A 110,754-nucleotide genomic window follows, 5' to 3' on the forward strand; every position below is an offset into this window, starting at 1 on the left:
CTAAATACACCTAGAAGTCTAAATACACATAGAAGTCTAAATACACATAGAAGTCTAAATACATCTAGAAGTCTAAATACATCTAGAAGTCTAAATACACCTAGAAGTCTAAATACACCTAGAAGTCTAAAAGTCTAAATACACCTAGAAGTCTAAAAGTCTAAATACACCTAGAAGTCTAAATACACCTAGAAGTCTAAATACACCTAGAAGTCTAAATACAAGTCTAAATACACCTAGAAGTCTAAAAGTCTAAATACACCTAGAAGTCTAAATACACCTAGATGTCTAAATACACCTAGAAGTCTAAAAGTCTAAATACACCTAGAAGTCTAAATACACCTAGAAGTCTAAAAGTCTAAATACACCTAGAAGTCTAAATACACCTAGAAGTCTAAATACACCTAGAAGTCTAAATACACCTAGAAGTCTAAATACACCTAGAAGTCTAAATACACCTAGAAGTCTAAATACACCTAGAAGTCTAAATACACCTAGAAGTCTAAATACATCTAGAAGTCTAAATACACCTAGAAGTCTAAAAGTCTAAATACACCTAGAAGTCTAAATATACCTAAGAAGTCTAAATACATCTAGATGTCTATACACATTTAGAATTTTCAAGATTCTGGTTTATTCTGGTTTCTAGAAGATCAATGGATGCATGACCTCGAACCACACAATAGATGTAGCCATTGTCATTGTTCTTTTGCTAGGCCTCTGGGTGTGGTGAAATGTTTAGACAGCAGCTTCCCTGGGCTGCTGGGGTTATTTTTATATCATACATTCTTGCCTTTTAGAGCACCATTATTAGAAACAGAATTACCTTGGCTTATTACAATAAATTATTGATAGATCCGAATTTTCAAGACCAGTTTATTCTGGTTACTGAAGATCAATGGATAGCTACTGTAACTCATTATGGCCATTGTCATTGTTGATTGCTAGGCCATGGTTGCTAATGACAGTGCCAGGACCTGATAATGGTTGCTAATGACATTATTATACCTTGGCTTATTACAATAGAAACAGACAATGCCAGGACCTGATAATTATTACAATAAATAGTGATATGGCTGCTAATGACAGTGCCAGGATCTCATTATGGTTCATGACAGTGCCAGGCATGGTTGCTAATGACAGTGCCAGGACCTGATAATGGTTGCTAATGACAGTGCCAGGACCTGATAATGGCTGCTAATGACAGTGCCAGGACCTGATAATGGCTGCTAATGACAGTGCCCATGATAATGGTTGCTAATGACAGTGCCAGGACCTGATAATGGTTGCTAATGACAGTGCCAGGACCTGATAATGGTTGCTAATGACAGTGCCAGGACCTGATAATGGTTGCTAATGACAGTGCCAGGACCTGATAATGGTTGCTAATGACAGTGCCAGGACCTGATAATGGTTGCTAATGACAGTGCCAGGACCTGATAATGGTTGCTAATGACAGTGCCAGGACCTGATAATGGTTGCTAATGACAGTGCCAGGACCTGATAATGACAGTGCCGGGACCTGATAATGACAGTGCCGGGACTGGATAATGGCTGACTGACGATCTTAGTTAAGTGAAATGTACAGTATAAAGGAATGATCTGGTTCATTCTTTTTCAACTCAGATTCACGCAGAAGTACATACTGTATTCCCCGTTGCTCTATGTAATCTGCTTATTCACCCGTGTTACAGATGGTGTGAAAAAGGGGGACAAATATTTGTGATGGAATGGCTTCTGTGAGCTTTTCACTTCAACTGTTCTCTCCAAGTAAGCAAAGGAGTTGTTCTGGACTTTGGGTATTGGTATGAAAACAGAAGAATTAGCGCCCTCTACTGTTCATCCTGTACTCTACTATCAGTGCCTCTCCCTTGAGGCATTGGTGGCACAGTTGCAACTTGGCCATGTTTGCCATGGGGTGGGGGGTGGGGGGGGGAGTACATGACTCTCCTGAGAGATTTATGAAGAGGCATTTTATTTCAGTGGCTGACATATACAGATATTCTTATGAATACTGTATGATACTTTACAAACTGGTGACCCCATCATTCACCATCAGCCTTGTACTTGAACTAAAGACTTGAATTAAAGACTAACACAAAAATATGTATCTATACAGAAAATCATTGAAATGAATGTGAATAACTGTACATGGGTCACATTGGGTAGAAATGCAGTGGATGGATTTAGTGTTCTCTATGATACGTCTTCAAGGCAGTTGGGGAGGCAGGTAGCCTAGTGGTTAGAGTGTTAGGCCAGTAACCGAAAGGTTGCTGGATCAAATCCTGGAGCTACCAAGGTTCAAATCTATTGTTCTGCCCCTGAACAAGGCAGTTAACCCACTGTTCCCCGGTAGACCATCATTGTAAATAAGAATTTTTCAAGTCACTGACTTGCCTAGTTAAAAATAAAACATAAAAAAATGGCATTTTCATACCCACAAAACCCTGAAAAATACCCATATCACATAAATATAAAGCAGTAAATCCTGAGTGCTCCTCGGAACACTTTAATTGTACATTCATGACCGATTAACCATTTAAAATGACATGTTAATAGGAGTAAAGGCTGGTTTATACCTGGGCTAACAACACAGACAGTCGCTTGACCTACTGCAAACCAATTTCAGACTTCTACACCTCATCTCTATAACTGGGCTAACAACACAGACAGTCGCTTGACCTACTGCAAACTAATTTCAGACTTCTACAGCTCATTATGTTTGTAGGTAGACTCTAGAAGATATGAATAAGTCCTGCACCATCGCCTCATGACGCGTGTCATTAGCAGGGTAGCCATGTCTTTCAAACTCTTTCTTCCTTCACCTGTCACAGAGAGAACATAAAACCCTCACATTAACAAACACCTCATCTCTGTAACCCAGAAGTAAAATAATCTGCCTACAGGAGATTAACAATCACTAGACCTGGGTTCAAATACTGGGCTTGACTGAGTTTATCCTGGTGTAACAGTATGACTTCCTTCCTTAGGTACCCTGTCCCTTACTGAGCTCGAACCAGGGATCCTCTGCCTCGCAAAAACATGAGTCACATGTAGCTTGTGACTGGAGGGTCCACTAATCCCTGCCGTGTGTAGAGTCCTCTGATGCCTACATCTGGTTTGGAGAGCCTCCAGTCATCGTTTAGATCCATTTCCTGGAACGACTCATGGGACCTGGGACCGTTCCGAATCTCCATGATCTCAATGTCAAAGATCAACGTCCTCTCAGGGGGATTTTACCTGACAAAATACACGTGAGCAATATAACACGATGGCTGTTTCCCAAATGCCATCCTATTCCCTAGTGGACTTATTTCATCCAGAGCGCTCTAGTCAAAAGTAAAGCATTGACCCATTTGTGGTGCATCCGATGACATTGACCCTTGACACAAAAGAATCACCTAGCGAATGAAAGTAATTATGGATTTCAGTGCTTCAGGAGATCACACTAACGTTCACACTAATGATCAGGCTAACGTTCTGTAATTGGGTATGAAGGGTTAGGTAAGCACTAAGCTACTGGTAGTCATAGGTTAATACATGTGCAATACCTTTTCCCTCTTTGCCATAGGCCAGAGCTGGGGGGATAATGAGCTCCCTCCTCCCTCCTGGACACATGTTCTTCAGCCCCTTATCCCAACCCTTGATCAACTCTCAGATCCCCAGGATGAACCACACTGGCTGCTTGTCCCTGTGGTTACAGCTGACAAGAGTCACACAGATCCATCATAGTGTTCTTAAAGAAAAATCAGTAACCACTAAATTAAAGGACTATTTCACACCAGTGGCAGTTGGTGGGAGGAGCAATGGGAGGATGGGCTCATTGTCATGGCTGGAATGGAATTCATGGAACGGAGTCAAACATGTAGTTTCCATATACTTGATACTGTTCATTCCAGCCATTAAAATGAGCCCATCCTCCTATAGCTTCTCTCACCAGCCTCCTCTGGTTCACACGCAAAAACACAGTTCTGGCGTGCACCATTGTTAGGATTGTATTAATGGTGGACTAATTGACAAAATACCAAAATATCATTTTTGATTGGACTGTCCCAAAAACCAAACGGTTACTCAGAAAAACAAACACAAAGATTGTCAATGTCGACAAACATGCAGGTGTTATGGGAGTGTGATTAAGGGGATTCATTTGGTGGGCAACTGGGTTTTTTTTTGTGCCAACTTCAAGATCTCAATTCAACCCTTGAGTATGATGGACTGGTTGACCTTTGGTTAGTAGACTAAGATTGCAGCAACAGGCAACGGAACCTTATCCAATCAACAGAGCATTTCATATCGGATTCAACAAGTCACCTGGAATGAAACATGGTGCCATTGCTCTCCAGAAATCCCTCAAAGTGCACAAGAAGTATGTCTCCATATTTCGACTTCTGAAAGCAGACAAAGGGTTTATGCAAAACCTCAATTTTCACCACTGGTTCGGGTAGTTTAGCACCATTCATATATATATAAAAAGCACGAAAAAAATTTGCAAAAATATAAAAGTTACATTTCAGTGGTTTCTGGTTGGATAGATAGATTAATCACACCAGAGTACACAACTAGGCCTGACGAACAAGTGTGCATCAAATCAAATCAAATGTATTTATATAGCCCTTCGTACATCAGCTGATATCTCAAAGTGCTGTACAGAAACCCAGCCTAAAACCCCAAACAGCAAGCAATGCAGGTGTAGAAGCACGGAGTCTAGCCCAATTGATAGCTACGTGGCAGTCAAACTGAGAGAGGTACTTGCAAAATGTTTCCCTTGTTCACTTGTGAGACCACCTTTTTTTGCGATTGGAGAGAATTTTTGGAGGCCGCACCCAATTTCTAAATAGTTTCTGTTCATTGGAGGACATACATAGTTCCTCCCACATTGTTACGCCCACAGGGCCTAAAACGCAAATCCTTTGACGTCATAGAACTGGGCGGGATCTCACGCGATCACATGGAACCCCATTCATGTATGAGTTACGTACTTTTCTGTCGTATCCAAATGAAACGGGTCCTTTATTTCCGAAAATCTTACTTGGGAATGAAATTGAGTCTCCAGGATCAGCTGTGGCCGGCGTCTTGTTCTAATAAACAAGTAATGAACCTCAGAAACAGATGAAGAATGGAGGGAATCCTATTCAAGTGGACAAATTACATAAGTGGTAAGAAGAAACTAAGCAGCTAACTGAGCTTCTGAATAAGTCAGCTTTGAATCAGATTGTTAGCTAGCTAGCTAACAACTAGCTGGACAGGTAATCAGCCAGAAAAACAACATGATCTAACCTTAGCTAGCTAGTTAGCTAATTGTCATTGGATGGCACTGAGTCATATGTCTTACTCTGTTAGCTAGATAGCTAGCAACTACAGGTTACAATGAATAGTAAATGTTGTTTTTCCACAGTGGTCATAGTTATCAACATCCTTTTTTTCCAGGTTGGCAGCCTCGCTGGTTTGTACTGGAAGGAGGGACTTTGTCCTACTATGACTCGCAAGAGGATTCCTGGAAAGGATGCAAGGGAAGCATCAAAATCTCAGTGTGTGAAATACAAGGTTGGTACTTGGTAGCTATTATTGGCTTGGTAAAGACACAGTGGCCTGTATTATGACAACATGCTAACTGTTGCGATCCTTTGAACTAGATAGGCTACACCCTACTGAAGAGTCAATCTGAAGCTTAGTCTATATTGTTTTTGTCCCCAAACCTTCCCTTTGAAAAACTCTTTCCCACTTCCTGCTTCCCTGTGTACCTATATACATGTGACCCATGACCCAACATATAGTGCACTCTAGTGTACAAATTAAGTGGAATATACAAAGGTAGACAAACTATAGACAACATAACAACCACATATGATTGCCAAAATGTCTCCTACCCCAGTGGTTCCCAACCTGGGGTACTTGGCCTATCCACAGGAGTACTTGAGAAGACTCATGAGCCCATAGGCCTACTGGTAAATGGCACATGAGGGGGTACTCCAGGCAGAGCTAAATTCAGTTGGTGGTACAGTAACCAAAAAAGGTTGGGAACCACTGTCCTACACCCTTGAGTCTGCTGTTAACTGGGGTTTACCCACTTTCTGTCTCTCTCTCTCTTCCACCATCTCTCCTTACTAGTCCACTCCTCTGACTTCACACGGGTTGACCTGACCATCCCTGGAGAACAGTACTTCTACCTCAGAGCCATCAATGCAGCGGAGAGGCAGAAATGGCTGGTCGCATTGGGATCTGCAAAGGCCTGCCTCACCGACAACCGAACCAAGAGAGAGAAAGGTAAGGTGATAGCTTTGGGTTACTCCAAACAAGTCTGAAAACACAATAGCTTGACTGAAACACGATTTCATGCTGCTTTGTGGGTGTTTGGCTTGGTTTTACCTGTTGTAGCCTGGTGCCTGCCATGGACATGTAGGTCTACATGGGTGACCTGTTAAAAGCTATCCAACTGACTTCATGAAATGAATGTGTTTTATATACCTCAACTGGTGGCCCGAGGGAGGGACAAATAAAATCACCCAAGTTTTCTGAGCAAAAAAACCCCCAAAACAATGTGTTTATTTGTTGGACGTGAGACTGTAAAATCTGTTCCAAAGTATTCCCACATAATAGAGACGTGATCGTATAAATGTAAGCCAGGTTTGAAATGATTATGTTTTTGTCAAATATATTTTGTGATTCTTGCGGCCAATTTTCAGTCTACAAATTATTTTTAATTATGTTCCGGCCCAGCTCAATAAAAAAATTGTCCCGCTGCTGACTAGTTGATGATCTACAGCAAGTACATGAGAACCTCCGCATCCCAAATGGCATCTATTCCCATATAGTGCACTACTTGCCTATTGACCCTGGTCAAAAGTAGTGCACTAAATAGGGAATAGGGTGTCATTTGGGACGTAACCAGTAAAATGAATTTCCGGGTGAACAAAAGAGAAGAGCAGTCTCAGTTAAAGCCAATCCTGTTTATTACAAGTTATAACAGGGAGACGCCTCCAGCACAGCAAATGAGAAAATGTCTACCTGGCCTTCTCTGAGACTAAATCCTAATCAGCAGACAGCTGCTCTGTAAACACCAGCCCAGAAGGCTTGTATGAAGTTAAAACAAAAGGCAGTGACTGTCAGCTTCTACAGGAACACAGTGTTTCAGACAACACAATAATAATCAGTGTGTTTAGTCCTTGTACATCCAGTCTGGCGTCAATCACTATCAACAGATATGAGTTTAATCCGTAACATACAGCATCCAGTCTAGTGACCATCAACCCGAAAGTCACCAACTGGACATTGTGTATTATAGAGAGCCACCAACAGAACACTGAACATTGTGTATTATAGAGGGCCACCAACAGAACACTGGACATTGTGTATTATAGAGAGCCACCAACAGAACACTGGACATTGTGTATTATAGAGAGCCACCAACAGAACACTGGACATTGTGTATTATAGAGAGCCACCAACAGAACACTGGACATTGTGTATTATAGAGAGCCACCAACAGAACACTGGACATTGTGTATTATAGAGAGCCACCAACAGAACACTGGACATTGTGTATTATAGAGAGCCACCAACAGAACACTGGACATTGTGTATTATAGAGAGCCACCAACAGAACACTGGACATTGTGTATTATAGAGAGCCACCCACAGAACACTGGACATTGTGTATTATAGAGAGCCACCCACAGAACACTGGACATTGTGTATTATAGAGAGCCACCCACAGAACACTGGACATTGTGTATTATAGAGAGCCACCCACAGAACACTGGACCCACAGAACACTTGTGTATTATAGAGAGCCACCCACAGAACACTGGACATTGTGTATTATAGAGAGCCACCAACAGAACACTGGACATTGTGTATTATAGAGAGCCACCAACAGAACACTGGACATTGTGTATTATAGAGAGCCACCAACAGAACACTGGACATTGTGTATTATAGAGAGCCACCAACAGAACACTGGACATTGTGTATTATAGAGAGCCACCAACAGAACACTGGACATTGTGTATTATAGAGAGCCACCAACAGAACACTGGACATTGTGTATTATAGAGAGCCACCAACTGAACACTGGACATTGTGTATTATAGAGAGCCACCAACAGAACACTGGACATTGTGTATTAAAGAGAGGGAAATGTATGCAGAGAATATGATCTTTATTCATCTTAAATATTCACATAACACAACCAAGGATATTTTTATTGCGTCTCTCTCTCTCCCTCAGAGCACCAGGAGAACACAGAGGCTCTTAAGACCAAGATGTCAGAGTTGAGGCTGTACTGTGACCTTCTGCTCCAGCAAGTTAACCAGATCAAGGACAGTGAGGAGACTGAGGAGGTAAGACAGAGGGCGGGGTGAGTTTTCAATGGCCTATTTACTCTCTGTGCAACCAGAACCTTTTCTCACTGAGTTCAGTATGTATGCTCTGTTTGAATCGCCAGTGGATTATGTTGCAATGCAAATGGCCAGTCACTTTTACAGCACAAACAAGGGATAAGCAATCTGCTTAGGAGTTGATGGTTGTGTTTATCTGTGTGTCTGTTTCAGGCTGGGGAGAACCCTGGCACCATGGTGAAATCTACATGCACCACCTTCATCAAGACGTTGGAGGAGTGCATGCTGATCGCCAACCGCACCTTCAGCTCAGACCAGGCCACAAAGACCCCACCCGGGTCACCTCCCGTGGCAACCATCAAACCCCAGAAGGTACCGGCGTACACATAGAGATGCCAAAGGTTTTTTATAACTAAACCAAGATAGACCACAACCCATCGTTTCAAATGAGAACAAATTAGTCATATTGGGCAGAACAAGCAAGGAGGTGGGCAGAGCCACGCACGAACTAGCGAGATCCTATTGGCGCGTTCTAGCATTCCTTTGCATATTTGCGCCTACCCTGAAGTGAGCATGTGCAACAACTCAATTTGAATTTGCACTCCTAAGTAACAACAATTTTAAAACTTTGGGAAACGGTAAAGTCTACGAAACTTAGTCCACTCTGTTTGTAACATATTTTAGTTTTGGTAACAGAACTGTATTGCGATCAAATGTTTAATTGATGAGAAAATCAGCAGAATGTCGGCCAAAATCCATCTGGTTCCATCTTCACCCACTGCCGGCCACTGGGCTTCCTCTCACCACCATATTTGGTAGTGGCTTCCTCTCACCACCATATTTGGTAGTGCGTTTTGGAAACGCGTTTTATAAGTCTGAGAGAAGTGGAAAAAGTTTATTTAGTTGTTAGTTGTCACAAAATCTAAAGGCTCAATCTAGATTGGAGTCAATATCTTAAGTCGTTTTTATATTTTATATTTTATTTTACCCCCTTTTCTCCCCAATTTCGTGGTATCCAATGTTAGTAGTTACTATCTTGTCTCATCGCTACAACTCCCGTATGGGCTCAGGAGAGACTAAGGTCGAAAGCCCTGCGTCCTCCGAAACACAACCCAACCAAGTCGCACTGCTTCTTAACACAGCGCGCATCCAACCTGGAAGCCAGCCGCACCAATGTGTCGGAGGAAACATTAGGACTTTGGACTACCTTTTGATTTGACGGCCTCAGTTTGGTGCAAGACGACCGTGATTCTACACATGAGCTTAGCCAGCCAACGTTTTCTCTTCATACTGCTCTGTCTTTGGCTAATGTGCAATTTTGTTGTTGTTCCACAGGTCAAACCTGGCAATCAATCAAATCAGGAAAAGTAGGTGGCTCTCTTTTCAGAAGTTTGGTTTGAAGCTAACTTTTTCCTCGCGGTCTCAACCTTTACACCAGCACTCCCTTATCTCCATCTTCCATGAATTGCTACATGTCCACTAACTGCATGAAACTACAGCATTAGATATGTAGCCATGATAACTCTGTGGCCGGGATGTGGGGGGTTATTGTCTTGTACTCCGGGATGTGGGGGTTATTGTCTTGTTCTCCGGGATGTGGGGGTTATTGTCTTGTTCTCTGGGATGTGGGGGTTATTGTCTTGTTCTCCGGGATGTGGGGGTTATTGTCTTGTTCTCTGGGATGTGGGGGTTATTGTCTTGTTCTCTTTGATGTGGGGGGCTTAATTGTCTTTTTCTCCAGACACAGGGAGTGTAAAGAAATCTCAGGAGGATCTGTAACACATGACAACCAGAGCCTTGACTCTGGAGCAGAGGGACCAGACCAACAAGACGGACCAGACACGCTCCCTGAGAGAACCACCCAAACACCCCCAACAGGTCTCTCATTTAAATACACTTGCCCTTTCAAATGTACATGTATACACACACACACCCTGTATGTGAACCAGAATCACCTCCAAAGCACGAGACCTTTTACTGCTCACCATGCAGGAGTCCTGTAGAAAGAGGACCAGCTGAAGTTTGCAATGTCTTCTAGAGTTCTGTAGAAAGAGGACCAGCTGAAGTTGGCAATGTCTTCTAGAGTTCTGTAGAAAGAGGACCAGCTGAAGTTGGCAATGTCTTCTAGAGTTCTGTAGAAAGAGGACCAGCTGAAGTTGGCAATGTCTTCTAGAGTTCTGTAGAAAGAGGACCAGCTGAAGTTGGCAATGTCTTCTAGAGTTCTGTAGAGAGGACCAGCTGAAGTTGGCAATGTCTTCTAGAGTTCTGTAGAAAGAGGACCAGCTGAAGTTGGCAATGTCTTCTAGAGTTCTGTAGAGAGAGGACCAGCTGAAGTTGGCAATGATTTATTATATTTATCTTAACATTGATTAAAATAACGGACCCCAATGTACGAAGCTAGATGTATCACTGGCACTTGATAAATGTGGAACTCAGAAAGTGCTTCTTTCACAAAGAATACTTTGTAGATACTTTGTAGATACTTTTACGGTAGTGGTTTAGAGTTCTCCTTGAAATGACATTGACAATTTCTGCTTGAATGGGTTTCACATGCTAGTTGCTATGGCTCATACATGCCAACTGGAACAGAACATTTGTGAACATGTTGTGTGTCTCTCTGTGCCATACAGAAAATAGCCCAGTCGGCAGGGACCCCCAGGGCCCAGAGGAGTCTGCAGTGGAAGAGGAGGCCACTACCCAAACCACCCACACAGACCCTGACCCAGAACACACCGACCAACCAGCACAGCAGGAAGAGGAGGAGGAGGAGGAGGAATTCAAAGAGGTGGAGCAGGAAATGAGCAACGCCCAAGAAGAAGAGAAACAGGAAGTGACCCAGAACCAACAGGAAGCTGTCACTGACCAAGAGGAAGCCAAGCTGGAGGAGGAGCAGCCTGCCCAGCCACAGGGAGAAGAAGAGGAGACAGAGCAGGTGGACACATTCTTCAGTACGATGAGTCACAGGTATGGGGACACACTGCAGGAGGGACACATACTGTAGACCTTACGGTGTAGGGTGAAGTTGACCCTAGAATGCTGATCTGTGGTCAGTTTTGCATTAAAGGGATAGTTTGGGATTTTGGCAATGTAGCGTTAGCTCAAAGACTGGAAGTCTTTGGTATCTGCTAGCATGCTAGCTGATGCAGAATACATTTTCTTTGCGCTAAGCTAGTTAGCATTGGCTCACGAAACTACCTCCATCTTCCTTTATATTGAACGCATAGACATCATTGTATTAAGGTAAAATATTTAGCTAAATATCTTGAAATAAGAGAAATGGCTTGTATTAAGCATGTTTTTGGTTAGAATATGCACAATTAGCCTGGTATGGGGAAAACAAGGACAAGTCTACATAAGATATTTAGGCTTGTCTAGATTTCACTTGTTGCATTGTGGGAGGGGAAGCTGATGATAGATCTGTAACTCGGGGAAAACTTCACCCCAGAGTGTAGGTGTTTTACAACTGCGGTCAATGCTAATATTTCACAAGCAGTAACTAGACAGAACAAGGGCCAACACATACACTAATCCATGAATTCATTATTCTAGGTACTGTAATGATGTTACACAATGAGGTATTTATTATTGAGATTAATGTATTTAGTGTGTTCAGATTATGCTGCAAATTGTGCTACTCTGATATATACTGTTTAGGCCCAATGCTAATGCTTTGGGTATGAAAGGGCAAAGGTCATTTTTCCATGCCTGTGCGAAAAGAAAAAGGGAGAACTAGCCTGGTCCCAGATCTTTGTGCTCTTGCCCACTCTGTTGCTGTTAATGACTGACTAGGTTAAAACAGAGCACGTTTGTTGTTGACTTTTTAAACCCATTTGAACATATAACAAGTTTTACCCTGGTGTGTTCTCGGTTGATCACATGACTATTACAGAGATGCCCTCATCTGATTTGGGGGTTGTGTTTTTTGGTAATCCTTTCACTCTTTCTTTTCATTTTGATGACATTTGAAAGCCCCTTTTTAACAGTGTTATTCAGCAGTAAGATAAGATTTTAACGATCATAACCGTGAATTGAATGATCATAACTGTGATATGAATGATCATAACCGTGATGTTCACTTGTGATATTACAGTATTCCAATGACGGGGAGAGACAATGTAAGCAGTGTTAACGTGTTTAAGTGCAGTAAACATCCAACACAGAACTAGTGAAAATGAAATCCTTAGAACAACGCCGTAGAGGTTGGGGAACATAGCTGATATGCTTTTGATACACCTGTATAATAAATAGTTCTAATGTATCTAAGTTCGAGACAAGAACTCAAAACAAGTATCAAATCACCCAATGGCCTGACAGCATGGTCTTGTGTGGAGTCTGTCTTTGGCTTTGGTTGTATCTGTTTCTTTTCTGTTTTGGTTTGATTGAATGAAATAAAGGTTGTCGATGCTGGACCTCACTAATATCTCCCCTTGTTTGAATCTCTCTGACTTCTCTTTAGATTTAGTGATATAAGACTGGACGGTGACAGTGGTATTCCTACACAAGCCTTTCTGGACTCATGCTATGCAATAGTGCCTGTATTAGGTAGGACGGTCACTTCACTCCTCTGTCTGTCTCTTCCTCCATCTTTTGTGAAACATGTTGTAAATAATCTTTTCCACCTGGTGGTGGTGCATGCTCTGTCCATGTTTCCTTCAGTCTCCTCTCACACGTCCATACTGTTCTCCTCGTCTGCATCTAATTGATCATCCTATTGGATGTGTTCTCTGGTTGACTGGAGGCATTTCTTTCTCTTACTTTACTAATCAAGTGGATGGGTTTCCTGGGAGGGAGGGTGTGTGTATGTGAGTCTGGAGTGTGTAATCCATCTTGAAGTCATACAACAGCCCTCTGTCCATTGTTCGTGTGATCCGACCGTAATGCATGTCACTGTGATAAACTATAAAGAGCTACGGGTATGTATTGTATGTTACACACATGGCTCTGGATCCTCCAGGCTTACGATCTCTTCCATGTTATACTTAGAATTTACTCTTCTAGTGAAGTCTACATCAATTTGTAATGGTTACTGGGGAATGGGGACACACACACACACACAGATTAACACACATTCTTGACTCAAAAGCATTTAATGGAGATTCTCTGTCAAACTGTTTTTTTAGTCCAGGACTATCCTTAATGTGTCCGTGAAACCGCCCCACAAGGACACAATAGTGTAACAAAAATATCCAGCATTGAAGTGACATTGGACTCTCTCTCCTCAGACAAACTAGGATCCACAGTATTTGGTCCAGTAAAAATGGATTTTACAGGCAACATCAAGGTAAGAGGAAAGGCTGTCTTGAGTTTAGAACAATGTTAGTTTTTTTCATTACAGGAAATTAAAGTTAGATTAAGTTTACTAAAGCCTTTTTAAAAAGTTGCTCAAATCAGCATAACATTCTGGGAGCAGATGTTGTATAAGCCTGTCTGGTATCAACAGTTCTCTAAATGACCACAAGAGGGACTCTCCTCCCTCCATGCAGTTACAATGGGACCAAATGGACTTTTACACCCACTGGTTCTGTCCCAAATGGCACCCTATTCCCTATATACGGTAGTGCAGTACAGAAGTAGTGCACTACAGAGGGAAAAGGGTCCTTAACCTGCCCTGTGAACTCTTCAGTTGGGAAGAATACACACTAAACAAATACTGTTCTAACAATTTCTGTGCTGGAAGGTGAAAGTGATATATTGTCATTAGGCAGTGCTGTGTGTATAAAGCACTGGAACATTTCACTAGCAGAGCTTTAAGAGTTATTTTACTCTACCGCCAGAAATAACAAGCTATGGTTTCCAGTGTTGTCATGGAACAATTAAACCTGCTAAGTGGCAACACGACACGACCAACCAGATTTAGAAACATATAAGAACTGCTGGGGCTGCGTAACAAACGGCGCCCTATTCCCTATGTAGTGCATTACTTTTGACCAGGGCGCACATAGTGTACTATAAAGGGAATAGGGTGCCATTTGGTCATCAGACATTGTCTTTATGACGACAAGTTCTTCTGTCTCTCTGTGTGGCTGTCTGTAGAAGATCCACCAGAAGCTGTCGTCGGACCCAGGCAGCTTCCCCACACTGCAGACCATAGTGCTCCACGAGGTGCAGACCGGCGTGGCCCGCGTCCGTAACTCAGCCACCGAGGCCCTGCTGTGGCTCAAACGAGGACTCAAATTCCTCAAGGAGTTCCTGTCCCTGGTCAACTCTGGGGAAAGGGATATCCCAGGAGCGCTGGGTGAGTTAGCATCGCAACACTGTGGTACACACACACGGTTAATAGTCCTCTTTTGGTTTGATGTCATATAGTGTATTACGTAATGTCCTCTGTATTCCTAACACACTCCCCTCCCGCGTCCACTCAGGTAATGCTTATGGACGGAGTCTGCGGCAGTATCATGGATGGGTTGTGCGAGGTGTATTTGCTGTGAGTAATACTTGATAATCAGTCTTCAAGCCCTTTTTAACGAAGCAGTTTATAGTTGGAAAAAGTATCCCATCATAAGATCAGGCCCACTTTGGCGGGCGGGCATGTGTCTGTGCGTGCACTAAGGCTATTATAGTCAACTGAAACAAACTAATCAAGGAACAAAAACTATTTAGTAAATGGAAATAAAATAATTAACAAACCTGTTTGAAAAGCTATACTGAAACTTATCTTTGACTCCAAAACAAACTAAAATAAAAATAAAAATTTAGTTTTTTTTGGGGAGGCAAAAATGGGGTTTTAAGGATTTTTTTCGAATGGGGTTTTCAAGCTTCTGAATCTTGCGGATCACATTGAGATTGACTTTATAATTTAAAGGGAAACTCCGCAAGACGAGGAGCAGCACTGCAGATATTGGGCGCGTTTGAGTGGTAATTCTAAAACAACCAGCTGTCAAGGACTGGAGTCGGGGGGAGGTGCATATGCGACAGCTGAAAGTCAGACACTAATGTTCTCTAACAGCAAGGCTCAGATCAACATGGCAGCGTTGCCATTGTTTATAAAAAAACCTATATCACACACAAACTGAAATAATATTCTACTGAACAAAAATATAAATGCAACATGTTAAGTTTCCAGAAATTTTTCATAGGCACGAAAGCTTATTTCTCTGAAATTTTGTGCCCAAATTTGTTTACATCCCTGATAGTGAGAATTTCTCCCTTGCCAAGACAATCCATCCACCTGACAGATGTGGCATATCAAGAAGCTGATTAAACAGGATGATCATTACACAAGGGCACCTTGTGCTGGGGACAATAAAAGGCCACTAAAATGTGCAGTTTTGTCAAACACAATGCCACAGATGTCTAAAGTTGAGGGAGTGTGCAATTGGCATACTGACTGCAGGAATGTCCACCAGAGCTTTTGCCAGAGAATTGAATCTTAAATTCTCTACCATAAGCCCCCTCCAACATAATTTTAGAGAATTTGGCCATACGTCCAACCGGCCTCAATCGCAGACCACGTATAACCACATCAGCCCAGGACGTCCACAGCGTGGACACCGTGTTGTACGAGATCTTCGGTCTATTCTTGTTCGGAGAAATGAACGCTATTTCATGCGAGAAATTGCAGAGAAACTGATGAGTTAAGAAGAAAGTTATTTGTTTCTGGCCATTTTGAGACTGTAATCGAACCCACAATGTTGATGCTCAACTAGTTTAAAGTAGGTCAGTTTTTTTTATTGCTTCTTTAAATCAGCACAACAGTTTTCAGCTGTGCTAACATAATTGCAAAAGGGTTTTCTAATGATCAATTAGCCTTTTTTTAAATTATGAACTTGGATTAGCTAACACAACGTGCTGTTGGAACACAGGCCCATTATCAGCAACCATCAGTCCTATGTAGATATTCCATTAAACAAATCTGCCGTTTCCAGCTACAATAGTCATTTACAACATAAACAATGGTATTTTAATGGACAAAAAAAGTGCTTTTCTTTCAAAAACGAGGACATTTCTAAGTGACCCCAAGCTTTTGAACAGTAGTGTAAGTACAAACCTATAATAACCTTGGTGTGTTGGTGTGTGAGACTTAGTGTCACTTCGTCTCTTCGTTCCCAGCTGGCCCTCCGAGCAGCGCCATCATACAGCAGCTTCGCGGCGGCTCTGGTGTCCAGAGAGGGGGAGGAACTGAAAGAAGGATTCTACACAGGCATGCACCGGGACCTGGGGGTCTACCTGCCTGCCATGGAGAAACAACTGGCCATCCTGGATGCCCTGTATGAAGAATACAACCTGGAGTCAGATGAGGTGGTCTGAGAGGAGGAGACGAGATCCCAACTGGTGGTCTGAGAGAAGGAGACGAGATCCCAACTGGTGGCCTGAGAGAAGGAGACGAGATCCCAACTGGTGGTCTGAGAGAAGGAGACGAGATCCCAACTGGTGGTCTGAGAGGAGGACACGAGATCCCAACTGGTGGCCTGAGGGGCACTACCAGAGGAGGAAGAGAGCCCTCAGACTCAGACCATCTGGGATACACTGACGAAGGAGGAAGAGGAAGTGGAGGAGGTAGAAGAGGAGAGCCCGGTCTGAGCCGCCGCAGCAGAGCGGTGGCTCTGGTGTACTTGATGTAGTGTACAGTACTTTAGACTCAGGCTCTTTTCCCTCCTGTGACTTCCATTATGAACAGCTGCACCATTGGTGGCTGAGATTGCACAAATATGGACTTTTACTTTAAATTGGGGCTGATATTGTTATTATTGACAGCATTATTTGACAGCCTACATAGGCTGCATGTAATGAACTACATACAACACTGAAGAGTATAATGTAGCGGTGTTAGTATTGATCCCTGCTGAACTCCTACACCAATATACTGTATCTACATGGATGACCTGCGTACCACCACCAACCCACCTCCCCCTCCCTCCAGAAGCCACCTCCCCCTCCCTCCAGAACCAACCTCCCCCTCCCTCCAGAACCAACCTCCCCCTCCCTCCAGAACCAACCTCCTCCCTCCCTCCAGAACCAACCTCCTCCCTCCCTCCAGAACCAACCTCCTCCCTCCCTCCAGAACCAACCTCCTCCCTCCCTCCAGAACCAACCTCCCCCTCCCTCCAGAAGCAACCTCCAGAACCAACCCCCCTCCCTCCAGAACCAACCTCCTCCCTCCCTCCAGAACCAACCTCCCCCTCCAGAACCAACCTCCTCCCTCCCTCCAGAACCAACCTCCCCCTCCTCCAGAACCAACCTCCCCCCTCCCCCTCCCTCCAGAAGCCACCTCCCCCTCCCTCCAGAAGCCACCTCCCCCCTCCCTCCAGAAGCCACCTCCAGAAACCCCCCCCCCTCCAGAACCAACCTCCCCCTCCCTCCAGAACCAACCTCCCTCCCTCCCTCCCTCCAGAACCAACTTCCCCCTCCCTCCAGAACCAACCTCCTCCCTCCCTCCAGAACCACCTCCCCCTCCCTCCAGAACCAACCTCCCCCCTCCCTCCAGAACCAACCTCCCCCTCCCTCCAGAACCAACCCCCCCCCCTCCCTCCAGAACCAACCTCCTCCCTCCCTCCAGAACCAACCTCCCCCTCCCTCCAGAACCAACCTCCCCCTCCCTCCCTCCCCCCTCCAGAACCAACCTCCTCCCTCCCTCCAGAACCAACCTCCTCCCTCCCTCCAGAACCAACCTCCCCCTCCCTCCAGAACCAACCCCCCCCTCCCTCCAGAACCAACCTCCCCCTCCCTCCAGAACCAACCTCCTCCCTCCCTCCAGAACCAACCTCCTCCCTCCCTCCAGAACCAACCTCCTCCCTCCCTCCAGAACCAACCTCCTCCCTCCCTCCAGAACCATTCTCATTCTCTCACATTGTCTCATCTACAAATGTATTGTTTACCAAGTGACATTAACATGAACTATTATTTTCCTCATTATGGTAATCATTTAAATGTAGTCTTTATGAGTAACTTATGGAATAAACCATGTTCTATATGGATGGAAATGTCGATGTTTTAATGTATAGGGTTCGACTGAGGTGCCAACTGAAGTGGAATATATAGCAAGGCCTTGATTCAAAATGTATTAACAATCATGGTGGATAGATTGTTATTGTCTTCTATTAGCTGACTTTCCTCTCTGTGACTGTTGTGGGTTAAGAATAATACAACGGGGATCATCATAGAGGCAGTCTAACTTTGGCCTCTTAGTTCTGGACATTAATTCAGTCTTGTTATAGATGCACTGAACCATTTGGACAAAGCAGGAGTATCTGACCGATGTGCAATAGGCTGATTCCTTGTTGTGAATAATTTCTAGTGTTAATGCTAATGTTTTTGTATCTCACCATTTCAGAACACATTTTATACGAATGTACATAAGATGGCATTTTTACATATGTATTAAACTTGATGAAATCATGAGTGGCTACGTTTTGGTCATTTGGATGGTCTTTCTACCTAGGGCATTTCAGTTAACATTTACAACCCTGTGAAATCCCCTCTTCCTAGCCCTTCATTATGACTCTCCATTACACACAAGTCATTGGATGAAGGCATCTTCTCCATGGGGTTTTCTTAAGAGTCCTGACACTTGAGTTTGTTGAGAGCATGGTTTTGGAAGCATAAGGACCTTTCATATCAGTGAGAAATAATTGTCAAACAAGGTTAAATTGATACACACAAGGCTATGTTCATTTGTGAGTAATTAATTTGTTCACGTGAAATTTGGGGCGATAAAACTGAACGTAAAATTCAAGTCATGGCAATCACCTACACAAACAACTGATTGCTCTAATTGGGAGAAATTGTCAAATATAATTCAAAACTTTTACATTAATTTATTTAAATTGATACTGTCGCCTATATTGCTCCCCTGCCAGCCCACGATCCAAGTGCCTCTTTATAAATGCCTGGCCATTAATGTTGCGGCAGAGGCTGATAAATAGATGGTGGTCTAATTGATATATCCTAGAGACAGATGTTGTGGTGAATGCTGTGTGACACAAGTGGAGTCCTATTCATTGCGTAACCATGTGGTGCGCTTTTAATACCTAAACCTTATTTTTCTGATAATAATCGTATAATCTAACAAATGTTTTATATATTTTTTACGGTGACAACCCGCCACAGGTGCATTGCGATTTGCATGCATTCATGACAACCGTGTTCATCTTTCCTTGTCTTGTGCAACATGTACAAGATCAGATACCTTGTGAAATTGTGTTCTGTTTATTTGTCTCCAGTTGTGAAGTGACCACATAGTATGTATGGTCTTTGTCTTTCCAATAACATTCCAGCCATGTAGTATGTTGTGTCATCTTGTTTCCCTATGAGAGGAGAGGGGAAAGGATTCAGAAAGGCATCCCTTGCAGTAGTAAGATTGTAATATTGTCACGAAGGGCAGCTGACACGATGCCTCCTGTAAATTTAGCGCTCACTGATGCAGGAGATTTAATGGGCAATGGTTGGCAGGCACCCCCCTCCTAAAGACACAGGGAAACTGAGAGAGGAGAGAGCGGGCTGTTGAGGGCAGTAGGCAAGAGAGAGTCAGAGAGTGAGAGTGGAGTCGTTTTGCTGTGGCTCCTCAGTAAACCCAAGTTGGAGACAGAGGGCATTGTATTGACAGCAGCATGATCCTTATCACATTTGGACTCTATCTTCCACTATTGTTTTGTTATGTCTTGTCTCAGTCCTCTTTCCTGGACAATATTCTCTCATTCCCAGCAGGTAAGAGAGCCAGCCGTGTGTGTGTGTGTGTGTACATGCGCATACTCATGCATGTGTGTGTGTTTATATGTGTCTGTGTGTGTGTGTTTATATGTGTGTGTATGCGTGCAGGAATATGTCATGCACGGTTTTGACAAGCTGCAGTCCGACCCTGGGTAAACCCCATGTCGTGTCTTATCCTGATTGTCTTTGCACTTTGAAGAAGTGTGTGTTCCTGTGTATTTTCCCTTCATTTATGGGATATGAAATGCTGTCAGAATGGAAATGTCTCTATAAATAGCGTCTGTGGACAGTTCCTGACAGGGAGGCGCATGGTGCTTCATATGTGTGTTCAGTCAGAGCCAGGAGCAGCTCTCTCCGGTGTGGATGACTCCACGTATCATGTTACAGCTCCCAGTCGGAATTTTCTGCTGTTCTTATTGGATTCTAGTTATTACGTGTTAGATTTGTAGAGCTATTTTACTTGTTGTTGTATATCTATGTAGATACCAGTTCTAGCGTCTAGCGTTGTCAACAACCTACCAGACTGTACAGTCTTGGCCAAAAGTTTTGAGAATGACACAAATATTAATTTCCACAAAGTTTGCTGCTTCAGTGTCTTTAGATATTTTTGTCAGATATTACTATGGAATACTGAAGTATAATTACAAGCATTTCATAAGTGTCAATGGCTTCTATTGACAATTACATGAAGTTGATGCAAAGAGTCAATATTTGCAGTGTTGACCCTTCTTTTTCAAGACCTCTGCAATCCGCCCTGGCATGCTGTCAATTAACTTCTGATCCACATCCTGACTGATGGCAGACCATTCTTGCATAATCAATGCTTGGAGTTTGTCAGAATTTGTGGGTTTTTGTTTGTCCACCCGCCTCTTGAGGATTTGACCACAAGTTCTCAATGGGATTAAGGTCTGGGGAGTTTCCTGGCCATGGACCCAAAATATCGATGTTTTGTTCCCCAATCCACTTAGTTATCACTTTTGCCTTATGGCAAGGTGCTCCATCATGCTGGAAAAGGCATTGTTCGTCACCAAACTGTTCCTGGATGGTTGGGAGAAGTTGCTCTCGGAGGATGTGTTGGTACCACTCTATTCATGGCTGTGTTCTTAGGCAAAATTGTGAGTGAGCCCAGTCCCTTGGCTGAGAGGCAACCCCACACATGAATGGTCTCAGGATGCTTTACTGTTGGCATGACACAGGACTGATGGTAGCGCTCACCTTGTCTTCTCTGGACAAGCTTATTTCCGGATGCCCCAAACAATCGGAAAGGGGATTCATCAGAGAAAATGACTTTACCCCAGTCCCCAGCAGTCCAATCCCTGTACCTTTTGCAGAATATCAGTCTGTCCCTTATGTTTTTCCTGGAGAGAAGTGGCTTCTTTGCTGCCCTTCTTGACACCAGGCCATCCCCCAAAAGTCTACGCCTCACTGTGCATGCAGATGCACTCACACCTGCCTGCTGCCATTCCTGAGCAAGCTCTGTAGTGGTGGTGCCCCGATCCCATAGCTGAATCAACTTTAGGAGATGGTCCTGGCGCTTGCTGGACTTTCTTGGACGCCCTGAAGCCTTCTTCACAACAATTGAACCGCTCTCCTTGAAGTTCTTGATGATCCGATAAATGGTTGATTTAGGTGCAATCTTACTGGCAACCATAACCTTGCCTGTGAAGCCCTTTTTGTGCAAAGCAATGATGACGGCACATGTTTCCTTGCAGGTAACCATGATTGACAGAGGAAGAGCAATGATTCTAAGCACCACCCTCCTTTTGAAGCTTCCAGTCTGTTATTCGAACTCAATCAGTATGACAGAGTGATCTCCAGCCTTGTCCTCGTCAACACTCACACCTGCGTTAACGAGAGAATCGCTGACATGATGTCAGCTGATCCTTTTGTGGCAGGGCTGAAATGCAGTGGAAATGTTTTTAGGGGATTCAGTTCATTTGCATGGCACTTTGCAATGAATTGCAATTCATCTGATCACTCTTCATAACATTCTGGAGTATATGCAAATTGCCATCATTCAAACTGAGGCAGCAGCCTTTGAAAATTAATATTTGTGTCATTCTCAAAACTTTTGGCCACAACTGTACATTTGGATACATTTACAGATTACTTTCAGTTCAGCTGATGTTTTTTGTGAAGGGGAGGATCTGCTGATTGAGTGGATTTGAACTTGGCAGCTGCAACACCACTTGTTTGCCAATGCCCCTATGCAGGAGCTTTCTCTTCATGGCTTGTTAGTGAGGTGTTTGTTCTCTGCCTCTGCAGGATGCAGTAACATACACATTCTATTACACACCTTACCATCCACTCTGATGCTGTTAGAAATAAGCCAACTTTAAGCCCCTTCAACTAGTTTTGACACGGACTCTATTAATTTAATTTCCCACTGATGTCAACATGACAAACAAATGAAATATGTCTATTACAAGGGCATCCTCTGCAGGGTCGGTGTGTATTTATTTCCCTTGTGACTGACTTACCATACTGTCCACTACTTTCCTCAGCTCTCCAACAACAACCTGCCGTGGACCAGCAGAGGAAATTCAACCCCTGCTGTTTACTGAGTCCACCCCCGCCCCCCCTATTCCCTCCTCCTCCCTCACTGTGGCACCCCGGTGGTCATGTGAGTCCAAAGTCATGTGACTTGCCCGTTTGACAAGTGTATGATTGTTGATTTGTCCTTGGGTGCTGTCCAAACCTCACTCCCTGGCTACATTCCAAATGGCACCCTATTCCCTATTTAGCGTACTACATTTGATAGGGCTGTGGTCAAAAGTAGTGGACTATAATGTGTAGGGAACAGTGTGTCATTTGTGACTTAGCCTCACTCTTGCCCTCCTCCGCCACTGACTAAGAGCAGTAGGGATTTCTGATGATAGAGTAGGTGTGTGCAGGAAGCAATGGATTAACTGGTCTCCCAACAGTGCTGACTGCAGATCAGGGTTGATGAGGTGATACGACCATAGAGGGTCCTCTCAGAGATACAACTCTGTCTGTTGGAGGGTCCTCTCAGAGATACAACTCTGTCTGTTGGAGGGTCCTCTCAGAGATACAACTCTGTCTGTTAGAGGGTCCTCTCAGAGATACAACTCTGTCTGTTAGAGGGTCCTCTCAGAGATACAACTCTGTCTGTTGGAGGGTCCTCTCAGAGATACAACTCTGTCTGTTAGAGGATCCTCTCAGAGATACAACTCTGTCTGTTAGAGGGTCCTCTCAGAGATACAACTCTGTCTGTTAGAGGGTCCTCTCAGAGATACAACTCTGTCTGTTAGAGGGTCCTCTCAGAGATACAACTCTGTCTGTTAGAGGGTCCTCTCAGAGATACAACTCTGTCTATCCTGTTAGAGGGTCCTCTGTCGTTCTGCCCCTGAGCAAGGCAGCTACTGTTCCCCGGGCGCCGATGACGTGGATGTTGATTAAGGCAGCCCCCCACACCTCTCTAATTCTCTAATTCAGAGGGGTTGGACTAAATGCAGAAGACACATTTCAGTTGAATGCATTCAGTTGTACAACTGACTAGGTGTCCCCCTTCCCTTTCCCAGAGATACAACCCTCAGTCTCGAGCCTGGACTGTAAACTCAAGAGGGGTGATGAGCAGAAGTTGACACTGAATAATTGTGTAGAATCTCAAATTGAAATTGACAGATGACATGACACACAGCTGTCATTTTGATTGGCAGGTAGAGAGCATAAGTAATTGTAATTGACAGATGACATGACACACAGCTGTCATTTTGATTGGCAGGTAGTGAGCAGAAGTAATTGTAATTGACAGATGACATGACACACAGCTGTCATTTTGATTGGCAGGTAGAGAGCATAAGTAATTGTAATTGACAGATGACATGACACACAGCTGTCATTTTGATTGGCAGGTAGAGAGCAGAAGTAATTGTACTTCAGTACCACAAACAGCTACTGATCATTTTATTATAAAATAAAGCAATGATTGAATGGAAGAGTGTTTCTGTTTGATTGGTTTAGAATGAGGAGACCAGTACGGGAGGTAATCACAGACCAGATCCAGATACAGGGACGGAGCTGAAAGGGCCCAGCTGTGTCCCAGGCCCCCCTGGCCCCAACGGACCCCCCGGTCCTCAGGTAGGTAAACCTATCCACCCCCAAATGTCTCTGTTAATGTTGTCATCCCACTGGCTTCATCAATTCAATATATATTTTTTAAGCCCGATAATGGCCCATACAGTTATAATGCAGATATTTGGAAGAGTATTTAATCAGGGTTTATCAGGTGGAGACAATGGTTAGTTGCCTGAGCTTCCTTACTTGTCAGTAATGGTGGTAGACAGGTGTTGGGGGGTTGGCTAAGTCCTCTATAGACCTCTATCAGCTCTTTACCATCTGAGACCCATGTGAGATCCTTCTCCTTCCTTCCTCTTGTTCCTCTAGAGCTGGGGACAGGGACAGAGACAGGGACAGGGACGGAGACAGGGACAGGGACGGAGACAGGGACAGGGACGGAGACAGGGACGGAGACAGGAGACAGAGAGACAGGGACGGAGACAGGGACAGGGACGGAGACAGGGACCAGGAGACAGGGAGGAGACAGGGACGGAGACAGGGACAGGGACGGAGACAGGGACGGGACAGGGACAGGGACAGGGACTGAGACAGGGACAGGGACGGAGACAGGGACGGAGACAGGGACGGAGACAGGGACGGAGACAGGGACAGGGACGGAGACAGGGGGACGGAGACATGGGACAGACAGGACGGAGACAGGGACAGGGGGGAGACAGGGGGACGGAGACAGGGACACGGAGACAGGGACGGAGACAGGGACAGGGACGGAGACAGGGACAGGGGAGACAGGACAGGGACGGAGACAGGGACAGGGAGGGACAGGGGGACAGGGACGGAGACAGGGACGGAGACAGGGACAGAGACAGGGACGGAGACAGGGACGGAGACAGGGACAGGGACGGAGACAGGGACAGGGAGGGACAGACAGGGACGGAGACAGGGACGGAGACAGGGACGGAGACAGGGACGGAGAGACAGGGACAGGGACAGGGACAGGGACGGAGACAGGGACGGAGACAGGGACGGAGACAGGGACGGAGACAGGGACAGGGACGGAGACAGGGACAGGGACGGAGACAGGAACGGGGATTACATGGAGCTCTGCAACACATTAATGCTCCACATTTAGACACGACGCAAATAGACTTTTTCCACTGACTGCCACCACTCTCCGTCCCTCCACACACCATTCTTAGAAACAACCCAAACAGTCTGTATGGAAAGACATATTGAGTGGAGGGAGTCAATTCCTGTATCGCCCACCAGGGTGGGTGGTGTTGCTGTGTGGAGGGTGGCTGGTGGTGTTGTTGCTGTGTGGAGGGTGGCTGGTGGTGTTGTTGCTGTGTGGAGGGTGGCTGGTGGTGTTGTTGCTGTGTGGAGGGTGGGTGGTGGTGTTGTTGCTGTGTGGAGGGTGAGTGGTGGTGTTGCTGTGTGGAGGGTGGCGTTGTTGCTGTGTGGAGGGTGGCTGGTGGTGTTGTTGCTGTGTGGAGGGTGGGTGGTGGTATTGTTGCTGTGTGGAGGGTGGGTGGTGTTGCTGTGTGGAGGGTGGGTGGTGGTGTTGTTGTGTTGTGTGGAGGGTGGTTGTTGTTGTGTGTGTGGAGGGTGGAGGGTGTTGTTGCTGTGTGGAGGGTGGGGTGGTGTTGTTGCTGTGTGGAGGGTGGGTGGTGTTGTTGCTGTGTGGAGGGTGGCTGGTGGTGTTGTTGCTGTGTGGAGGGTGGCTGGTGGTGTTGTTGCTGTGTGGAGGGTGGCTGGTGGTGTTGTTGCTGTGTGGAGGGTGGCTGGTGGTGTTGTTGCTGTGTGGAGGGTGGGTGGTGTTGTTGCTGTGTGGAGGGTGGGGGGTGTTGTTGCTGTGTGGAGGGTGGGTGGTGTTGTTACTGTGTGGAGGGTGGGTGGTGTTGTTACTGTGTGGAGGGTGGGTGGTGTTGTTGCTGTGTGGAGGGGGTGTGTTGGGTGGTGTTGTTGCTGTGTGGAGGGTGGGTGGTGGTGTTACTGTGTGGAGGGTGGGGGGTGGTGTTGTTGCTGTGTGGAGGGTGGGGGGTGGTGTTGTTGCTGTGTGGAGGGTGGGTGGTGGTGTTGTTGTTGCTGTGCTGTGTGGAGGGGGTGGTGTTGTTGTTGCTGTGTGGAGGGTGGGTGGTGGTGTTGTTGCTGTGTGGAGGGTGGGTGGTGGTGTTGTTACTGTGTGGAGAGTGAGTGGTGGTGTTGCTGTGTGGAGGGTGGGGGGTGGTGTTGTTGCTGTGTGGAGGGTGGGTGGTGGTGTTGTTGCTGTGTGGAGGGTGGGTGGTGGTGTTGTTGCTGTGTGGGGGTGTTGGTGGTGGGTGGTGTTGTTGCTGTGTGGGGTGGGGTGGTGGTGTGGAGGGTGGGTGTTGCTGTGTGGAGGGTGGGTGGTGTTGCTGTGTGGAGGGTGGGTGGTGTTGTTGCTGTGTGGAGGGTGGGTGGGGGTGGTGTTGTTGCTGTGTGGAGGGTGGGGGTGGTGTTGTTGCTGTGTGGAGGGTGGGGGTGGTGTTGTTGCTGTGTGGAGGGTGGGGGGGTGGTGTTGTTGTGGAGGGTGGGGGTGTGGAGGGTGTGGGGGTGGTGTTGCTGTGTGGAGGGTGGGTGGTGGTGTTGTTGCTGTGTGGTGGTGGGTGTGGTGTTGCTGTGTTGTTGCTGTGTGGAGGGTGGGTGGTGGTGTTGTTGCTGTGTGGAGGTGGGTGGGTGGTGGAGGGTGGGTGGTGGTGTTGTTGCTGTGGAGGGTGGTTGTTGCTGGTGGGTGGGTGGTGGTGGTGTTGCTGTGTGGAGGGTGGGGGTGGTGGTGTTGCTGTGTGGAGGGTGGAGGGTGGGTGGTGGTGGTGTTGCTGTGTGGAGGGTGGGTGGTGGTGTTGTTGCTGTGTGGAGGGTGGGTGGTGGTGTTGTTGCTGTGTGGAGGGTGGGTGGTGGTGGGTGTTGCTGTGTGGAGGGTGGGTGGTGGGGGTGTTGCTGTGTGGAGTTTGGGTGGGTGGTGGTGGTGTTGTTGTGTGGAGTTTGGGTGGGTGGTGGTGGTGTTGCTGTGTGGAGGGTGGGTGGTGGTGTTGTTGTGTACAGTTTGGGTGGGTGGTGGTGTGGCTGTGTGGAGGGTGGGTGGTGGTGTGGCTGTGTGGAGGGTGGGTGGTGGTATTACTGTGTGGAGGTGGTATTACTGTGTGGAGGGTGGGTGGTGGTGGTGGTATTACTGTGTGGAGGGTGGTGGTGGTGGTGTGCTGTGTGGAGGGTGGGTGGTGGTGGTATTACTGTGTGGAGGGTGGGTGGTGGTGGTATTACTGTGTGGAGGGTGGGTGGTGGTGTTGCTGTGTGGAAGGTGGGTGGTGGTGTTGCTGTGTGGAGGGTGGGTGGTGGTGTTGCTGTGTGGAGGGTGGGTGGTGGTGTTGCTGTGTGGAGGGTGGGTGGTTGTGGTGTTGTAATGCAGAAGATAATATAGTATACAGTATGGCACTGGAGTTAGCTGACTGCTAAGGAAGCTAACAACAAACACATTTGGTGTCCGTATGGATCCTGTACCTACTCATTAAAATGACATTGTGAAGGGAAATAATATTTAGAATATTACTGGGATTGTAAATAATCAGTTGATGGCATAAAGACAGAAAAAGCCCATGTTCTGATTGGTTAGATATCTGATTATTGTTGACCTTCTACAGGGTCCAGCTGGGCTACCAGGTCTGACGGGACCAAAAGGTGAAAAGGTAAGTGTCATTTATAAACAGTGGTTTTTACATGAGATGTTTAGTGAATGATTGAAAACTACCATTATACGAAGCGGAAAGGCCTTGTATAAAATATCAGCAGTTATATCTCTCTCTGTCTCTTTGTCTCTCTTCTTCGCTCTCTCTCTCCACCTCCATCCAACGATCTTGTTGCCAGGGAGAACTGGGACGACCTGGACAAAAGGTGAGAGCACCCATTGATCATTCTATTAGCTCTGCTAAGTGGATTTGCTGAAAAATAAGATCCAGTCCCTCCTCAGTCTGTCTGGTGGGCTGTAACTCACGTCCCCGCCGCCCGCCTGTCCGCCCGCTGCCTGGTTATGAGCATTATGACATTCAGAGAAAGACAAGCAGCACAACCTGTACACGATGCCAGGACAGCTAGGACACAGAGAGAGAAAGACAAGCAGCACAACCTTGACACGATGCCAGGACAGCTAGGACACAGAGAGAGCAAGACAAGCAGCACAACCTTGACACGATGCCAGGACAGCTAGGACACAGAGAGAGAAAGACAAGCAGCACAACCTGTACACGATGCCAGAACAGCTAGGACACAGAGAGAGAAAGACAAGCAGCACAACCTTGACACGATGCCAGGACACCTAGGACACAGAGAGAGAAAGACAAGCAGCACAACCTTGACACGATGCCAGGACAGCTAGGACACAGAGAGAGAAAGACAAGCAGCACAACCTGTACACGATGCCAGAACAGCTAGGACACAGACAGAGCAAGACAAGCAGCACAACCTTGACACGATGCCAGGACAGCTAGGACACAGAGAGAGAAAGACAAGCATCACAACCTTGATACAATGCCAGGACAGCTAGGACACAGAGAGCAAGACAAGCAGCACAACCTTGACACGATGCCAGGACAGCTAGGACACAGAGAGAGCAAGACAAGCAGCACAACCTGTACACGATGCCAGAACAGCTAGGACACAGAGAGAGCCGCTGAGATAGAAGATGCATAGAATCATTCTGCTGAGTTGTAGAGGAGAGTGGATGAACCTCCCACCCCGTCCCATGTCTCCTCTAACAGATGGGGAACTTATGGTCACCCTGTTAGCTCCTGAAACCTATCCAGCTTCACTGGGCCCTGTTCAGGAGGGTGCAGCATTACAGCACCTTCACATAGAGATGTATAGCATAGAAAATAGATGATTGTCGGAGGGACAGGGGAGGAGTGAGACCTGTCAGAAGAGAAGTGTGGTCTTAATCAATTGGTGGCTGCAGTTATGTAATAAAACAGTTCCGTTGGGAGAGCTTCACTATGCGTCCCAAATGGCACCCTATTCCCTTTATAGTTCACTACTTTTGACCAGGACCCATGGTCAAAAGTAGTGCGCTATATAGAGAATAGGGTGCCATTTGGAACGTGTCCTCAGTCACTGCCCTGCTCTGTCTGAGCTGCAGGGCTGGCTGTGTACAGCAGCAGCATTGCAGTGCAATTTAGCTTAGTGCTCGAGCCAGACCATAAATCATTTTATTTCCCACAAGCAGAGGGCCGTCCTGTTCTATATATACGGCCTATCATTTAATTAAAGCGGACAGAGTGACAGACCTTGTTAAAGTCCTTCTCTCTCTCCACATGGCAGACCAGGGTAAAAACAGAACACAGGTTGTCATGTCAACATCCCGACCGGCTTATGGAATTCTCTGTAACTATTCAGAACAATCATGTTTGTAACTCCTGCTATATGCTACTTCTATGATATTACACATGTAAATATTATACTGTACACTACACAGCTTACATGGATAGCTGCTGATTCATTCAATAATGATTTTATTTATTTAAATGATGCTAGGTCAGCTGGTAATTTGTTTGTATATGGCAGTCTTCATGCCCTGTGTTTTCTAGTCAGTTCAGAACTTCTGGTCTGGTTAAAGTAGTGTTCTAACAGTTCTGATATGGCTCAGCTATTCCCACACATACCATATGTACCGTACACAGGAGGCTGCTGAGGGGAGGACGGCTCATAATAACGTCCGGAACGCCACAAATGGAATGGCATCAAACACATGGAAAGCATGGAAACCATGTGTTTGATGTATTTGATACCATTCCACAAAGTCTGCTCCAACCATTACTGTGTGATAACTGTAAAAAGTCTGCTCCAACCATTACTGAGGGATAACTGTAAAATGTCTGCTCCAACCATTACTGAGGGATAACTGTAAAATGTCTGCTCCAACCAACACCTGGATATGTTTATTTTTGAACCATTCCATTGTAGATTTTGCTTTATGTTTTGGATCATTGTCTTGTTGGAAGACAAATCTCCGTCCCAGTCTCAGATCTTTTGCAGACTCCATCAGGTTTTCTTCCAGAATGGTCCTGTATTTGGCTCCATCCATCTTCCCATCAATTTTAACCATCTTCCCTGTCCCTGCTGAAGAAAATCAGGCCCAAACCATGATGCTGCTACCACCATGTTTGACAGTGGGGATGGTGTGTTCAGGGTGATGAGCTGTGTTGCTTTTACGCCAAACATAACGTTTTGCATTGTTGCCAAAAAGTTCAATTTTGGTTTCATCTGACCAGAGCACCTTCTTCCACATGTTTGGTGTGTCTCCCAGGTGGCTTGTGGCAAACTTTAAACAACACTTTTTATGGATATCTTTAAGAAATGGCTTTCTTCTTGCCACTCTTCCATAAAGGCCAGATTTGTGCAATATACGACTGATTGTTGTCCTATGGACAGAGTCTCCCACCTCAGCTGTAGATCTCTGCAGTTCATCCAGAGTGATCATGGGCCTCTTGGCTGCATCTCTGATCAGTCTTCTCCTTGTATGAGCTGAAAGTTTAGAGGGACGGCCAGATCTTGGTAGATTTGCAGTGGTCTGATACTCCTTCCATGTCAATATTATCGCTTGCACAGTGCTCCTTGGGATGTTTAAAGCTTGGGAAATCTTTTTGTATCCAAATCCGGCTTTAAACTTCTTCACAACAGTATCTCGGACCTGCCTGGTGTGTTCCTTGTTCTTCATGATGCTCTCTGCGCTTTTAACGGACCTCTGAGAATATCACAGTGCAGGTGCATTTATACGGAGACTTGATTACACACAGGTGGATTGTATTTATCATTTAGGTCAACATTGGATCATTCAGAGATCCTCACTGAACTTCTGGAGAGAGTTTGCTGCACTGAAAGTAAAGGGGCTGAATAATTTTGCATGCCCAATTTTTCAGTTTTTGATTTGTTAAAAAAGTTTGAAATATCCAATAAATGTCGTTCCACTTCATGATTGTGTCCCACTTGTTGTTGATTCTTCACAAAAACATACAGTTTTATATATTTATGTTTGAAGCCTGAAATGTGGCAAAAGGTCGCAAAGTTCAAGGGGGCTGAATACTTTCGCAAGGCACTGTAACTGTAAAAAGTCTGCTCCAACCATTATTGTGTGATAACTGTACAAAGTCTGCTCCAACCATTACTGTGCGATAACTGTAAAAAGTCTGCTCCAACCATTACTGTGTGATAACTGTAAAAAGTCTGCTCCAACCATTACTGTGTGATAACTGTAAAAAGTCTGGTCCAACCATTACTGTGTGATAACTGTAAAAAGTCTGCTCCAACCATTACTGTGTGATAACTGTAAAAAGTCTGCTCCAACCATTACTGTGTGATAACTGTAAAAAGTCTGCTCCAACCATTACTGTGTGATAACTGTAAAAAGTCTGCTCCAACCATTACTGTGTGATAACTGTACAAAGTCTGCTAAATCAGGCATTTCCAAAGTGGAGGTACTGCAGGGGGTCTGCGGCATGACTCTTATTTTTTTTTACAATAATAAGAGCAGATTTTTTATGAATATTGCTAGCAACAACCGATGAAACACATTTTGCAGAAGGGATCTGTGAAAAGTGTTTAGACTAGAGGGTGCAATACAATGCAATGTATTATTCAACCACCATTTCTGTTAAACCTTAGATGCACAGCCTGGGACTGGGAGGATCATCGGTATATAGATATCCACAGTTCTCCATCAATTATACATTTCTTTAGCTAAATTCTATTTGTATTCCCCAAAATGTTGTTTTGAACATAATGGCACTGTAATTTATGCCTAAAACGGCAACATTTTCTCTCTGTCCATGGCAAAATGGGTAGAACTAATTTGGTCGCCTGTTTTAGTCTTAGACCTAGATTTAATCAGATTAAGCGTTAACAGGCGATATCCGACACCCGCATAGCTGATGTTTTGGCGGTGTCAGAGGTGTAACTCTGTTAGAGCTGTCAAATCGGTGAGAGGCAGCTGCTCATGTGGTCATTTTCACGAAGCCACATCCATACCACTCTTGTCAGAAGTTCAGAATGAGAAAGTGTCGGCTATATAGAAATGACACTCAAACAACATAATTACAATTTACACTGAGTGGACAAAACGTTACGGAAAAACATTATGCTCTTTCCATAACCTCTACAGGATTGGTGAGTCCCCCTCCGGAAGGTTGAGCTAACGTAGGCTAATGCGATTAGCATGAGGTTGTAAGTAACAAGAACATTTCACCGGACATAGACTTTTCTGATATTGGCAGAAAGCTTAAATTCTTGTTGATGTAACTGCACTGTCCAATTTCCAGTAGCTATTACAGTGAAATAATACCATGCTATTGTTTGAAGAGAGTTATTTCCATAACGTAGACTGACCAGGTGAATCCAGGTGAACGCTATGATCCCTTATTGATGTCATTTGTTAAATCCACTTCAGTCAGTGTAGATGAAGGGGAGGAAACAGGTTAAAGGAGTGTTTTTAAGCCTTGAGACAATTGGGACATGGATTGTATATGTGTTGCCATTCAGAGGGTCAATGGGCAAGACAAAAGATTTAAATGGGGTATGGTAGTAGGAGCCAGGCGCACCGGTTTGTGTCAAGAACTGCAATGCTGCTGGGTTTTTCACTCTCAACAGTTTCCTGTGTGTATCAAGAATGGTCCACCACGCAGAGGACATCCAGCCAACTTGACACAACTGTGGGAAGCATTGGAGTCAACATGGGCCAGCATCCCTGTGGAACGCTTTGGACACCTTGTAGACTCCATGCCCCAACAAATTGAGACTGTTCTGAGGGCAAAAGAGGGATGCAACTCAATATTAGGAAGGTGTTCTTAATGTTTGGTACACTCAGTGTATATCAACCTAATGGAGGTGTAGATTACATTCAGGTGGCCTTGTCCCACTAGGCCTACTGTCCCTGGTATAATTTAGCCACATTGATATTGTGGCAGATTGTAACCAAAGCCAGCCATAATTAACCATAAAGGCTGGGCTACAGGTAAATAAAATGTACAGCTCTGATTTTCTCCCCATCATGACTGTTGAAGGGGTAAATAACAATTGTTTCATTGAAGGGGAGAATTTTAGCTTTCCAGAAATTCCAGAAATATTATTGTATGGGAAAATAGAGCTTCTGATGATATCAAAACAGAACTTCCCTACATGAAAGTAAGAAAGAGAATAAACATTGTTTCTGATTGAGGTTAGTTACAAGTGAAGTGTCTTGGCTTCACATCAGTTCAAAAGATGGACTGAAGAGACCACCTGGGAGCTTTGTGGGAGAGTCGGACAGATCAGCTAAATCAGATCGCGCAACTGAAAGATGTCACCTCTGCCAATGAGAGGGTTGCATGAAATATCCTGACTTCTGATTGGACAAAACAGATGAAAAGGAGCTTCATGTCAAATGAAATGTCCATTAGTCTCGTGTGGAATTCTCATCTGGTCACATCTGGTCACTAAAATGAAGTTACAGTTATCGTTTTTTTCCAGAGCGTCTCATTATCATAGCTTTAGTCAGGAAAAACAAGTTGTCAAGTATTTTTTTACCCCACTGTAGTTGTTGTTGGCGAAATTTACACGGGGCGGCAGGGTAGCCTAGTGGTTAGAGCGTTGGTCTTGTAACCGGAAGGTTGCAATTTCAAACCCCCGAGCTGACAAGGTACAAATCTGTCATTCTGCCCCTGAACAGGCAGTTAACCCACTGTTCCTAGGCCGTCATTGAAAATAAGAATTTGTTCTTAACTGACTTGCCTAGTTAAATAAAGGAAACATTTAAAATTTAAAAAAACACTGGTACTAGAATTGCAAGAAATTAACTTTAAAATGGCAAAATAGCCTTTATACCCAAAGGCAAAATGTGTAGAATTCCAGGTAATGAGCGTTTCTTCTGTGACTCTAAAAGGGGCCTTTAAAGATGTATTTCCTGGAACCCAAGACTTGAAGTCATAGTAAAACTGCTTCTATGCTGTTTATAGTCTACTCTGAAGTAGGACTTGTGTTCTGATATTATGAGGTGGTCCCTGATTAATTTGCTATCACATAAGGGGTCCCCCACGCAAAAAAACAATTTGGGAACCCTGTGCTAAAGAAATTATGTTGTGGCCCACCAGGGTCGGACGGGGCCTCCAGGTCTCCCGGGGCGCCAGGGACCAGCCGGGTGGCCAGGACCAAATGGGCCCAAGGTGAGTAAGTCCTATTTCATGGTGCCCAAATGTCAATATGATATTATACTGTACCATAGTATGGAAGAAAAAAATGATAGAACACAAATTATGCAATAAGATGGTATGTGTGTTCCTGTACCTACAGGTGTTAGATCTTAATTTGACCAGTTTCGTCGCAGGAGTAAAATAATCTTGCAGCAGGAGGATTTGATAATTTTTTTAACGTGATCTTTTCTAATGAGAATGGACTGTAGTTTTGATAGGCCACAGCAGGCTATATATTAGCAGTAGGATCTAGTAAGGGAAAGAGAACTGTGCGTTTTCAGTGAATTTATGTGAATCATGAGCTCATTTGAATTTCCTATGGTGCAGGAAAATTCTCTGCGACAGAGTGATCAAAATTAAGATACCACATCTGTATGATATTATTTGTAAAGGTAGATGAAGACTGTGTTGTCAGAGCCGTGTGTGTGTGTGTGTGTGTGCACGCGTGTGTGCGTGTCTGGCAGGGGGAGAAGGGAGATGGTGGATTGATGGGAATACCTGGAGCAAGAGGACCTCTTGGACCTAAGGTCTGTGAACCTTCATCTTTCACTGAGAAAATTGTCTGATTTCAACCATCATGTTATTCATAATTTCTATACTTCAGACTTCTGATCTTCCTTCCTAGGGTTTACCTGGATACAAAGGAGAAAAGGTGGGTGATTACTTCAAATGTTTTCGACTGCTTTCTTTTATTCTATTACATTACAAACCATATTTTAGTTCTGGGTTGGTTCAACATCATGTGTGTGTTTTCAGTGTGTTTATGGATGTTTTGTTTACAGTTGTTTTGTCTCCTGTCTGTCTCATCAGGGTTCCCGTGGTGACCGTAGTGAGAGAGGGATGAAGGGAGACAAGGGCACAATGGGCTTCCCTGGAATGCTTGGACAGAAAGTGAGACATACATCTTGTAACATGATCTGATGTTTATCAGCTACTGGGGTTGATGTGGAGGAGCTGGAGGAAGGGGAGAAGGAGCAGGAGGAGGTCATTGTAGGGTGACGTGTAGTGGAGGTTCATTGAACAACAGGATAGAACCAGAATCAACTGGCCCTCCATAATAACTGAAGAACACAATTCTAAACTGGACCACAGTTATTTATATGACGTACCGGCATATGTTGTTGTTGATGGAGTGCTGTGGTTTATGTCCTCAGGGGGAAATGGGTCCAAAGGGAGAACCTGGAATATCAGGGAATAGAGGACCGACGGGCAGACCAGGGAAGAGGGGCAAACAGGTGAGAGATATATCTTATTAGTAAACAGGTGAGAGATATACTTTATTACTAAACAGGTGAGAGATATATCTTATTAGTAAACAGGTGAGAGATATATCTTATTATTAAACAGGTGAGAGATATATCTTATTATTAAACAGGTGAGAGATATATCTTATTATTAAACAGGTGAGAGATATATCTTATTATTAAACAGGTGAAAGATATATCTTATTAGTAAACAGGTGAGAGATATATCTTATTAGTAAACAGGTGAGAGATATATCTTATTAGTAAACAGGTGAGAGATATATCTTATTAGTAAACAGGTGAGAGATATATCTTATTAGTAAACAGGTGAGAGATATATCTTATTAGTAAACAGGTGAGAGATATATCTTATTAGTAAACAGGTGAGAGATATATCTTATTATTAAACAGGTGAGAGATATATCTTATTATTAAACAGGTGAAAGATATATCTTATTAGTAAACAGGTGAGAGATATATCTTATTAGTAAACAGGTGAGAGATATATCTTATTATTAAACAGGTGAGAGATATATCTTATTATTAAACAGGTGAAAGATATATCTTATTAGTAAACAGGTGAGAGATATATCTTATTATTAAACAGGTGAGAGATATATCTTATTAGTAAACAGGTGAGAGATATATCTTATTATTAAACAGGTGAGAGATATATCTTATTAGTAAACAGGTGAAAGATATATCTTATTATTAAACAGGTGAGAGATATATCTTATTAGTAAACAGGTGAGAGATATATCTTATTATTAAACAGGTGAGAGATATATCTTATTATTAAACAGGTGAAAGATATATCTTATTAGTAAACAGGTGAGAGATATATCTTATTAGTAAACAGGTGAGAGATATATCTTATTTGTAAACAGGTGAGAGATATACTTTATTATTAAACAGGTGAGAGATATATCTTATTACTAAACAGGTGAGAGATATACTTTATTAGTAAACAGGTGGGATATATACCTGATTAGTAAACAGGTGGGAGATACTGTATTAAACAGGTGAGAGATACTGTATTAAACAGGTGAGATAGATACTGTATTAAACAGGTGAGATAGATACTGTATTAAACAGGTGAGATAGATACTGTATTAAGCAGGTGAGAGATACTGTATTAAAGCCTCAGGTGACTCTACCTCCATCAGCTCTCCCATCTGAGCCGGCTTTTAGAGACCGCTGTAGGTGGCTGGGCTAATATGCTAGGGCATAGGTGTGAGAGATACTGTATTAAAGAGGTGTGAGAGATGCTGTATTAAAGAGGTATGAGAGATGCTGTATTAAAGAGGTGAGAGATGCTGTATTAAAGAGGTGTGAGAGATGCTGTATTAAACAGGTGAGAGATGCTGTATTAAAGAGGTGAGATAGATACTGTATTAAACAGGTGAGAGATGCTGTATTAAACAGGTGAGATACTGTATTAAACAGGTGAGATAGATACTGTATTAAACAGGTGAGAGATACTGTATTAAACAGGTGAGATAGATACTGTATTAAACAGGTGAGAGATGCTGTATTAACCAGGTGAGATAGATACTGTATTAAACAGGTGAGAGATGCTGTATTAAACAGGTGAGATAGATACTGTATTAAACAGGTGAGAGATGCTGTATTAAAGAGGTGTGAGATGCTGTATTAAGCAGGTGTTTTGTTTATTAAACAGGTGAGAGATATATCTTATTACTAAACAGGTGAGAGATATACTGTATTAGGATCTTACTTGGATCTTAATGACATTATATCATATGCTGTTAGAAGCTGTGATTTAAAAAGTTTTTACCTTTATTTAACTAGGCAAGTCAGTTAAGAACAAATTCTTATTTTCAATAATTTTCAGGGGCAGAACAACAGATTTTGACCTTGTCAGTTCGGGATTTGATCTAGCAACCTTTCGATTACTAGTCCAACGCTCTAACCACTATGCTACCTGCTGCCCTCTTTGAGCAACATACTGTAACTTCAAATCACTATGATGTGGTGACATGTTTTGACCAATAAAGGTTTACCATATGTTTGTCTGTCGATGTTTTTACATGTGGTATTTTTCTTGTCTGATTAAACAGGGAGGGAAGGGCGACAATGGGATTATTGGCCCTCTAGGTCCAGCAGGTCCTCAGGGGTCCCCAGGCCACCCTGGTCCCCCAGGTCTCCCAGCCTCAGGTAAGGACTCTACCTCCATCAGCTCTCCCATCTGAGCTTCGCTTCTTTAGAGACCGCTGTAGGGCTAGGGAGTGTGGCTGGGCTAACATGCTAATCTGTTGCCAGTCTGTGTATATGCAGGCTGAGTGTGTACCTGGATGAATTCCAGGGAAGAACATCGAGTCAGATTTAGAGTGATTGGTATGTTCTTTGTTGGAGGCTCTGCACATTTTCTGGACTCTGAAGGCTAGTTTCTCAGACCTAGATTATTAAAACCTTGTCCTGTAATTAAAAGAAAGGCAAAATGGAGAATCTCACTGGAAAGTACATTTTGAGGTTTAATATGAGGTCCTGTCAGTGTGAGAAGCTTCAGGGATGGGAGTGAGAAGCTTCAGGGATGGGTGTGAGAAGCTTAAGGGATGGGTGTGAGAAGCTTCAGGGATGGGTGTGAGAAGCTTCAGGGATGGGTGTGAGAAGCTTCAGGTATGGGTGTGAGAAGCTTCAGGGATGGGTCTGAGAAGCTTCAGGTATGGGTCTGAGAAGCTTCAGGGATGGGTCTGAGAAGCTTCAGGGATGGGTGTGAGAAGCTTCAGGGATGGGTCTGAGAAGCTTCAGGGAAGCTTCAGGGATGGGTGAGAAGCTTCAGGGATGAGAAGGGATGGGTGAGAAGCTTCAGGGATGGGTCTGAGAAGCTTCAGGGATGGGTCTCAGGGAGAAGCTTCAGGGATGGGTCTGAGAAGCTTCAGGGATGGGTGTGAGAAGCTTCAGGGATGGGTGTGAGAAGCTTCAGGGATGGGTGTGAGAAGCTTCAGGGATGGGTGTGAGAAGCTTCAGGGATGGGTGTGAGAAGCTTCAGGGATGGGTCTGAGAAGCTTCAGGGATGGGTCTGAGAAGCTTCAGGGATGGGTGTGAGAAGCTTCAGGGATGGGTGTGAGAAGCTTCAGGGATGGGTGTGAGAAGCTTCAGGGATGGGTGTGAGAAGCTTCAGGGATGGGGTGAGAAGCTTCAGGGATGGGTGTGAGAAGCTTCAGGATGGGTCTGAGAAGCTTCAGGGATGGGTGTGAGAAGCTTCAGGTATGGGCTTCAGGATGGGTCTGAGAAGCTTCAGGGATGGGTGTGAGAAGCTTCAGGGATGGGTGTGAGAAGCTTCAGGGATGGGTGTGAGAAGCTTCAGGGATGGGTGTGAGAAGCTTCAGGGATGGGTGTGAGAAGCTTCAGGGATGGGTCTGAGAAGCTTCAGGGATGGGTCTGAGAAGCTTCAGGGATGGGTCTGAGAAGCTTCAGGGATGGGTGTGAGAAGCTTCAGGGATGGGTGTGAGAAGCTTCAGGGATGGGTGTGAGAAGCTTCAGGTATGGGTCTGAGAAGCTTCAGGGATGGGTGTGAGAAGCTTCAGGTATGGGTCTGAGAAGCTTCAGGGATGGGTGTGAGAAGCTTCAGGTATGGGTCTGAGAAGCTTCAGGGATGGGTGTGAGAAGCTTCAGGGATGGGTGTGAGAAGCTTGAAGCTTCAGGGATGGGTGTGAGAAGCTTCAGGGATGGGTGTGAGAAGCTTCAGGCAGGCAGCCCCCCGTGCAGCATCAGCGAAAGGAAGCAGCTTATTTAGCTTCAGAGGAACCTGATCACCGCCCCTCTCTCCCCCTCCTGAGGTGTAACAGATACCATGAGGGGGGTGGCGGGGGGATCTGGGATGGGACGGATGCTAAAGCCATGACATCATGTCCTTAAAACAAATTCATAGTGGGCCAAGAAGCTCCTTACATATTTACAAACATTATGTCACCATGTAATTAAACTGTGACAGCCGGTGTCTTGTTCAGGTGTCTGCGCAAATTAAGTTGATTGCTTTACCAACTTCATAGATAGACGAGGGGGCCAGGATAGTGCATTTCAGCAGAGGTATTTATAACATATAGTCCCTGTGACCTCGCTCATGGCGGTCTCTGAATGTGGTACTCTGTGATATAGAGATGGTTTCATGTGTACATCACTTTTTGTACATATGCCTACATTGATAATATATGATCTAAATGTTTATTTCTTGTTCAGGACTCTACGTGGTTGGAACGAAAGGTGAGAGGGGGCTACCAGGTCTTCCTGGACCTTGCAGCTGTAACTCCATTAGTGTGAAGAGTCCACAGTTTGATGAACATAGTTCCAGGAGCGACTACGCCAAAGTGCCAGCGGTGAGCAGGCAACACAAGTAACACATGATCAACATTTATTGCGAATCAGAAACTTGCCTCAGCAAAAGGCACTTAATAGGCCAAATTAGTCTTTATTGTGTCTCACCCAGAATGTATCTTGTTGTTTCTCGTACAGATATTTGTGGTAAACAGTCAAGAAGAACTAGATGGTCTTCATACGGACAATGCCCTAGCCTTCCGGAAAGACCAGAGATCGCTTTACTTCAAAGACACCAGCGGATGGCTGCCCATTCAGGTACCTCACTTGATACACTATCTTCTAAACGGGATATGTCTAAGTGCTTACAGTATTGCCTGGCAAGGTTCATCTTTAAGTTAGTTTTATTTAATTTTCTTAGTTTTAGTTTCTAATCTCTGTAAAAGACTTCTTTCTTCCAGCTGACGCCGTTCCAGTCTACGGAGAACGCTCCGGAACAGGAGGGTTACTGTGGCGACGGGATCGTTCAGATCCCCAATGGGGAGGAATGTGACGACGGGAATAGGATTGTCACCGACGGCTGCGTCAGTAAGTCATGTTATCAGAGTGGATGAACCAGATTCGTGGTTTGGTTCTGCTGATGGTTCTGTTTGTTGGAGCCTGGGGTTGTGGGTTCGATTACCGCATGGGAAGTTGATTTGGATAAATGAACTTGTTAAATGATAATGCTATTGATGACCTACAGAAGCACCGGTCTGGTTTGAATGGCTATTGATCTCTCCTTGTCTCTCTGTGTCTTTCTCTCTCCGCGGGTCTCTATTTTTCTCCCCCTCTGTTTCTCTCTCCATCTCTTCCTCCTCAGAGTGTAAACATGCTTACTGTGGAGATGGTTATCGCTACGATGGGGCCGAGGAATGTGATGGAAAGGACTTTGGCTATCAGACATGCAACTCATATCTCCCAGGGTTAGTAGGCTTACTGGCTTGATCCATTCTTGTCTGCTTTCCATATCTTACTGTACGTAACCTCATAACTTTGTGTTCCCTATGAAGCAGTAACTGTCTGCCATTGTCATGATTAGTTGACAGAGGGTTCTAATTCTCCTTGATTCCCAGGTCTTATGGTCGTCTCAGATGCACTCCGTACTGTGTCATTGACTCTACAAACTGCAAGTATTTCACATGAGGAGGAACCTGGACACAGCAGTGGGATCCTTCTTGTCTTGTTTGCTTTGGTACTGAACAGGATGACGGTAATGCAAATAAAAGATCCACAACAACACTGCAAACAAGAGACTCAAAAAGGAAGTGTTGACAAACTGGACTAAGCCTGACAAAATAACTAAAACTACACACACTAACTCTGTTGTATCGCTGCTGAAGCCATGTAGCTCCCGAGGAGGGGAGCCGGGGCCAGTAAAACGCCCCCTCATCCATTCGCACTGGACAATTTCACTTTGTCTTAAATAAAACTCAACTCAAGACTGAAGAGGCTCTGCCCACCTGGTAGGACCAGCCGCTGAACGAGAGGCGGTCAAATGAGAGACAGCCATGAAGGGAGAGACATCCAATGGGAAAGCTCTGAGAAAGTGAGAGATTTGTGGGTGGAGCCGGAAGCCATATTTACCTCGACGTAGCACTGTTAAAGAAAAGAGAACCAGGTCTGAACAATCAGAAGTAGGGTGCTGTGTATTTTACTGCAACGTCAATGACATCATGTACTGTAGCATTTGCATGAGGCTGAGATTGCTGTGAGACCATGGCCACAGATGTCATTACCTAGGCATTTAACCAATCACAATACTTACTATCGTTGTCATGAGCTTCGTACTGTGTATATATAGTAGGTATACGTCTCCAATTGTACGTAGGGAGTATATTGTATGTTATAATTGTACTAATCAGGACAGCAGGGGCATGTTATAATGATACAGTATTCAGGAGGATTCTGAGAGCCTTGGTCAGTCTGTACTGAAGCCTTGGTCAGTCTGTACTGAAGAGGCAGATCTTAAGCCTTGGTCAGTCTGTACTGAAGAGGCAGATCTTAAGCCTTGGTCAGTCTGTACTGAAGAGGCAGATCTTAAGCCTTGGTCAGTCTGTACTGAAGAGGCAGATCTTAAGCCTTGGTCAGTCTGTACTGAAGAGGCAGATCTTAAGCCTTGGTCAGTCTGTACTGAAGAGGCAGATCTTACGCCTTGGTCAGTCTGTACTGTAGAGGCAGATCTTAAGCCTTGGTCAGTCTGTACTGAAGAGGCAGATCTTAAGCCTTGGTCAGTCTGTACTGAAGAGGCAGATCTTAAGCCTTGGTCAGTCTGTACTGAAGAGGCAGATCTTAAGCCTTGGTCAGTCTGTACTGAAGAGGCAGATCTTAAGCCTTGGTCAGTCTGTACTGAAGAGGCAGATCTTAAGCCTTGGTCAGTCTGTACTGAAAGGGATCTTAAGCCTTGGTCATCTTAGAGCCTTGGTCAGTCTGTACTGAAGAGGCAGATCTTAAGCCTTGGTCAGTCTGTACTGAAGAGGCAGATCTTAAGCCTTGGTCAGTCTGTACTGTAGAGGCAGATCTTAAGCCTTGGTCAGTCTGTACTGAAGAGGCAGATCTTAAGCCTTGGTCAGTCTGTACTGAAGAGGCAGATCTTAAGCCTTGGTCAGTCTGTACTGAAGAGGCAGATCTTAAGCCTTGGTCAGATCCTCTTCAGAAGAACAGTAAAGCTATGTACTGTACAGTAGTAGCATTAAGCCAAGATGGCTGCCTGTGGAAATAGCAGCCAAGCTGATAGACCGGGAACCCTCACCTTCTGGTAGAACTGAACAGCTGTTGTCCCAAATGACACCCTATTCCCCATGTAGTGCACCACTTGTGACAAGAGTCCTATGGGCCCTGGTTAAAAGTAGTGCACTATATAGGGGATAGTGTGCCATTTGGACAGCCAGGCCCGTGCGCTCTATTAGCTTTTGATGGCACTGTACTGTAGTAGAAGAGGGCCGTTCAGAATCTGGACATTGTGGGCAAGGTCAGCTTTGCTTTAGTTTAGATTGACATTTCCACGGTTTAACTCAGGAACCTCTAACATAATGTTTTCAGAGAAATCCTCCCTCATATCCACTGTAGAACACAGATGAGACCAATGAGTCTATGCTGCACACTGACTGTTACACTGTCCCCCTCCTCACTCAGATGTGCTTACTGTACATGTTGATGACTTGTGCCATCAGTCCTCCAGGTAAAGAGGAGGACCTCAGTGAACTACTGTCTGCAGGGAGATATGACACGTGAAGGCAGGCAAACTGTTATTATTACTGCTACATGTTCTTAAATCATTTCCTCATTGCAGATCAGGAAGCTTTTTTAGCTGCTAATTGGTAGGAAGTGAATTCCGATAGTTAGGGTGGAAAACCTTATGACAGTCTACGGTGCATCAGTTAGAAAGCTCTGGACATCTTCCTGTCTCGTATTTATAGCAGTACTCCTCTTGATACCTCCAGCCTGCCTGCTTAAATACCTGGAGCAGAACTACTGCACCACTCAGTGGAGAACTGAACACTATAGTTGTAGTCTGCATTACTTCCTGTATTCCCTCAGTAGTTTAAGAGAACGTTTCAGGATAAGCTGTTCTTTACCACAAGCTATAGGTCGCCGTGCCAACGGAGGCCGACCTTTAACCTCACCCACACTTAGGAAAATATTGTTGCTCACGTAAAAGTGGATGTATGAAAATATGTAATTTCAAGACTGTTCTAAATGTTACATCTGCATGTTAGTGGTACTGTAATTTACAAGTTTAAAATGCAACCGATTTGCCAAAGGAGGCTGTGAATGAAGCCTACATGCTGTAAGTAAATATTAGTCAACTCTCGACAAGGTATATGCTTTTAAAGAAATATTGATGGTTCTTGTTAATGTAACTGTATAACTGTAATGACTGAATATTACGTCAACTTTTATATGACAGGTATAAATGTATTATCCATTTAACCGTGTATAAACACATTAAATATCCATTTGTTTGGCTAATATGAGTGTACTGTATGCTGTAGGTACACTGGTAGCATGTGATAACATTACACAATGCTTGGTGGTGGTGAATGCGCTCGCATATCAGGATTTCAAAACTCCTCTCTGATTTCATAATTAAAACATGTTTGACACAGACATGCATTATTGAGAACAAAATAAAGATGAGAAAATGGAAGCTGTTGACTGTTACAAGCTATTTACTCAGCCAAGGAACTCACATCAAATGGTTGCATACACATTTTTGACCAGAGTCAATAGTCTCTAGTTAGTGTCAGGGCATCTGGTTGGTCTGACATGGGGCTGGGAGTCAGGGGTTTGTCAGCATCCCCGAGTAGAGGAGTCTCCTCTGTCGTTGACAGTGATTGGATGGTTGGTGTGTGGTGGGGAGCAGACTGACAGTTACGGAAATTCTGTTGACGTTCTCTCAGGAAGGAAGAGAACACATTGCACAGCAGTGGACCTGCATCAAGCAGAGAAAAGACTCTGTCAGCAGGCAGCTGCTGACAAAGTGCTGTGTCTGTCTGTACTATTTCATGTATTGGCAGGGCATAAATATCCTCAGAGAGACAGAGTCTTGAACTGAACACACCACAGCTAGAATTGTCATCAACTCTCCCGGATTTGGCCTAGTGTTCTATAGTCAGCCTGATGGTCTACCTCACGAGCAGTAACATTACTCTGGGACTATTTTGTAAATGCCCTAATGAACTGAAAAGCAAAAAAGGAATTGTATGATCTCTCAGAATGAGCTCTCTCTGTGTGTGTGTGTGTGTGCCTGAGGCAGAAGATTGAGGGCTCAGGTTGTGGCAGGGAGCCATGGGTACAGGACAGGAGTAGGTAGGAGTTGGCTGCCGTTCTGCCCTCCCCGTAACTCAATTACCATGTCATATTTCACTCCATGATTTCATTAAGGTTCATTTGCCTGCAGAGATGCCCAAATAAAAGCTTACTTCTGCTTTTCTTTGTCCTACCACTCTGGGTTCCCTAACCAGACCAATGTGATTTGTGGGCAGAGTACAGATGTCTCTCTGTAGATGCCTTTAGAAATGAAGCCCATTCTATTATCTTAATGAAGTTGATAAAAGAATACAGAGACAATTTTCCCTAAAGCCATTTTGTGCTCTGTGTGACCCTAAAATATAATTTGAGAAGGACAGTCTGGGTGACCTTCATCAGTTTATCCTGGGTGGGGGGGGCTTTGACCTCTGACCCATCAGGATGCCTGAGTGAGACAGGAGTAGTGGCGGGTCATGAAATAATGAACACAGTCACTGGCTTCTCGTTCCCACAGAAAAGTGTTGTGGAAATTCAGTACTGAGAGAGACTTGGTCTTAGTCATTTCTTCAAACAATCGTCTTTATTTAACATCAATTAAGTATTGCAATAATGAGACCGTCGGCCCACCAGTCTTGACTGACTGTTAGGCTGAGAGTCTAGCCTTTACAGACAACGCACAGTTTTTATATAGCTGATACCAAGATTGCTTAGTCAGTCACTTCTAACCTTCCCATAAGCCACCTTGGTTATCTACACAGGATGGTCTTTTACTTAGTTTCCCAGATGCCAGGAAGATGAGACAACATTATTCTTAATTCTTCCAGGCTCTCTCTATCTCGAGTCACACAGACCACATCTTGTCTATAGAGTGCTAGCTTTTAGGTTTTTATCACCAACACAAGTCCGGAAGGTAGCAAGTTCAAATCCCCGAGCTGACAAGGTACAAATCTGTCGTTCTGCCCCTGAACAGGCAGTTAACCCACTGTTCCTAGGCCATCATTGAAAATAAGAATTTGTTCTTAACTGACTTGCCAAGTTAAATAAAGGTAAAAAAAAATGTTTTTAATATATAATGTCAGCTTCAAGCTATCTCTCGTAGAACCCATGTCCTCAACACCCAGACTAGCTGCAGGGTGCTAGAGTGGAGACGATAAAACACAGCATTAGCAGGACAGAAATATCTTACTGTTTGTTAAGTAAATAATTGTTACATATCCAACAAATAAGGAAATGTGTTATTTGAGTGCAGGTTGTGGTGGAGTTTAGTTACGGTTGTAAGGGGAGGAGGGCGTGGGGGGGTGACGCTGGGCTGGGGAGGCCTCAAGGCAGGAAGCAGGCAGGGACCCAGCTGTCCTCCCAGTCCCAGTGGAAATCCCTGACCTATAGAGAGGAATGACAGGCATGCAGGGTGCTGCTGGCCAGGCAGGGACACACATTGAAAATGCATGCATGCGCACACACACACACACACAGGCCTTATTCCAACCAGTGGCGGTCGGTACTGTTTAAGATGAGGGATGATTTTTTTTCTATTACAGCATATTGGATGACTGTCATTCATATTCCATTCATCTATCTCAATGTAACATTGATAGGTTTAGGATACTCACATTTACCCTATAGCCATCATGAGGATGCTACAACCTAGCCTATGAGTGAAAGTTTACAATGTAGGTGCACAGGTCGAGAGAAATTTCAGTAATCAAGGTGACAGACAGTGACACATTCAATACCGCCTTGCACACTCTTGCCTGCCCCGAGCTGATCTAGGGTGTAATCATTAGCCCAACAGTTGTAAACAAGAGTTTCTATTGGAGAAATTCAGGTATGTTTATCCCCTTTTTGTTCTGTTTGCTTCTGTTTAAGAAATGTTTTTTAACAGAGTGGGTGGAATGAATACACCCACTCACACAAACACAGTTCACTTCCATAGCAGCCACACACACAGTGTTACTTTGATCATTGACTAATTCCTTCTTGCATCTACGCGCTCTCCTCCTCTCACCTTTCTCTTCACTTGTGGACTTCAGTGCACAGCACATCAGCTGTCAGGTGAAAAAAAAACATTCCAAGCCAAATCTTCATATCATAACCGCTACACACAGCCTACATCGTTGTCACCATATTAGCTCACGTCAAGTCAACATGGCTACTAGAACTAACACGTTAGTAAACCCGCTACAATAATGCACTACAGTGTATTAGCAAGCAGTTACACTGGCGGCCCCAGTGGCAATAAATTCATAAAACCAAAAGCTTACCGTGACTTGGAAGAGTTCCAGTGTTGGATAGCCTTAGCCAGCTAGCTAGGTAACATAGCATCCCTCTCTGTTTGAGCCAGGTGTTTGAGTAGGCTAAACTAGCTAGCGAAGTAAGTGAAAGTGGAAAAATATATATAGCTAGCTCTCTCTCGCTTCATTTGAAAAATAAATTCCTTTGTTTAGCTTCAATTATTGTCTTTCTCTTTGAGTCAACTACTCACCACATGCTATGCACTGCAGTGCTAGCTAGCTGTAGCTTATGCTTTCAGTACTAGATTAATTATCTGATCCTTTGATTGGGTCAACAACATGTCAGTTAATGCTGCAAGAGCTCCGAAAGGTTGAAGGAAGTCCTCTGGAATTTGTGTACATTTTTGGAAGGGGGTGAGAACCACGACCCTCCTAGGTTTTATATTGAAGTCAATGTACCCAGAGGAGGAAGCCTGCTGTCCTCCAGCGACACCATAGTGCTACCCTACAGAGTGCTGTTATTGCTACTGTCGACCTTCATTGCAACACTGTATTTTAATAGATTATTTGGCGACATTAATATATTTAGTTTTATCTGAAAAGGTTCACTTTAATGTTTCACTGTTTTTATGTTTATGAAATTCACTGAGGAGGATGGTCCTCCCTTCCTCCCGAGGAGCCTCCACTGATTCCAACCCAATGTCACACAGACTGACATTGCACACATTTCTCATTAACTAATGTCAGCCATGATGTTTCCTTGGCAGAGGAACCCTGAAGAGGGGTAAGAGGTTAGTTTGAGGAAGGAGTTGCGTTGACCACATGCTACACATGAGCTTATTTTCAGCTGGAGGACATTGTAATATCAGCAGTTACCTGGGTACTGTTGGGGACAAGGCACACTGACTGAGGGACTGGAGAGATGAACAGGACACTTCAAAAGGAAGTGGCAAAGAGTCCTCTAGTCTACTGCTCTGAAAGACATTGAATTCACTCATAATTTTCTAAAATAACTACTAATATCTTTCAGTTTGTCTGCAACTAAGTTTATTATCAAGGACACTTGTACAAATATAGTAAACCAGCCAAAGACAAATATTATACCTGACATTTTCTCACAAATCTACATCTTAATCATGGTATAAATTTCCAAAATCGAAAATGTAATACTACCGTGTAGTAAATGTGACTTGATTAAAACATTTCATAGAAACATGATTATTTTTTAGATACAAAAACACATGCAGCCTTCTCATGGTCGAGAGAGGAGCTGTCATTGTCTCCAAACACCACGTTATAGAGAGAAACTTCACTGACAAGGGCTGCATACCAAATGGCACCATATTCCCTATTTAGTGCACTACTTTTAACCAGGGCCCATAGAGAATGAAACTTATAGAGAAGAGGTTGCCATTTGGGATGTACCCAATTTGTCCATCAGGTGGCAGAAGGAAGCAGGTCTTCCTCACTGGCCTACAGGTTGGAGCGAGTTAGCCATGGAAACTCCTAAGAGACAGAGACAGACCATGGACAGTCAGTCAAACTGGCTTTGACAACTGGCTTTGACCAGGGAACGGGGTGTTATGTCAGATTTGTCCTGTAGTTACCTGTTGCTTCCTGTCTGAGGAGGGGTCTATGAGGACGTTGAGGAGACTAGGTCTCTCCCAGTCACTGAGGCTGAGCTGTAAGGCACTACGCAGCTCCTCCTCTGTCCGCACCAGGAACCCTCGTCCTCCGAAGGCGTTCATGACCTCATCATAGCGGGCTTCAGGCAGCAGGGTCACAGGGGGGGCTCTGGAGAGGAGAGGGGAGAGTGGAGGGGGAGAACCGAGGACAAGATGACCAACATACCATCACTAGAGGTAATCCTGACCTTGACAGTCAGAGTAGGCCCAGTCCCAAATTGACCTTTAAACCCAAACCCCTCTGTACTCACACAGTGGTGAGATCTCCCATCTTCCCCATCATTTCCCACGTCTCTGCATCCACGCCGCTGTAGATCCCGTTGTTGTTGACCACGATGATGACCACCGGGAGTTTATACCTGGTCAGAGGGGAAAGCATCAACGATGAGGGGAAAGCATCAATAACGAGGGAAAGCATCAATGACTAGGTTAGGGTGTTGACACTTTAATTCTCCTATGCACCTGACCAGTGATTACTACAACCACATTTTGCTATGTGAGAGAGACCTTGACTGTACCAACCTGCACATGGTCTCTACCTCCATCCCAGAGAATCCAAAGGCACTGTCCCCCTCCACACACACCACCCTCTGGCCTGTGTTCTGGTTCCTCTGCACTGTTGCAGCCGCGATGGCAAAGCCCAGACCCACCCCCATCGTCCCAAAGGTGCCAGCATCCAACCTGCACGTGCACACACACACACACACACACACACACGGCTGTGTTAATAAGAGCTCAGAGTGTGTAAAAAAAAGGTATCTTTGTGTGTGTCTGTGTGTTAAGTAGGAAGCAAGGAACAATATCTGGGGGGGTAAGATACTAAGAGAGTCCATCTAGTCAGCCTGTCAGGCAGCACTACATTGGGAAGTCAACCTGTCAGGCAGCACTATATTGAGAAGTCATCCAGTCAACCTGTCAGGCAGCACTATATTGAGAAGTCATCCAGTCAACCTGCCAGGCAGCACTACATTGAGAAGTCATCCAGTCAACCTGCCAGGCAGCACTACATTGAGAAGTCATCCAGTCAACCTGCCAGGCAGCACTACATTGAGAAGTCATCCAGTCAACCTGCCAGGCAGCACTACATTGAGAAGTCATCCAGTCAACCTGCCAGGCAGCACTACATTGAGAAGTCATCCAGTCAACCTGCCAGGCAGCACTACATTGAGGAGTCATCCAGTCAACCTGTCAGGCAGCACTATATTGAGGAGTCATCCAGTCAACCTGTCAGGCAGCACTACATTGAGGAGTCATCCAGTCAACCTGTCAGGCAGCACTATATTGAGAAGTCATCCAGTCAACCTGCCAGGCAGCACTACATTGAGGAGTCATCCAGTCAACCTGTCAGGCAGCACTATATTGAGAAGTCATCCAGTCAACCTGCCAGGCAGCACTACATTGAGAAGTCATCCAGTCAACCTGCCAGGCAGCACTACATTGAGGAGTCATCCAGTCAACCTGTCAGGTTCCTGGACAACAACTAATTCCTACTTGCCTACAGGGAAGAGACTTGTGTGAGGCGGCATGCCTTGCCTGTGTCGAGGAAGGTAGTTGTTCAACATGGTACGCCCAATGTCCATGGTGTTGGCCCCCTCACTCACGATGACACAGTCGTGGGGCAGCAGCTGGGAGATGTGGTGGAACACTTGGTAGTAGTTCATGGGTGTTGTTGACTGAAGAGCTAATGCCTGGAGAGAGAAACACAATCAAATCAGGGGTGGTAGATAGGCTAGCTTGCTTAGGTCACAGGTCATGGACGCACACACCAACACACCTTTGTCATTGTTGCGTTAGCAGCCATCTTCTCTTTCAATGTGGTCCACCATTCTGTATCAGCTGGATACTTCCAGCCATCTTTATGAACATACTCTAGGAGCTGAAAGTTCAGATGAGGAGTAGAAACTAAGCAAACTGAATCAAGTACAGATGTACGATCTTAATTTGAGCACCCTGTAGCAGGAGAACTTTCCTGCAATGCAGGACATGTAAAATGTGTTGTATATTTGAGGTTTAAAAAGGCTTCTGAAGTGTTTACTCTTATACATTTCAGACTTGATTTTCCCCTATGAGAAATGTATCAACCCCTACAGAAAATGTCAAATTATTATAATCCACATAATAATTCACATTCCTGTTGCTGCAGGATTATTTTCCTGCTGTAGCAAACTGGTTCAAATAAGATCCTACATCTGTACCAATTCAATTCCATGTATACTTTGCTGAAAATCAAATAGTTGTTACAGACAGGATAATCAATGCTTGTTTCTTTTAAAAAAAAACATTTGTTTTAAACATTTTTTTTTATTGTAAAGTGTATTGAGACTTGTTAAAGGCACTGTAAATACAGACCACTGTACAGACCACCAGGACCCAGCAATACAGTAACATACAGATATGGGGCACATATTAGATGCCTGTGATGTGTTACCTGCTTGACAATAGCATTGATATCCCCCAGGACTGAGTTGTGTTACCTGCTTGACAATAGCATTGATATCCCCCAGGACTGAGTTGTGTTACCTGCTTGACAATAGCATTGATATCCCCCAGGACTGAGTTGTGTTACCTGCTTGACAATAGCATTGATATCCCCCAGGACTGAGTTGTGTTACCTGCTTGACAATAGCATTGACGTCCCCCAGGACTGAGTTGTGTTACCTGCTTGACAATAGCATTGACGTCCCCCAGGACTGAGTTGTGTTACCTGCTTGACAATAGCAACGTCCCCTAGGACTGAGTTGTGTTACCTGCTTGACAATAGCATTGACGTCCCCCAGGACTGAGTTGTGTTACCTGCTTGACAATAGCATTGACGTCCCCCAGGACTGAGTTGTGTTACCTGCTTGACAATAGCATTGACGTCCCCCAGGACTGAGTTGTGTTACCTGCTTGACAATAGCATTGACGTCCCCCAGGACTGAGTTGTGTTACCCTTGACAATAGCATTGACGTCCCCCAGGACTGAGTGGTGTTACCTGCTTGACAATAGCATTGACGTCCCCTAGGACTGAGTTGTGTTACCTGCTTGACAATAGCATTGACGTCCCCCAGGACTGAGTTGTGTTACCTGCTTGACAATAGCATTGACGTTACCCCCTAGGACTGAGTTGTGTTACCTGCTTGACAATAGCATTGACGTCCCCTAGGACTGAGTTGTGTTACCTGCTTGACAATAGCATTGACGTCCCCTAGGACTGAGTTGTGTTACCTGCTTGACAATAGCATTGACGTCCCCTAGGACTGAGTGGTGTTACCTGCTTGACAATAGCATTGACATCCCCTAGGAGAGCCGCAGCAGGTTGCATGTTGTTCCCCATCTCCTCTGCACATAGATCAACCTTGACATAAATAAAGTATGTGGAACGTTACTACAACATACCAGCAACGACACATGACAGGAAGAGCACCGTGCGCGACACATGACAGGAAGAGCACCGTGCGCGACACATGACAGGAAGAGCACCGTGCGCGACACATGACAGGAAGAGCACCGTGCACGACACATGTAACAGCAGCTGGAAGACCGGCCAAACACAACAGAAATAACCAGGTTCCACCACATAATGATAAGGCTAACACACACACACATACATACATATATACATATATATATATATACAAAAAAATATACTCAGCAAAAAAAAGAAAAGTCCTCTCACTGTCAACTGCCTTTAATTTTCAGCAAACTTAACATGTGTAAATATTTGTATGAACATAAGATTCAACAACTGAGACATACACTGAACAAGTTCAACAGACATGTGACTAACAGAAATTGAATAATGTGTCCCTGAACAAAGGGGTGGTCAAAATCAAAAGTAACAGTCAGTATCTGGTGTGGCCACCAGCTGCATTAAGTACTGCAGTGCATCTCCTTCTCATGGACTGCACCAGATTTGCAATTTCTTGCTGTGAGATGTTACCCCACTCTTCCACAAAGGCACCTGCAAGTTCCCGGAGATTTTTGGGGGTAATGGCCCTAGCCTTCACCCTCCGATCCAATAGGTCCCAGACGTGGCCATGGCAGAACACAGAACACTTCGCTGGCCATGGCAGAACACTGACATTCCTGTCTTGCAGGAAATCACGCATAGAATGAGCAGTATGGCTGGTGGCATTGTCATGCTGGGGGTCATGTCAGGATGAGCCTGCAGGAAGGGTACCACATGAGGGAGGAGGATGTCTTCCCTGTAACGCACAGAGTTGAGATTGCCTGCAATGACAACAAGTTCAGTCCGATGATGCTGTGACACACCGCCACAGACCATGACGGACCCTTCACCTCCAAATCAATCCCACTCCAGAGTACAGGCCTCGGTGTAACGCTCATTCCTTCAACGATAAACGCGAATCCGACCATCACCTCTGGTGAGACAAAACCGCATTTGTCAGTGATGAGCACTTTTTGCCAGTCCTGTCTGGTCCAGTGACGGTGGGTTTGTGCCCATAGGCAACGTTGTTGCCGGTGATGTCTGGTGAGGACCTGCCTTATAACAGGCCTACAAGCCCTTAGTCCAGCCTCTCTCAGCCTATTGCGGACAGTTTGAGCATTGATGGAGGGATTGTGAGTTCCTGGTGTAACTCGGGCAGTTGTTGTTGCCATCCTGTACCTGTCCCGCAGGTGTGATGTTCGGATGTACCGATCCTGTGCAGGTGTTGTTACACGTGGTCTGCCACTGCGAGGACGATCAGCTGTCCATCCTGTCTCCCTGTAGCGTTGTCTTAGGCGTCTTCACAGTACTGACATTGCAATTGATTGCCTCCTTGCAGCATGCCTAAGGCACGTTCACGCAGATGAGCAGGGAACCTGGGCATATTTATTTTGGTGTTTTTCAGTTAGTAGAAAGGCCTCTTCAGTGTCCTAAGTTTTCATAACTGTGACCTTAATTGCCTACTGTCTGTAAGCTGTTAGTGTCTTAACGACCGTTCCAGAGGTGCATTTTTTTTTTTACCTTTATTTTACTAGGCAAGTCAGTTAGGAACAAATTCTTATTTACAATGCCGGCCTAGGAACAGTGGGTTAACTGCCTGTTCAGGGGCAGAACGACAGATTTGTACCTTGTCAGCTTGGGGGTTTGAACTTGCAACCTTCCGGTTACTAGTCCAATGCTCTAACCACTAGGCTACCCTGCCGCCCCAATGTTCATTAATTGTTTATTGCTCATTGAACAAGCATGGGAAACAGTGTTTAAACCCTTTACAATGAAGATCTATGAAGTTATTTGGATATTTAAGAATTATCTTTGAAAGACAGGGTCCTGAAAAAGGGACGTTTATTTTTATTGCCGAGTTTATATACATACATATAAAATATCCAGTTGAAGTGGGAAGTTTACATACACCTGAGCCAAATACATTTAAACTCAGTTTTTCCACAATTCCTGACATTTAATACTAGTAAAAATCCCTGTCTAAGGTCATTTAGGATCACCACTTTATTTTAAGAATGTGAAATGTCAGAATAATAGTAGAGAGAATGATTATTTCAGCTTTTATTTCTTTATCACATTCCAAGTGGGTCAGAAGTTTACATACACTTAATTAGTATTTGGTAGCATTGCCTTTAAATTGTTTAACTTGGATCAAACGTTTCGGGTAGCCTTCCACAAGCTTCCCACAATAAGTTGGGTGAATGTTGGCCCATTCCTCCTGACAGAGCTTGTGTAACTGAGTCAGGTTTGTAAGCCTCCTTGCTCGCACACGCTTTTTAGTTCTGCCCACAAATTTTCTATATGATTGAGGTCAGGGCTTTGGGATGGCCACTCCAATACCTTGACTTTGTCGTCCTTAAGCCATTTTGCCTCAACTTTGGAAGTATACTTGGGGTCATTGTCCATTTGGAAGACCCATGTGCGACCAAGCTTTAACTGACAGTGTGTTCAATAAAGACATGAAAACGTATCATTGTGTGTATGTTATTAGTTTAAGCAGACTGTGTTTGTCTGTTGTTGTGACCTAGATGAAGATCAGATCAAAGTTTGACCAATTTATGCAGAGATCCAGGTATTTCCAAAGGGTTCACATACTTTTTCTTGCCACTGTATGTATGCATGTGTGTGTGTGTGTGTGTGTGTATATAGCGTTCCCTTTTATAAACCGAGTGATTTGAGCACTGAATGCTGATTGGGTTAAAGCCGAGGTACTGTATATTTAAGCAATATGGCCCAAGGGGGTGTGGTATATGGCCAATATACCATACAGGCCTTAGCCGTGGTAAATTGGCCATAACCACAAACCCCTGAGGTGCCTTATTGCTATTATAAACTGGTTGCCAGCGTAATTAGAGTAGTAAAAATACATGTTTTGTCATACCCGTGGTTAACAGTCTGATAAACCACGGCTGTTAGCCAATCAACATTCAGGGCTCAAACCACCCGGCTTATAAAAGACCGTTTAACATGGGTATGACCAAAAAAACATTTTCACTGTTCGAATGTGGTGGCAACCAATTTATAATAGCAATAAGGGACCTCTGGGGTTTAAGGTATATAGCCAATATATCACGGGATAAGGCCTGTATCCAGGCACTCTGCGTTGCATCGTACATAAGAACAGCCCTTAGCCGTGGTATATTGGCCATTTACCACACCACCTTACAGATGTACTGTACAGCACTATGACAGCCATGACATTATTTAGACAGACCACAAGAGACTTATAGAGAAGCTATTTAGGTAATAGACTAAATCCAATAGACTGACTCAAAGACATTTATACCTGGTTACAATGAACTGCAGTACACTACGACATGACCTGTGACTAGGGTTGCGAAATTATGGCAACTTTCCCAAAATTCCCAGAAATCCCTGTTGGAAGATTCCAGAAATCAGAAAATCTGACGTAATAAGCAGAAAATCTGGAATCCTGAAAATAACATTTAAAAAGCAACCCTACTGGTGAACTTTGACCTACCTGGATGACCTTTACATGGGGGTCAAACCTGGGGGGAAGGCCAAAGTGCAGGATCCAGTTGAGCCTGGCACCAAGTAGGACCACAACATCAGACTGGAGCAGAGCTCTGCAGTCCACACCAAGACCATAGAACCAGGAGGATAGGAAGAGAGGAGGAGTATAGGAGGTGGAGGGTTAGGAAGAGAGGAGGAGGATAGGAAGAGAGGAGGAGGAGGATAGGAAGAGAGGTGGATAGAAAGAGAGAAGGAGGAGGGTTAGGAAAAGAGGAGGAGGATAGAAAGAGGATGAAGAGGGTTAGGAAGAGAGGATGAAGAGGGTTAGGAAGAGAGGAAGAGAGCAGGGAAAAGAACACAATCAGATTAAACCAAATGTGATGAAAAGAGACTAGTTATAGATGGGGATTTCAGGAAGGCCCAGAGTTCTCCTGGTCTGTTCATCCTGGTCCTACTTATACAGTCAAAGGTCTGTGCATGAATATGATGCCAGTTGAGAGAAGGAGTGGCTGACCTGGAGCGGGCAGCAGCAACACAGTTGGGGTGGTCATCAGGCAGCACCCCTTTACCCATGGGGGTGGGCAGGAAGGGCAGGCCACACCCCTCCACCAGCTCCCTCAGAGCCCCCTCTGCTCTTCCATGGGCTGCACCTGCAGAGGGAAACAGACAGAGGGCACCGCCACACTGATATTAACAGACTGACCTTCCCAGCTGGGATGCATTCAGCTGAACACAACGTTGTGTAATGTTCAGATAAAAATATAGCATGTAGAACAAACATGCCTCTCTGACAGGTAGAATGAGTAATCATGTCCACAACTTTTGTCTACTGAACGTGGTCCTGTTTTCAGCGGAACCCTGGTACAATGCTATAGGTGTTACAGTGCATTTCAGCTGGCTATTGATCCCTCCAGGACAGACAGTAACATAACTGGTAGTAGCGTCTGTCAACAGACTGGGGAAAGGGGATACCTAGTCAGTTGTACAACTGAATGCCTTCAACTGAAATGTGTCTTCCGTATGTAACCCTCTGAATCAGAAAGGTGCGGGGGCTGCCTTAATCCACATCCACGTCTTCGACACCCGGGGAACAGTGCCTTGCTCAGGGACAGAACGACAGATTTTTATCTTGTCAGCTCGGGAGATTCGATCCAGCAACCTTTCAGTTTGTGGTCCAATGCTCTAACCACTAGGCTGCCTTCCACTAACGAGGAACTCTGTTCTGGTATGCTGATTTTTCACTACTGATCATCACAAATCACGATTTCACAGGTGCTCGCATCTTTTCAATGTCAGAAGGGGATGGGGACATTAGGCCCATAAACTTGCAGAGCGTTTCTGTTTAGGGGGGGTGAAGAGTCACGTTTGTATCTTTGTATCTTTCTCTTAATATCTCCCCACAGAACTGAATCAAGTACCTGACGCAATTCCACAAGATGTCAGTTCTGGGTTTGGCTATTAAAAAGCATTGCCTAACTTCCCCAATGATAAGTAAAGGCTGTTTGGCCTACCTTTCCCAATGATAAGTAAAGGCTGTTTGGCCTACCTTTCCCAATGATAAGTAAAGGCTGTTTGGCCTACCTTTCCCAATGATAAGTAAAGGCCTACCTTTCCCAATGATAAGTAAAGGCTGTTTGGCCTACCTTTCCCAATGATAAGTAAAGGCTGTTTGGCCTACCTTTCCCAATGATAAGTAAAGGCTGTTTGGCCTACCTTTCCCAATGATAAGTAAAGGCTGTTTGGCCTACCTTTCCCAATGATAAGTAAAGGCTGTTTGGCCTACCTTTCCCAATGATAAGTAAAGGCTGTTTGGCCTACCTTTCCCAATGATGAGTAAAGGCTGTTTGGCCTACCTTTCCCAATGATAAGTAAAGGCCGTTTGGCTCCTTTTAGAACATCCAGTGCTTCTGTGATCGCCATATGGTCAGCCATACTCACTGGAGGAGGTGGACAACAGGGCACCTCTCTGACAAAGGAAATAGGAAAGAATTGGTCAAATATTAAACATGTTACCTATCAACTTCATTGCATAGGTAAATAAATCATGAAGGTCTATCTAGGCGTATTGCTATTCTCTGATGAGAATACTTTGATATAGTGCTATATTTTCTAACTAATTTAACAAAATCTGGTCATTTCTTGTTCACTTCAGACGTTAAAAGGTAAAACAAAATAAAATCAAAATGACTATGGTGATGTGAATTCAGAGGTATACATATTCAACAGTAACACATTAGTATACATTTTAAATGGATGAAAGACAGTGATAGCCACCAACCTGACTCTGCTCCTGTCCACTTTAGCATTGACCATGTCCCCAGATATGTCTACGTATACAGCACCGGGACGTCCATACATGCTAGTGCGTACTGCCTAAGACAGAACAAATACCCTTCCATTCACAATCAATTAAGGCTGTGTTCTTCTGAAGCACTTAAGTTACCTTGCTAAGCTGGAAAATTAGAGTTCAGAAAACAATTGCAGGTGATACCAAATGATATGAAGAGGACTAAACATAGGGAGTCAGAGGAGACTGTATACCTTCTCTACCACTGAGGAGATCATATCCAGACTGCTGGGCCGAGCTGAGAACTTACTGTACAGTCGGCACGCCTCCACCTGACGGACAAAGAGGACCACAAATAACAAATGATGTCTTCTTTCAGCAATTAAACTGCTAGGACCAGTTTCCTGGATAGAGATTCTCCATTGAGTTTGCTTTTTAGGCCATGACTAAGCTTAATCTGTGTCCGGGAAACCACCCCCTAATGTTCAATAGTCAGAAACCTCATGGTTGAATTAGTACCTGTGGAAACTCTTGAAACGCCCCAGTGGTCTCCTGGTTTTGATCGGAGGAGCCTCCAATAACAATCACAGGCCTACAGAGAGAGTAGTATCACACAATGACATCAACTGACAAGCGGAGATAGTTTGGAGTCCTCAGATCATTTTCAGTGTAAGGATAGCATCCCTTCTTTTGAAAGGAAGGACCACTGAACATGAGTAGAAGGGCCTTCTGTTTGTAGAGTTCTAACATACCAGCAGTTCATGTTAGCGTTGGCCATTCCACCAAGAGCATGAATGAGTCCCGGTCCAGACACAACCAGACACGCCCCTGGACTGGAGAGGAACAGACAGACAGGCAGACAAACAGGAAGATAAGCAGACAGAGAGGAACAGACAGACAGGCAGACAAACAGGAAGATAAGCAGACAGAGAGGAACAGACAGACAAACAGGAAGATAAGCAGACAGAGAGGAACAGACAGACAGGCAGACAAACAGGAAGATAAGCAGACAGAGAGGGACAGACAGACAGGCAGACAAACAGGAAGATAAGCAGACAGAGAGGAACAGACAGACAAACAGGAAGATAAGCAGACAGAGAGGAACAGACAGACAGGCAGACAAACAGGAAGATAAGCAGACAGAGAGGGACAGACAGACAGACAAACAGGAAGATAAGCAGACAGAGAGGAACAGACAGACAGGCAGACAAACAGGAAGATAAGCAGACAGAGAGGAACAGACAGACAAACAGGAAGATAAGCAGACAGAGAGGAACAGACAGACAGGCAGACAAACAGGAAGATAAGCAGACAGAGAGGGACAGACAGACAGACAAACAGGAAGATAAGCAGACAGAGAGGAACACAGACAGGCAGACAAACAGGAAGATAAGCAGACAGAGAGGAACACAGACAGACAGACAAACAGGAAGATAAGCAGACAGAGAGGAACAGACAGACAGACAGACAAACAGGAAGATAAGCAGACAGAGAGGAACAGACAGACAGACAGACAAACAGGAAGATAAGCAGACAGAGAGGAACAGACAGACAGGCAGACAAACAGGAAGATAAGCAGACAGAGAGGAACAGGCAGTAAGACAGGAAAACAAACTGAGAGACAGCAATGTAAAACAGCTATGAAACTGACCCTCACACACAAGTCTGGCTAGTTAATATCCCATGGTTTAGTATTGTATGGAGAGAGTAGTCTCTCTAGGCAGATGGGTTGCTTCCCACATTAACAATGTATGGAGATAGGTCAGGGATTTCAGAGAGGAGAGATAGTATCTCTAGAGCTCTCTTATAATGACAATCCTCCTACCGTCCAGTGAGGTAACCAACAGCAGACGCAGCATAGCAAGCCTGTTGGATGACACACACCACATCTGTATTACTGGTGTACCCACAACCAATTCACATAAAACATGTCATGGGAAGATTCCTAAAAAGAAAAGGTGGCTTACGGCTTGTTCATTGCGCATTCCCACATACTTGATTCCTGAGGCTTGAGCTGCCATAGCCACTTCAATGACTGGAACACCAACTATTCCAAACATATATTCTACATTCTGCAGAGAGATACATGTGGATACAGTATGAATTGTTACAGTGTAGTTTAGATGTTCTTTGCATTGACACACACTTTGGCATACATCAACAGGGGTGTTAACATATGCTATTCCATATTTTAACAAACATCCACATAAACATCTAAATGTTTTGCTACACAAATATTAATAGTTCGCTATACCAGTGCAATGACCTTTGACACACTTTCACAACTCCTAGTGCTACATTGTCACTGCCAAGGACATGATCAGCGACGAATATATTATTTACCAAACCGTAGCAATACCGTTATACAGTGTAATACTCTTTTATATAAATTGCACATATCTCACCTGAGCTTTTAGTGCCTCAGCAATGAGCTGAGCGCCTGTCACATCTTCCATTATTACTGTCCAGAAATCTGTTAGTGATACTCAATAGCTTATACGTCGTTTTTAGATCTCTTGCAAATCATTGGTTTTTGTCCGCATTACAAAATGCATTATATGAGTAGCGACAATCGATAGATATTTCGATAGCCACTTACTCCACAGAGTGCAAATTTGAGTGACTGGACGACTTCTGGCACTGCTGCCCAAAGCATGACCCGTTTATACGACTTCCGGGTTCAGGGCCAATCACATGAGCCGTACGATAGTAGTTATGAATATGTATGAACTAGTAGCCTTTTTCTTTTTTTATTGCAAGAAATACACAAGGTCTCATTATGTGTTTATAACTGCACTTATACTTAACTAAATTAAGTAATTATGAGTGTATGACTTGAGTGTATGCATTATAGATATGGGCTTTATAGAAAGTGTAACAACTGTTCTCTGTTCATCTTGTTTTAAAATGGTTAAAATAAAATGTACATTTAAAACAAGAAACAAAGAAAACACATTTTATGATTTTAAATAGGTTCAAAAAGTTGGTTGAAAATACACTTGCACTTACACGAGCTTAGATGGTTCTCGAATGAATCAGGTCTCTGCATATAAATACTTAGGGATATGGTTGGATGATGAACTGTCTTTTAAAATGCACATTGACGAACTTTATAAACGGCTAAAAATCAAGCTAGGCTTCCTCTATAGAGACAGGACATGTTTGTCCTCTACAAATAGAAGACAAATTGTGCAAGCTACTTTTATGTCTGTTATAGATTATGGGGATATTATCTACATGCATGCTACGGCATCAACACTTAAATCGATGGATGCTATTTATCATTGAGTACTTAGGTTTATTACGGGCGCTAGCTACAGAACTCACCACTGTGTTTTGTATCAAAATGTGGGTTGGACTTCGCTGTCCATGAGACGAGAATATGTTCTCGTGTTTGTCTATGAAGCACTTCTGAATAAACTACCATCTTATTTATCATCACTCATCAATATTAGAATTAGAATTCCTAAAACCAGGTCTCAAGCAAGGATTACACTTGAGGCCCATGTGATTTCCAGAGTTGGGTATGGCTGCCTTTTCCTGTTACGCTCCTTGCCAATGGAAAAGCCTGCAGACTAAACTTAAATTTGAGTCTTGTCCCCCTGTTGCCCATTTTAAATATTTATTAGAGGATTTTTATTTTTGTATTGCTTGTAAACTTTCGGGTAATGCAAGTTATTGTGCTGTTAGGGGAATAACCTGTTAGGGGAGTAACCTGTTAGGGGAATAAACTGTTAGGGGAGTAACCTGTTAGGGGAATAACCTGTTAGGGGAGTAACCTGTTAGGGGAGTAACCTGTTAGGGGAGTAACCTGTTAGGGGAGTAACCTGTTAGGGGAATAACCTGTTAGGGGAATAACCTGTTAGGGGAATAACCTGTTAGGGGAATAACCTGTTAGGGGAATAACCTGTTAGGGGAATAACCTGTTAGGGGAATAACCTGTGTGCAAATGTAATAATCTGCTGCTGTATTTTTGTGTTATCTGTGATGGTCTTGTTTGTCTTGTGTAGTTTCTGAATCATTGTAGCTAACCTGAATGTGTAACATGTCTACACAGGGCCCAGCTGTAAAAGAAACCTTGGTCTCAGTCTGTGTTCCTTGTTGAAATAAAGGTATAATAATATGATCCATTCATGGCTTTAGTTGTGTCTTGATCATGTGAATAGTCGGAGTTTTCTCCTATATGTCTGTCTTTATGTGACATCTTTTCTGTATTAAAATGGGATTTCCACAATCAATAAACATAAACAGTACTTCACTATAAATATGTTTGACGATGTGGTTTGAAGTACTTTACCATTATCTTGCACAAACAGTAAGACAACTATAGACAGAAATCAATGCAGTAATGTTTTATTAAATAAAGGCTCTGAATAAAATAGTAATACAATCTGGCATTTGGCTAATTCTTCTTCCCAAAAGCTTCTCTGAATGGTTTGGAGACGGCTCTGGAGATAGCTCGTAACACCCTGACTATGAGAGGGCGTTTACGGTACTGGGACTCCTGGGGAGCAGGGGCCAGTGTGGTTGTCAGGGCCTCCTTGGGTGGGGAAGTGGATGGAACCTCTGGAACCTCACACTCAGCATCTGTGATAAGAGTATTTCATAATCAGAAAATGAATATGTGTATCTGTCTGCCCGTCTGTATCTGTAGTCACCGTTTTAACAAGCTGGCCATAGGGTGATACATCAATATGACATTATCGATGCTTATCACTTACCCTGTGAAATACGAGTCTCTCTGAGACGTTTGGTAGGCAGAGAATCCTGTTCAGGGTGGCTCTTCGGTTCCCCTTTTGTCTTGAACAGCTGTTGACAAAACACATCAGGACAACTGAGCCTGTGTAAAATATTTCGCATGCATCCCAAAAGGCACCCTATTGGCTACGTAAGGCACTACCTTTGACAAGGGCCCATCGAGCTCTGGTCAAAAGTAGTGCACTATATAGGGAATAGGGTGCAATTTGGAACACATCCATTGAATCTCTCTCCCATGTGTATTAGGATTGTATTACAGCGGCCTCACTCAACCTCCTAAAGACAATGACAACAGCATTGTTCTAATGCAGAGACAATAGGGGTTTAGTGAATCTGTAGGGTACATTTCAGCCCTGCCTTACATAGGTAATCTAAAGACACTGAGCCCTCTACCTTAATCCTGATCTTTGGAATCTTGACAATTTTGTGTAGGAAATGCCACTTCCTGTTCTTCTTAGTCTCTTCCCCCCTGGCAGAGGGAAGGTGGGCCATGCCATCAGCCTTTACATTAGCCGGGCTAAGGCCCCTGGCAGGGAATTCCTCAGTAGCATTAAGGTCAGCCATAACACCATGAGTGATGTCACTTGCGGCATTGCTGGTGTCTAAGTAAGACGAGCAAGCTGGTGTGACCGACCTGGGTACAATAACTGGGAGAAGAGGACGCAACTACGGAAGTCAGTCACTGTGTCCCAAAAGCCATTCTCTTCCCTTTATAGTGCACAACTTTTGAACAGGGCCCATAGGGTCTGGCTCTGGTCAAAAGTAGGGCACTAAATATGGAAGAAGGTGCCATTTTGGACACAAACAGCAAAGTTCACATCATAAAACGCAATGTAGTGAGCATCATGTTACAATGAAGTCCTATGCAGATGAAGAGGTACTTTCACTTACCATCCTCCATTGCAGACTTGGACAGATCAGTCAGGCTGTCCATCACCATGTCTGTCATCAACTTGATGACCTGATCCAAAACCCTGTCAGCCGTTGGTGGCATAGGCCTACCCAAACACTGTCCCAGGAGTCTGCTAACAGAAGTCTGGGCAAAGCTGTAAATGAGCTCTGACGCATCGTCCTTTGACAGCTTCCTCAGTGCTGGCTTTGGCAGCGCTGGTTGAGAGAGGCTTCTGTGGCCAGTCGTGGATTGAAGCTGGCGGCTTATGGTTATCTCCTGAATGAGACCATGGACCTTTGCGATCAGGTTGCCAGACGCATCTTGAAGGGCTTCGATTGACAGGAGCCTATCCAGATTTTCTTCTGCTGTAGTCATCTCTGAGTCGTCTGTCTTCAATGTATCCATTATAGTTTTCACTATGATACTGGTGTCAGATATGTTTATTTCTTGTTGATTCACAAGCGCTGACTGTGAACCTGTCTTGTCCATTGCATTAGAGGTATGGCATTCTGTCCTTGTGATCTCATTGGCAGCACTCATGTCAGGCAACAGGTCAAGGCTCTCCAGTAGAGAGTCTAACATGTTAGTGGCTATCAGACACTCCTCCCTTGCATTCTGCCCAACAGATGAACTCTCAGAGTTGGCCAATCTGCACTTGATCACATTTAGGATCAAGCTGAGCGTCTTCTTTGCAGTTTTGCTAAAGCCTTCTTGGCTGACTGCCACTGTTCCGTCTTGTAGAGCCACAAGAGGTTCACAACTTGCACTCAATCCACTACCATGGAGAGGAGAGGTTCTCTTCAAACTGGTGTCGCTCACAACTGACATACTCAGAGTGACATCCTCACTGCATGTGTCAATTACATGGTGGTCTGTGGAGGAGCCACTCGAAGACACAAGGGCTTTAGACCTTTTAGTCAAACTGACTTTTGAAAATGGCTTCTCACTTCTCACAGACGGAGGGCGGCTCCTGTCCTTAACAAGAGCAGTGTCAGGGGACTTTGAGCATCTGAGTGTCTCCACAGGGGTGGAGTCCAGCACATCTTTGGCTGTGGTGACGGACACGGGTGGAAAAGACAAAAAGACGTTCAGTCTATCCTTTACTCTGTGGTACATGGTTTGAGCAGCATCCAATAAGGTGTCAAAGACAACTCTGGGATTGAGCTGGGACTGCAGCTTTTTCTCTCCTAGTGGGAAGGAGTCTGCGTCCTCCACTGTGTACTGGGATAGATTTTCAAGGTCTTGCATGATCATATTCACTATATCTTCAGTTGTAGAAACCACATGGTGTGAGAAGGTGCTGCTAGGCATGCTCTGTGGCAAAGAACAGTTGGCTTCGCTAGCAGCTCTGAGAATGGCCTCACGCACAATCTGTTTGGCCGTAGCTCGGAACTCAGCACTGTGAAAGCTCTGGATGGAAATGTTAGAGGTTCTGCTGGCTACACTACGAGATCGCGTGAGCGTGGCAATCCTGGCTGACATCACGTCACTCGAAATGGTGAGGCTCTCCAATTTCAAAATGATAGAGTCCAACTTCTGGTTGAAGTCGAAGGATGCATTTGACATGCTCTCGCATTTGACTTCCTTTGAAGTCTCCACCCTCAGCACCGAGATCACCTGTTTGATGACCCCTTTAGTGCAGGTGTCGAGGGTGAGCTGGTGGGCTGAGGACATTGAAGAGGTATTACTGTCTGTCTTCTGTACAGGAGATACCTCCACAGTGGTCTCAGTTACAAGTAGTCCAGTGTCATAGAACTCAATTTGCACAGGAGTATTTTTTCCCTCAGTGAGAAGGTGAGAGGTGAAAAGCTTCCTCAGTTTATCCAGGGTTTTGGTATAAATCTTCTGGGAACCTGAACTCACTTCCATCCAGAACATTTTGCGACCTGATTTCGTACGCATGGAGGTCTTATTGACCTCGGATACCTCATGCAGGTCAGAAATAATTCCACCAAATAGATCAGAGGATGCATCCTCAATATTCTCAGCGGAAACACAGACAGACAGAACTTCCGACAGTTTCCCACAAGTGTCGGTTTTATCCAGCACGCCAGTATATGTCACAGCTGCATCCTGAATGACCTGAGTGATGCATTGCTCAGCTTTGACGATATACCCCTCCACTGGTTGACCATGGAGGATGTCAACTTTATCAACAGGGAGCACATTCTGAATATTCACATTCTCCTCTGATGGGCGTGGGCTGTTGAAGATAATGCTCTCAGTGACCATGTTAGAGGAGGCGAGAGATGAGTCGAGAAGCAGAGACCTGTATATTGTCGAGGTGGACATCTCTGGGTGCTTAATCATAGCAGCCTCCTCCAAAATGGCCGACGGGCCCTGGAGGATGTCAGAAATATCCATGTCCTCAATACTCTCTACCAGAGACGATAGTAGGTCTCTGGCTGACAGGTTTTTAGGTCTCTGGTTCTCGAGCTCCATTTTGATTGCTTGACAGACAGTTGCTGCAGCAACAGCAGAGCTACAACACAACTGCTTCAAGGTGGAGTCAGAAATAGATGATGACAGATCTGTCATGGACATGGTGGAGAGTTGACTCTCAGAGACAAAGGGTCTGAGTTTGACAGACACCTGTCTGACCAAGTCCCCAGCAAGAGCTCTCATATCTATTGCTCCACTAGCTGAGTTGTAGGAGCAGGCACTCTGTGGCCTTGACGGGCTCCCGCTATCCAAAAATCCTGTTATCCCAAAAACCTCAAGTACAAGATCCACAACATCGGATGACACTTCTGTCATTCTGTTGTGGGACAGAAATTGACTTGGATGAACGGTGCCTGCATTCAGAGTCCAGTCGCAAACAGAGTTGTCGGACTGACTCTGGACTAGTGGAACTAGACAGGTTTCACTTGGACCTTGGCCAAAGAGTTCTGCCATTTTGAGCAGAACTGATCTTAAGACCTTTGACTTGGAAATGTTCAGCAGTGGGTCGTTGTTGGACAGTCTGGTGGACGGTCTGCTAGCCGATCTCTGAACAACTAGGCTTTGTATTTCTGCCGAAATGGCAGTGAGAAAATAGGTCAAGGGGCTGGTCGCTCGTCCCTCGTTTCCTCCGTTGGCTTTAGCCTTAAAGATGCTATCTATGATGATGACTATAACCTGTCCAGCCAGAGGACCCAATATGGCCTCAAGCTCCCTCTCTAACTCAAGGGGAGACTTGTGGTCGTGCGCAATATGCTCTATGGCATGGGAATACATCTTAGCAGACACCATGCTTAGCATTTCTTGGGCAAACTGCTGACTTGCTGAGATACTACCAGACAGCGGACCTAGAGTTCCCTGACTGAAACTTCGCATTAGCTCAGCCAATCTGGAGTTGAGAAGGTTCATTACCAACTCTACAATACCCATCATAAACCTGGTGTCCGTTGGTATTTTGACAGGTCTGTATTTCTCCCGTCTACTCCAACTGGACGACAGTACGATGTCACTCTGCGACTGGCCTCTCTGGACCATGTTGAAGACAGAATCCTCAGAGATTCCAAACACAGAACTCAGTGGTGCCGAGTGGGGTCTGTGTCTCATCTCTCTATCACCACCCTCAGGTGAGGAGACATATCGCTCTTCGTCATCACTCAGCAAAGAGGTCATGGAACTGCAGAATGCACAACAGAAATTAATAGTACATGATAACAAAATACAAAATATGATCTGGATCTGGAATGGATATTTGTCCTTATAACAAGGGACATGGGAATAATGTTTTTAGAAAGACCTACAAGAAGAGGAGGGGAAAGGGGTAAGTACCTATGAGAGGAGGGGATAGGGGTAAGTACCTGTGAGAAGAGGGGATAGGGGTAGGTACCTGTGAGAGGAGGGGATAGGGGTAGGTACCTGTGAGAGGAGGGGATAGGGGTAAGTACCTATGAGAGGAGGGGGTAGGTACCTGTGAGAGGAGGGGATAGGGATAAGTACCTATGAGAGGAGGGGATAGGGGTAGGTACCTGTGAGAGGAGGGGATAGGGGTAGGTACCTGTGAGAGGAGGGGATAGGGGTAGGTACCTATGAGAGGAGGGGATAGGGGTAGGTACCTATGAGAGGAGGGGATAGGGATAAGTACCTGTGAGAGGAGGGGATAGGGGTAAGTACCTGTGAGAGGAGGGGATAGGGGTAGGTACCTGTGAGAGGAGGGGATAGGGGTAAGTACCTGTGAGAGGAGGGGATAGTGGTAAGTACCTATGAGAGGAGGGGATAGGGGTAAGTACCTATGAGAGGAGGGGGTAGGTACCTGTGAGAGGAGGGGATGGGAAAGTACCTGTGAGAGGAGGGGATGGGGTAAGTACCTGTGAGAGGAGGGGATAGGGGTAAGTACCTATGAGAGGAGGGGATAGGGGTAAGTACCTGTGAGAGGAGGGGATAGGGGTAAGTACCTGTGAGAAGAGGGGATAGGGGTAGGTACCTGTGAGAGGAGGGGATAGGGGTAGGTACCTGTGAGAGGAGGGGATAGGGGTAGGTACCTATGAGAGGAGGGGGGGGTAGGTACCTGTGAGAGGAGGGGATAGGGATAAGTACCTATGAGAGGAGGGGATAGGGGTAGGTACCTGTGAGAGGAGGGGATAGGGGTAGGTACCTATGAGAGGAGGGGATAGGGGTAGGTACCTATGAGAGGAGGGGATAAGGATAAGTACATGTGAGAGGAGGGGATAGGGGTAGGTACCTGTGAGAGGAGGGGATAGTGGTAAGTACCTATGAGAGGAGGGGATAGGGGTAAGTACCTATGAGAGGAGGGGGTAGGTACCTGTGAGAGGAGGGGAAAGGCGTGGGAGTTTGTGTGCTGCAAGTAGTTCTTGAACTGGTGCGTCTACTGGGTCCACCACGAAAGCTGAATCTGACGCTGCGGCCAAGAGAGGTCACTTCTCTAGCCTCATTACTTCCTGATCCAGAAGAGCTTGACGAATCAGTGTGCCTGATCTGCATGGTGAGGTCAAGGGCGGGAACGACCACAGTGGATGTAGACTCCATCACCCAATTCGTAATATCCATGCACCTAGCACTAAACTCATCTCTGCTCATCTGAAATGTTAAAAGACCATATAGAGTTAGTTTGTTAACGGAGCGCACTGCTGCACCATGTGTTTACTCAAGCTAGTCAATTAAAGCAGTGGTTCAGGATGTTCCACAATGCAGGAAAGGGGGGGCCTAAGTAAAAAAGTTTGGGAACCTCTGAATTAAAGGTCCTGCACGATTTCCACCAATACGAGTTTGGAATGTTTGGTCCATCTTACCAACATGAACTACTTTAGAAGTGACTATAACTCACCCCGGCACGCATATTCTCACTCAGCAGATTCCAATGGCTGAAAAGTAAATAAAAAAAAGATACACAAATAAACTACATGATATTACCTCTATTCTCTTAGAAGATGGATGGATACGGAAGTAGGCCACATCCAAACATCCCTGATTGGTCAGTTGGTCAGGATATTTGCCCGAGAGGTCAAAACCCATTGAGAGATGGACAAAATGGAGGCTTTCTCATCCAATGGGTTTTGAGAAGGAGGGGAAGAGAGGACTCTAGGAGAATGCAATTGAGATTGAGGAGGCAAATGGATATTCCTTAAATACGGAACCATTGTTGACCAAGGGCACGGGGGGGATAGGCTGGTCTGGGAGGCTGCAGCCTTGCGGGTCATGGTAGTGGGTCACCACAGCCTGATGGGGACGACAGAAAGCAGACTTAGGCTGGAATTCAATCAAATTCGCCATAGCACCTGAACTACTGTCTGCGTGTACAAACAGACATGTACACACACACACACTGGAAGCATTTACCTTTGGGTCTCCTGGGATTGAGAGTGACCTCCAGTGTCAGAGTGATGTGGATGTCTTCAGATCAACCTGATTCAACTCACTCTCTCCTTTGGCCTCCTAGATTGAAGCCTACTAGCTCAAGAGTCATTTTAATCTTCAAGAGGCTTGTCAGATGTCATTTCAGGGATGGGATGACAAAGTACCCATCAGCCTCTAGTGACAGAGTTGGGATCTGTCTCTAGAACAGGGTCTGTCAAGGATACAGAAAAAGGAACCTGTCACTATAATGAGAGGAGGGGAAAGTAGAATCATAGGGAAGTTTGTAGAATGCTGCAAGTAGTTCTTGAACTGGAAAGGACTCCATGTTGTGCCTTTGAGCCTTTCATTTACCCTTTCATTATAAGTCAATTATAAAATAGATGTTCAGGTACATATTAGTGTTTAAAATGTCAATATTGCGCATGGGGAGCCAGCTCTCATATGGATATCTTTGATTATACTGTGTTGTGTAATGTTTACATATTGATGTAAATGCAACATAATGCAGATAGATGTCCCATCTCTCTAAATACATGGCTCTGGGCCTACCTCTCCGTAGGTGGTGACCTTTGACCTACTACATCATCTGTATCTGTAGGCCTATGTGATCCTGTAACCAGTCACAAATGTGTCATTAGTGTAAATCACTTACCTGTCTTCCTTCATAACATCACCGTCATTGATGGGGTCACCCAGGTCTATGAGGGTGAGGTCATTCCCACTGACCTCTGACTCCTGAAAGACAGCAAGCACAAAGTCATGTTTAGATGTCACCTACTGTGTCGCCTTTAGCCGTGTTGAAAACAACGGACTTCCGACTTCAGAGCGTTCAAGACAACCGAAAAAAAGAAAAAAAAAACTCAGACATTGAAAAATTGTTTTCAACAGTCATCCAAGTCAGAAGCAGCACGGCTTGGCGGGTCATGTTTCGGAGGACTCCTGACTCGACCTTTGAGAAGTCGCAGCGATGAGACTAGATCGTAACTACCAATTGGATATCACAAAAAAATGACAAAAACTCTGGCAACTCTTTAGAGCTCCAAATTTCTGACCTAAAGATCATGGAAGTCATGATTTGACCAAGATCACTTGCCTTGAAAGCACCATTAACCCAACACTCATTGTCACATCATAATGCATCATATGCATAGAAATAGAATCACCAGAACATCATGTCAGGTGTACAGTTCAGTTTACCAGTCAAATTGCCGTGATCAGAGGCTCTATCCTTTCTAGTGATTATATTTCTATGGTCACATCATAATGCATCATATCTATGCTTGTGTCCGAAATAGCACCCTATTTCCCAATATAATGCACTTATTTTGGCCGGAGCCCTATAGAGTGCCACAGGAATGAGTCATAATCCCCATAAAACATAGTAGTCAAACAGGGAAATGGTTCCAATCGTTTTTACACCATACACTTTTCCCATAGTGGATTTTAGAAACACTTAAAATAAGGGCTGTGTTTCAGGTAGGCTTACCCTGGTGTGACATTTTGATAACTGTAAATCTCTCTAGGACAAGGTGACTTTTATCAATATATTCGCCTGTATTTACCCCCCCAAAATTAAATGCTAATTATCTGCTAATGTGGCTATCATAAAGAACTACAAATGCCACGATGATCATGCTGATCGAGGCAAAGGTAAGAATCTCTTGATTAACTATCTAATGTTAGCTAAATGTAGTAATTCATAAATTGGCTACATTTCTTTAAATGGCCAATTCTGTGAACTGTTTAGTGCAAGTTTTAAATTGACACAAAACCTGTTAGCAAAGGTGTCAGCTAGAAATGACGTTTAGGAGTTTGCAGGGATTTGTAGTTTTGCATGTCTACTTTGATGCTAATTACACATTTCGAATCTGAGAGTAAATAGAGCCAAATGTATTGCTAAAAGTCACCTTGTCCGTGAGAGATTTACATGGTTCTAAAAATGGCACACCAGGGTAAGCCTACATGAAACACAACCCTTATTTGATGTGTTTCTGAAATCGCCTATGGGAAAAATGAATGGTGGAAAAACGATTGGAACCATTTCCCTCCCTGTTTGACCGCAAGGTTTTATGGGTATTATGACACCTCCACCGTGGGGCTAAAAAGACGGGTTGGTTGTTTAGCAACAAAACTGGCATGTAACTGGGTAAAATAGACAAAGTAAATTGACAGGGTTTGCTTAGAACATTGACAACATGTAAACTATATTTAGTCTCTAAATGTTCATTGCAAACAAATACATTTGCATAATGAGCACTTGCTAGCTGAGGTTGAGTCATAACAAGATACATGCATTCCGGCCATTGATGAGCGCACGCATGTTTTTCATGACCAGCCAACCAGTGTATGGATCTTAGTCAAAAGTAGTGCACTAGCCTACATAGGGAATAGGGTGCCATTTAGGACGTAAATGTGAAGGTGGTGTCATAAGCCTTTGACCATAGACCCCCATTTGACCCACAACAGATTCTACTGTACCTTTAGCCAACTCTCATGACTCCCCGGCCATAGAATATGTAGTTTGATATTACAGAATGAATAGCACATCATTTCATTTATTTAACAATATTTAATCCACAGTAATTAATATAAATGGGGATTTCAAAATAATTATAAACTGGTTGGATTGAGACCTGAATGCTGATTGGCTGAAAGCCGTGGTATATCAGACTGTATACCATGGGTATGACAAAACATGTATTTTTTACTGCTCTAATTATGTTGGTAACCAGATTATAATAGCAATAAGGCACCTCGGGGATTCGTGATATATGGCCAATATACGTCGCCAGACCCACTGACTCCAGGTCATCTACAAGTCCATGCTAGGTAAAGCTCCGCCTTATCTCAGTTCACTGGTCACGCTGGCAACACCCATCCGTAGCACGCTCTCCAGCAGGTTTATCTCACTGATCATCCCTAAAGCCAACACCTCATTTGGCCGCCTTTCGTTCCAGTTCTCTGCTGCCTGTGACTGGAACGAATTGCAAAAATCGCTGAAGTTGGAGACTTTTATCTCCCTCACCAACTTCAAACATCTGCTATCTGAGCAGCTAACCGATCGCTGCAGCTGTACATAGTCTATCGGTAAATAGCCCACCCATTTTTACCTACCTCATCCCCATACTGTTTTTATTTATTTACTTTTCTGCTCTTTTGCACACCAATATCTCTACCTGTACATGACCATCTGATCATTTATCACTCCAGTGTTAATCTGCAAAATTGTAATTATTCGCCTACCTCCTCATAACTTTTGCACACAATGTATATAGACTCCCCTTTTTTTCTACTGTGTTATTGACTTGTTAATTGTTTACTCCATGTGTAACTCTGTGTTGTCTGTTCACACTGCTATGCTTTATCTTGGCCAGGTCGCAGTTGCAAATGAGAACTTGTTCTCAACTAGCCTACCTGGTTAAATAAAGGTGAAAAAAATAAATACAAAAATCCAGCGATCATACACTGTTTACCAGGGGGCAGGGCAACCGACGTTAAGGCTAATCTGAAGATGGTGCTGGCTAAAGCTAAAACTGGCGAGTATAGCGATATTGTTATCCACGTCGGCACCAACGATGTTAGGATGAAACAGTCAGAGATCACCACCAACATAGCTTCAGCGTGTAAATCAGCTAGAAAGATGTGTCGGCATCGAGTAATTGTCTCTGGCCCCCTCCCAGTTAGGGAGTGATGAGCTCTACAGCAGAGTCTCACAACTCAATCGCTGGTTGAAAACTGGTTTCTGCCCCTCCCAAAAGATAGAATTTGTAGATAATTGGCCCTCTTTCTGGGACTCACCCACAAACAGGACCAAGCCTGACCTGCGGAGGAGTGACGGACTCCATCCTAGCTGGAGGGGTGCTCTCATCTTATCTACCAACATAGACAGGGCTCTAACTCCTCCAGCTCCACAATGAAATAGGGTGCAGGCCAGGCAGCAGCCAGTCTGCCACTAACAGTCAGTGTAGTCAGCTCAGCTATCTCCATTGAGACCGTGTCTGTGCCTCGACCTAGGTTGGGCAAAATTAAACATGGCGGTGTTCGCTAGGATAAAGACCTCCTCCATTCCTGTCATTATTGAAAGAGATCATGATACCTCACATCTCAAAATAGGGCTACTTAATGTCAGATCCCTTACTTCAAAGGCAATTATAGTCAATGAACTGATCATAATCTTGATGTGATTGGCCTGACTGAAACATGGCTTTAGCCTGATGAATTTACTGTGTTAAATGAGGCTTCACCTCCTGGCTACACTAGTGACCATATCCCCCGTGCATCCCGCGGAGGTGTTGCAAACAATTTAAATTTACCAAAAAAAAGACGTTTTCGTCTTTTGAGCTTCTAGTCATGAAATCTATGTAGCCTACTCAATCACTTCTTTTAGCTACTGTTTACAGGCCTCCTGGGCCATATACAGCGTTCCTCATTGAGTTCCCTGAATTCCTATCGGACCATGTAGTCATAGCAGATAATATTCACATTTTTGGTGACTTTAATATTCACATGGAAAAGTCCACAGACCCACTCCAAAAGGCTTTCGGAGCCATCATCGACTCAGTGGGTTTTGTCCAACATGTCTCTGGACCTACTCACTGTCACAGTCATACTCTGGACCTAGTTTTGTCCCATGGAATAAATGTTGTGGATCTTAATGTTTTTCCTCATAATCCTGGACTATCGGACCACCATTTTATTACGTTTGCAATTGCAACAAATAATCTGCTCAGACCCCAACCACGGAAAATCAAAAGTCGACCTATAAATTCACAGACAACACAAAGATTCCTTGATGTCCTTCCAGACTCCCTCTGTCTACCCAAGGACACCAGAGGACAAAAATTAGTTAACCACCTAACTGAGGAACTCAATTTAACCTTGCGCAATACCCTAGATGCAGTTGCACCCCTAAAAACTAAAAACATTTCTCATAAGAAACTAGCTCCCTGGTATACAGAAAATACCCGAGCTCTGAAGCAAGCTTCCAGAAAATTGGAACGGAAATGTCGCCACACCAAACTGGAAGTCTTCCGACTAGCTTGGAAAGACAGTACCGTGCAGTATCGAAGAGCCCTTGCTGCTGCTCGATCATCCTATTTTTCCAACTTAATTGAGGAAAATAAGAACAATCCGAAATTTGTTTTTGATACTGTTGCAAAGCTAACTAAAAAGCAGCATTCCCCAAGAGAGGATGGCTTTCACCTCAGCAGTAATAAATTCATGAACTTCTTTGAGGAAAAGATGATTATTAGAAAGCAAATTACGGACTCCTCTTTAAATCTGCGTATTCCTTCAAAGCTCAGTTGTCCTGAGTCTGCACAACTCTGCCAGGAGACCTAGGATCAAGAGAGACACTCAAGTGTTTTAGTACTATATTCCTTGACACAATGATGAAAATAATCATGGCCTCTAAACCTTCAAGCTCCATACTGGACCCTATTCCAACTAAACTACTGAAAGAGCTGCTTCCTGTGCTTGGCCCTCCTATGTTGAACATAATAAACGGCTCTCTATCCACCGGATGTGTACCAAACTCACTAAAAGTGGCAGTAATAAAGCCTCTCTTGAAAAAGCCAAAACCTTGACCCAGAAAATATAAAAACTATCGGCCTATATCGAATCTTCCATTCCTCTCAACATTTTTAGAAAAGGCTGTTGCGCAGCTAGTGCTAAATAGGATCCTGACTAGAACCAAAAAAAATATAACATATTACTCCAGTGCTAGCCTCCCTACACTGGCTTCCTGTCAAGGCAAGGGCTGATTTCAAGGTTTTACTGCTAACCTACAAAGCATTACATGGGCTTGCTCCTACCTATCTCTCTGATTTGGTCCTGCCATACATACTACACGTACGCTACGGTCACAAGACGCAGGCCTCCTAATTGTCCCTAGAATTTCTAAGCAAACAGCTGGAGGCAGGGCTTTCTCCTATAGAGCTCAATTTTTATGGAATGGTCTGCCTACCCATGTGAGAGACGCAAACTCGGTCTCAACCTTTAAGTCTTTACTGAAGACTCATCTCTTCAGTGGGTCATATGATGGTGTGTAGTCTGGCCCAGGAGTGTGAAGGTGAACGGAAAGGCTCTGGAGCAACGAACCGCCCTTGCTGTCTCTGCCTGGCCGGCTCCCCTCTTTCCACTGGGATTCTCTGCCTCTAACCCTATTAACAGGGGCTGAGTCACTGGCTTACTAGGGTTCTTTCATACCGTGCCTAGGAGGGGTGCGTCACTTGAGTGGGTTGAGTCACTGATGTGATCTTCCTGTCTGGGTTGGCGCCCCCCCCTGGGGTGTGCCGTGGCGGAGATCTTTGTGGGCTATACTCGGGCCTTGTCTCAGGATGGTAAGTTGGTGGTTGAAGATATCCCTCTAGTGGTGTGGGGGCTGTGCTTTGGCAAAGTGGGTGGGGTTATATCCTTACTGTTTGGCCCTGTCCGGGGGTGTCATCGGATGGGGCCACAGTGTCTCCTGACCCCTCCTGTCTCAGCCTCCAGTATTTATGCTGCAGTAGTTTATGTGTCGGGGGGCAAGGGTCAGTTTGTTATATCTGGAGTACTTCTCCTGTCCTATCCGGTGTCCTGTGTGAATTTAAGTATGCTCTCTCTAATTCTCTCTTTCTCTCTTTCTTTCTCTCTCTCGGAGGACCTGAGCCCTAGGACCATGCTTCAGGACTACCTGGCATGATGACTCCTTGCTGTCCCCAGTCCACCTGGCTGTGCTGCTGCTCCAGTTTCAACTGTTCTGCCTGTGATTATTATTATTTGACCATGCTGGTAATTTATGAACATTTGAACATCTTGGCCATGTTCTGTTATAATCTCCACACGGCACAGCCAGAAGAGGACTGGCCACCCCACATAGCCTGGTTCCTCTCTAGGTTTCTTCCCAGGTTTTGGCCTTTCTAGGGAGTTTTTCCTAGCCACCGTGCTTCTACACCTGCATTGCTTGCTGTTTGGGGTTTTAGGCTGGGTTTCTGTACAGCACTTTGAGATATCAGCTGATGTACGAAGGGCTATATAAATACATTTGATTTGATTTTGATTTGACATGATGTGGAATGGGTTCTAGTTCATTTTAACTTGATGGTTGTGGAACTGAGTGTTTGGGGTTGGTACATATGAGGATGTTGCTAGAATCGGGGTTAATGGTGTCAGTGCTAACTAATATCACGGTTGACAACTTGCATTTAAATTACTCTGCTGGGTGTCTACTAGTCTTCTCTCCTAACTGACTTGGTTTCCTATTAGTGAATGCTTACATGTAAAACCAGCTCTCGTCGCTCATACAGGTGCCCCTACTCTCCTAACCTCCCCTCAGTAACTAACGAAGGCACAAAATGATGACATAAATATCACAAGAAAGAATACATTAATGAATCATTTACTTTCTAGAGGCCAAAGGACAGGTAGGTTTAATAATGTAATATGTCCCATCAAAAAGTCCTGTTGCTTACATACCAGCATCCTAAATGGCACTGCTTTTGACCAGAACCCTATGAACCCTGTTCAACAGTAGTGTACTATTCAGTATAGGGTTCCTTTTGGGATGCATTAAATCTTTACAATTACCCATCAGAGCAAATGCTACCATTTTTTTATTCCCACAGAGCTTAAGACATGAATGATTTTATTAAAATATTTGTTCATACAAAATGTATCATTTCCCCTCCTCCCACGTGGATTACAGACAAGAGGCTAGGTGCGTTCTGACTGTCTTAGTGTGCGGATAAACATGACAATCACTCTCATGAAACTTAAATGAAACATCACTCCTTATGTCTTTTCTCAGAACAAACACTCAGCCCAATTTCTACAGTCAAAACTGGTTTTGAAAATGCTTCTCCACATATTTTGGTCCCTGTCTGTTTTGCTCTCAGTGAAGTGCTACTATCCCCTTGGACTACAGGTTATTGCCGTCATAAGGTGTGCGTCTGTCTGTTGGCCGGACACTTTCTACCGTTTAGGACCTTTGTGGGTAAAGGTAAAGATGGGGTATAGCAGCAGCAGTTCCTCTGAAGTCCAGTATCTGCTGGAAGGGAACCTGGTGGTACGAGAGGATGAGTGTGGGCCTGTTGTGCCTCCCCCTATCCCTCCCTCTTCTCTCTCTCTGTCTGAGGGACTCTTAAGGTTCCTGTGCGGACTGTCTCGGTTCGTGCCCTCCGGAAGCTGGCTGTGGTGATTTAAGACACGCTATGTTTATGTGTGTATTTGTTTGTGGCCTCTGGCCCACTTCGCCGTCCCTCTGTCCAGTACATACCGTTGTAGCAGGCCCAGTGTAGTGGCGTGTAGCCCTGGTTGTCTGTGATGACGGGGAGGGTCCACACTGACTGGGCGGTGTGTAGGAGCCACCCCAGCACCCCAATGTGTCCGGACGCCGCCACCAGGTGGACATGGCTCCGCCCCTTACCTTCCCGAACCAGGAAGCTGGCACTGTGCTTCACTCCTCGTGACCCGTCACCGCCTAGGAGGAAGGGAATGCTGTTCATCGACTACAGCTCTGCATTTAACACCATCGTACCCTCCAAGCTCGTCATCAAGCTTGAGACCCTGGGTCTCGACCCCGCCCTGTGCAACTGGGTACTGGACTTCCTGACGGGCCGCCCCCAGGTGGTGAGGGTAGGCAACAACATCTCCACCCCGCTGATCCTCAACACTGGGGCCCCACAAGGGTGCGTTCTGAGCCCTCTCCTGTACTCCCTGTTCACCCACGACTGCGTGGCCACGCACGCCTCCAACTCAATCATTAAGTTTGCGGACGACACAACAGTGGTAGGCTTGATTACCAACAACGACGAGACGGCCTACAGGGAGGAGGTGTGTGGTGTCAGGAAAATAACCTCACACTCAACGTCAACAAAACTAAGGAGATGATTGTGGACTTCAGGAAACAGTAGAGGGAACACCCCCCCATCCACATCGATGGAACAGTAGTGGAGAGGGTAGCAGTTCCTCCTCCTAAATTCCTCGGCATACACATCACAGGCAACCTGAATTGGTCCACCCACACATACAGCATTGTGAAGAAGGCGCAGCAGCGCCTCTTCAACCTCAGGAGGCTGAAGAAATTCGGCTAGTCACCAAAAGCACTCACAAACTTCTACAGATGCACAATCGAGAGCATCCTGGCGGGCTGTATCACCGCCTGGTACGGCAACTGCTCCGTCCACAACCGTAAGGCTCTCCAGAGGGTAGTGAGGTCTGCACAACGCATCACCGGGGGCAAACTACCTGCCCTCCAGGACACCTACACCACCCGATGTTACAGGAAGGCCATAAAGATCATCAAGGACAACAACCACCCGAGCCACTGCCTGTTCACCCCGCTATCATCCAGAAGGCGAGGTCAGTACAGGTGCATCAAAGCTGGGACCGAGAGACTGAAAAACAGCTTCTATCTCAAGGCCATCAGACTGTTAAACAGCCACCACTAACATTGAGTGGCTGCTGCCAACACACTGACTCAACTCCAGCCACTTTAATAATGGGAATTGATGGGAAATGATGTAAAATATATCACTAGCCACTTTAAACAATGCTACCTAATATAATGTTTACATACCCTACATTATTCATCTCATATGTATACCTATATACTGTACTCTATATCATCTACTGCATCTTTATGTTTGAAGCCTGAAATGTGGCAAAAGGTCGCAAAGTTCAAGGGGGCCGAATACTTTCGCAAGGCACTGTATCACTAGCCACTTTAAACAATGCTACCTAATATAATGTTTACATACCCTACATTATTTATCTCATATGTATACCTATATACTGTACTCTATATCATCTACTGCATCTTTATGTAATACATGTATCACTAGCCACTTTAACTATGCCACTTTGTTTACATACTCATCTCATATGTATATACTGTACTCGATACCATCTACTGTATCTTGCCTATGCCGCTCTGTACCATCACTCATTCATATATCTTTATGTACATATTCTTTATCCCCCTACACTTGTGTGTATAAGGCAGTAGTTTTGGAATTGTTAGTGAGATTACTTGTTGGTTATTACTGCATTGTCGGAACTAGAAGCACAAGCATTTCGCTACACTCGCATTAACATCTGCTAACCATGTGTATGTGACAAATAAAATTTGATTTGATTTGATTTGAGGGATTCTGATACACAAGACAACAGGTCATATTACGAACTGGTAATAACCAGACTGTAATAAACAGAGAGGATAAACAGAGAGGATATGAGCAGATTGCTGGACGACTATAACCTTCACATGAACAGACAGATTTCAAGAACAGTGGTATTGGTAGATGACATCCTCATGATGTTAACACAGCAGATAATAAATAATTTTGGGGCTGAGGCCATCGAAGCCTGTCACCTGCTAGCTGTGTACCTGGCTCTGGATAGAAGTCTCCCCTGTGCACTGATCTAGGATCAGCTTACCCTCCCTAGATCCTCAATCATTAGTGGAGAACATGACAAAAAATGACCTTAGATCAGTGTCTCGTGGGCATTTTCACACGATACCATGTAACATCCCTAGAGTGGACATTGTCGTCCTAGCAACATGACCAAACAAATGGCCATCTTGGTCAGGAAAACTTTTTAATTACAGAAGCTCTCTGTGATATCCTTATGTCTACCTGCAGCGTGGATGGGGGTCCTCTTCAGAGTGAAGTCTTTGGAGGCTTCCTGGTTGATGAGGACGTCAACACACTCCACATGGCTTTTTAAGGCAGCCAGGTCCAGAGGGGTGCGCCCCTGGCTGTCCCTCACGTCTAGATCCAGCAGAGACTGAACCAGGACCTCCATAGCATGGTGGTGAGTGGTACGCCTGAATAGATATTCACTCTTAATATAATCAATGTCCTAGAGTAGACCCGTGGTACGCCTGAACAGAAATACAGTGCTAGACCTCTAAAGTAGACCAGAGTCTTTCAATCGGGAGCCCATTTTTGCTCCCGCCCAGCATCAACATCGGAGGTTCCTGCCAAGCGTGGGATTGAGAAACAAACACTCTACTTCTCCTCTGAGCTTGATTAACTCAAATGGCAAAATAAGGAAATCATCCTCATCATCACTGTGTAGAATATGCATGTATTTTACACTAATCAGGAATAGATCGGAATATGGTGTGTGAGTCTGTCTGGACAGTCAACTTCCTGTGTAAAATCTACACCATGCTTGCATCCCAGATAGCACCCTATTCCCTATGTAGTGAACTACTTTTGATCAGGGCCTATAAGGATCTGGTCAACCGTAGTGTACTAAATAGGGAATAGGGTGCCATTTGTCATATGGAGACCCCTACAGGAGCAGGTAGGCTTTACTCACAGTGAGGTGTAGAGGGCTGATGGGAGCTCTGACATCAGAGTCGTTCAGGATGTCTGTCCCTGAGGTTTCAATTAGTCAAGGAAAGAGAAGACCGGCCAGTTCAGACTTGGAAAAAGAACATCAAGAGTGACGATGCGTCCACGACAAACATGCAGCCACACCTCAAAACCTACTGTTGGGTTCTGAGAATATGAAATATACAAATTCATGTCACTGAGGGAGAGAGCTTAATGTATAACGTTTACATTATGTCAGGCTATGTTATTGTTAGCCATCAGGCATCCTATGGGTGGGATCCTCTGGGATGAGAAGAGACACAGTCTGGTACCAATCACCATGTCAGCCTTGAGTTGGGGAGGAGTGAGCACTTTGGGGTAGCGGTCAGAGTTTTTACTCTGAGAATTAGAACCTAACAGTTGGCACTGCGAGCAGGGTTCACCGCGATTTGCAGTCGAACTAGAGATTCCGAATCAGTGAAACAGAAACAAGGTAGGCACAGTTCCTACACCCGTTATCACTAATTCTGGCATCTTGGGGAGATGAGAGTCGTAGGCTGAACCAATTATAGGGTACAAACCTAGAAAGCCTGAGCTTATTCAGTAGTCCCATTGTATTACGACCGGTCGTAGCTTTGTGGTATATGGTAAGTCCCGGGAGGTAAACCCAAACCTGTAGAGGGTAACTCCTAGGGGGTAAATCCCGAGTAGGTTGGTTCCTGCTAGTACTATAAGAATAGGGTGAGTCCCGGAAGGTAAGCCCGAGCAGGCAGGTACCTGCAAAGGGTAAGTCCTAGGGGGTAAGACCCGGGTGGGGTTGGTTACCTGCTATACCTGTAACGAGAGGGTGAAAGTCTCAGCCGCAGTGGCCATGCGGCAGTAGAGTGGGTGTGGATGGATAAAGTGACATGCTTGTGTACTAGGATAAAATGTTGCCATTCAGGGTTAGAAGAAAAGCAATAAGATACTCGAACGCTGCTGTTGGATTTGGGTGTATTAGCAGTAGCAATAAAGAGAGGTTGGTTTTATGCCCTGTTGGGGTGGGGAACCATGACAGATTATGTGGAAATAGGAAGACAAGTGTGAATCATTTTGGTAATGTGTGTTATCAACAACAGTGATATTTGAACAGATTGGAGATGACTATCCATAACAATAAAATCCTTCATACAGTGAGGTTAGGTTACCATGCTTGTCCTGCCCCACAGCTGTAGACACAGCCTTCTCCAGGTCCTCAGACACTAGCTGGAGATCCATTACAGGATGTCTGTCACCTCACTAAGCCCCTATTGCAGGTTAGGGGTCACATCCACTTGAATGTCCTTCATATGACGAACCTCCTACAGAGCAAATGAGGAAAACATGATATAGTAGGATTTATGTTAGTAGCAATAGAATATGGGAATTTTATCTCAACGCTGCCTACAGCTAACATATTTATTTATGTATGTGATCTATGTAAATAAATAAATATATCACAGCTGTAAAACTGTGAAGGACTATAGGTGGAGGCCTACCCATTTCCCAGGAGCATTGTAAAACCTAAAATAATTAGGCCTACTTCTTTCTACTGCTGATCTGAGACCATTAGGGTTAATCATTACAGATATAAATGCAATATATGGAGTAGAAAAGATTGCCTGCCCACCAACTTGATAAGAATCAACATATGTTCTACATGGTCTATTTCTATCTGAACGTAACAACTCAATCAAGCTTGTTAATTGATCGTTAAGCCATGTTTGTCAGGTAAACGGTCATTAGTGGCCTATATAAGCCTCATACAGGCCATGGGAAGACATTACCTGTTGATAACACAGACTATTTTCATGATCATGGGAGGTGTGAGAGAATTGCTGCTCGTTGTGATGACTGTGGGGGTTGTCAAAGGTTGGTTCACTAATGTTTAAGGGATTTGTTTGGTAAATATGCTTAACTTTATAAGTTGGGTATTAATATTTGACTGTCTGTATCTTCCGCGTTGGTCATCTTTTATTCTTCACTGCTATTAATATGTAGCTATTTTGTGTGAACTCAACTTCTGTCAACACTTTCTCCTCAGTTTCTTGTTACCCTGTTGGAAAGTCCCAGAAGCAAGATCAAGTCTCTCTGCAGAGGAGACTTGGAGGTAAGTGTTTCTTTCCACAACCCTGCTAGCTATGTTCTTTGTCACTGTCTATGGTGCTGCTGTGTTTGACACTCATTCAACAGCATAGAGTAACTCAGTCTAAATAATGTTGTCAAACCTTTTGCTTGTGTACCTTAACCTACCCTTTTCAGAGCTGTCATCAAATGACGTCTCCATTGTGCATGCCCTGGCCTTGCTCCGATCCATAGGGTCTGACGCTAAACAAGCCAGAGAAGGTACGGCTTGAAACATATACTTTAAAACTGTTGGGTTCATGTTGCTCAAAATTCGATTAGCAATTTGGCCCAGACCGTGTAGCACAGATGTGTTGCTGTAGAATACCCAACTGTTCCTTTTGTTTTTTCTCAAGAGTATTTAGAGACCAATGAAGTAGAATCCCAAGCTTCTCCAAACCATGGTAGCTCTCCGGCAAATGATGCCCTGTCCTGAGGAGAAGCTGAGGCGGAGAAGCTGAGGCGCATGTCCTCTGACGACGCCACCTCTGAAGCTGCCACCGGCCCGGCCCTCTGACGACGCCACGCCACGCCACCTCTGAAGCTGCCACCGGCCCGTCTGGCGACGACGCCACCTCTGAAGCTGCCACCGGCCCCCGCCACCTCTGGCGACGACGCCACCTCTGAAGCTGCCACCGGCCCGTCTGGCGACGACGCCACCTCTGAAGCTGCCACCGGCCCGTCTGGCGACGACGCCACCTCTGAAGCTGCCACCGGCCCGTCTGGCGACGACGCCACCTCTGAAGCTGCCACCGGCCCGTCTGGCGACGACGCCACCTCTGAAGCTGCCACCGGCCCGTCTGGCGACGACGCCACCTCTGAAGCTGCCACCTCTGAAGCGCCACCTCTGAAGCTGCCACCGGCCCGTCTGGCGACGACGCCACCTCTGAAGCTGGCGTCTGGCGACGCCACCTCTGAAGCTGCCGCCACCTCTGAAGCTGCCACCTGGCCGACGCCACCTCTGAAGCTGCCACCACGACGCCACCTCTGAAGCTGCCACCGGCCCGTCTGGCGACGACGCCACCTCTGAAGCTGCCACCGGCCCGTCTGGCGACGACGCCACCTCTGAAGCTGCCACCGGCCCGTCTGGCGACGACGCCACCTCTGAAGCTGCCACCGGCCCGTCTGGCGACGACGCCACCTCTGAAGCTGCCACCGGCCCCCGTCTGGCGACGACGCCACCTCTGAAGCTGCCACCGGCCCGTCTGGCGCGACGCCACGCCACCTCTGAAGCTGCCACCGGCCCGTCTGGCGACGACGCCACCTCTGAAGCTGCCACCGGCCCGTCTGGCGACGACGCCACCTCTGAAGCTGCCACCGGCCCGTCTGGCGACGCCACCTCTGAAGCTGCCACCTCTGAAGCTGCCACCGGCCCGTCTGGCGACGACGCCACCTCTGAAGCTGCCACCGGCCCGTCTGGCGACGACGCCACCTCTGAAGCTGCCACCGGCCCGTCTGGCGACGACGCCACCTCTGAAGCTGCCACCGGCCCGTCCTCTGGCGACGACGCCACCTCTGAAGCTGCCACCGCCCGTCTGGCGACGACGCCACCTCTGAAGCTGCCACCGGCCCGTCTGGCGACGACGCCACCTCTGAAGCTGCCAGCTGCCTGTCTGGCGACGCCACCTCTGAAGCTGCCACCGGCCCGTCTGGCGACGACGCCACCTCTGAAGCTGCCACCGGCCCGTCTGGCGACGACGCCACCTCTGAAGCTGCCACCGGCCCGTCTGGCGACGACGCCACCTCTGAAGCTGCCACCGGCCCGTCTGGACGACGCCACCTCTGAAGCTGCCACCGGCCCGCTCTGGCGACGCCACGCCACCTCTGAAGCTGCCACCGGCCCGTCTGGCGACGACGCCACCTCTGAAGCTGCCACCGGCCCGTCCTGCGACGCCACCTCTGAAGCTGCCGTCTGGCGACGACGCCACCTCTGAAGCTGCCACTTTGCCCGTCTGGCGACGACGCCACCTCTGAAGCTGCCACCGGCCCGTCTGGCGTCGACGCCACCTCTGAAGCTGCCACCGGCCCGTCTGGCGACGACGCCACCTCTGAAGCTGCCACCGGCCCGTCTGGCGACGACGCCACCTCTGAAGCTGCTGGACCGGCCGTCTCTGGCGACGCCACCTCTGAAGCTGCCACCGGCCCGTCTGGCGACGACGCCACCTCTGAAGCTGCCACCGGCCCGTCTGGCGACGACGCCACCTCTGAAGCTGCCACTGGCGACGACGCCACCTCCCGCCTGAAGTCTGGCGACGCCACCTCTGAAGCTGCCACCGGCCCGTCTGGCGACGACGCCACCTCTGAAGCTGCCACCGGCCCGTCTGGCGACGACGCCACCTCTGAAGCTGCCACCGGCCCGTCTGGCGACGACGCCACCTCTGAAGCTGCCACCGCCACCCCATTTGCTGTCTGGCGACGACGCCACCTGCCTGATTGTTTTCTGGCACCTGGCTGCCACCGGCCCGTCTGGTGACGCAACGCCACCTCTGAAGCTGCCACCGTTCTTAACCTCTAAGCCAAGGCTGGCTAAAACGTCCACGCCACCTCTCAATTCAGCTGCCACCGGCCCGTACTCAGATAATACTTTCAACGCCACCTCTGAAGCTGCCACCGGCCCGTCTGGCGACGACGCCACCTCTGAAGCTGCCACAGGCCCGTCTGGCGACACCACCTCTGAAGCTGCCAGCTGCCACCGCCACCTCTGAAGCTGTCCTCTAGACTTTACGACGCCACCTCTGAAGCTGCCCGGCCCGGCTCCGACGACGCCACCTCTGAAGCTGCCACCGGCCCGACTGGCCCGACGAGCTGCCACTGCCCCGTCTGGCGACGACGCCACCTCTGACGACGCCCGTCTGGCGACGACGCCCCTCTGAAGCTGCCACCGGCCCGTCTGGCGACGCCACCTCTGAAGCTGCCACCCCCGCCCGTAAAATCTGGCGACGACGCCACCTCTGAAGCTGCCACCGGAGAACTGCATTTGTCTGGCGACTGACGCCACCTCTGAAGCTGCCACGTCAAATACGCCACCTCTGCCACCTAAAGCGCCACCTCTGCCACCGGGTCTATGACGACGCCACCTCTGAAGCTGCCACCGGCCCGTCTGGCGATGACGCCACCTCTGAAGCTGCCACCGGCATGTCTCCCATTTGACGACGCCACCTCTGAACTGCCACCGGCCCGTCTGGCATAACACGCCACCTCTGAAGCTGCCACCGGCCCGTCTAGGTTGCTGATGACGCCACCTCTGAAGCTGCCACCGTCCCTTGGCGAAACGAGTTCCTCACTGCCACCTCTGAAGCTGCCACCACCAGTGCCCTCTGGCGTTAAATAAAACATTTATTTTTTACGCCACCTCTGAAGCTGCCACCGGTCCCAACGCCACCTCTGAAGCTGCCAACACTGGCGACACGCCACCTCTGAAGCTGCCACCGGCCCGTCTGGCGACGCAGTTTCACGCCACCTCTGAAGCTGCCACCGAGCCCGTCTGGCGAAAACGACGCCACCTCTGAAGAACTGCCACCGGCCCGTCTGGCGCCACAGACGCCACCTCTGAAGCTGCCACCGGCCCGTCTGGCGACGACGCCACCTCTGAAGCTGCCACCGGCCCGTCTGGCGACGACGCCATGGATATCTGACGTGGGACATGCAATAGTTAACGGGTACTCTAGTCCAGTGTGTAACTGCATTTGCTTGTTTTGACTCAAATAAACATTAACTGTAATACTTGTGTCCTCTATTGTTTTGGTGGTTCCTACTTGGAGTTGAGGTCTATGACCTGACTTGAGTAACTGGGGTGATGGCAACATTTATTTTGCATTATATCCATGCGCCAGCAATATTACTTTGACCACTGTTTTAAATTACCACCTTAAGCTACATTTGCTCAGTGTTGGTCCATTTATGCTAGTAGCATCACATGATAGCTCAAACAGCATTTTGACGCCATTTCCGGTCACAACTTGTTTACGTGTTGCCTACTTTGCTAATGACATTCTACGGTTTTATACTAATGGCTACCGTTTATATCTGTCCCATTTTTTCACAGGTCAGGGAAAACAGAACACTAAGCAACACTTGCTCCTGACATTGGTATTAGCTTGCATCCTCATATTTAATATACTCTGTCCCACCTCGGAAACAAAGTCTCAGTGGAACAGAATTGATCAAACAGAACTGACTTTCCACTCTCCTGACAAAGATATTTAATATACTCTTTCTTTTCCACCTTAATATACTCAACTGGCAAAGTGGTTAGACAAGTAGTCCTGTCCCAATGGCTGTTTGTGGTAGACAGGGGCATGGTACATCCTCTGGTCCTGGTTCGTCTGGGACCTCTGCCGAGCCGGCCTGTCAGTAGACTGGGCGTGGTTTAGACTCACCCACCCAGCCTATTGTTGGCGCAGAGGCTGGTCCCAGCCCTCTAAGCGCTTCAGCGGTCAGTCGTTGTAGCTGTGTAGAATATGCAGTTATCAGGCACCTGGCTCCTGTTATCTAACAAAAGCCAGACTGTTCTCCGCAACACTACGTTCTGAATGTGCCACAAATTGTCCCTACCCCCAACTCATTGCACAGTTCCTGTCTTCATGTTAATTCTGTATTTTTCCATCATGAGAGGAAGGCCCATGGCCCTAAAATGTTAACAATGTCTGTTCAAGGGTCAGCTATAGTTTTTGCAGTAATGTCACACCTTTACATACATCCACACAAGCCAACAGCAGATAATATTAAATCACTTATCCAATGGAACTGGGCTAAATGGTATCATAATCCCCATAGAATCCTCATACAGGTACACTGAACCCTTTATCTGTTAAAACCAAACATGGTTCGTCAGGACCTCCAACAGCCGAAGCTAAGTAGTAACATTAACATGATGCCCTGTTACTCATATATGGAAAACTATCACCTTTTACTATGCTGAGGATAGCTGTGCTACAAGCTCAGAACTTCAGATCATGTAATCATATGGTTAGGCACAGGGTAATTTCAGTGTAGGAAAGGTTGAAACAGCAAATATCTCTGTGCCACCATTCCCAAATAGTAACAATAATTAAAACGTTATATAAATCACCACATTCTCAGAGAAAATATAATGACACACAATTTCACCCTTTTGTATTAAATGACCTTAATATCAGTATTGCAAATGACCCTAGATTCTCCATCCAAATGGCTTTCCAATGAGGCTGATCAGACCACAAAGGAAAGTTACAATGGAGGATAAGTCATACCACCCCCAAAGAAGTGTTTTTTACTATATTAAACAACATTCCTTTATCAAAAATTTCACCTATTTAATTAAGACTCAGAAAATAAAAACTTGTAATATTTCATATGTGAGTGTACCCCTTTAAGATATCATGTCTCTGGGAAAATGGAAATGTACTCCCTCCAATCATTAGTTTTAAATTTACTCGATGTTTCATGTAACTCATTCAATCTTTCTCCAAATTGTCTCCCCAAAATACTTCTTAAAAACCCTGCCATTAGACACACACAACTGTGATAAACGTACACTGTCCCTTTAACATAAAATAAACTCAGCCTGCAATCCACTTTGCGGGCCTTTCCCCCCATGATGCAAAACCTATAAATATTTGAATTACAATCAGAATGAATTTTAGTCTATGTTTTTCGTTATGTCACCAGTATTTAAGCAGGCTCCCCGTCGACTGGGAGCCCGTTGGGCGCGGCAATACTGCCCTCTTCTAATTGTCTGTATAATTTTTCTCCTTTCTTTCTCCAATCTTTTCCCTCTTTTCCTCCATTGGTCTCTAATGCTGATTTCAATGTTTTCAACACCTTCTCTGCCTCCTGATTAGCCATTGTCTAATGTATTTCAATTACTTGTTTTAATTTGAATACAATATAAATGATCAGGTTCAATTGTGTGCTGCCTTAGAATGTGTCCCAATCTAGCCACTCACACCTGTTATTTACCCGAAGGTCATACAAACTTGGTATTAGAACATCGACTTAATACCTAATGTACCACAATCATACGGTTCAACTCTCTCAAACCTTCAAACCTCAGGAATCTCAAACCTCAAACCTGGTTGAATCACTCAAACCTGCAAACATACATGGTTGAATCACTGAAACCTGCAAACATACATGGTTGAATCACTCAAACCTGCAAACATACATGGTTGAATCACTCAAACCTGCAAACATACGCAAACATACACTGCAAACATACATGGTTGAAATACATGGTTGAATCACTCAAACCTGCAAACATACAAACATACATGGTTGAATCACAAACCTGCAAACATACATGGTTGAATCACTGAAACCTGCAAACATACATGGTTGAATCACTGAAACCTGCAAACATACATGGTTGAATCACTGAAACCTGCAAACATACATGGTTGAATCACTGAAACCTGCAAACATACATGGTTGAATCACTGAAACCTGCAAACATACATGGTTGAATCACTCAAACCTGCAAACATACGTCAGTTCGAATCACTCAATTTAAATAATAAAAATGCGCAGTTATTTATCTTCCCTTACTCTTATGCAATACAACCAGGTACTATAACCATTATAAGGATCTATAAACCTTTCATTCAAACTTGATACCAGCTACAACTGAAATATCTAATGTACTACATATGCTTCAGCAACCATCCAATGTAACACAGGTCTTTTTAATTTGTTGGCCTGCAAATTCTATCCGTAGATCATTCACTCTGATACAGCGCGCCCACTTATATCCCAGTAGTACTGCACTCACTCTAAATTTACCCAAAGTAAATATCCATTTATACTAGAAAAATGTTCTCATGCACACCAGTACACAGCATTCATTGTTACATTGTGATCCTGCTCACACACACACTAGTAAATTCCTTTAACCAATCCGATTCACCGTCATTCAAACAACTGGGTACGCGTTACACCAACCGACCCATTTAGTACATTACATTAGTTGTTATACCATAAGAGCGATCGATCAGTTCAAAATTGCATTTACCACTATGTATTCCTCATTATCCTTTACCAATATTTAATAATTTGGTTACTTACATCAAACAGGTGTCTCACAAAACTAAATTTGGATAACGCCAATGTGCAGAACTTTAGTTTTTCACAACAGGTGTCTGCTTACCTTTTTTAGTTGACCGGTCAGGATTTGTGAGACACACCGTCCGACGACAGTACTGGCCAATCGGCTGGCACACCAATGTCCAGCGAAGTCCTTCACCAGATCACGTTCGGGTGTCACCAATTGTCAGGGTTGCGTCAATTCGAATCTGGTATCAGGATAAATATGACAATGAGTCACCGATTGTATGCTATGTATTTTTTATTAGCTAAGCAATAAGTGGTAAATGCATTTTTCGTATATACGGGCTCTCTGTCCCACCTCACAGGGCAAAACAGAGAACTGACTTGTTCCTGACAAAGATATTTAATATACTCTGATGACAGAAGTAGTTCCTGCTTCCGAGCCGGCCTGTCAGAGTAGAGACTGGGCGTGGTTTAGACTCACCCAGCCTATCGTTGATTGTTGGCGCAGAGGCTGGTCCCAGCCCTCTAAGCGCTTCAGCGGTCAGTCGTTGTAGCTGTGTAGAATATGCAGTTATCAGGCACCTGGCTCCTGTTATCTAACAAAAGACTGTTTGTTCTCGCAACACTACGTTCTGAATGTGCCCCCCCCCCAACTCATTGCACAGTTCCTGTCTTCATGTTATTCTGTATTTTTCCATCATGAGAAAGGCCCATGGCCCTGAAAATGTTAACAATGGTTCAAGTCAGCTATGTTGCATAACACATACATACATCCACACAAGCCAACAGCAGATAATATTAAATCACATATATGGTAACGGGCTATGGTGCATAACACAGAATCCTCATACGCCGAACGCTTTATCTGAACATGGTTCGTCAGGACCTCCAACAGCCGAAGCTAAGTAGTAACATTAACATGATGCCTTCTAATTGCAGTCGCTGTACTCATATAGGAGAACGATCGCCTTACGGTGAGGATAGCTGTGCTACAAGCTCAGCTTCAGACGCAATCGTTAGGCAAGGGTAATTTCAGTGTAGGAAAGGTTGAAACAGCGTCTGTGCCACCAGTAAGTACAGATAATAACGTTAGTATAAATCCCCTCGCACGGTCCCCGCAGCCGGACAACTTTCTCACGGTTTCTGGAGGGAAATGCTGTAGGAATGCTCAACCGGTGTCGCTCATTCAGCCGACAAACTTTCAACCAGTTTAACCCCATTAAGCAACGAGTCGGAGTCAGAGGCCGAGCCTTCTCTTGTCTCTACTCCTCCCGTTACGGGGTCAGAGACGCCGAAGCTTCCCACCATTAGCTCTGACAAATTGAAAACTCTAGTCATTGGCGACTCCATTACCAGCAGTATTAGACTTAAAACGAATCAATCCTCGGGCCGACTCTTTTCTCTGTATATATCAATGATGTTGCTCTTGCTGCGGGCGATTCCCTGATCCACCTCTACGCAGACGACACCATTCTATATACTTCCGGCCCGTCCTTGGACACTGTGCTGTCTAACCTCCAAACGAGCTTCAATGCCATACAACACTCCTTCCGTGGCCTCCAACTGCTCTTAAACGCTAGTAAAATGAAATGCATGCTTTTCAACCGTTCGCTGCCTGCACCCGCACGCCTGACCAGCATCACCACCCTGGATGGTTCCGACCTTGAATATGTGGACATCTATAAGTACCTAGGTGTCTGGCTAGACTGTAAACTCTCCTTCCAGACTCATATCAAACATCTCCAATCGAAAATCAAATCAAGAGTCGGCTTTCTATTCCGCAACAAAGCCTCCTTCACTCACGCCGCCAAACTTACCCTAGTAAAACTGACTATCCTACCGATCCTCGACTTCGGCGATGTCATCTACAAAATAGCTTCCAACACTCTACTCAGCAAACTGGATGCAGTTTATCACAGTGCCATCCATTTTGTCACTAAAGCACCTTATACCACCCACCACTGCGACTTGTATGCTCTAGTCGGCTGGCCCTCGCTACATATTCGTCGCCAGACCCACTGGCTCCAGGTCATCAACAAGTCCATGCTAGGTAAAGCTCCGCCTTATCTCAGTTCACTGGTCACGCTGGCAACACCCATCCGTAGCACGCTCTCCAGCAGGTTTATCTCACTGATCATCCCTAAAGCCAACACCTCATTTGGCCGCCTTTCGTTCCAGTTCTCTGCTGCCTGTGACTGGAACGAATTGCAAAAATCGCTGAAGTTGGAGACTTTTATCTCCCTCACCAACTTCAAACATCTGCTATCTGAGCAGCTAACCGATCGCTGCAGCTGTACATAGTCTATCGGTAAATAGCCCACCCATTTTTACCTACCTCATCCCCATACTGTTTTTATTTATTTACTTTTCTGCTCTTTTGCACACCAATATCTCTACCTGTACATGACCATCTGATCATTTATCACTCCAGTGTTAATCTGCAAAATTGTAATTATTCGCCTACCTCCTCATAACTTTTGCACACAATGTATATAGACTCCCCTTTTTTTCTACTGTGTTATTGACTTGTTAATTGTTTACTCCATGTGTAACTCTGTGTTGTCTGTTCACACTGCTATGCTTTATCTTGGCCAGGTCGCAGTTGCAAATGAGAACTTGTTCTCAACTAGCCTACCTCAAATCAAATCAAATCAAATCAAATTTTATTTGTCACATACACATGTTTAGCAGATGTTAATGCGAGTGTAGCGAAATGCTTGTGCTTCTAGTTCCGACAATGCAGTAATAACGAACAAGTAATCTAACTAACAATTCCAAAAAACTACTGTCTTATACACAGTGTAAGGGGATAAAGAATATGTACATAAGGATATATGAATGAGTGATGGTACAGAGCAGCATAGGCAAGATACAGTAGATGATATCGAGTACAGTATATACATATGAGATGAGTATGTAAACCAAGTGGCATAGTTAAAGTGGCTAGTGATACATGTATTACATAAGGATGCAGTCGATGATATAGAGTACAGTATCTACGTATGCATATGAGATGAATAATGTAGGGTAAGTAACATTATATAAGGTAGCATTGTTTAAAGTGGCTAGTGATATATTTACATCATTTCCCATCAATTCCCATTATTAAAGTGGCTGGAGTAGAGTCAGTGTCATTGACAGTGTGTTGGCAGTAGCCACTCAATGTTAGTGGTGGCTGTTTAACAGTCTGATGGCCTTGAGATGGAAGCTGTTTTTCAGTCTCTCGGTCCCAGCTTTGATGCACCTGTACTGACCTCGCCTTCTGGATGACAGCGGGGTGAACAGGCAGTGGCTCGGGTGGTTGATGTCCTTGATGATCTTTATGGCCTTCCTGTAGCATCGGGTGGTGTAGGTGTCCTGGAGGGCAGGTAGTTTGCCCCCGGTGATGCGTTGTGCAGACCTCACTACCCTCTGGAGAGCCTTACGGTTGAGGGCGGTGCAGTTGCCATACCAGGCGGTGATACAGCCTGCCAGGATGCTCTCGATTGTGCATCTGTAGAAGTTTGTGAGTGCTTTTGGTGACAAGCCGAATTTCTTCAGCCTCCTGAGGTTGAAGAGGCGCTGCTGCGCCTTCCTCACGATGCTGTCTGTGTGAGTGGACCAATTCAGTTTGTCTGTGATGTGTATGCCGAGGAACTTAAAACTTGCTACCCTCTCCACTACTGTTCCATCGATGTGGATGGGGGGGTGTTCCCTCTGCTGTTTCCTGAAGTCCACAATCATCTCCTTAGTTTTGTTGACGTTGAGTGTGAGGTTATTTTCCTGACACCACACTCCGAGGGCCCTCATCTCCTCCCTGTAGGCCGTCTCGTCGTTGTTGGTAATCAAGCCTACCACTGTTGTGTCGTCCGCAAACTTGATGATTGAGTTGGAGGCGTGCGTGGCCACGCAGTCGTGGGTGAACAGGGAGTACAGGAGAGGGCTCAGAACGCACCCTTGTGGGGCCCCAGTGTTGAGGATCAGCGGGGAGGAGATGTTGTTGCCTACCCTCACCACCTGGGGGCGGCCCGTCAGGAAGTCCAGTACCCAGTTGCACAGGGCGGGGTCGAGACCCAGGGTCTCGAGCTTGATGACGAGCTTGGAGGGTACTATGGTGTTGAATGCCGAGCTGTAGTCGATGAACAGCATTCTCACATAGGTATTCCTCTTGTCCAGATGGGTTAGGGCAGTGTGCAGTGTGGTTGAGATTGCATCGTCTGTGGACCTATTTGGGCGGTAAGCAAATTGGAGTGGGTCTAGGGTGTCAGGTAGGGTGGAGGTGATATGGTCCTTGACTAGTCTCTCAAAGCACTTCATGATGACGGATGTGAGTGCTACGGGCGGTAGTCGTTTAGCTCAGTTACCTTAGCTTTCTTGGGAACAGGAACAATGGTGGCCCTCTTGAAGCATGTGGGAACAGCAGACTGGTGTAGGGATTGATTGAATATGTCCGTAAACACACCGGCCAGCTGGTCTGCGCATGCTCTGAGGGCGCGGCTGGGGATGCCGTCTGGGCCTGCAGCCTTGCGAGGGTTAACACGTTTAAATGTCTTACTCACTTTGGCTGCAGTGAAGGAGAGACCGCATGTTTTCGTTGCAGGCCGTGTCAGTGGCACTGTATTGTCCTCAAAGCGGGCAAAAAAGTTATTTAGTCTGCCTGGGAGCAAGACATCCTGGTCCGTGACTGGGCTGGGTTTCTTCCTGTAGTCCGTGATTGACTGTAGACCCTGCCACATGCCTCTTGTGTCTGAGCCGTTGAATTGAGATTCTACTTTGTCTCTGTACTGGCGCTTAGCTTGTTTGATAGCCTTGCGGAGGGAATAGCTGCACTGTTTGTATTCAGTCATGTTACCAGACACCTTGCCCTGATTAAAAGCAGTGGTTCGCGCCTTCAGTTTCACACGAATGCTGCCATCAATCCACGGTTTCTGGTTAGGGAATGTTTTAATCGTTGCTATGGGAACTACATCTTCAACGCACGTTCTAATGAACTCGCACACCGAATCAGCATATTCGTCAATGAACGGTTAAATAAAGGTGAAAAAAATAAATAAAAAAATCCAGCGATCATACACTGTTTACCAGGGGGCAGGGCAACCGACGTTAAGGCTAATCTGAAGATGGTGCTGGCTAAAGCTAAAACTGGCGAGTATAGCGATATTGTTATCCACGTCGGCACCAACGATGTTAGGATGAAACAGTCAGAGATCACCACCAACATAGCTTCAGCGTGTAAATCAGCTAGAAAGATGTGTCGGCATCGAGTAATTGTCTCTGGCCCCCTCCCAGTTAGGGGGAGTGATGAGCTCTACAGCAGAGTCTCACAACTCAATCGCTGGTTGAAAACTGGTTTCTGCCCCTCCCAAAAGATAGAATTTGTAGATAATTGGCCCTCTTTCTGGGACTCACCCACAAACAGGACCAAGCCTGACCTGCGTAGGAGTGACGGACTCCATCCTAGCTGGAGGGGTGCTCTCATCTTATCTACCAACATAGACAGGGCTCTAACTCCTCCAGCTCCACAATGAAATAGGGTGCAGGCCAGGCAGCAGCCAGTCTGCCACTAGCACAGTCAGTGTAGTCAGCTCAGCTATCTCCATTGAGACCGTGTCTGTGCCTCGACCTAGGTTGGGCAAAATTAAACATGGCGGTGTTCGCCTTAGCAATCTCACTAGGATAAAGACCTCCTCCATTCCTGTCATTATTGAAAGAGATCATGATACCTCACATCTCAAAATAGGGCTACTTAATGTCAGATCCCTTACTTCAAAGGCAATTATAGTCAATGAACTGATCATAATCTTGATGTGATTGGCCTGACTGAAACATGGCTTTAGCCTGATGAATTTACTGTGTTAAATGAGGCTTCCCCTCCTGGCTACACTAGTGACCATATCCCCCGTGCCTCCCGCGGAGGTGTTGCAAACAATTTAAATTTACAAAAAAAAAGACGTTTTCGTCTTTTGAGCTTCTAGTCATGAAATCTATGTAGCCTACTCAATCACTTCTTTTAGCTACTGTTTACAGGCCTCCTGGGCCATATACAGCGTTCCTCTTGAGTTCCCTGAATTCCTATCGGACCATGTAGTCATTGCAGATAATATTCACATTTTTGGTGACTTTAATATTCACATGGAAAAGTCCACAGACCCACTCCAAAAGGCTTTCGGAGCCATCATCGACTCAGTGGGTTTTGTCCAACATGTCTCTGGACCTACTCACTGTCACAGTCATACTCTGGACCTAGTTTTGTCCCATGGAATAAATGTTGTGGATCTTAATGTTTTTCCTCATAATCCTGGACTATCGGACCACCATTTTATTACGTTTGCAATTGCAACAAATAATCTGCTCAGACCCCAACCAAGGAACATCAAAAGTCGACCTATAAGTTCACAGACGACACAAAGATTCCTTGATGTCCTTCCAGACTCCCTCTGTCTACCCAAGGACGCCAGAGGACAAAAATTAGTTAACCACCTAACTGAGGAACTCAATTTAACCTTGCGCAATACCCTAGATGCAGTTGCACCCCTAAAAACTAAAACCATTTCTCATAAGAAACTAGCTCCCTGGTATACAGAAAATACCCGAGCTCTGAAGCAAGCTTCCAGAAAATTGGAACGGAAATGTCGCCACACCAAACTGGAAGTCTTCCGACTAGCTTGGAAAGACAGTACCGTGCAGTATCGAAGAGCCCTTGCTGCTGCTCGATCATCCTATTTTTCCAACTTAATTGAGGAAAATAAGAACAATCCGAAATTAGTTTTTGATACTGTCGCAAAGCTAACTAAAAAGCAGCATTCCCCAAAAGAGGATGGCTTTCACCTCAGCAGTAATAAATTCATGAACTTCTTTGAGGAAAAGATGATTATTAGAAAGCAAATTACGGATTCCTCTTTAAATCTGCGTATTCCTTCAAAGCTCAGTTGTCCTGAGTCTGCACAACTCTGCCAGGACCTAGGATCAAGAGAGACACTCAAGTGTTTTAGTACTATATCCCTTGACGCAATGATGAAAATAATCATGGCCTCTAAACCTTCAAGCTCCATACTGGACCCTATTCCAACTAAACTACTGAAAGAGCTGCTTCCTGTGCTTGGCCCTCCTATGTTGAACATAATAAACGGCTCTCTATCCACCGGATGTGTACCAAACTCACTAAAAGTGGCAGTAATAAAGCCTCTCTTGAAAAAGCCAAAACCTTGACCCAGAAAATATAAAAAACTATCGGCCTATATCGAATCTTCCATTCCTCTCAACATTTTTAGAAAAGGCTGTTGCGCAGCAACTCACTGCCTTCCTGAAGACAAACAATGTATACGGAATGCTTCAGTCTGGTTTTAGACCCCATCATAGCACTGAGACTGCACTTGTGAAGGTGGTAAATGACCTTTTAATGGCATCAGACCGGGGCTCTGCATCTGTTCTCGTGCTCCTAGACCTTAGTGCTGCTTTTGATACCATCGATCACCACATTCTTTTGGAGAGATTGGAAACTCAAATTGGTCTATACGGACAAGTTCTGGCCTGGTTTAGATCTTATCTGTCGGAAAGATATCAGTTTGTCTCTCTGAATTGTTTGTCCTCTTCCACTAAATAAACTTCAGTTAGTGCTAAATAGGATCCTGACTAGAACCAAAAAAATATATCAAATTACTCCAGTGCTAGCCTCCCTACACTGGCTTCCTGTCAAGGCAAGGGCTGATTTCAAGGTTTTACTGCTAACCTACAAAGCATTACATGGGCTTGCTCCTACCTATCTCTCTGATTTGGTCCGGATAAAGCCTAAATACACTAGAACCTACATATTACGCTACGCTACACTGGGTCACAAGGCTGATTTCAGGCCTCCTAATTGTCCCTATCTCTCTGATTTTCTAAGCAAACAGCTGGAGGCAGGCCTCCTAAGGGCTTTCTCAAACAGCTGGAGAGGGCTCCATTTTTATGGAATGGTCTGCCTACCCATGTGAGAGACGCAAACTCGGTCTCAACCTTTAAGTCTTTACTGAAGACTCATCTCTTCAGTGGGTCATATGATGGTGTGTAGTCTGGCCCAGGAGTGTGAAGGTGAACGGAAAGGCTCTGGAGCAACGAACCGCCCTTGCTGTCTCTGCCTGGCCGGCTCCCCTCTTTCCACTGGGATTCTCTGCCTCTAACCCTATTAACAGGGGCTGAGTCACTGGCTTACTAGGGCTCTTTCATACCGTGCCTAGGAGGGGTGCGTCACTTGAGTGGGTTGAGTCACTGATGTGATCTTCCTGTCTGGGTTGGCGCCCCCCCCTTGGGTTGTGCCGTGGCGGAGATCTTTGTGGGCTATACTCGGGCCTTGTCTCAGGATGGTAAGTTGGTGGTTGAAGATATCCCTCTAGTGGTGTGGGGGCTGTGCTTTGGCAAAGTGGGTGGGGTTATATCCTTACTGTTTGGCCCTGTCCGGGGGTGTCATCGGATGGGGCCACAGTGTCTCCTGACCCCTCCTGTCTCAGCCTCCAGTATTTATGCTGCAGTAGTTTATGTGTCGGGGGCAAGGGTCAGTTGTTATATCTGGAGTACTTCTCCTGTCCTATCCGGTGTCCTGTGTGAATTTAAGTATGCTCTCTCTAATTCTCTCTTTCTCTCTTTCTTTCTCTCTCTCGGAGGACCTGAGCCCTAGGACCATGCTTCAGGACTACCTGGCATGATGACTCCTTGCTGTCCCCAGTCCACCTGGCTGTGCTGCTGCTCCAGTTTCAACTGTTCTGCCTGTGATTATTATTATTTGACCATGCTGGTAATTTATGAACATTTGAACATCTTGGCCATGTTCTGTTATAATCTCCACACGGCACAGCCAGAAGAGGACTGGCCACCCCACATAGCCTGGTTCCTCTCTAGGTTTCTTCCCAGGTTTTGGCCTTTCTAGGGAGTTTTTCCTAGCCACCGTGCTTCTACACCTGCATTGCTTGCTGTTTGGGGTTTTAGGCTGGGTTTCTGTACAGCACTTTGAGATATCAGCTGATGTACGAAGGGCTATATAAATACATTTGATTTGATTTTGATTTGACATGATGTGGAATGGGTTCTAGTTCATTTTAACTTGATGGTTGTGGAACTGAGTGTTTGGGGTTGGTACATATGAGGATGTTGCTAGAATCGGGGTTAATGGTGTCAGTGCTAACTAATATCACGGTTGACAACTTGCATTTAAATTACTCTGCTGGGTGTCTACTAGTCTTCTCTCCTAACTGACTTGGTTTCCTATTAGTGAATGCTTACATGTAAAACCAGCTCTCGTCGCTCATACAGGTGCCCCTACTCTCCTAACCTCCCCTCAGTAACTAACGAAGGCACAAAATGATGACATAAATATCACAAGAAAGAATACATTAATGAATCATTTACTTTCTAGAGGCCAAAGGACAGGTAGGTTTAATAATGTAATATGTCCCATCAAAAAGTCCTGTTGCTTACATACCAGCATCCTAAATGGCACTGCTTTTGACCAGAACCCTATGGACCCTGTTCAACAGTAGTGTACTATTCAGTATAGGGTTCCTTTTTGGGATGCATTAAATCTTTACAATTACCCATCAGAGCAAATGCTACCATTTTTTTATTCCCACAGAGCTTAAGACATGAATGATTTTATTAAAATATTTGTTCATACAAAATGTATGATTTCCCCTCCTCCCACGTGGATTACAGACAAGAGGCTAGGTGTGTTCTGACTGTCTTAGTGTGCGGATAAACATGACAATCACTCTCATGAAACTTAAATGAAACATCACTCCTTATGTCTTTTCTCAGAACAAACACTCAGCCCAATTTCTACAGTCAAAACTGGTTTTGAAAATGCTTCTTCCACATCTTTTGGTCCCTGTCTGTTTTGCTCTCAGTGAAGTGCTACTATCCCCTTGGACTACAGGTTATTGCCGTCATAAGGTGTGCGTCTGTCTGTTGGCCGGACACTTTCTACCGTTTAGGACCTTTGTGGGTAAAGGTAAAGATGGGGTATAGCAGCAGCAGTTCCTCTGAAGTCCAGTATCTGCTGGAAGGGAACCTGGTGGTACGAGAGGATGAGTGTGGGCCTGTTGTGCCTCCCCCTATCCCTCCCTCTTCTCTCTCTCTGTCTGAGGGACTCTTAAGGTTCCTGTGCGGACTGTCTCGGTTCGTGCCCTCCTGAAGCTGGCTGTGGTGATTTAAGACACGCTATGTTTATGTGTGTATTTGTTTGTGGCCTCTGGCCCACTTCGCCGTCCCTCTGTCCAGTACATACCGTTGTAGCAGGCCCAGTGTAGTGGCGTGTAGCCCTGGTTGTCTGTGATGACGGGGAGGGTCCACACTGACTGGGCGGTGTGTAGGAGCCACCCCAGCACCCCGATGTGTCCGGACGCCGCCACCAGGTGGACATGGCTCCGCCCCTTACCTTCCCGAACCAGGAAGCTGGCGTTGTGCCTCCCCCTCTCTTTCTGTGTGTGAGCGCGTACAGCCAACGCTCCTCACAACCCTTCTGTGTAGAGCTGTTCTGTGCCATTTGTCTTTGGCTTCTACGCTGGCTCCCTTGTTGAACAGTGAGTACACACAGTCTGTGTATCCGCTCAGCACCGACAACAGGTCATATTACAAACTGGTAATAACCAGGCTGTAATAAACAGAGAGGATAAACAGAGAGGATATGAGCAGATTGCTGGACGACTATAACCTTCACATGAACAGACAGATTTCTAGAACAGTGTTGGTAGATGACATCCTCATGATGTTAACACAGCGGATAATAAAGAATTTTGGGGCTGAGGCCATCGAAGCCTGTCACCTGCTAGCTGTGTACCTGGCTCTGGATAGAAGTCTCCCTGTGCACTGATCTAGGATCAGCTTACCCTCCCTAGATCCTCAATCATTAGTGGAGAACATGACAACAAATGACCTTAGATCAGTGTCTAGTGGGCATTTTCACACGATACCATGTAACATCCCTAGAGTGGACATTGTCGTCCTAGCAACATGACCAAACAAATGGCCATCTTGGTCAGGAAAACTTTTTAATTACAGAAGCTCTATGTGATATCCTTATGTCTACCTGCAGCGTGGATGGGGGTCCTCTTCAGAGTGAAGTCTTTAACCAGGATGGAGGCTTCCTGGTTGATGAGGACGTCAACACACTCCACATGCTTTTTAAGGCAGCCAGGTCCAGAGGGGTGCGCCCCTGGCTGTCCCTCACGTCTAGATCCAGCAGAGACTGAACCAGGACCTCCATAGCATAGTGGGGACTGTGGTACGCCTGAAGAGAAACACAAACACAGACTCAGGCAAAGTCCAGTGCTACGCCTGAATAGATATTCACTCTTAATATAATCACTGTCCTAGAGTAGACCAGTGGTACGCCTGAACAGAAATACAGTGCTAGACCTCTAAAGTAGACCAGAGTCTTTCAATCGGGAGCCCATTTTTGCTCCCGCCCAGCATCAACATCGGAGGTTCCTGCCAAGCGTGGGATTGAGAAACAAACACTCTACTTCTCCTCTGAGGTTGATTAACTCAAATGGCAAAATATGGAAATCATCCTCATCATCACTGTGTAGAATATGCATGTATTTTACACTAATCAGGAATAGATCGGAATATGGTGTGTGAGTCTGTCTGGACAGTCAACTTCCTGTGGAAAATCTACACCATGCTTGCATCCCAGATAGCACCCTATTCCCTATGTAGTGAACTACTTTTGATCAGGGCCTATAAGGATCTGGTCAACCGTAGTGTACTAAATAGGGAATAGGGTGCCATTTGTCATATGGAGACCACTACAGGAGCAGGTAGGCTTTACTCACAGTGAGGTGTAGAGGGCTGATGGGAGCTCTGACATCAGAGTCGTTCAGGATGTCTGTCCCTGAGGTTTCAATTAGTCAAGGAAAGAGAAGACCGGCCAGTTCAGACTTGGAAAAAGAACATCAAGAGTGACGATGCGTCCACGACAAACATGCAGCCACACCTTAAAACCTACTGTTGGGTTCTGAGAATATGAAATATACTAATTCATGTCACTGAGGGAGAGAGCTTAATGTATAACGTTTACATTATGTCAGGCTATGTTATTGTTAGCCATCAGGCATCCTATGGGTGGGATCCTCTGGGATGAGAAGAGACACAGTCTGGTACCAATCACCATGTCAGCCTTGAGTTGGGGAGGAGTGAGCACTTTGGGGTAGCGGTCAGAGTTTTTACTCTGAGAATTAGAACCTAACAGTTGGCACTGCGAGCAGGGTTCACCGCGATTTGCAGTCGAACTAGAGATTCCGAATCAGTGAAACAGAAACAAGGTAGGCACAGTTCCTACACCCGTTATCACTAATTCTGGCATCTTGGGGAGATGAGAGTCGTAGGCTGAACCAATTATAGGGTACAAACCTAGAAAGCCTGAGCTTATTCAGTAGTCCCATTGTATTACGACCGGTCGTAGCTTTGTGGTATATGGTAAGTCCCGGGAGGTAAACCCAAACCTGTAGAGGGTAACTCCTAGGGGGTAAATCCCGAGTAGGTTGGTTCCTGCTAGTACTATAAGAATAGGGTGAGTCCCGGAAGGTAAGCCCGAGCAGGCAGGTACCTGCAAAGGGTAAGTCCTAGGGGGTAAGACCCGGGTGGGGTTGGTTACCTGCTATACCTGTAACGAGAGGGTGAAAGTCTCAGCCGCAGTGGCCATGCGGCAGTAGAGTGGGTGTGGATGGATAAAGTGACATGCTTGTGTACTAGGATAAAATGTTGCCATTCAGGGTTAGAAGAAAAGCAATAAGATACTCGAACGCTGTTGGATTTGGGTGTATTAGCAGTAGCAATAAAGAGAGGTTGGTTTTATGCCCTGTTGGGGTGGGGAACCATGACAGATTATGTGGAAATAGGAAGACAAGTGTGAATCATTTTGGTAATGTGTGTTATCAACAACAGTGATATTTGAACAGATTGGAGATGACTATCCATAACAATAAAATCCTTCATACAGTGAGGTTAGGTTACCATGCTTGTCCTGCCCCACAGCTGTAGACACAGCCTTCTCCAGGTCCTCAGACACTAGCTGGAGATCCATTACAGGATGTCTGTCACCTCACTAAGCCCCTATTGCAGGTTAGGGGTCACATCCACTTGAATGTCCTTCATATGACGAACCTCCTACAGAGCAAATGAGGAAAACATGATATAGTAGGATTTATGTTAGTAGCAATAGAATATGGGAATTTTATCTCAACGCTGCCTACAGCTAACATATTTATTTATGTATGTGATCTATGTAAATAAATAAATATATCACAGCTGTAAAACTGTGAAGGACTATAGGTGGAGGCCTACCCATTTCCCAGGAGCATTGTAAAACCTAAAATAATTAGGCCTACTTCTTTCTACTGCTGATCTGAGACCATTAGGGTTAATCATTACAGATATAAATGCAATATATGGAGTAGAAAAGATTGCCTGCCCACCAACTTGATAAGAATCAACATATGTTCTACATGGTCTATTTCTATCTGAACGTAACAACTCAATCAAGCTTGTTAATTGATCGTTAAGCCATGTTTGTCAGGTAAACGGTCATTAGTGGCCTATATAAGCCTCATACAGGCCATGGGAAGACATTACCTGTTGATAACACAGACTATTTTCATGATCATGGGAGGTGTGAGAGAATTGCTGCTCGTTGTGATGACTGTGGGGGTTGTCAAAGGTTGGTTCACTAATGTTTAAGGGATTTGTTTGGTAAATATGCTTAACTTTATAAGTTGGGTATTAATATTTGACTGTCTGTATCTTCCGCGTTGGTCATCTTTTATTCTTCACTGCTATTAATATGTAGCTATTTTGTGTGAACTCAACTTCTGTCAACACTTTCTCCTCAGTTTCTTGTTACCCTGTTGGAAAGTCCCAGAAGCAAGATCAAGTCTCTCTGCAGAGGAGACTTGGAGGTAAGTGTTTCTTTCCACAACCCTGCTAGCTATGTTCTTTGTCACTGTCTATGGTGCTGCTGTGTTTGACACTCATTCAACAGCATAGAGTAACTCAGTCTAAATAATGTTGTCAAACCTTTTGCTTGTGTACCTTAACCTACCCTTTTCAGAGCTGTCATCAAATGACGTCTCCATTGTGCATGCCCTGGCCTTGCTCCGATCCATAGGGTCTGACGCTAAACAAGCCAGAGAAGGTACGGCTTGAAACATATACTTTAAAACTGTTGGGTTCATGTTGCTCAAAATTCGATTAGCAATTTGGCCCAGACCGTGTAGCACAGATGTGTTGCTGTAGAATACCCAACTGTTCCTTTTGTTTTTTCTCAAGAGTATTTAGAGACCAATGAAGTAGAATCCCAAGCTTCTCCAAACCATGGTAGCTCTCCGGCAAATGATGCCCTGTCCTCTGAGGAGAAGCTGAGGCGCATGTCCTCTGACGACGCCACCTCTGAAGCTGCCACCGGCCCGTCTGGCGACGACGCCACCTCTGAAGCTGCCACCGGCGACGACGCCACTCTGGCGCTGCCACGCCCACCCACCTCTGAAGCTGCCACCGCCACCCCGCTGCTGGCGACGACGCCACCTCCTGCCACGCCACCTCTGGCTGCCACCGTCTGGCGACGACGCCACCTCTGAAGCTGCCACCTCCCGCCTGGCTGCCACCGACGCCACCTCTGAAGCTGCCACCGGCCCGTCTGGCGACGACGCCACCTCTGAAGCTGCCACCGGCCCGTCTGGCGACGACGCCACCTCTGAAGCTGCCACCGGCCCTCTGAACGACGCCACCTCGCGCCACCTCTGAAGCTGCCACCGGCCCGTCTGGCGGCCGACGCCACCTCTGGCTGCCACGACGCCACCTCTGAAGCTGCCACCGGACGCCACCCGTCTGGCGACGACGCCACCTCTGAAGCTGCCACCGGCCCGTCTGGCGACGACGCCACCTCTGAAGCTGCCACCGGCCCGTCTGGCGACGACGCCACCTCTGAAGCTGCCACCGGCCCGTCTGGCGACGACGCCACCTCTGAAGCTGCCACCGGCCCGTCTGGCGACGACGCCACCTCTGAAGCTGCCACCGGCCCGTCTGGCCGACGCCACCTCTGAAGCTGCCACCGGCCCGTCTGGCGACGCCACCTCTGAAGCCTGGTCTGGCGACGCCACCTCTGAAGCTGCCACCTCTGAAGCTGCCACCGGCCCGTCTGGCGACGACGCCACCTCTGAAGCTGCCACCGGCCCGTCTGGCGACGACGCCACCTCTGAAGCTGCCACCGGCCCGTCTGGCGACGACGCCACCTCTGAAGCGCCACCTCTGAAGCTGCCACCCGGCCCCTGGCGACGACGCCACCTCTGAAGCTGCCACCGGCCCGTCTGGCGACGACGCCACCTCTCTGGCGACGACGCCACCTCTGAAGCTGCCACCTCTGGCGACGACGCCACCTCTGAAGCTGCCACCGGCCCCTGGCGACGACGCCACCTCTGAAGCTCTGGCGACGACGCCACCTCTGAAGCTGCCACCGGCCCGTCTGGCGACGACGCCACCTCTGAAGCTGCCACCGCCCGTCTGGCGACGCCACCTCTGAAGCTGCCACCCTCTGGCGCGACGCCACCTCTGAAGCTGCGGCCCGTCTGGCGACGACGCCACCTCTGAAGCTGCCACCGGCCCGTCTGGCGACGACGCCACCTCTGAAGCTGCCACCCTGGCGACGACGCCACCTCTGAAGCTGCCACCGGCCCGTCTGGCGACGACGCCACCTCTGAAGCTGCCACCGGCCCGTCTGGCGACGACGCCACCTCTGAAGCCACCTCTGCCCCTGGCGACGCCACCTCTGAAGCTGCCACCGGCCCGTCTGGCGACGACGCCACCTCTGAAGCTGCCACCGGCCCTCTGGCGACGACGCCACCTCTGAAGCTGCCACCCCCGCCACCTCTGGCTGACGACGCCACCTCTGAAGCTGCCACCGACGCCACCTCTGAAGCTGCCACCGGCCCGTCTGGCGACGACGCCACCTCTGAAGCTGCCACCGGCCCGTCTGGCGACGACGCCACCTCTGAAGCTGCCACCGGCCCGTCTGGCGACGACGCCACCTTGAAGCTGCTGCCACCGGCCCGTCTGGCGACGACGCCACCTCTGAAGCTGCCACCGCCCCCGTCTGGCGACGCCACCTCTGAAGCTGCCACCGGCCCTCTGACGCGCCACCTCGCTGCCACCGGCCCGTCTGGCGACGACGCCACCTCTGAAGCTGCCACCGGCCCGTCTCTGGCGACGCCACCTCTGAAGCTGCGCCACCTCTGACGCCAGCTGCCACCGGCCCACCTGGCGACGACGCCACCTCTGAAGCTGCCACCGGCCCGTCGCGACGCCACCTCTGAAGCTGCCACCGGCCCCGTCTGGCGACGACGCCACCTCTGAAGCTGCCACCGGCCCGTCTCTGGCGACACGCCACCTCTGAAGCTGCCACCTCTGGCCCCCTGGCCCGCCACCTCTGAAGCTGCCCGTCTGGCGACGACGCCACCTCTGAAGCTGCCACCGGCCCGTCTGGCGACGCCACCTCTGAAGCTGCCACCTGCCCGTCTGGCGACGACGCCACCTCTGAAGCTGCCGGCCCGTCCGCCTGGGACGACGCCACCTCTGAGCTGCCACCGGCCCGTCTGGCGACGACGCCACCTCTGAACTGCCACCTGGCGACGACGCCTGATACTGCCACCGGCCCGTCTGGCGACGACGCCACCCTCTGAAGCTGCCCGTCTGGCCGACGCCACCTCTGGCGACGACGCCACCTCTCTGAAGCCCTGCCTGGCGACGACGCCACCTCTGAAGCTGCCACCGGCCCGTCTGGCGCCACGACGCCACCTCTGAAGCTGCCACCGGCCCGTCTGGCGACGACGCCACCTCTGAAGCTGCCCGTCTGGCGACGACGCCACCTCTGAAGCTGCCACCGGCCCGTCTGGCGACGACGCCACCTCTGAAGCTGCCACCGCCCTCTGGCGACGACGCCACCTCTGAAGCTGCCACCGGCCCGTCTGGCGACGACGCCACCTCTGAAGCTGCCACCGCCCGTCACGCCACCTCTGAAGCTGCCACCCCGTCTGGCGACGACGCCACCTCTGAAGCTGCCACCGGCCCGTCTGGCGACGACGCCACCTCTGAAGCTGCCACCGGCCCGTCTGGCGACGACGCCACCTCTGAAGCTGCCACCTGGCCGACGCCACCTCTGAAGCTGCCACCGCCCGTCTGGCGACGACGCCACCTCTGAAGCTGCCACCTGGCGACGCCACCTCTGAAGCTGCCACCGGCCCGTCCGACCTCGCCACCTCTGAAGCTGCCACCGGCCCGTCTGGCGACGACGCCACCTCTGACTGGCGACCGCCACCTCTGGCGACGACGCCACCTCTGAAGCTGCCACCGGCCCGTCTGGCGACGACGCCAGCTGCCTCTGAAGCTGCCACCTCCTGCCCGTCTGGCGACGACGCCACCTCTGAAGCTGCCACCGGCCCGTCTGGCGACGACGCCATGGATATCTGACGTGGGACATGCAATAGTTAACGGGTACTCTAGTCCAGTGTGTAACTGCATTTGCTTGTTTTGACTCAAATAAACATTAACTGTAATACTTGTGTCCTCTATTGTTTTGGTGGTTCCTACTTGGAGTTGAGGTCTATGACCTGACTTGAGTAACTGGGGTGATGGCAACATTTATTTTGCATTATATCCATGCGCCAGCAATATTACTTTGACCACTGTTTTAAATTACCATTTGACTTAAGCTACATTTGCTCAGTGTTGGTCCATTTATGCTAGTAGCATCACATGATAGCTCACAGCATTTTGACGCCATTTCCGGTCACAACTTGTTTACGTGTTGCTACTTTGCTACATGACAACTTTACGGTTTTTACTTCTCAATTACCGTTTATATTTTTGGTTTATCCCTCAATTTTTTCACTTGTGTCAGGGAAAATATGACAATGAGGCACCGCTGTATGCTATGTATTGTTTATTAGCTAAGCAATAAGTGGTAAATGGTATTTTCGTATATACGGGCTCTCTGTCCCACCTCGCAGGGCAAAACAGAACTGACTTGCTCCTGACAAAGATATTTAATATACTCTGACAAGTAGTTCCTGCTTCCGAGCCGGCCTGTCAGAGTAGACTGGGCGTGGTTTAGACTCACCCAGCCTATTGTTGGCGCAGAGGCTGGTCCCAGCCCTCTAAGCGCTTCAGCGGTCAGTCGTTGTAGCTGTGTAGAATATGCAGTTATCAGGCACCTGGCTCCTGTTATCTAACAGACTGTTCTCGCAACACTACGTTCTGAATGTGCCCCCCCCAACTCATTGCACAGGTCCGGTCTTCATGTTCTGTATTTTTCTATCATGAGAGGCCCATGGCCCTAAAACGGTTAACAATGTTTCAATTCAGCTATGTTGCATAACCCATACATCCACACAAGCCAACAGCAGATAATATTCAATCACATACATGGTAACGGGCTATAGTGCATAACACAATCCTCATAATCCCCCTTTTTACACCCCTGTGGGGTGTAACCACACCATCCGATATACTAGGTTGCTGATGAACCCAGGCACTTTAAACCTTTATTTTGTGAATATATGAAGTGATGCATGTCCCTTTGTTGATGAACATTTATATAGAAACTGGAGTTTTTGATTCCCCCTTTTGACACCCACAAGGGTGTCACTCATCCTTTATTTCAGTGCTCCCTACAAAATATGTTAATAGCATTTCATGAAAATAATACAAAGTTAAATAAAACATTTATTTTTTACAGAAAAACAAAATCAAGCAAGAAAAAAATAACAAAAATCAAGTGATATATGCTTTGTCTCCCCCTTTTGACACCCATAAGGGTGTCACTTATCAAAAAAAGGACAACACTTTGTTTATTGACATGTAAGATATAGGATACAACTTTGGTCATGGAAAACAGTAAAGCAGAGCAAAGCATTATTATAAACCATCTGGTCCTCTCAGCTACTATCCTGTACCAGTTGGGCTTCATGCCACCCAGGGACTCCAAACCTTCACAACAGGGAGAACAAACATACTGGAAAGAAAACTTATCATAAAACAAAAATGTAAAAGAAGGAACTGTGGTGGTGTAATATTTATTCTACTACCTCACCCACAGCATACCATGGGTCATCCTCAGTCAGTCCCATCCTCCCCTGAAAGCTTGATTCAGTATCAGCATCTCCAACTGGAGCATCAAGCAAAGGCATCATGCCTGAAGCCTTCACCACATCTGTAACAGACTTCTTAAAACACGGTATGATGCAAGCAGCACAACACATCAATAATAAAAATACAAGAATTAGGGTCAGAAATCCAGTAACCACCATACCAGTGTACTTACCAAACCAGGCTCCCAACCAAGAGAACAGTCCAGACTCCTCCACCCCCGCCATGGTCCTCATCTCAGCAGATAGTGCATCAAGCCCACTAAGGGCCTTAGATATACTACCATCTGGACTGGTGTTATTAGGAATAAACGTGCAACATTGTTCACCGAACATCTTACAGACACCCCTCTGACTGGCAAGAAGCATATCCAAAGCAAGTCTATTCTGTCTGGCAACCCTAGATGTGGCCTCCAGCTGTTCAGACATACCAGTGAGTGCATCAGGGGAGTAATTCACAAAACGCTGTTGATTATCGTAGATATAATTTATCCATGCAGTCTGTCTTGCATCCACTATGGCTGGACCTATAATAGGTAGTAAGTGCCAGAGTCCATCATTCCTACCCAAGGCCTGAAACTCATGAGGAACCCCCACTGGCACACCCAACAGATTATTGTGTATGTCAACTACATCCTCCGTCCATGGAGCACTACGTCTATGTCTCCCATGGGATGGAATGTTTTCAGGCCCCCTGGATACAGAACCCAACAGCTGTTCAGCAGTAACATCAACAATGGTCAGTGGAATTATCAAACTGGTCAGAGCACACGTACCTTGCCAGTCTCCTCTAAGAATGGGTCTCAGTACTCTTTTGGGTCCACATATCCACCACACATCAGCCAGACCACTAGTTTGGTTTAGACCTGCAACTGGCCAAGTGGCATTAATGGTTATGTTACTGCTGCAATCAGCTTCAGGCAATCTCCCATAGTCCATGCCACTACCTGTACCCGTGATGCAACTGTACTTGCCCCCATATGCCTTAACACCCCAAGGGGCCCGATGAGGAGATATTGTCGGAAACACAAGGCTCAAAGAGGAACAGAGGGTTGAATTGGGCTTATCCTGGTAAAAACTTCTCAGAATACACAAGCACCCCTCTCCTTCTCCTATAGCAAATGGGTGTGTAGCCAGAACAGGTCTAGCTGACCACCACAACAATGCAGTCCTTTCTTTTCAGGGTCTTAGCTGTATACCTCATATAAGACATATAAGACAGCCACAAATTGTCCCTACCATCAAAACCAGTCTCAGTGCCTAATTGATCAATAGCTGAATAGTCTCTAACGTTAATTACGTGAATGGGATTTGACACAGTGGTGGTGGGTGGCAGGCTCGGTCCAGGGGTGGTAGAGGAGTGTGTCTGGCTCTGGTTCGTCTGGGACCTCTGTGGTTTTGGCAGCACCTTAATAGAAAACACACCCATCGTGTCTGTCCCGGTCCTTTGTAGTTCGAGGGTGAGCTTAATAGTTTTGATGGTTAGTAGGATGTCATCACCTTTACAGAGTTCAACAGTGCTCCCAGGTTTCCCCCATATCATGGAAAACCTATCCACCTTTGTGGGATCCCCTATGCTCTAAGGATACCCTCTTCTCCAATCCCAGAACTGTCCTAAATTGGTTATCATGTAATCCCCATATGGACACCCTCCCCCATTACACAGGTACACTGACACCCTCCTATACACAGGTGTTAAAACCAAACACAAATATCTCAATTTCTTCCCAGCCCTGTTGGCTCAAAATATGTCCCAAATACTTAACATGAGTCGACCATAATTAAAACTTATACTAGCTAATTTTCACACCACATTCATCAGAGAAAATATAATGACACTATAATGTCAATTTCACTGCCTTTTTGTATTAAATGACCTTAATATCAGTATTGCAAATGACCCTAGATTCTCCATCCAAATGGCTTTCCAATGAGGCTGATCAGACCACAAAGGAAAGTTACAATGGAGGTTATAAGTCATACCACCCCCCCAAAGAAGTGTTTTTTACTATATTAAACAAC

The 110,754-nt window shown here is 45.9% G+C and overlaps 9 protein-coding genes, 1 long non-coding RNA gene and 1 pseudogene across 19 annotated transcripts; 4 read left to right on the forward strand and 7 right to left on the reverse strand.

Moving 5' to 3' along the window:
- Nucleotides 1–2,716: 2,716 nt before the first annotated feature.
- Nucleotides 2,717–4,964, reverse strand: fkbp14 (FKBP prolyl isomerase 14). Its single transcript, XM_042318490.1, is given in 6 exon segments — nucleotides 2,717–2,811; nucleotides 2,927–2,944; nucleotides 3,110–3,238; nucleotides 3,549–3,703; nucleotides 4,312–4,520; nucleotides 4,941–4,964. Coding segments are annotated over 6 exon segments (630 nt in total).
- On the forward strand, nucleotides 4,936–17,224 carry plekha8 (pleckstrin homology domain containing, family A (phosphoinositide binding specific) member 8). Its single transcript, XM_042318489.1, has 13 exons — nucleotides 4,936–5,156; nucleotides 5,428–5,544; nucleotides 6,109–6,264; nucleotides 8,227–8,339; nucleotides 8,550–8,708; nucleotides 9,672–9,703; nucleotides 10,078–10,214; nucleotides 10,967–11,300; nucleotides 12,793–12,878; nucleotides 13,559–13,617; nucleotides 14,370–14,571; nucleotides 14,699–14,760; nucleotides 16,386–17,224. Exons 1-13 carry the CDS (start codon nucleotides 5,117–5,119, stop codon nucleotides 16,581–16,583), a joined length of 1,695 nt encoding a protein of 564 aa, XP_042174423.1. The 5' UTR covers nucleotides 4,936–5,116; the 3' UTR covers nucleotides 16,584–17,224.
- A 2,483-nt stretch (nucleotides 17,225–19,707) lies between these two features.
- On the forward strand, nucleotides 19,708–42,155 carry colq (collagen-like tail subunit (single strand of homotrimer) of asymmetric acetylcholinesterase). Of its 3 annotated transcripts, none has more exons than XM_042318502.1 (16): nucleotides 19,708–19,979; nucleotides 22,487–22,605; nucleotides 23,967–24,083; nucleotides 27,674–27,718; nucleotides 27,897–27,923; nucleotides 34,142–34,213; nucleotides 34,705–34,767; nucleotides 34,866–34,892; nucleotides 35,051–35,131; nucleotides 35,395–35,475; nucleotides 37,566–37,662; nucleotides 39,688–39,824; nucleotides 39,961–40,080; nucleotides 40,209–40,350; nucleotides 40,625–40,727; nucleotides 40,878–42,155. In XM_042318502.1, exons 1-16 carry the CDS (start codon nucleotides 19,883–19,885, stop codon nucleotides 40,945–40,947), a joined length of 1,398 nt encoding a protein of 465 aa, XP_042174436.1. In that variant the 5' UTR covers nucleotides 19,708–19,882; the 3' UTR covers nucleotides 40,948–42,155. The 3 variants fall into 3 exon arrangements, with proteins under 3 accessions (XP_042174436.1, XP_042174437.1, XP_042174438.1); XM_042318503.1 differs by having other exon boundaries at nucleotides 40,224–40,350; XM_042318504.1 differs by lacking the exons at nucleotides 19,708–19,979; nucleotides 22,487–22,605; nucleotides 23,967–24,083 and adding an exon at nucleotides 25,204–25,290.
- Nucleotides 42,156–47,808: 5,653 nt separating this feature from the next.
- Nucleotides 47,809–60,325, reverse strand: hacl1 (2-hydroxyacyl-CoA lyase 1). Its single transcript, XM_042318494.1, has 17 exons — nucleotides 60,067–60,325; nucleotides 59,629–59,733; nucleotides 59,487–59,527; nucleotides 58,414–58,494; nucleotides 58,181–58,253; nucleotides 57,916–57,993; nucleotides 57,653–57,747; nucleotides 57,228–57,340; nucleotides 55,889–56,024; nucleotides 55,382–55,487; nucleotides 51,724–51,807; nucleotides 50,244–50,345; nucleotides 50,003–50,157; nucleotides 48,992–49,150; nucleotides 48,721–48,828; nucleotides 48,392–48,578; nucleotides 47,809–48,290 (listed from the first exon to the last, which is right to left on the reverse strand). Exons 1-17 carry the CDS (start codon nucleotides 60,115–60,117, stop codon nucleotides 48,258–48,260), a joined length of 1,707 nt encoding a protein of 568 aa, XP_042174428.1. The 5' UTR covers nucleotides 60,118–60,325; the 3' UTR covers nucleotides 47,809–48,257.
- Nucleotides 50,542–51,516, reverse strand: LOC121845960. Its single transcript, XR_006082931.1, has 3 exons — nucleotides 51,491–51,516; nucleotides 50,944–51,173; nucleotides 50,542–50,897 (listed from the first exon to the last, which is right to left on the reverse strand). It is a non-coding gene; the product is annotated as an uncharacterized LOC121845960 (long non-coding RNA).
- Nucleotides 60,326–61,998: 1,673 nt separating the features above from the next.
- On the reverse strand, nucleotides 61,999–68,621 carry LOC112230012. 5 transcript variants are annotated; one of them, XM_042318507.1, is made up of 6 exons: nucleotides 67,987–68,209; nucleotides 67,842–67,899; nucleotides 67,642–67,757; nucleotides 62,813–67,192; nucleotides 62,383–62,470; nucleotides 61,999–62,248 (listed from the first exon to the last, which is right to left on the reverse strand). In XM_042318507.1, exon 4 carries the CDS (start codon nucleotides 66,918–66,920, stop codon nucleotides 63,303–63,305), a length of 3,618 nt encoding a protein of 1,205 aa, XP_042174441.1. In that variant the 5' UTR covers nucleotides 66,921–67,192; nucleotides 67,642–67,757; nucleotides 67,842–67,899; nucleotides 67,987–68,209; the 3' UTR covers nucleotides 61,999–62,248; nucleotides 62,383–62,470; nucleotides 62,813–63,302. The 5 variants fall into 5 exon arrangements, with proteins under 5 accessions (XP_042174441.1, XP_042174439.1, XP_042174440.1 ...); XM_042318505.1 differs by lacking the exons at nucleotides 67,642–67,757; nucleotides 67,842–67,899 and adding an exon at nucleotides 68,590–68,621 and having other exon boundaries at nucleotides 62,813–66,924; nucleotides 68,068–68,342; XM_042318506.1 differs by having other exon boundaries at nucleotides 67,842–68,209.
- An 8,344-nt stretch (nucleotides 68,622–76,965) lies between these two features.
- Nucleotides 76,966–77,652, reverse strand: LOC121845961 (serine/threonine-protein phosphatase 6 regulatory ankyrin repeat subunit A-like). The gene is made up of 2 exons (XM_042318501.1): nucleotides 77,374–77,652; nucleotides 76,966–77,157 (listed from the first exon to the last, which is right to left on the reverse strand). Exons 1-2 carry the CDS (start codon nucleotides 77,600–77,602, stop codon nucleotides 77,033–77,035), a joined length of 354 nt encoding a protein of 117 aa, XP_042174435.1. The 5' UTR covers nucleotides 77,603–77,652; the 3' UTR covers nucleotides 76,966–77,032.
- A 4,552-nt stretch (nucleotides 77,653–82,204) lies between these two features.
- Nucleotides 82,205–86,285, forward strand: LOC121845956 (polysialoglycoprotein-like). Its single transcript, XM_042318491.1, is given in 10 exon segments — nucleotides 82,205–82,312; nucleotides 82,485–82,550; nucleotides 82,703–82,786; nucleotides 82,921–83,070; nucleotides 83,167–83,362; nucleotides 83,532–84,091; nucleotides 84,094–84,324; nucleotides 84,511–84,933; nucleotides 85,154–85,230; nucleotides 86,104–86,285. Coding segments are annotated over 10 exon segments (1,983 nt in total). The 5' UTR covers nucleotides 82,205–82,212; the 3' UTR covers nucleotides 86,200–86,285.
- A 12,824-nt stretch (nucleotides 86,286–99,109) lies between these two features.
- On the reverse strand, nucleotides 99,110–103,059 carry LOC121845959 (serine/threonine-protein phosphatase 6 regulatory ankyrin repeat subunit A-like). Of its 4 annotated transcripts, none has more exons than XR_006082930.1 (5): nucleotides 102,554–103,059; nucleotides 101,374–101,432; nucleotides 100,626–100,826; nucleotides 99,825–100,190; nucleotides 99,110–99,608 (listed from the first exon to the last, which is right to left on the reverse strand). XR_006082930.1 is itself a non-coding variant. In XM_042318493.1 (3 exons), exons 1-3 carry the CDS (start codon nucleotides 102,621–102,623, stop codon nucleotides 100,650–100,652), a joined length of 306 nt encoding a protein of 101 aa, XP_042174427.1. In that variant the 5' UTR covers nucleotides 102,624–103,059; the 3' UTR covers nucleotides 100,403–100,649. The 4 variants fall into 4 exon arrangements, 1 of the variants encoding a protein (XP_042174427.1); XR_006082929.1 differs by having other exon boundaries at nucleotides 99,110–99,737; XR_006082928.1 differs by having other exon boundaries at nucleotides 99,110–100,190.
- An 89-nt stretch (nucleotides 103,060–103,148) lies between these two features.
- Nucleotides 103,149–107,142, forward strand: LOC121845957 (annotated as a pseudogene).
- Nucleotides 107,143–108,529: 1,387 nt separating this feature from the next.
- On the reverse strand, nucleotides 108,530–109,875 carry LOC121845958 (syncytin-2-like). The gene is made up of 2 exons (XM_042318492.1): nucleotides 108,689–109,875; nucleotides 108,530–108,599 (listed from the first exon to the last, which is right to left on the reverse strand). Exons 1-2 carry the CDS (start codon nucleotides 109,669–109,671, stop codon nucleotides 108,551–108,553), a joined length of 1,032 nt encoding a protein of 343 aa, XP_042174426.1. The 5' UTR covers nucleotides 109,672–109,875; the 3' UTR covers nucleotides 108,530–108,550.
- Nucleotides 109,876–110,754: the final 879 nt, after the last annotated feature.

This window comes from Oncorhynchus tshawytscha, unplaced genomic scaffold (genome assembly GCF_018296145.1).
Source record: "Oncorhynchus tshawytscha isolate Ot180627B unplaced genomic scaffold, Otsh_v2.0 Un_contig_4572_pilon_pilon, whole genome shotgun sequence".
NCBI lineage: Eukaryota > Metazoa > Chordata > Actinopteri > Salmoniformes > Salmonidae > Oncorhynchus > Oncorhynchus tshawytscha.

Excerpts from the sequence above, each read along its gene's own strand:
- hacl1 (XM_042318494.1), bottom strand. The coding sequence starts at position 60,117 with ATGGAAGATGTGACAGGCGCTCAGCTCATTGCTGAGGCACTAAAAGCT. Across the intron at positions 57,994-58,180 it reads CGTTTCAAGAGTTTCCACAG|GTGGAGGCGTGCCGACTGTA; the intron begins GTACTAATTCAA and ends TTTGTCCGTCAG. Across the intron at positions 48,829-48,991 it reads GAGGTAGAGACCATGTGCAG|GTATAAACTCCCGGTGGTCA; the intron begins GTTGGTACAGTC and ends CCCTCTGACCAG.
- LOC121845959 (XM_042318493.1), bottom strand. The coding sequence starts at position 102,623 with ATGGATCTCCAGCTAGTGTCTGAGGACCTGGAGAAGGCTGTGTCTACA. Across the intron at positions 101,433-102,553 it reads TGTGGGGCAGGACAAGCATG|GGACAGACATCCTGAACGAC; the intron begins GTAACCTAACCT and ends TTGAAACCTCAG. Across the intron at positions 100,827-101,373 it reads TCAGCCCTCTACACCTCACT|GCGTACCACAGTCCCCACTA; the intron begins GTGAGTAAAGCC and ends GTTTCTCTTCAG.
- colq (XM_042318502.1), top strand. The coding sequence starts at position 19,883 with ATGATCCTTATCACATTTGGACTCTATCTTCCACTATTGTTTTGTTAT. Across the intron at positions 35,476-37,565 it reads CAGGGAAGAGGGGCAAACAG|GGAGGGAAGGGCGACAATGG; the intron begins GTGAGAGATATA and ends CTGATTAAACAG. Across the intron at positions 40,081-40,208 it reads GCGGATGGCTGCCCATTCAG|ACTTCTTTCTTCCAGCTGAC; the intron begins GTACCTCACTTG and ends TCTCTGTAAAAG.
- plekha8 (XM_042318489.1), top strand. The coding sequence starts at position 5,117 with ATGGAGGGAATCCTATTCAAGTGGACAAATTACATAAGTG. Across the intron at positions 6,265-8,226 it reads CCGAACCAAGAGAGAGAAAG|AGCACCAGGAGAACACAGAG; the intron begins GTAAGGTGATAG and ends TCTCTCCCTCAG. Across the intron at positions 9,704-10,077 it reads AATCAATCAAATCAGGAAAA|ACACAGGGAGTGTAAAGAAA; the intron begins GTAGGTGGCTCT and ends CTTTTTCTCCAG.
- LOC121845958 (XM_042318492.1), bottom strand. The coding sequence starts at position 109,671 with ATGGACTATGGGAGATTGCCTGAAGCTGATTGCAGCAGTAACATAACC. Across the intron at positions 108,600-108,688 it reads CTGACTGAGGATGACCCATG|TATGTTTGTTCTCCCTGTTG; the intron begins GTATGCTGTGGG and ends TTTTCTTTCCAG.
- LOC121845961 (XM_042318501.1), bottom strand. The coding sequence starts at position 77,602 with ATGAACAGCATTCCCTTCCTCCTAGGCGGTGACGGGTCACGAGGAGTG. Across the intron at positions 77,158-77,373 it reads ACACTGGGCCTGCTACAACG|GTTCCCTTCCAGCAGATACT; the intron begins GTATGTACTGGA and ends TCGTACCACCAG.
- LOC112230012 (XM_042318505.1), bottom strand. Across the intron at positions 66,925-68,067 it reads CCTTTCCCCTCCTCTCACAG|TTCCATGACCTCTTTGCTGA; the intron begins GTACCTACCCCC and ends TGCATTCTGCAG.